At 38.6% G+C, this 144,179-nt stretch overlaps 5 protein-coding genes and 1 long non-coding RNA gene across 6 annotated transcripts; 5 read left to right on the top strand and 1 right to left on the bottom strand.

Annotated features, from left to right (window-relative positions):
• Nucleotides 1–10,231: 10,231 nt before the first annotated feature.
• LOC139130194 (histamine N-methyltransferase-like) lies at nucleotides 10,232–22,984 on the top strand. The gene is made up of 4 exons (XM_070695942.1): nucleotides 10,232–10,534; nucleotides 14,938–15,131; nucleotides 16,112–16,444; nucleotides 19,193–22,984. The coding sequence occupies exons 2-4, from the start codon at nucleotides 14,945–14,947 to the stop codon at nucleotides 19,549–19,551; spliced, it is 879 nt and encodes a 292-aa protein (XP_070552043.1). The 5' UTR covers nucleotides 10,232–10,534; nucleotides 14,938–14,944; the 3' UTR covers nucleotides 19,552–22,984.
• Nucleotides 22,985–32,499: 9,515 nt separating this feature from the next.
• Nucleotides 32,500–71,538, top strand: LOC139130193 (histamine N-methyltransferase-like). The gene is made up of 5 exons (XM_070695941.1): nucleotides 32,500–32,661; nucleotides 44,280–44,473; nucleotides 54,622–54,954; nucleotides 68,484–69,357; nucleotides 69,493–71,538. Exons 2-4 carry the CDS (start codon nucleotides 44,287–44,289, stop codon nucleotides 68,840–68,842), a joined length of 879 nt encoding a protein of 292 aa, XP_070552042.1. The 5' UTR covers nucleotides 32,500–32,661; nucleotides 44,280–44,286; the 3' UTR covers nucleotides 68,843–69,357; nucleotides 69,493–71,538.
• Nucleotides 71,539–72,638: 1,100 nt separating this feature from the next.
• LOC139130192 (uncharacterized) lies at nucleotides 72,639–80,210 on the bottom strand. The gene is made up of 6 exons (XM_070695940.1): nucleotides 80,054–80,210; nucleotides 77,038–77,104; nucleotides 76,559–76,665; nucleotides 75,717–75,857; nucleotides 74,747–75,315; nucleotides 72,639–74,402 (listed from the first exon to the last, which is right to left on the bottom strand). The coding sequence occupies exons 2-6, from the start codon at nucleotides 77,059–77,061 to the stop codon at nucleotides 74,281–74,283; spliced, it is 963 nt and encodes a 320-aa protein (XP_070552041.1). The 5' UTR covers nucleotides 77,062–77,104; nucleotides 80,054–80,210; the 3' UTR covers nucleotides 72,639–74,280.
• Nucleotides 80,211–85,466: 5,256 nt separating this feature from the next.
• LOC139127002 (uncharacterized) lies at nucleotides 85,467–127,276 on the top strand. The gene is made up of 3 exons (XR_011550884.1): nucleotides 85,467–85,738; nucleotides 86,016–86,097; nucleotides 127,151–127,276. It is a non-coding gene; the product is annotated as an uncharacterized lncRNA (long non-coding RNA).
• LOC139130263 (uncharacterized) lies at nucleotides 88,080–90,761 on the top strand. Its single transcript, XM_070696015.1, has 5 exons — nucleotides 88,080–88,119; nucleotides 88,411–88,581; nucleotides 89,569–89,652; nucleotides 90,238–90,348; nucleotides 90,629–90,761. The coding sequence occupies exons 1-5, from the start codon at nucleotides 88,080–88,082 to the stop codon at nucleotides 90,646–90,648; spliced, it is 426 nt and encodes a 141-aa protein (XP_070552116.1). The 3' UTR covers nucleotides 90,649–90,761.
• On the top strand, nucleotides 99,767–122,361 carry LOC139130191 (uncharacterized). Its single transcript, XM_070695938.1, has 7 exons — nucleotides 99,767–99,995; nucleotides 103,730–103,902; nucleotides 104,702–105,982; nucleotides 106,295–106,390; nucleotides 107,608–107,994; nucleotides 109,078–109,627; nucleotides 119,821–122,361. Exons 3-6 carry the CDS (start codon nucleotides 105,754–105,756, stop codon nucleotides 109,605–109,607), a joined length of 1,242 nt encoding a protein of 413 aa, XP_070552039.1. The 5' UTR covers nucleotides 99,767–99,995; nucleotides 103,730–103,902; nucleotides 104,702–105,753; the 3' UTR covers nucleotides 109,608–109,627; nucleotides 119,821–122,361.
• Nucleotides 127,277–144,179: the final 16,903 nt, after the last annotated feature.

Below are 144,179 nucleotides of genomic sequence, written 5' to 3'. Positions count from 1 at the left end.
GATAGTTGATGAGACGCTTATTCAAAATTGATGTGAACAACTTTGATAGACAACTAGAAAGAGCTATCGCTCTGTAATTACTTGGGTCAAACTTATCCCCAGATTTGTGAAGCGGAACCAATAATGTAGATTTCCAGATTTCTGGAAAATGACCAGTATCTAAAATGTGATTAAACAACTTCAGTAAGCTACTGATGCAAATACCATCACTAGCTTTAATCATTTCATTTAGTATAGAATCCTCACCTGGTGCTTTTTTATTTTTCAGACATTTAATAGCTACTATTAACTCTGATTGTTTAATTGGGATATTAAGATATATATTCAATCTCCTTATTTTTTCCATGTCTGTTAATTCTTTAGATACTAATTTTTCTACTTCAGCTGACAAGGCATTATCCTCTGCACTATATAATGACTTAAAATAAGTGACCCAATCTTTACACTGAATGGACTCATCAATAGAGGTACCTGGTTTCTTCCTGAGATTTTTTAGAATATCCCAATACTCATTTGAATTATTCTTGTGTGTAAGTTCTAGTTTGTCAATTAATGATTTTGCATACATTTTTTTGCTAAGTTTCAATTGCTTTCTATATTTTTTCCTTAAACTGAAATAATTGTATCTAGCAACAGGGTCTTTTTGATTTTTTCAAAAGCCTTAAGAGCAATTCTTAGCTCCTTACGTAAATTATAACAATTTTTATCAAACCATTGACTTTTTTTCTTCTTTTTTGCAGGTTTAGCATATTTAACTTTGAGACTTTGTCTGGCACCCTTTATGAAAATGTCATTCAACTGTGTAGCTGCTGCACTTGTATCAACAGTGTTTTCATTGTAACTCAAGAACTGATTAAAAATATCAGTAAAATTCTTATTATTCATTGTATTATTAAAATTATCAGCACTGTCATTTTCCCAGACATATTTTGACAAAGGCTTTTTTGACGGAGAATCTTTAACTATTCTGTAATTACAACACAATGAAGCACAGTGATCAGACATAGCATTAATATCATGTACTTTAAAATATTGCAAATTTCTATAGTTTGTCTTAGTGGTGATACAATAATCAATAGCACTAGACCCCATTGGATGATGATAGGTAAATTTTCCAGATAAATCACCAACAGTTCTTCCATTGGCAATTATCAGATTGTTATTTAGACATAGCTCAATCAACTGTTTACCAAATTTATTACCATTGGGAATGGATGAATCTTTGGAATATCTTACTCTAAAGTTATCAGATGTATAGAAATTGGGTACTGGAGTATATACTGTATCATCATTCTGAATGAAGTCTTTGAGAAGACCAACTCTACTGTTTAAATCCCCCAGATCAGTATGTCCCATAACAAAGCATATCTCGATATTTCTCTTTCCAATGTATCAAAATAATCTATCTTAATATGTACACCTGAATTTTCTGGTGGGATATAGGCACAGCAAAGGTACAAATCATCTTTCAAGGAAAAGAACTGTTTGTCAAGTTTACACCATAAAAAATCAGATACACTAGATTTCAACTTTGTGATTCCCTTTTTTAAAAATGACTTAAACATAATTGCTGACCCTCCAGCAGGTCGACCTCGTTTTTTAAGATTATAGCTTCTTTCTGAGCGAAATACACTGTAACCATCAATGTGAAAAAACTCTTTGTTACAATTCAACCATGTTTCTTGCATACATGTTATATCAAACTTTTTGAGAAAACTTGAAAATTCATCAGCATGAACATCTTTACTACTAATACCATGTACATTCCATGAACAGATGGAAATGCTACTTTGGTTACTAACTTTACACATTTATACCAAAGGGCAATGATTTGAGCAAGTATTGGCAACAAAAACAAACAAACAAACAAAAACTACATTATGACTATCTGGACGTTTTTACAACCTTTCCGTCTTTTTTACGTTTGAGCTTTCCACTTTTTTCCTCCTAGAAATTTGAGAAAATTCTTCTGTTGTCAAACACCCTGGGTTGATAACCTTGGGATTGCAAATTATTTGTAGCTCCATAAAAGATGTCAGTGTTACCATGAATATTTGGCACAAAAGTATTGCCAAAATTTGGCTCTGAAAAATGGCCAGAATATGAACCGCTGTTGCCAGGATTATGTGCCCTGTATCCAAAATCTACACCATAATGTAATATACATGCAGTCGAAGCAAGGCTGCAGATAGCACAGCAAACATAATAGCCGAGGTGTACTTTCTTTCGTCTACTGCGTATGAATTTCACTGGCAAAGTCCCCGCAAAAAAACAGTGCACGGCAGTCGTGGCTGATCGATGTCGATCATCGGAGGCGGTCGGATTTCTGTCGCTGTAATTTGAACATCACGGCGGTCTGGGCAGATTCAGTACTGCACTGCAACTCTCACATTTCATGTGCTGACCGGATAAAGGACACGCCTAGCCTTTGCTATTCCATCGAACACTGGCCATTCCACTGCTCGCTTTATAGAAAGGGCCATAGCATCGTCGCCGTGGAAGTCCCTACACACGTTCGCTTACAGCAACAAACACCAATGCATATAATGTCATGGCATGGCACCCTTGAACAAAATGGCGTCCAAACGCAGCGCATCGATTACAAATGTCGGACAGCACAAGGATCAGGCACGGGTTTATCGGGGCTTTCTACCAACCGCGCCTATTTCAGATTTGGAGTAGGGATTGGATCAATTATCGTTCCCGACATTTGGTTGATAACCGACGTGTCTTTGTGTCCCCTGTAGCCAAAGTGGTGTGAACTGGAACGCTTCAAAAGACGGCAGGACTGTTCCATCTTGGAAAATAACCTCAAACATGGCCTCCATTTTGGCCACTACTGCAGGGACGTTCTCAAACTCGATAACCTTCGACAAAAACTGAGAAAACCTCACCTGCCAGCGGTACGGAATCACTTATTGAACCAGAAAAGCGTATAACATCGGCGAAGCCTCCAAAATTCGGATAAATGCTTGGAACTCAAAACGACAACAGTCTACGTGATCAGTTTATGCAAATGTCTGAAGCTCCCCCTAGCGCACAATGGTGATCCAATATTTCTGTCTAATATTCTGCTCAAAAAGCTGTTAAATTTAATAATTTAAAATGAGAAAGCCTGTATAATGGTAAAAGAGAACGTTGTATTTCATTTCGAGACCCATCAGCTTGATCTGACGCCAGATTTCCCCAAAATTGTGGAACAGTTCAGAACAAAGCATAAATTTTCGGGTGGGTCCCACCCCTGATGTGTGTGGTGTAAATTTTCAAGCCCCGACAACATGCCGAGCCAAAACAGCGCATTAAAATGAGAGAATAAATGGTATGATTACAAAATTTAGTAACATATGGCCGATATATGACGAAACTTTCTGACTTTAGGGGTTAAATGGTACAGGAAAATTTCAGAAAATTGCTTACCTCTAGGATAGCGTTGTTTGCGCTATTGAACGAGCTGCGCAAGCGTATATAGAAGAAGGATTTTTATTGGCTTAACTTTCGTACCATAGCGTCGGTATGGAAAAGTCAATGAAAGATGTCCGGCATAATTTTCAAGTTTATTCGTGAAATACAAACATAATTGACGTCTATATTGAACAATTATGCTTATTTGAGTAATTCCCACATGAAATATCATCTTCTGTGCGAATTTGCAAAACTGCATGTGACACCGGTACAGCCAATCATAATGGCGTTTACAAACAGGCTAAGCCATTAACAATTATCTATTCAGCGCGCCATAGACAGAAGAAGCTGGTATTAGCATATTGATAGGAGGGACTGGCTCAGCGCTCGTGGGTCGACAAAAGTCGAACAGTCTTCACTCCCAGCCGCTGATATCTGAGAGAGCTGCGATACGCTGCAACGCTGATTTTGTGCAGACAAATAGTATGATCGACTTTCTTGGCCAAAGTTATGTAGTAAATGATCATATGGCATTCCGTATGAGTAAATATTTACCGTGTAATTCATATGGCACAGGTCATCATCTTAGGTATGCTTAGGCTAATCGAAGAAAAATTCAAAAAAATGATGGGGGGGGGCTGGAGGAATTCAGGGGTGATTCGAAAATTTTAGGGTAGTAGAGGGGGGCTTGAAAGTTTTGCTCTGAATATTTTTAAGTCGTCCAACTTATGGTTCTAATGTTAGTAATAATTAAACGAAATCTAGAACCATTTTGTCGCATTTTATGACTTTAATCTCGAAAACTCTAGCCTAAACATGTATGAATGCCAGTAAATTTTCGTAAAAACAACAACACGTAGGCTGTGTTTGCAAGCTGAATACTGGACAGCTCAACATGCTACATAGGGAGTAGAACAAGAGCACAATTGTATAAACTGAACAAAATATTGTCAAAATACAAAGTTAATACAGCTACTGCCCTGCTACTGCATACTGGCAGTGACAGTGATAGCTCTGACTCTGATGTATTTTAAGGAGAGTTTGGGTCATAGGACACTCAATTGACAGTGAAACATACATGTTCAAAAGATCCGGCCAGACAGCAACACATAGAAGACTGAGGGACTAAAAATTACCATGGATTTTATCAGAGAAAAAAGATGGGGTCACTATGCTTGATCTTATACAAATATACGATGAAAAGTCACAGTTTTTCTAAAATCAATTAAAATATATAAAACCATTCATTTTAAGTTCACGCAGTGAATGAAATTTTCACATCTCATCGAATAACACAAAAGTACAACTTTGGTTAAACAGTAAAGATTCTAATTTTAATGAAAAATGTGTTAATAAATGGAATCGTTTATTTTTTACCAAATTTACCATTAATACATCCAAAATTTCTGAGCTTATAAACATTAATTTGATGGAATATTTTAACCTTCCAGTATTGTCAACTTTGTAAAAAATTCATAAGTAGCATCTAAGTTGTATATGTCTTGTCCTTTTGACAAAAAAAATTCAGTAGGTCACTGTGCTCAGTTTTTCACGATTTAGTAAAATGTAGCCAGGAATACGCAATTTTCATACTCTCTCTCATGATTGTCATTTTGTGTGCTTTTCAGCTGGTGTCATTGACCTGGCCAGAGTTGGATAAACTCAAGTTATCTTAGACTGATACATCCAAAAAGTCCACTGATGCATTTAAATTGATCGATTTAAGAACTTGCCCTAGGTATATGGCTCAACAACCTGCTGATAAGAGGTAGCGTTGAACATCTGCGTGCAGAACTTGAGGAAAGCTTGAGCAAAAGTTGAAGTCTTTCACTTTCTAGGCACATACTACCTTAAAGGGTACGGGTGGCACAGTCTACAGCAACCGTGAGCGTATCCAATATATCATTTGTTATGTAAATTATATGCCAATTTTCAAGTTTTAAACTTATTGATATCTTTCTGGTAAAATCTGAGAGATTTCTCCCCACACCTCCCTTTTCGGATCATGTACAGGTTGCATAGGTTAATATTAGCAAGGCATTGGGTCAAAGGGCAGCCATTGGTATACCAGAGTAGTTCATAGTAGGCGCAGTACATAATATCCACAGACCAGTAGTACTCCTCAGAAAATTCATAACACTTCATTTCTCAGGACGTAAACGGCTGTGTCATCTGTGACCCGAACCCGTTCAATTTTATTATAGAAGCCCAAAATGTACCATCCAATCTCTGGAGAGATTACATCAGCGTTTGATTCCCGCTATGCAGTTCTAGTTATGCGGCAGTTGATGTCAACTCCAACCTCGGGGCATAGTTGGGGATTTGGAGATTAGTCTGGTGAAATTTGTCAATTGCCCAACCCCTAGGACAAGACAATCTGGAAAAATCCTCACCAAAAACAAGTAAATTCCCCACGTTTCCCTCACCCGCAATGAGCGGGGCATTCATAAATTCTGCGCTTGTGAAAGTGACAAGGGGGATCAATATGAGGCAATTGACCTACCCCTCGGGCATAGTTTCATGGCAAACACGGTCTAATCCCCTACATTTGTCCCCGTCCCTCGGGATTACATCGGACTGCTGCACTAATATCAAGCCATTTGAAAATGTCACTATTTCATCCTCAGCGAGTTCGGTCTATTCTTTACAATATTTGTGACCGCATTCGAAATGGCCAAACTTGACTTGTAAGTTCAATTTTTTTTTAAGATAAGCAATATTGAGATGTAGTGTACGTTCGACGCCCTTGTTCGAAAACACGTTCTGTGGCCACACTTTCAAGCATTTTTGCTCAAGTTGCTTTTGATTCCAGACCATCTGTGGAAAAAGTGCGAGAGTATACAGCTATGGGATTTTAATTGTTCTATTCAGACTTTTCCCATGCAAAAAAAAACTTTCATTGTAATTTTAATCCAGCGCCCGATTATACGTAAGCCTTGTTCTCACTGTGGCATTCTCTGATATTGTTGTCGATTAAATCTTTGAATTTTGCCTTCATGGTTTGATTTTTCGGTGACACTGCTCGGGGCTTCTGTTTTTAGTCCCTTGACTGCCCCGTCGGGTGTACGTTTTATATTATATGGATGTGTGCCAGTGGATCAGATGAAAAAGTTGCTACGTTATTAATCTTCCTGACTCCTCTCCCCGGGATATCAAATGGTCCATCCCCTAACAGCCCATGCTTCAGACCATGCCAGCGCCCTCAACAGTCGATTAGATAAGAGGACAGCCAGCTGTATGTGCTGTGCAATCTGACAGCCCGGCCGACAAGCCCAGCCAGCCTTACGTGCTAGGAAAATCTGCTTTATTAGAGATCCAGGGGCCCTAAAAGAGTCTAGTTGTACGTTGAGATACACAGTGTTGACTTTGTCTACCCACCCTGTACATGTGTAGACCATTGTTGTAGTTGATGTAAATTCTAGGCCGGACGAGAACTCAAATGTCAACGATAATGGTGCATTTTACACGTTCGACGCTGTGTCGACAAAATGTAGTGTTTCAACGTGCTTTGGGGATTAGAACAAGAAATCGCAGGTGACGCACAAATCAAAAGTTATCATAAGTCAGTTACAACACTGGCCCTTTAAATAAAAGGTTGACAGTTTAGAAATGTTGACTGCACCAGACAAGGACAAATTTTGATATCTACGTGACGGTGAAAGTGACTGTTTAAAGTAAACTCTGCTATCGTTGGAAGGGATTATAATGACATGTACATTAAGAAAGTTAGCACTGTTATAAAGACTGTGTTTTTGTGTTATTTTGTTTATCGTTCTTTCTCAAGAAAGGTTATGGATTTTCATGTACACAAATTTACACCAAAAAGAATTTTACTTTTTAATCACAGATGTATATCTCCTCATGTTCAATATACGAATTAACAGTCTTTCGAGTCATTTTTTTATTTTCTGTTTTGAAGACAAAACACTCCAGGTGGTCATCTGTAATCTGTAATTACTTCAGACATTCGGTCGAAAATTGTGAATTTTTAAGTTCAGAACGTTGATTTTTGATGTAATACACAGATCTCAAAACAGGTTTATGACCACAATCATTTAGACAGATTATGCAAAGTAGTATTAATTATGCAAGCCACACCCACCAAAAAACTAATCATGATTAGTCCTAGGCCTTGTAATTTTCAAACAAAATGTATGTACCCGCCTGAGATTTTATTCCGATCCCATCTTAGCGTCCTTCAAGTTGAGATATCGCTCCCATGGGACAGACAGATCGGCAGAGCAGAGAGACGCGCGGACACACAGGTAGACAAACATCGGCGCGACATTTTGCTCAGAGTTGAAAAGTACTCAAAATCTGCAGATTTTTTGCCCAAGGTACCTGAGCAAATTTATACTCTGTCTTTTTAAACATAAATATAACAAAATGTCGATATTAAAGCTAATTTTAAAGAATATTCTCTTGGGAGTTTTGATATTTATTTTGTATATAATCTATTAGCTTGACAACTATTACAATTCATGAATAGATTAGACGATTTTTCTACCATTGAGAATATTAACCCAGTCTATTAACTTTCAACGCTGATTTCCGTCAACGTTAATTTCTGTGACATTGCCATACGCGGACAATGTTTCAGCTATTTTGAGTTTCCTTATTCGGAGCCCTCCAAGAAGCAAAATAGAAACACGCTTTCGTTCCCTTAAAAATCGTAATCCAGCCCCTCCAATTTCAACTTCTCATGACGATAAAAAATGTATTTCTTCCAAGAACCAAAAATACACCATGAACCAAAAATACACTAAAACTTGTACATTGGCAAAAAACAGAGAAGATTTGGATGTGAATTGTTTCTTGGAAAAATTGCCAAAACTTAGCAATTTTTCAGATAACACCAATGCTCCTTTGTTCAAAATCCCTACTGAAGGGCATTGCGAGTGTTTGTAGGGAATGGTGTGTTATTTATCCGGTTACATCATACATTATTCGGAAAACGTAAAGGTTACTATTTAATTATCAAACGTATCATGATCAAAGAGAAGCTGTTACTAAAAACGACAAATTTCGATCCCGAACCACTGTACGGGAAAACATAATCTGACCTAATCGTTCCCAAATGCGCAAAATCACAGGTCGCCGAATATCATTATCATTTTCTTTGATTTAGCAGTCGGTGTCTGGTGACATTTTTCCGTCCCAATCTTTGTTGTACAAGAAACTCCCGTTTACTGTATTATTGTGTCTAGTGGTTTTAATTTAATCTCCGCTTGTCTTCCGTTGAAAGGAGCAGCCATAAATTGTATGAAACAAAATAATGAAGAAAGAATGATACGTAATGGATACTGACACGTTCCTCCGATCACCGAGGCGGTAAATAATTAGCGCTGACTATCGGCAAACATGTCAAACGTCAGCCACTGTCTTCGCCGTTTACAGTGTTTCGATTACGGATCATGTGGACAATTTTGAAGGGGCGTGGCACGGTTTCTATCTTTCGCCTGACTCATGAGGCTTTGGCAGGCCAAATACCAGTTCAAATACCGGTCCAAAAAACTGTGCCAAAATAACATTCGCTCTAGCGGAGGGCCACTAGCCGGTGAAGGGGGCGACTAACCAATGCTAATAAGGTTTAAATGTTATAATATCGCACCCATATCTCAAAAGATATGGGTATCATTATTATCCATATTTATCTGTATGCTAGTCGCATATGTACGCAGAATGCAACAGATTTGTCGTAGATATGAACATTTTTAATACTGCTTTCACGGAAAAAATCAAGAGTTACTTAAAGTGCGATTGATTCACCATTAACCCTCGTCATATATTCAAATGTAACGAGATGTAACGTTACGTATTCAGATTAAGGCCCTCTCATACCAAATCCAAAAAAGAAAATGCTGCCTTGATGTGCAGCGTTTTCAATACGAAGCAGTAAGAAACAAAGACGCTAATTTATTCAGGAAATTCTCATTGTTGCCAATTTCAATGCTATATTGTTTAAAAACAACATGTTCCGGAGGCTATGGAATGCATATTAATCCATGCCAATACCCATTATATATAATGCTTTCTTAATTGTTTTGTTCCGTACATGTACGTTGACTGCTTATCGCTTATCTGTTTTAATGGATGACGAGCGGAAAATGAATTTCGATCATGAGGTGAAATAATACAGTATTGGAACACATGCACCTACAAAAAATAACATGAAACGGTATTCAAAACTACTGAGAAGTTGAAAAGACATATATGACGTCAAATTGGGTAGGACAAAGGGCCTTAAGATACTATTCATTTCAAAGTGTCGGAAAAGTACACCAAAATGCATAGATGAATGTACAATGAACTTCGTGTCTTGTATTTTCAAACCAGAAAAGAAATTCTCAGATATTATTGCTCATAATCAGCCGAGAAAATCTGATTAAATTGGCAGATACTATTTTTAATTCATACGTGGTTTCTATACGAAAACTATGGAATGCCTTCGTGTTATTAGTGTCCATATTTAATTTTCTAAATTTTTGCTTCTGTTTGTTAATTTGTTTTAGCTTTTCGGTTTAAAGATTCTGCTTGACTCAAATTGTCATGAATCGTGTCTGCATCTATAGATTTGTTTAGCTATCAACCGGCTTATCATAAAAGTCCGTATCTACAACACCTTCACTTTAACACTCTTAAACATTTAAACATGTCGAAACTTGAGAAATGTTTTGAATGGGAAACAATAGGAAACAAAGAGTCAATACCTCAACTTCTCAACTGACTCAGTCCCCTGATAAGTCGGTTAACACTGTAGCTAACAAGGCGGTGTTTCTTGACAAGCAGCAGTGCGTCGTCAAGTAATCAAGTGTTACGATTAAAGTGTTCAGTAAAGCACGGTCCCTCTGAGTAAAGAGAGAGGAGACCGTTGATAGAATATACACATATTTTCTTAGAAATATCACAGATATCATAAAGAGGATCCCCTTGTGATAATGACTAAAAAATATTGGATTTGCATACCGTAACAATGTTTGAAAAAAATTCCATAAATTAATACTGGTACTTATCTGTCGCTCTGAGCAGAAAATCACAGTCCCTCCACCCACGGCAATAGCGGTGACACAGAAGACGAGCTCTCTTGAGATCTATATATAGAATTTTTGAGCTTTATATCAACTAAAGTAGGGTAAGTATTTTTTTCTCTCTTCTTAAAGGTCCGAGCCATATTTCAGCTTTATCGATAGGCAGATATGCCATTATTGCAAAAAAACAATCAACGGATCAGGGATTGAAAATTGCCCGTTCCTTAAAGTTACGGTCTTGGATTTCTGGTCTTCGGATTTATCATAGACGGTCGAGAACTGTCTATTTTTGCATGTAGAACAGTAACCTCAGACCATAGGCAGTCGAGAAAGTGGATGGAAAACTACTGCAAAGAACAAAAGAAATGTGAAGAGGCGACGAGCGATCTCTTTTGGAATAATTAGAACGTGTGAATCGATTTTTGCTTAATTATCAGCTGGGTGATAGCGGCTGCTCGACATCCGGTAGTTCGCAGTGAAAAAAACCGTCATTGAACTTATTTGCAGCATAAAGTTGTCTTTCCGATTGAAGTCGGATTTCCTTATCCTAAAGATTGATTTATTCCTAGATGTGACAAAGAAACATTGCTTTCCTTCTGAATGCCATTAATTCTCTGCAACGAAAAAGGTGTGTTTAGGACACACTGAATGTATAAGCATGCAAACATGTTTCGCGAGATTGTACTACAGTTGGATGGTAATTTGCATTGTTTTATCAATGGGAATGCAAATCCAATGTAATTTATTCCAGCACAGTTCGTTAAAAGAAATACCGCAGCTTCCCATCCTGTTTCTCGACAGTCTATGGATTAATCAAACACTGGTCAGCTTCACGTATTTGCTTGATGGCCAACAATTTATTGATTAAACCAATATATTCCAATTGACCGTTCATTACCTGTGATGAACTCAAAGAAATCGGATACCGCATACCAAACGTTAGGTATCGACTATCAGAAATCGAACGTGGTAGTGGAAATCATTGAAGGAGCTGTATTGAAAACATGATGGTTTTTACATGACCCACATTGCACTCTCCTCAGTTCTTCAGACCGAAAGTCTTCACTATCGAATTAAGCTGAAACATTTCAAAGTAAAATATTAATAATGATCCAGTGTCGACGACAGGAACAATAATGAAACACGGAAAGTAAAAGCGTAACAATTTTTTTCATTCTCGCCGCACTAAAGCTGTCATAAAATGCTGATTTGCTCAATTATAAGGTTATGATGTTCACAAAGTCGCGCGAACGTAATCATGACACCGAATTGACGTGAAAGAGTACAGCAACTGTGCGCAGTATAAAGTAATACCTGAAAATATTGTTTTTATGCAAATATTTATTGTGACCGTCACACTGCATACAGCTACTGCTACGGTTGAATGCTGACTTTCGGTCAGGAACCTAGCATTGTTTGTATCTGTTTACAGAACCAACACGAATTCTAGAGATTCACACTGTGAATTGTGCGATTTTGTGATTGTTGGTGATAAGCTCACTGTCTTAAATTTCGGAACGGAAAAGAAAATCACACATTTTTATTGCTCATGAAATGCTGTAAAAATCAGAGGAAACGCCCTGACTGTTTTTTTATTTCTGGACCAGCCAATAGAACTACACGTCTGATATATGGTGGACGTTGATAAGAATGACAGTAAAGCGTTTTACGAAAATGTGACCAGAATGACCTTCGACCTTCATTTTAACAACTTAGAATGTACCAGTAACAACTTATTATTTAGTCTGAGGTTACTGTGCTACATGTAAACGTAGGGAGAAAACCTCTGTAAACAATATATAATTGGAATATCTCATAGGTAAGCTGGTTTTCACACGTCTTTGGGAGCAATATTCTGTAGGGCCCCTATACGTCAAATTCTCTGACCAATGTACTCATGTCACGCTGAAAACATTGCCAAAGCTGGCCACTCAAACGGCTGCGGGTTCTGAATAAGTCTTCGACGATTTGCTACCAATTAAAAACAAAGTGAGAATCTCCATAAAGCGATCTTGGCTGGGAAATACAAAATGACGTCGCATCACCATGCATTGGGCAATACAGTCTCTCAGCTAAAACATGGTAGAGACCTTTAGCTTTTAAGAACTGAGGGAACATTTTTGGCATTTTGTGTGTATCTTACAAATTTTGATTACCATGCCTAATAACCAGTGCAACTGACCTGAAGTTCAGGATTACATTGTGAAGGAATTTGACATTTTTATCATCTATATTATGTCAACCTTACAGCCTTACAGGACGTTTCCTCAATGTGAAATATGCCCGCTATCATTTTTGTGATCCATATTGCCAATACAGTTCCCACTTGAAACGTAGGTGTTCTGTCAAATGCGGACAGATGTTGTTAAGGTAGAATGCGCGTCGGAGACAGATATTCAGTCTCTCAAACTTTTACAATTCTTTTCTGGTGTACTTCCTGAAGGTGTTCATTTTGAAGCTCTTCGTGTAACAAACCTCTTTATCGTCTGAGTTTTTCAAAAAATCATCGAATATTTCATTTTCCGCCATAGAAAATCAAGACAGGGATGGCGGCCATTTCGAATGTTAAATATCGGTAAATCTTGGGTTATTTGTTTCGCTGGTGCCAAACTTTGCAGGGTGACCCCCGATTCTTATTCCTGATTTTGAAAGAGAGCGGTTGACATATTTCTTGAGGAAAGTTTGAGCAAAAGTTTAGGTCTTTCACTTTCGAGGATCGTCCTACATTCAGAGCTAGTCAAATACAGAATGCTCACAAAGGAAGTTCGAAAACATTAAGTTTGAAATGATATCAAGCACACTTTCTTCCGTATTTCTTCGTCTGACAGGCTGACGTCACGAACGTGATCTTCAAGGAGTTGTCAAAGCCAACCGCTCTATGCGTTACATTGCCCTTGCATTTGTAAACCGCATTTGGAGTGTAGCACTATCTACCTAGATATTCAATGGTTGTCAATCAGCCAACTTTGGAAAATATGCTTTCCCTGTGTATTTAGAAAAAAAATGGCGGGAAAGTGAAAGCGACGGGTTGGAAACTGTCCCGCAATATGTTTCGAATCGATAATTTCTCTTTTCGTCATTCCATCGCGTTCACATTTCACCAAAACACGTAACTGCGCTGATCTTCCCCATTACAATGTTATAAAACACTTTCAATCATCAGCATGCTTTGTTTCTTAAGTTTCGCTACTGCAAATGACTTTGGTTTCTGCTAAATACACGCTAGTGAACTGCATTTGTGGCAAAAAGCCGATTTCTTACGACATCAAGACTAGGAGATAATGGTCAAATGTGTACTTTGAACGCAAATGCAATCCTTGTCATGGCAGAACATTCTGTTTGTCCATGAAACAAGTAAAATCAATGCACATCTTGTCATCTTTTGGGAAATTTCTGGTATGAAATTCATGTAAATATCCTAAAATTTCGCTTTGGCGTCTACGTGGTCTTATGTGCTTTCACAGTAGAAGTTAAGAAGCCGCCATATTGGTATACGGTCGGTCGCCTAAATCTTCTATGGCTAACGTAGATGGTAAAATTCCTTCAAGGTATACCGAATATTCTAATTTGCGTTGATGTATTCTGACTTTTCCTTACAAAGCACTTGGACCGTTATCAGTGTACGGAAATGTTTGAATTACCTGCATCATAAATTGCCGAACCTTCAACGCAGGCAAGATAAGCTAAAAAGGCCTGCTGGCTCAGCAGATGTGATTTACAGTACAATCCATAACCCCTTCACCAAGTGACTGCAAAAGCTTCCTAATCCCTTGCCTCAGATTGCCGCATGCATTTGCCCGATCCGGAGGCAAAGCTCTGAAAACAACTGAATCTGCTTTTACTATCGCTATCCTGGTCATACTCTTTGCCTTCCCGTATGGCCTGTTTTGAGTTGGCCGCTGAGCGTCACAAAATGGCCGCTATCCCGGAACGAAGAATAATTACACGCTAGCATCTTGCACAATGCAAGAAAAATAGTCGCCGAATAGGATTCGCGCCGTTTACTTATCTCTTTCCTTACAAGCAGTATTGAGTGTTGAGACCATAAAGTTTGAACTGAGCCAAATTGATTATCTTTCTCTTGTCCTATTGTTGGACAACTTACAGATTAGCATCAACCCTTGAGGGAACACATCTAATAGTCTAAGATGGTGGGGGTATCCGAAAGCATGAGTATGTAGGCATAGGCATAATTTACGGCATGTGACACAGCTATAGTTGACAATGTGTCGGGGGAACTATCGCAGATATTTTCGGAAAGGTTTTGTATCTTAAACAGTAGAAATTAAAAGACGAACAGCGCTATGTAAGTAGGTTTTAACGGTGAACTTAATAGCACCAAGACACCGTGAGGGACGGTGATCAGGATCATGAACAGATCAGGCCCCCGTTGGATTCAGTTTAAAGATAGCGTGCTATTTGTAGTAATATCTGAGTCTGCATCTTAATCAACTTGGTATGAGTGTGAATGAATCAACATAAACAAAATTTCCTTTGTACATTTCAGAGTCAAGATGGCGGCCGGCATAGGAATTCTTTATAAAGACACCGAAGCTTATTTACAGCGATTCGATGCGTACCACAGTCATCGTCATACCACTCCTGATGACCAAAGGATTATAGGGTATAGACATCAAATAGATAAGATGAAGATGAAGAATGTGTCTACTCTACGTGTTCTTTCCATTGGATCTGGAGACGGTATGTTTTACACACATGTAACCAGAAATTATTCTCAATCCGCATTAAAACAGATTTCGGCATCGATGGCATGGCATGGCATCGATGATATAACTCCTGTTATATGTCGAAAAGTACTTAGAAACATTTTTGTCGTTTCAAGGTGTCGCCGTTCTCTTTCATGGTGACTGCAAAATTTATGACACCATGATACTATGTTAATAAACACTCCCAAAAAGAACGAAAACATTTAGGATAATATTGTTCGTAAGCATATCATATGCGGCATGTCGATTGTATATTTTTGAAAATTTAGCGAATAGCTGTTGCCCTTAATGTGACAATAGCTCCAAAGTTTGATGTATTTGTACGAGGATTTAGTGACAATTTCTTTGCCTCTTCCGAACCCTTTCATTAGTGTTTCTCAAATAATGGTTTTTTTTTTCATTGCGAATCTATCTGTCTTTTGTATGTAGAAAAATAATTGTTGGCTATTTCGTTTTCTTTTTTTTTTACTTTTGATCATTTTCCTTTTATGTTTTTAAAGATGGATGATTGCTGCGTAAAATGGCTTACTGTTTATATGACACAATTAGTTGAAAGAAAGTAAAATTTTATCTTCTGTCTTTACGTCTTCCTAACAACGCTGAATACAATGAAAACCGGATGCTTTATTGTGTGAAATATTAAAGTTGTGAAATGAGATCTAATCCGGACCAATTACCAACATCAATGCTGGTCATTACCCGCCGAAAGACTCTGCTGATATGTTCAATTCTGGGCATTTCTGCAATTTTTAGGAACACATAAGAAATGAATTTTTTAACATTTAGAACCCGAAATGGAGGCTTCAAAACGTAAAGGCAATGGAGCTATAACCTGAAAACCCATGTTTCAGCATTGCACATTCGTTAAAAACGCAATCATGGTAATTTGGCAAAATCAGATACTATACTTGCGAAGCTTAATAACATATATCAATGGCATTGTCTTTCTTAAAGGGGAACGAGAAAGCCTATTCATCGACGCTATACTGAGTCGATGCTATCCCATCGACTACGTTGTGATTGAACCATCGGGCGACTACACTGAGAAATTTGAAGCCTTAGCCAAGTCTAAACAGGACAAGGGCCAATGGAACAGTGTAAAATTTGAGTTTCGAACAATGACTCTACAAGCCTATCTTCATGAAGTTGGTCAGATGACGAAGCAGCCAAACTTCGATATCGTTCATTGCCGTCACTCTGCCTACTTTTTTCACGATAAGGCCATCTCTACAACGTTATACGGCTTTCTGAATGATGGAGGGATGCTGCTGATCACAGTAGGCTGTGGTAAGTACTTGGAAACGATCTTGGTGTTGTGTCAAAACAAGGATAACGTTACTTGTTTTGTCAGAATCAAATTAGAACAGGTTTCTAAGTGGTGTACCGCAAATAGGCTAACAATGAATTTTACCAAAACAAATTATTTAATTATAATGGGTAGTAGGAATAGGATTGACACTTCTGGAACACTCACCATAAATGATTTACCAATTTCTGAGGTCAGCTTTTTCTTCCCTTGTCGGGGTTACTATTGATAAATGTCTGTCATGGAAACAGCAAATTTCTATTGTCAAGTCTAAAATTAGCAAGTTAACAGTAGTATTTTTGCGTTTGTGCTCTGTTGTACCAAAATCTATTCTTTCACGTTATACAATTCTATAGTTCTTCCACATGTTATTTATGGTCTGGGAATTTGGGGGACTGTATATATATATCCAACGTACTTAAATGAGATTCTAAAAAAACAAAAACGTATGGTACGAATCATAACTTTCAGCAATTGGAATTCATCGTCAAAACTACATTTCAAGAAACTTGGTATTTTGAATATATACCAACAACTATAGTTTACAATTGACGGTTTTTGTCCATGACGTTTTACATGAGATGTTGCCCAAATAATTCTCTGACTTTTTTACGCCCATTAATCATTCTCACTTCACCAGACAAAATGTTAGAAATGATCTTATAATTCCAACAATCAAACATAGATTGGCTCAATTCAGTTTAAAATTTGCAGGAGCGGTAGTCCCGCGTCCACAGACTACCAACTTTTCTCTGGGGCTACCAAAATCCATGAAATGGTAGTCCACACGGACTACCAAAGCCTGAGACCTGAAATTCAGTCAGTACTTGGCATGCCATGCCTGGTCTGTCACTTTGGGGTGAGCTATTAAAATGCAGTCAAACCCAGCTGGACACAGAAAGAAGGTCGTGTTTTTGTCATGACGACTATCAAAATTGGCATTCAACTCTGAGAGTAAAACGGGTATTAAAGATGTTCAATATTATATAATATTGCACAAACTTGGGACTATGTGCCCGAGGGTATGTGATTTGCCCGACATAAGGAGGGCAAATGGTCTCCTACCTCGAGCTTATAGTCCCTGTTTTAGGCTATGATATTTTTATTACATGCCTCTCTTGCATAATTTTCACTCAAAAATTTTTTGGGTCACATACATATGACAATTATATGCTTCCAATTGTTTCTATGTTATACAAAAATCTGTGGAAAATAATTATTATTTTAATCATCGAACGGCACATTGATATATTTAAATCACTGTTATGCGGTTTGTCGAATTTTTTCGCATAATTTTGTGAAAATAGTATTTCCTATGCAAAACGTGTAATTTTATTATTTTTTAAAATCCCGAAATTGTCATGTTGAAAATAGTTCCGGTTCACTTTAAGTCAAATGATAACTATGCGGCCCGCGACGTCATCGTCGAGTTAACATTGAATCCTATGGAGCGCGCGACTTTCGATATATGAAGCATGTAATAATCACATCATATGACTAGAAAATTCACTTCATGGGCAGAATTAAGAAAAATAGCCAAATATGCATGGGCTACCAGTCATTGTCACTGGGCTACCAACTTCAGAAAATGGTAGCCCAAGTGGACTACCAGGGGACAAAGTTAATTTCGAGCCCTGTATTGGCTTGCACAAAATTAGATATGCGCATAATTAATGAGGTACAGTATGTGGCGTCATAAGGTCTCCCATCATACCAAATATGAAGGATGTAGCACTTATGGTAACTGAGTTATGGACAAATATGTATGTTTGAGGTCAAAGGTCACCGAGGCCACGTGACATTTTGTCAAAATGTCTGAGATATCTGCGTGAATGGATTGACTCACGGATGGACGGACGGACGGACATGACCCAATCTATAAGCCCCTGGATTTCATCCATTGGGACTAAAAACTGAGTCACTGCATCCTTTTTTCAATATGAATACGATGAGAAACTAAATTTTTATTTTTCTTGGCCTTATACATGGAAGTCTATGGAGAACTGCCTTATACATAGGAGTCTATGGAGGTGTAAACTAAAAAGTCCTCTAACACGGCCAAATTTGATCGCATTGGTAAACAAATTGACTTGCATCTGTATGGGGTAGGGTACTATCCTTGTACCGAGAGTTTGAACGAAAACGCTCCAGGCGTCTCTGAGATATCTGCGTGAACGGACGGACGGACGGACCCACGGATATGACCCAACCTATAAGTCCCCCCCGGACGGTGTCCGTGTGGACTAATATAATAATGATCAAAATACTTAAAAAACAACTAATAATAATGATCAAAATACTTGAAAAATAACTTTTAAATCATTCATTTATAATGTCATTTATAATGTCAATCATTGATAATGTTACTGATATTATTTGTCAGTATTTCACAAAATGCAATATAAAATTGACACAAATTTCTTATACAGTTATATCATTATTTCAGTGTCCTTTTGTTGTCAATTTTACCGACTTCATTAGTTTTAAATAGCTTCTCAAAAAACAAGTGCACTACTTTCAACTACCACATCAAATCAAGCAAAGAGTTTCACATATACCCTGTGGTGCAAAGTACTACGTGAATAACATCTGTTTTAGTTAAACGTGGGATTTTTTTAATACATAGTACAGTGCAAATTGCTCACACGGATGGCCTCAGCACGTTAATGTTAAATCAATTATGTTCAATCTTCATTTATCAGCTGTTGTCAATCTTTCTCGCTTAACAGGCACTTGGGAGAGTTTTGGGAGGTATATGAAGAAGACGTATGAAGGCGTGCCTGACTCTGGCCGGATAGTGCTCGGAGCTTTATCACTGATGGAATGCCTAGAACAAGCACTGCCACGCGTACATATCGAGGTGGCAACAAACGAAAGTAGTATATGTTTTGAGAGCTTCGAAGAAGACTCGAAAGAAGGAAATATGGTTTTAGATTTCCTTTGTGCTACACGTGATTTCAGGAAAGTCTGTTCCAAGGACCTTTTCGACAAAACAATGTCATACATAACAGAAAACTGCCTGCGCATAGTGGATGGCAAGCGGTACTTCATTGTAGACGATGAAGACTTCTTGATTTTTAAGGACTGAGCTTGGACATCACCTTGCAAGTTCCATTTCACGGCAATTTAGTGATATAAGGGAGCTTTCAGTTATTACGTGCGGATTGGCTGGAGGAAATCGCTGGTCTGTAAGCAATAATGTGTCCCCTCCCGGCCAATAAGGCCAAAGTAATTAAATTCTTTGTTTTGCGTCCACTCTAAATGGAAAAAGGTACTCGTCTAAGCGGCTGAAAAGCACACAAAAGAAAATTAACTCAATGTAATTTGATTGCAGCAAATGAAAAATTGTAACAAAATTTAAGTTCAGAAAAGCTAAGCACTTATGTCCTAAAATTTCTTATTCAAATACACTGTGTGTGTTTTTCATGAAAACCTTAAAAACCTGAGCGGATGGGGACGCAAAACAAAGAATTTAATTACTTTGGCCTAATGGACGAAAGCAAACTTTGCACAACATTATGTACGGGGCGAAGCCGAGTACATCTGATGTGCAAAGTTTGCTTGAGTCCATCAGTAGCCGGGAGTGGGTACATTATTGCTATTACTTTTAATATAGTTTTGGCAATGCCAGTGAATTTGTAGATGTAGAAAACTGAGTTTGAAGTCAGTGAGCGTCGTCAGGCATGATCGGCCCTGACTCTGTATACTGTACAAATTTACACGCACTCAACTCTGCACTGCACTGAACACACGCGTTCAACACAAAAAAATGAGCAGCATTTTCACGGTTCGATTTGGAAATAAAAAACGATGTATTTTCGAAGGAAATGAAAAGGAAGTGCATCCCTACCCTCTATATCGAACTTGACACATCATCTTTCGATATCATACCATTCAAAACCGCCACAGTGAAGTGCCAGACATAAAGAAAACGGCTTGTTCATGCATCAACATCAGCATGATCAGCGAGCTGCATGGTATCAGCTGATCAATACGATCATTATTATATCGCTAGTAGTACAGCATTCATTGCAAACGGTATCAACAGAGGTCAACAATGTTATTCAAATGTTTAAATTTCATTAATAATTGTCTATAAATTTAATTTTTATGGTTTCTTGAGAAATGCCTTTTTATTTCGGCGAACGAGAAAACTCGACGTAAACGGGTGCTCGAAAGGTACAGTTGACAAAACATACTGGAGGGTCTCAGTCGCGATGTCGAGAACAAGGCAAGGTGAAACCACAGACAAGGATATTAACCGATGAATGAAAGTTGTCTCCGTTACAGTCAGTGCATCAGAATTAGGTGGCCAAAATGTTAGATCAACGGGGAGTCCACGGTCGTCCAGATTGTTGGCAGCAGCTGACCTCGGACCGAGACTTTGAATGGCTCCGTAGTAATTTCCGTAGACACTTCCGGTCAAGGTTGATGACTGCTTCCGTTGTTATGGCTGGTTCAAGAGCCTTTCACGCTTCAGACGCTTGCATAGTTTACATGGCCACTGAAATGCATAATATGTTATGTGTCAAACCCAGTATCGTCTAGGATTTTGCAAGTGTCCTGAGTTCTGTTTCACCTATACGGCAACGAAGCGAACCATGTTGTAAACAATGTAGTATTAGTAATGCTTATCATATACCCATGCCCATATTGCTACATCCTAGTGACGTTCAACGTAAAATATCAGCCGTCATATTTCACGGTAAACGTCGAGATATGCACGATGAACGTCATCAGTTTTAGAGTTTTCCCGAACTACATTAGCAAGTTTGTTGGTAAACAACGTAAACAACAAAATGGCTGCCGCTCCCCGCCTGCGAAGCGATGTGGCCGACGTAAAAACTTGAAGGGCTTCGAGGAACACGGGTATTTCTGGTTGCAAAATACGGAAATATCACATTGAGTCTTGAAATTTTTTCCCATGGTATTTTTTTGGTCAAGTTCTAGCAAACATTCTGCTGTTCGCACGGCGCCGGCACTGTGCACGGTCTCCACCGAACAGGTAGTGAGCGCGTGGCGTGACAGCGATGTCGCGTGCGCGACGACTGTTGACATGGCAACTCTAAAGGTAAAACTAACAAAATGGCGTCCCGTCTCCGTGCCGTACGACTATCGAAATCAGGATAGATTTAAAGCTGAGCAGTTTTTGATCGGTTACACCTGTTGCACCTTAAAATGTTCCTTCTGTATGACGATTTTTGTATCCCGGTGTCTTTCTTCTTGGGTTTCATTGAGATATGGACGACTTGCAGCGATGTCGCGCGTGATGTTGACATCTTCGTCGTATACTTTATGAATGAAGCCTGTTCACATAAACATTCTGATATTTATGCGCAAGGCGTAATAAAGTAAAGCCTCAAAATTAAAGGTTTTTCGTTCTATTAGTAAAAATTCCCTAAAATTATGGGCATGGGTATATGATAAATCGGTTATTACCCAATATCGCCTGTTCCTTGTGTCGTATCAGCATTCGTGTCATTTGTGCTGCGTCAGACACTCGACTTCGTCTCGTGTCTGACGCAGCACAAATGACACTCATGCTGATACGACACAGGAACAGGCGATATTGGGTAATAACCTCTAAATATACTGCAGCGTATCGGACGGGCCAGCATGCTGAGCGCGAGCCAGACAGAGCGGACTAAATAAATTGATAAATCGTACAGTAAGACATTATTATCAATATTGTGCACCTTTATGGAGATATATCGTTTTGTGTATTACATGGTTTCCGATACTTTTCCTCCTTTTAAATGCGCAGTCCTTGTTATGCTCGCTATCGCCATGGGGCCGCAATGCTTAATAGTAGAATACATTATCAGTAATAATGTAGGGATATGACGTCGCAAAATTCACTTGTATTAACATGAACTTACGTTGTTGTGAAATGACGTTTTTAGTGAAATTCTGTCGATAACCGAGCATATATAAAAGCACTATATATTATATATATATATATTGTTATGTATGTCATTTTCCTCCACACTCATCTTGACCTGAGTCTAATTAGTCTAGAACATTCTCAAGGTCACTGCTCTTAACGATCTCACAACCTTGAATTCAATTAGTCATGTTTAGAATGTTTTTGAAATTTAATTAGTTGTGCAAAAGAGATAATTATAGAACAGTAATTAGCATGTCAATAAAAGTTTTAGATTGTTCTTATATGCTCTTATGTAAGCACATGGGTATAAATAGGGACATGCACAGCTTCCAGTCAGACATTTGGGATCAAGTCTCTTGTGTGTTACTTCGAGTCTTCTGAAACTCCGGCTGTATTAATTTCAAGACTTTTCAAGACCTTCACTGCCACACTGGATTTATACTGTGGACTTTGTGCAACATCAAGCCTGCAAGCCAAAGGACTGTCCATTCATCCGACTGACTGTTACAACTCTGAGACTGGAGCTTTGTCGTCCCAGCTGAGATAAGTAGTCTGTACACTTTGACAGTTTGTATGCTATCCCTGACTTAGCAATTAGTTTTATTTTAGTAATAAATATCGTTTTACATGGAAACTGCTGAGTTCACCTTCTGTTCGTTTTTTCTGGACGTAACAATATATATATATATATATATATATATATATATATATATATATATATATATATATATATATATATACATATATATGCCATATAATATATACACATATGTATATACGTATATAAATATATGTATCCATATACATGTTCAATATTTGTTTTTTATATTATATAATTTTATATGTCTTTGTGTCTCTGTGTGTCTCTATGTGCCGCCTGTGTTTTTTCTGTAGCAAATAAGGAGGAAAGATTTACTGTTGTTCACATCGGTTGCTCACATCCAATGCTTTTACAGCATCAAATCATAGTCCCTCCACCAACGGCAGTAGCGGTGACACAAAGACGAGCTCTCTTGAGATCTACGTATAGAATTTTTGAACTTTATATGAAAGCCGAATAAGCCCTTTTTTCATTGCAAGTATAGTTGGGTAAATATTTTGTTCTCTTTCTCAAAGTTGCGGGGTCTTCATCCGCTATATCTAAAGCAGATTAGCCATCATAATAAAACAAATTCAAAGGAAAACAAAGGAGAAACACCATGTAAATACTCAATGTAAGCGACAAGAAATGCCAGAATTAGGTATTCAGCATTGTCCCTTCCCTAAAGTGGCGGTCTTGGATCTCTGGTTTTCATATTAACCACACACTGGTCAGTTTCATATTTTGTTGATTGCTGTCTACACCAATTTATTCCAATAGGTTATTACCTGTGATCATAGACCTTAAGGTCTATGCTGTGATGCAGTTGAAAGAAATTGGATACCGCATATAGGGCGCATACTCAGTACCAAACGTTGGGTATGGACTACCGGAAACGGAATGTGGTCCTAGAAATCATGGGGGGGAGCAATATTGAAAACATGGCTTTATATGACAGACATTGAACTCTGCATAGTTCTTAACCGAAAGTCTGCATCATCGAATCTAGCTAAAAAAAAGTTAATAATGACCCAGTGTTGACGATAGGAACAATCATTGGAACACGAAAAACAAAAGCGTAGCAATATTTCCATTTTTGACCGCACTCAAGCTATCCAAAAATGCCGATTTTCTCCATTGTAAGTTTATGACTCTCCCAAAGTCGCGTGAACATGATCGTGACATCGGATTGACGTTAGAGTACAGCAACTGTGCGCAGAATAAAATAATACTCTTAATATTATTTTTATGCAAATACTTTTTTGTGACACGGCATCGTTTGGTACATAACAGCTACTGCTACGGTTGAATGCTGACTTTCGGTCAGGAACCTAGCATTGTTTGTATCTGTTCACACAACCAACATGAATTTTCATTAGTCTACGCTGTGAAATGTGTGGCTTTTTATTGTTGGCGGTAAGCTAGTTCCCTTGCATTTCAGAATGGAAAAGAAGTCGACACATATTTATTGCTCAAGCGATGCTGTAAAAATCGAAGGAAAAGCGCTGAATGTTGCTTATACGTCTGTGGTAACACATCCTGTACGGTAATTAATTATGCGCAAATCTACTTTGGAGCCAGCCAATAAAACTAGACGTCTGATATATGGTGGACATTTAGGAATGGCAGTAAACCGTTTTACCAAAATGGTACATGACCAGGATCCCTTCGACCTTATTTCTGCTGTATTTGCATCATATTATAACTTCACTAAGCGCTTTCGCACACCCCCAAAAAGTTGAATAGCCTCTATCTTCCTCTCCACATTTGAGCACCACTCTGTAGCTCTTTTTTTTTTTTTTGAGTGACGAGTTCTTATTCTTCCGACTCCCCGAAGCTGTAAATAATGACGACTACCTGTTGACAACAATGTCAAAAGTCAGCCGCTGTCTTCGACCTTTACAGTGATTCAATTACGGATGGAAAATTTTGAAGAAGACGTGGTATCGGTTTCCATATATCGTCTGACTTGTGAGGCAGGCGAAATACAGGCTCTCGCATTAGCGAATGTGTCAATAGCCCATTAACAGTTTGTCATTCTTTTGTTTTCCATGGAATATTTCATCAATATTAGATAAATCTGATAATTGAGTGGGGGCTTTAACGGGGCTGTTCCAAAAACTATGCCGACATAAGATCAGCTTTAGCACTGAGTCAATAGCCAAAAGGAAGGCGATTACCCATACTAATAAGGTTCAAAGGTCATGATATCGCACTCGTATCTAAAAGGAGAATCTGCGTATTATCATGATCCGTATTTGACAGTGTATGCTATACGAGGGTTGGATGAACAGTTTTGAACCCATCTATGAAGTACTACCGGAATGAGTTTCTATGCTATTTACTTTTCAATATAGTCCCCCTTGCGGTGCTTCAGGGCTTGCGTCCCGGCGTTTTAGAAGGTTTCATCTTTGTCGTCAAAAAAGTTCTGAACTGCAGATATTACGTCATCATCGTCAAAATGCTTTCCAGCTAACTGTTTCTTCATGTTGGGAAAGATATGAAAGTCTTGGGGTGCTAGGTCAGGGGAATATGGTAGGTGTGGAACGAGTTTGAAGCCGCAGTCACGCACTGTTGCCATGGAAATGACTGACTTGTTGGGTGGAAAATTGTGCTGATGGAATAAGACACCTTTTCTCAACTTTCCGCGTCGTTTTTTTATAGCCTCCCGTAACTGCCTCAATAGAATAGAATAGTACTCTCCCTTGATAGTTTGTCCCTTTTCTAGGTCGTCATCTGAAGAGCTGAAATAAATGCGAACCAACCTGCATTGATCTGGCATCGCTCCCTCATAGTTAAGCTCAAAACTTTTCATCCAACCGTACGGAGAGTGCATCAGATATGTGGTAAATATGAAATTTTAAAGAAAAAGTAAAGAAAAAGTATAGAGTAAATTAAAGGACGATTGATTGACCTTTAACCCTCGTCAAAAGTTCGACCGCACTGTACATACTAAAACAAACGTAAATGTTACCTTGCTGTATGAAAATAATGGGAAACAAGGACGATAATTTATTCAGGAAATTCTCGTCTTTGCCATTTTAACGCTAATCTTTCAAACCAAATGATACATGTTTTGAAGGCATCGAAATGCAAATTAATATCCATTACATAACTCTTTCTTTATTTTTTTGTGTTTTATACAGTTTATGTTGGCTGTTTATTTTTTTCAATGGAGGAAAAGAGGTGTATGAATTTTGATCACTAGGTGATGACGCAGTGTTGCAACACATGCAGCTATAAAAAATAACATTGAATTTTATTACACTGAAAATTGACCTTCCTGCAACACTTTGTAGGTTGAGTCATTGTTTTAATTGATGCCAGCAGCCGATTATACCGGGCTAACACAGCAGGGATATTGATATTGTTTATACCAAAGCAGGCATCCAGTCTCAATGAGATAACTGACACCAAGCACATACAAGAAATCGTCAGAGTTTGCAACTCTATGGTTGAGTTTCTGTGTCCTTTACAATGAATAAAAACAACAAAGTTTGTGTGTAGAACCAAACTATTTATCGTGGAAACAATTCACATTTACTGAAGCAAAACTGCAATCACTTCACATGTGGCCACCACTTCTACACATAATTAACTTGCCCCTTGAAATCCTGCACCATCGCCAGCACACGTTCTAAAAATACATTTACTATAAGCATTACAAGACTAGTATTTTCACGGTCCCTCAAGAGAGAGCCACTGTATTGTAGTAATACACGTCAAGTTGGGTTGGACAAACGCAATCCTTATTCACTACGTGTGTGACGGCTGTGATGTTGACTCAATCAATTAATCCGCTGATACGGACAGCGGATTAGCAAGTGGCCAATGTTTTCGGAGCAATTACAGTGGTGTATACACAAGTTGGAGAGGAGATAAGGACTTGTCGGTAATATATAAAGCAGTCAGACGGTATGCAGTCAAAATCTTTATTTGATATACCACAGTCAAAATTAATAAAATTACTTGTATTAATAAAGAAAGCAGTCAGACGGTTTAGAGTTGACCTCTTTATATGAAATATCACTGTCAAAATTAATAAAATCAAATAAAGAAAACCGTTGCACAAAAACCTATCGCTCCCCACCCCTCCCCACCCCAGGGGACTGATTTCTGTGCCCTGTGGATGAACGTGTCTCTTATTTTTAAAATAAAAAAAAATGCTCAGATATTAAGGCGCATAATAGCCATAAAAAATCTAGGCAAATGCGCGGACGTTGTCTTTTAATTTACACTTGCTTATCTACTAAAACTGGAGAAAACCTTCATCTTGTCAGTGTCCGTATTTGGTTTTTGCTTTATTTTTTATATCCATTCTTTCTGTTTGTTAACTAGTTCGGGCTTTTTGGTGTGGAGCTTCAAGTGGGAACATTAAAATTATATTATTTGGTTCTGCATTCATAAATTTGTTCAAGAATAGGCAAGCTGATTATGAACGTCCGTATCTGAAAAAAAAAACCTGAATCAAACCTTTGCTAAACATGTCACAACTTGATAAATATTTTCAATAGGAACAAACGCTAGGAAACAAAGGGTCAATACCTCAACTTCCTCCCTATTCTATTCATGAAATTCCCGATATTTTACGCCATTACCACATTACGTGATGTTTAATTACTAAGTCCCCTGATAAAACTGTGTTTCTGACAAGCAGCATGGTGTGGTCAAGTAATCAGGGGTGAGTGTTCAGTACGAGGACAAATGACCGTTGACAGAAAATACACGTATTTCTTAGAAATGTCACAAACATCATTGAAAGGATCGATACACACACTTCGTACATTCCCTTGAGACATTGACAATAAATAAGGTATTTGCATACCAAGACAACGATTTACAATTTGTGTAAATGCTCTCCGAGCATTAAGGTTCAAAGACAAGATATTGGTTTTTTTACTCTAACAATTCTCTGGTGGTGAATAAGCTCAGAACTCTGTAAATTATACATTTTCCGAAAGCCTACATATAGGACAACATTTTGGTAACCACAGTGTCATCATTGTTTACATATCTATCACGTGAGAGGTAATTTGCATAGCCTTTCAAAAATTGGTTTTCCCTATATCTTGTCTCAATACTTCAAATTATCTGACTCAAAGTTGCTGGAATGCAAGCTGTCACAACGTTCTTCCACAGTGTGTCTCAGATTTTTTTATCTTGCTTAGATTTTTTAGCAGAATTTCAAAGAAATTAACTGGGGTTAAATTCACCGCTCCGGAAGTTTTTCCATCATAAAAATTGTTTGAGAAGGTTTAAAAAATTCTGAGACAAACTTTGAAATATCCTAAGAGCAGCTTGCATTCACACAAATTTCAGCCACATATCTCAAAGCATTGAAACAAAACATAGGAAAACCGATTTTGAAAGGTTATGCAAATTACCTGTCACGTGATAGTTATGTAAACAATGGTGACACTATTGTAACAAAAATGTTGCCCTATATCTAGGCTTTTCAAAAATAAATAATTAACAGGGGTTCTGAGCTCATTAACCACCACAGGGTCCGGCGAGCAATATTCGTCTAGAAATTATGAATATGATCAATAAATGTCTTGTATTGAACTTTTTTTTCATTATACAAGCCTTACCTGTGTCTAGTGTGTGCCTATTACTTTACCCTAGCTATCTGTTAATAGTATTTCAAAGAAAACAGTCTATATCTGTTAATTGCCCTCCCTAATCCCCTTCATTAATTTGTTCTGCCGATCGCCAACGCGGGGGCTTATTGCCCTGACCAAATACCTCGTTAGCAGCTCATAATTATTCTTACAAAGGTTGGCAACAAACTTGACCCCCTACAATTTGCATATCGACCGGGAAAAGGTGTTGAAGATGCTAAGCTTTTCATTCTCAATACACTGTACAAACACTTAGAAAAAACAGGTGCTCATGCAAGAATTCTTTTCGCAGATTTCTCCAGTGCTTTCAATACAATCCAACCCCACATCCTTGCAGAAAAAGTCTTAAAATTTAATTTTAGCAATCAACTTGTACTTTGGATTATTGACTTTCTTACAAATAGATCACAAAGGGTGTTTGTCAATGGTATTTTGTCAAGTATCATTCAAACAAATACAGGTTCTCCTCAGGGTTGCGTTCTGTCTCCTCTGTTGTACATCCTTTATACTGACGATTGTAGAAGTACACATGAAGGTAGCCATCTATAATTTATTCAGGAAATTCTCGTCTTCGCCATTTTAATGCTAATCTTTCAAACCAAATGATACATGTTTTGAAGGCATCGAAATGCAAATTAATATCCATTACATAACTCTTTCTTTATTTTTTTGTGTTTTATACAGTTTATGTTGGCTGTTTATTTTTTTCAATGGAGGAAAAGAGGTGTATGAATTTCGATCACTAGGTGATGACGCAGTGTTGCAACACATGCAGCTACAAAAAATAACATTGAAAGGTATTACACTGAAAATTGACCTTCCTGCAACACTTTGTAGGTTGAGTCATTGTTTTAATTGATGCCAGCAGCCGATTATACTGGGCTAACACAGCAGGATATTGATATTGTTTATACCAAAGCAGGCATCCAGTCTCAATGAGATAACTGACACCAAGCACATACAAGAAACTCGTCAGAGTTTGCAACTCTATGGTTGAGTTTCTGTGTCCTTTACAATGAATAAAAACAACAAATTTGTTTGTAGAACCAAACTATTTATCGTGGAAACAATTCACATTTACTGAAGCAAAACTGCAATCACTTCACATGTTGCCACCATTTCTACACATAATTAACTTGCCCCTTGAAATCCTGCACCATCGCCAGCACACGTTCTAAAAATACATTTACAATAAGCATTACAAGACTAGTATTTTACAGTCCCTCAAGAGAGAGCCACTGTATTGTAGTAATACACGTCATGTTGGGTTGGACAAACGCAATCCTTATTTCACTACGTGTGTGACGGCTGTGTGATGTTGACTCAATCAATTAATCCGCTGATACGGACAGCGGATTAGCAAGTTGCCAATGATTTTGGAGCAATTACAGTGGTGTATACACAAGTTGGAGAGGAGATAAGGACTTGTCGGTAATATATAAAGCAGTCAGATGGTATGCAGTCAAAATCTTTATTTGATATACCACAGTCAAAATTAATAAAATTACTTGTATTAATAAAGAAAGCAGTCAGACGGTTTAGAGTTGACCTCTTTATATGAAATATCACTGTCAAAATTAATAAAATCAAATAAAGAAACCGTTGCACAAAACCTATCGCTCCCCACCCCTCCCCCACCCCAGGGGACTGATTTCTGTGCCCTGTGGATGAACGTGTCTCTTATTTTTAAAATAAAAAAGAAATGCTCAGATATTAAGGCGCATAATCAGCCTAGGCAAATGCGCGGACGTTGTCTTGTAATTTACACTTGCTTATCTACTAAAACTGGAGAAAACCTTCATCTTGTCAGTGTCCGTATTTGGTTTTTGCTTTATTTTTATATCCATTCTTTCTGTTTGTTAACTAGTTCGGGCTTTTTGGTGTGAAGCTTCAAAGGGGAACATTAAAATTATATTATTTGGTTCTGCATTCATAAATTTGTTCAAGAATAGGCAAGCTGATTATGAACGTCCGTATCTGAAAAAAAAAAAAACCTGAATCAAACCTTTGCTGAACATGTCACAACTTGATAAATATTTTCAATAGGAACAAACGATAGGAAACAAAGGGTCAATACCTCAACTTCCTCCCTAATCTATTCATGAAATTCTCGATATTTTACGCCATTACCACATCGCGTGATGTTTAATTACTAAGTCCCCTGATAAAACTGTGTTTCTGACAAGCAGCAGGGTGTGGTCAAGTAATCAGGGGTGAGTGTTCAGTACGAGGACAAATGACCGTTGAAAATACACATATTTCTTAGAAATGTCACAAACATCATTGAAAGGATCGATACATGCACTTCGTACATTCCCTTGAGACATTGACAAATTAATAAGGTATTTGCATACCAAGACAACGATATACAATTTGTGTAAATGCTCTCCGAGCATTAAGGTTCAAAGACAAGATATTGGTTTTTTACTCTAACAATTCTCTGGTGGTGAATAAGCTCAGAACCCTGTAAATTATACATTTTCCGAAAGCCTACATATAGGACAACATTTTGGTAACCACAGTGTCACCATTGTTTACATATCTATCACGTGAGAGGTAATTTGCATAGCCTTTCAAAAATTGGTTTTCCCTATATCTTGTCTCAATACTTCAAATTATCTGACTCAAAGTTGCTGGAATGCAAGCTGTCACAACGCTCTTCCACAGTGTGTCTCAGATTTTTTTTATCTTGCTTAGATTTTTTAGCAGAATTTCAAAGAAATTAACTGGGGTTAAATTCACCGCTCCGGAAGTTTTTCCGGCATAAAAATGTTTGAGAATGTTTAAAAAATTCTGAGACAAACTTTGAAATATCCTAAGAGCAGCTTGCATTCACACAAATTTCAGCCACATATCTCAAAGCATTGAAACAAAACATAGGAAAACCGATTTTGAAAGGTTATGCAAATTACCTGTCACGTGATAGTTATGTAAACAATGGTGACACTATTGTAACAAAAATGTTCCCCTATATCTAGGCTTTTCAAAAATAAATAATTAACAGGGGTTCTGAGCTCATTAACCACCACAGGGTCCGGCGAGCAATATTCGTCTAGAAATTATGAATATGATCAATAAATGTCTTGTATTAAACTTTGTTTTTCATTATACAAGCCTTACCTCTGTCAATACCTGAATGTTTGAATGTTTGAATGTTGAATGTTGAGTTGTACAGTTGAAAATTGGAAGTTCGAATATTGGCCTTGATTACGCGCCATATTACATAAGGTGACAACATGAACGAGGCATATGAAGCGCACCATATTTCTTTCATATGAATCTTTCCCTTGTCTTTATCATGGGACCCAGTAAACGTCCTGGCGGGCCTCGACCACGTCGCTTTCTGAACATCTTGAACCTACTTCTCCCTTGTTGTCATGGCTTGAAGTTGAGATATGTTACATTCTGTCGCATGACACATACCAACTACCTTGAATTAGCCAATGTGGTGTTACAGACTAAATTTCTTTGGCTTATTGATATTGTTTTTGTAATTTCGGAATCTGTACAAAGGTCAGTGAACGAGACGGCTGAACTTTCCAAGTCTGTGTAAGCTAGGGTTAATGATCATTTCGAATTTTCCTTCATCTTGGTTAAAACTCCGTTGTCAGGGACATTCAATGTATTTGCGTCATTGATACCTAAGTATCAGGGATACAGGTAGAAACTTGTACTGGTGACATCTATTGTCTAGGCAGTAGAGTGAATTCGTATCATCAATACCTAAATTCCAGACAGGACCCTGGGACGATTACATAAGGGAAATGTTGTATAACGATAATGTCACTTATGCAGATTATGTAAAATTTTATATGATCAATGTCCTATCAGAGAAAGTTTAGTAATGTATTTCTTGAAGGGAAGAATATTTTAATTATTTGAACCAATCAAGAAATACTAGTCGATTGGAGGCTTAACTAATTTAATCTAATTAGGATGCTACAATTTCTTTTTAAAAAAGGGATAATCACCCACTATCTTCAGTCGGAGGTAGCTGGGCATTCTGATGTGTAAACTTTACACTTCAGTAATAAGCCACCATCATTGATACCAACAACTCTGTGAGTCTCTACTCTGTCAAAGATCTCGAAGTACCTCTCAGCAGTCACGGTGAGTACGCTCCCCAGACCGGGTAGATAACACTATAACACTTGGTGGAGATATCCGACGGGTAACAAGCAAGCTCACATCAGTATATGACAACTCATTATGGACATTATCCATTTATTTAATGATACCAAAATAGATCAGTGCGACTGGTTGTGCGACTCGCACAAAGTCAATAACATGGGTCGTGCGATCGATCGCATTGGGGGTCGTGCGACTGGTCGTGCGATCACTTGAAAAGAGGGTCTGCGCTTACTGTCAATTATTTTAGCTGTGCCCGTCGCTAAATAAGTATAACGCGTAGCGGTCATACTGCCGTTCAACTTTTGCGGTGCACTCGTCGCATTATTAATCTATCCAGTTACATCGAAACACGATTCCTAGTAAACAAACTTCAAAATCACAGACGAAAGTTCCGAAATCGTTGATTTATGACCGCCGATCGCGACTGTCATCGCCTTTCACAGCTGTGTGCGAGGACTTAGTTTGTACAGCCGTCCGTACTCCGATGGGGCCCAGCCAAAACATATTCAAAACCGATGTTTATGTTTGCAATCGAATCAATGTAAGTTTCGTTCCTACAGTTTGTTAGTTTTTGGGGTTTTTTTTTGCCCGGGAATATCAGCTGTCCCCGGGAAAGTTCCCGTAGTAAAAAGTAAGGTCACTTGAACCACGGTCCCTCCCGGGACTGCTTGAACAATGCACCAGTGATGGTTTAATGATCGGCGTTAATTATCATCGACGCCGTTAATGTTTCAGGGGTTTGGGCTATAAATTTGTTAGTTTATATAAAAAGAACTTGAAGTTATTTTTTACACATCGACTGTTTAACTGTTTCTGCGTGCGTAGTCTAATTTCGGAACTATGACATGCAGCGAAGGGCAGTTTGTGTGACCGAGAGCCGGGCGAAGCCGTACGGCGCCAGCATGATTGTACGTCCGGCGAGACAGCTTGCTTGCCCGCGCTGCTGCTATCATCCCCAGGGAAAGCGTCTAAGCTGTCTACATTGCCCAGCCGCAAGCGTATTTTAGTCGAACTGACATGTTGTTTTTTGTACATTTTGACAATTGCAATGAAAGATTGGGTTTTTTTTAGCTCTGCGTATCTCTTTTCTTCAAACATAGACGAAAGTACAAAGTTCCACCACTACCTGTGTCCGTCCATGATCCCAAAAATGAGCTGAAAACATGTGAATTAGCATATGATCAAAGCATCAAGCCGAATTCCGAAAGTGACGGTGTCGACGTCAGACAGTGACGTGTGTTGATTGACAGGCTCTGAACTTTTTGTATACAGCATGTGAAAACATGTGGTTTGCATATCAGTGTATTTACATAATTTATTTGATCTTGCATGTACACTCTCTGCTAGTATGAGTTGAGTATAATAAAGATTGAATGTTTGATTGATCGATGTAATATTTGCATATGAATAAACATTTTTGTTGATTATTTTTAATTCTGTCATATTTCTGCTTACGATTTCACTGCCCGGTCAATCTCGATTACATGCATTTGGTTTAAATGTAAACTTCAACCTTAAATATTACGTCACGATTATAAAACGAAATAAGAATACTATTGCAATGATTGACACACAGTTCACAGTAATGAATGACCATGCGGTTAGAAAATGATTGATAATTGATACAGATGTCAAACCCCGCAATTAATGGACTGCTTGGCGCGGCGCGGCGTTTACTTCTGATGTCGTGGCTTGGGAGGTCTGTCAACCCACTAACCCGCCTTTTGGATGAAAACATGCGTTGATCTTTTGCTGTCGGGAGCTCTTGAACTCCGTAAACAGGGTAAACGTCGACCTGATCATGTCATTTGTGTCAGCTCAGTTAAATATTTAACTAAACGGAGTGTCTATTGACACCCGGGTGTCAATGGCCAGAAGCTGCCCTATATGGCTATTGACACCCCTCGACCCGCGACCCTACTCGAATACCTGCAGAACCGAGCTAAGCTACGTTGTTCATTTCTTGTTTCAGACAAGTTGATGCCCATTTTTTGTTCTGTCGTGGGTACAGCTTTATGGGTAGTACTTAATGGGGTAAAGTAACTGTGTAATGTTGTAGAATCATATCGACAGCTCGGGGTCAATAATTTTTATCCGCGGGCGAAGCTTGTCGAACAACATTTGATCCGAGTTGCGGAACCTTTGAACCACATGCGGACATACTAAACACCGACAAGCACCGACAAGGACCAACAAGGACCGACAATGACCGACAAGTGACCGACAAGTTAATTAAAACCATTTTTTTCGATGTTTTGGTTTTAAAATGTCATTTTCTACTATTTTGGTGAATATAAACGCAATTGACAACGGCATTGAAGAAGGAGAACGAAATATCGGCCGACAAGTAAATCGCGTATTGAAGGAGGTCATTTGGCCATACTATTAAGGACCGACATGTGACCGACAAGTTGAATTAAAACCATTCTTTTTCGATGTTTTGGTTTTAAAATGTCATTTTCTACTATTTTATTGAATATTTACCCAAGTGACCGAACTGAATTGACGAAACTGAACGAAATATTGGCCGACAAGTAATTATCGCGTATTGAAGCAGGTCTATTGGCCAAACTAATAAGGACCGACAAGTGATCGATAAGGTGGATAATTGTCATTCTTTTTCAATGTTTGGGCTTCAAAATGTCATTTTCTACTATTTTGGTGAATATTAACACAATCGACTGAACAGGAAATAAAACTGTACGAAATATTGGCCGACAATGAAATCGTATATATCTTGTCACATATGCCGGAAACCAAAAAAAAATTAACTTGTCAATGACTTTTGGGTCACTTGTCGGTTTCTTTCTTTATACTTTTAGTTGTCGTAGCTTCAGATCTCTTTGTCGCTGTATTTTGTTTTGAAACTGTTCTTTTATTTGGAAACTGTATATATTTACAAAGATAGTAGAAAGTAGAAAGTAGTGTTTGAATGGCGAAAGTTCGAAAAATCGTTTTTCATTTTAATTTGTCGATGAGTTTTTGGTCACTTGTCGGTCCTTTCTTGACTTCATGTCTAAAGTTAAAAGTGAACTAAATGCGTCCATTAGGGACTGGACACAAATTACAGGGGGGGGGGGCGGTGTTTTTTGGGGGTGGGTCGCCATTTTTCGCGCAAGCATTTTGAAGGGTCATAAAATTTTGTGCAAGCCTATGGGGGAGGGTCACCTTTTTTCATGCATCAAAGCTGAAATTGCATGTGCACGTTATGGAATACTGAAAAAAGAAAAAAAATACCTCCTGGCACTTTCATTTTCTGCCATTACCATTTTCGGCGCGCCCTTCGGGCGCAAATTTCAGGTATAATAAACAATGTGTTGATGATCCAAGCAGCCACATTGATTTAAGTTGTCATGATTTCTACTTATTCAACACTATTGTGCATAACTGTCCCCTATAATGACTCTTTCAATAACAATTTGGGAGATTACTTATTTAGACATCATTCTCCCATTGACAATACATTGGGTATAGGTCGGTGTCAAACGTTCATGTCGCTGTATGTACATTTTTAATTTTTTGAGGACATTGACAGAATACAAACTGTTCAGAATAGTGCATAGTGTCATCAATAACAACTGGAAGCTTCAGGTCGAACAACGTTTGAATAACAATTTAGGATCAGATAACCTATGAGTTATTTGTAGTTTCCTCATAGCCTACAATGTATAGTGAATCAACATTTTGGTGAAATTCCAAAATCAAATTTCTTGCACAACCATTGACTTGAAACCACTCTAGTCTAATCATGAATATTAATACTAATGATTAGGTGTACATAAATCCACAAATTTACCTAGTTTTATATTGGAAAAAGTATCCATAGTGTCATCATAGACTGCCATGCATAGTGAATTGACATTTCAGTGAAATTCCAAAATCAAATTTCTTGCACAACCATTGACTTGAAACCACTCTAGTCTAATCATGAACATTAATACCAATAATCAAGTTTACATAAATGCACAGATTTACCTAGTTTTGTATTGGAAAAAATTATTCATAGTTTCATCATAGACTGCCATGTATAGTGAATCAACATTTAAGTGATATGCCAAAATCAAATTTCTTGCACAACCATTGACTTGAAACCACTCTAGTCTAATCATGAACATTAGTACCAATAATTGAGTGTACATAAATGCACAGATTTACCTATTTTTGTATTGGAAAAAAATTATTCATAGGGTTTCACCATAGACTGCCATGTATAGTGAATCAACATTTCGGTGAAATTCCAAAATCAAATTTCTTGCACACACATGGACTTGTAACCACTCTAGTCTAATCAAGAACATAAATATCAATAATCAAGCATACATAAATACACAGATTTGCCAAGTTTTGTATTTAAAAAAAATTATTCATAGTTTCTTCATAGACTACAATGTATAATGGATCCACATTTCATGCGAAATTCCAAAAACAAAGTTATTGTACACAGATGCACATTTTACCACCCTCTTCTAATCAAGCACAATTATGTCAATTATTCAGGGTCCATATATGCACAAATAGTGCAAATTTTTAATTCTGAAAATTTTCTGACAGTTTTGTCATAGACTCCCATGTATAGTTTTGTCATAGACTCCCATGTATAGTGGATCAACATTTTGAGAGAAATTCCAAAATCAAATATCTTGTTCACATGTGCACTTGTAAACAACCCATGCTAATCAAGTATATCTATATCAGTTATTAAACATCTGTATATGAACAGATATAGCTAGTTTTATACTGGAAAATACACGTTCGTAGTTTCTTTATAGTCGACTACATGTATAGTGAATCAACATTATCGATAAAATCTAAAAATACAAAAAATTACATTTTTTGTACAGGCATGCACTTTTTACCTGCCACTTCAAGCAAAGTACATTTACATGAATTATCACACATATATGATTTGATATTTTTTGGACAACGCGTTATATCGGCCACATTTTGCCTTCCTTTCGGGAGGGCGACTTAAAAAGTATAGCAAGTCAGAAGGGGGTCTTTAACACATTGCGGGGTTTTTTTTGGGGGGGGTATTGAGTAACAGGGGAGGGTCACTTATTTTCATGCACGGATAAGGGGGAGGGTCACTAATTTTTGTGCATGAACTTTTGAAGGGTCACTATTTTTTACGCAGCGGTTTTTCGAAAAACACCGGCCCGCCCCCCCTGTAATTTATGTCCATCCCTCATATAGACAATGACGACAAGTACACCTCGTTCACAAATTTTTAATTACAATATTTGTGAAATGAAAGGTGGCGTAAATTAATCGCTCGCCATGATCAATGCCTTGCCGCTGAAGAGGTTGGAAATTAGCGCGTCATCAGACAGCAAAGTTGTGAATTAATGGAATCGCTTTGATCAAACTAGCCTGGAGAAAAAAGGAACTTTAGGTAATATCGAAAAAAAAATAAAATCGTGTCACTTCGGTCCTTGACTTCATTTCTAAAGTAGAAAGTGCAGTTTAAATGGCGAACGATCGAAAAATAAAGTCGGTTTTTTTATTTTAACTTTTCCGTAACTTTTGGGTCACTTGTCGGTGACTGTCTTTTTTTGTATAGTTGTTGCAGCTTTGACAGATCTCTTTGTCGCTCTATTTCGATTTGAAACGGGAGGGGTGTCAATAGCCAAATAGAGGGCCGGTTGGCTATTGACACCCATTGGTATAGGCCGCCTGCAGTAGCACTATGGGACCGCAAAATGACGACGAAAGAAGCTTTTTCGAAGGAATTTTTTTGGATTTCTATTGAGAATATATGTTGTTTAGAATAACTAAGCTAAGTTTGGTTGAATTTGGAGGCCGACTGGCGAAAAAACGGGAGGGGTGTCAATAGCCAAATAGAGGGCCGGTTGGCTATTGACACCCATTGGTATAGGCCGCCTGCAGTTGCACTATGGGACCGCAAAATGACGACGAAAGAAGCTTTTTCGAAGGAATTTTTTTTTGATTTCTATTGAGAATATATGTTGTTTAGAATAACTAAGCTAAGTTTGGTTGAATTTGGAGGCCGACTGGCGAAAAAACGGGAGGGGTGTCAATAGCCAAATAGAGGGTCGGTTGGCTATTGACACCCATTGGTATAGGCCGCCTGCAGTTGCACTATGGGACCGCAAAAGTGACGCCGAAAGAAGCTTTTTCGAAGGAATTTTTTTTTGATTTCTATTGAGAATATATGTTGTTTAGAATAACTAAGCTAAGTTTGGTTGAATTTGGAGGCCGACTGGCGAAAAAACGGGAGGGGTGTCAATAGCCAAATAGAGGGCCGGTTGGCTATTGACACCCGGGTGTCAATAGCCAGGAGAAGCTCTATAATTGACACCCGGGTGTCAATACACTCGGCCTTAACTAAATGTCAAAATAACCTATCGTATGATTTTATATGTAAAATATGTTTCATTCCGACTGTTCTTTTTTTTGGCCCGGGAATCTCAGCTGTTCCCCAGGAAGTTCCATAGTAAAAAGTAAAAGTTGAGGTCACTTTATACATGAATGCACCAGTAATGATTTACAATGATCGGCGTTAAAGGCGGAGCCTCCCTTTAAAAGGACGCCAAGCTATGGCGGCGTTCACTGTGTAAGTGGACACCAAACAGGCAACACACGGGCACACGCTCCAGAAAATGCCAGTTTTTAGTTTTCCCCGTATGCAAAAACGCACACAGACTGCCAAGCGGTCAGCGCAAAGTTGCTGCCGATCGAACTCTGTGGTTATATTCAAAGTCTAACGCGACTGGAAGACATTTTTTTAGGAAATTCAAGCGTTTGTGGTGGGGAATCAATGACCGTTGGCGATTTGAACCGACTGTCAATCAAAAGCTTGCATAAACTCTGTTTGCAGGATTAGCAAAATGTGACAAAAGGTTGAGATCAGTTTGTGTAATTAATGTTATAGAAATCAAACATCGTACTGGCCAAGTGTTTGACTGGGAGGAGAACTCCACTAATGCGAGAACCTGGGATTGAAAAGTGCGGCTTTAAAGGCGGAGCCTCCCTTTAAAAGGGCGCCAACCTATGGCGGCGTTCATTGTGTAAGTGGACACCAAACAGGCAACATGAGGGCACACGCTCCAGAAAATGCCACTTTTTAGTTTTTTCCGACCGCAAAAACGCTGACAGACTGCCAAACGGTCAGCACGAAGCTGCTGCCGATCGAACTCTGTGGTTATATTCAAATTCTAACGTGACTGAAAGACGTTTTTTAAGGAAATTCGAGTGTGGTGCTGGGGAATAAATGACCATTGGCAATTTGAACCGACCGTCAATCAAACGGTTATATAAGCTCTATTTGCAGGATTAGCAAAAGGTGACAAAAGATTGAAATCAGTTTGTGTAATTAATGTAATAGAAATCAAACATCGTACTGGCCATGTGTTTGACTGGGAGGAGAACTCTACTAATGCGAGAACCTGGGATTGAAAAGTGCGGCTTTAAAGGAGCAGACGACGTTCGAAAAATATCAACTTCGAGGAACGACTAAGAACAAGTAAGAACACCGATGATGTGGCCACGAAATGGGAAAACCAATCAGCATGAACCGGACGGCGAAGACCGATCGGACGCGCACATCACCGGCCTCTTCAGTGAAGACATCCGTGAGTAACGTATCGAAGTTCGAAGCATTAATCAAGAACTCTATGCATGATATAACTGACCAACTTTCGATAAACTCTAAGCAAACGATTCCCACGAAGACTCATGATGTATATTGTATTTTACGGTTATGGTTCAATTATTGAAATGCCTCCGATCTCTTCTTTGATGGAACTGAAAGATAGTGTGTAACAACTTATTAGGTAAGAGATATCATTTCCGGCGTTTAGCGGATTGTAATACATGTATCACTATAGGGAAAAAGTGCGTGACTAGAGCGAGAAACTGACGCTTTCTCGCAATCGGTGAGAATTTGTTCTTATTCTCACCGCTGTCAGTGAGAAATTTTAATCTCCACTGGAGATTGGTGAGAAATGCATTCCTTGGCGAGAATCAAGTGTGAGAACAAATTCTCACCGGTGAGAATGGAAATTCTCACTAAGTACAGCGAGAATTGAAATTCACTGGCGAGAATCATCAAGACTCGCCTTTCAGAGTCTTTATGATTCTCGCCAATGAACGGCGAGTCTTGATGATTCTCGCCAGTGAATTTCAATTCTCGCTGTACTTAGTGAGAATTTCCATCTCACGGGTGAGAATTTGTTCTCACAGTTGATTCTCGCCAAGGAGTGCATTTCTCAACAATCTCCAGTGGAGATTGGAATTTTCTCACCGACAGCGGTGAGAATAAGAACAGATTCTCACTGATTGCGAGAAAGCGTCAGTTTCTCGCTCTAGTCACGCACTTTTTCCTATAGTGGTATGATTTGCATTCATGATAGATTATCTTTGCTTTTCGTTATCAAAGGACGCTTTCTATCGTATAGCAAATTGACGAACGTTTTTGACTTTTGAAGCATGAAAAATTTCCATATTAAGTCATGGGTTGAAGGATTCAACTGTATATACGTTATGAGGCCGGCTTAGCAGCATGAATGTTTGTATGTAGTGTAATCCTACCTGCTGAATTAACTTGGATTTCTTTGGTTGTAATTCGCCAGTTACTTTTATCATTCATATGTTTAATGTTTTATGGAATTCAGATGCGAAACATATTTCTGTAATTGATGCATTGCCTGTGTAAACAGTACTTGAAAAAGAATAATGTCTTGGTATTTTTGAGTTTATTTAGAAGCCGAGTTTAAGAGATTTAAAGGGAATTTTTATACAGTCACGACGAGTAAAAGTGACTCTTTGTGTACGAAGTTATGGAGAAACTTCATGTAAGAGAAGATTTTATATGTGTTATTTTTTATTTTGAGGATGCACTTGTTGAAGCATCGACGTACAGCAGCTAAGACATTATTGATTTGAGTCTTGTTTATACAGAAAACGATGTGTATTGTGAGTGGTAATTATTTGATGGTTTAATGAATACTTACCTCGAGAAATTATTTTGTATTGAATTTGCTATTCTGCTATAAATAGCTTTCCAAAAAGGGAGAGAGAGAAATTGAGAACTTTTACGCCCCAGCAAGAAGGGAGGAGCACGAGGTTAAAAGGACGGGAATAGTTTAAGCTGTCATTCTCTGAAACTATGAATTGAGAAATCAGCGATAAAACCCACCCTGCCTCCAATAACGATTTTATTTTTGTGACTGTAGTAGATAACATTTTGATAAGCCGGTATCGAAATATTAAATGGTAAATGACATGTATTTGGTAAAGTGAAAGGGTTGTTCCATAAAGAAAATACATGGGAATATGCTGAGAACATGAAAGATACTTTGTTGGAACTTCTTAAGAGACATTCTGTAAAAATAGCAGACAAACCCGTAATAGCCAGGTATGTTAGACAAGTTAACTTTACATTGGGTGGCCTCGGAACTGCGGTCAGGTGAATGAGTGAAAAGAAGTTGACTTTGCGTGAATCACTGTATGTTTGTTTGTATAAATGGAGATCTCCAGTATGTCTGAGTGTATAATGGAATGACCCGATTCCTTGACCCTGCGAGTTACATAACCACTTCTTGTTGTTTGGATTCAGATCTAAAATTACAAATACTTCGACTGTTTACAATCAGGGTGTTGACTTCAAGGTGTGTACCGCTGACTAAGGTCAGACACAGACTTACATAAAATAAGTTAAATTAAGTTCAACCTTGGAAATATTATATAAGAAGTTGTTTTTTTTCCTTTCAAAATGGATAAAAGAGTTGAACCAAATGTCTCAATTGAATCACTTCCTCGACGAACTCCATTGGGAAAGAGTAAGAAAAAATCTGTAAAAATAAAAGAAGAAGGTAAACCTTTAGCATCAATTATGAGAAGGGAAGAGTCCCCGGGCCCTTCTGACGATTTCACGCGTATGGCTATTGAACAGTCTGGCACTCCCTTTTAAAAATAATGAATTTCTATGGAAATTTGGGTTAAATCAGAACCCATATGATAATTATTAGTGAGAAATAATGTGTGAATATTAATTAATGAAATTATCTACTTCTTAAGGCACCATATATATACACATATATCCGTGTACTCGATTTTTGAATACCTAGTTTATTCCTTATCAAAAATATATCTTTCTTTTAATTGCATTTATATCTGTATGTATTTTTATATCTATTTCATATTTTTTTTATAATTGTATCTTATTCGTCGACGGTATTTATGTATTTTTAGTCGTTTTATAATATATATCTTGTTTTACTTTATATATATGTATGCCATTTATACTTTAGTCTTAGCATGTATTTTATGGATTTTATTATTTTTTTTTTTGAGTTATGTTGTATGTTATCCAAACATTTAATTGATTATGTATTTTTTTATTGCATTTATTCACTTTATCAAATAATATTTACTTGTATGTTAAATTGTTTTAGTATACTCGAATACGGGACGCATTCCTTGAAATGAGGGGAGTGTTACAGACTAAATTTTCTTTGGCTTATTGATATTGTTATTGTAATTTCGGAATCTGTACAAAGGTCAGTGAACGAGACGGCTGAACTTTCCAAGTCTGTATAAGCTAGGGTTAATGATCATTACGAATTTTCCTTCATCTTGGTTAAAACTCCGTTGTCAGGGACATTCAATGTATTTGCGTCATTGATACCTAAGTATCAAGGATACAGTAGAAACTTGTACTAGTGACATCTATTGTCAAGGCAGTAGAGGTGAATTCGTATCATCAATACCTAAATTCCAGACAGGACCCTGGGACGATTACATAAGGAAATGTTGTATAACGATGATGTCACTTATGCAGATTATGTAAAATTTTATATGATCAATGTCCTATCAGAGAAAGTTTAGTAATGTATTTCTTGAAGGGAAGAATATTTTAATTATTTGAACCAATCAAGAAATACTAGTCGATTGGAGGCTTAACTAATTTAATCTAATTAGGATGCTACAATTTCTTTTTAAAAAAAGGTTAATCACCCACTATCTTCAGTCGGAGGTAGCTGGGCATTCTGATGTGTAAACTTTACACTTCAGTAATAAGCCACCATCATTGATATCCAACAACTCTGTGAGTCTCTACTCTGTCAAAGATCTCGAAGTACCTCTCAGCAGTGAGTACGCTCCTCACACCGCCGAGGTACGACTATAACAGTGGCAAAATTTATGAGCTGAGGACCCGTGGATGTCTTTCCCTAGTTCTGCTGTTGGAAAACTTGCAGAAATAGCATCAATTCTTTCGGGAACACACCAAGAAATCTACGGTGGTGTATCTCTAAGGCATTGGCATGCAAGCATACGTGCCTTTAAATGGACAATAATATCTGAAGTAGCAATATTTGACATGGCGTCGGGAAACAATCGCACGTATTCTCAGGGGTATCATAACTTTAGGTAGCTTAAAAAGTAAATCGTACAGCTCTCTCTATATACAAACGCTAAACTTAATAGAATCCGAATTATGAGAACGTGAGTTCCCCCTCCATTACTCTAGTATGGAGATAGCATGCCATTTGTAGCAGTATCACAGTCTGTATTTATCAACTTGATATGAATTTGAAATGTTTCAACACGAACAAATTTACTATTGACAATTTCAGGGTAAAGATGGCGGCACGTGTAGGCGATCTTGATAACGACACCGAAGCCTATTTTCCGCGATTCAATGCGTACCACAGGAATCGTCGTACCATTCCTAACGACCAAAGGATTGCGATGTATAGGAACCAAATAGATAAGATGAAGATGAAGAATGTGTCTACTCTACGTGTTCTTTCCATTGGATCTGGAGACGGTATGTTTTACACTCATGTAATCAGAAATTCTTCTCAACCTACAGTAAACAGTTTTCTGCCGTTCCATCGATGATATAAATCCGTTATATGTCAACAAGTACATTGTGTAACATTTTCGTGGTTTCTAAGCTATCGCTGACATTTGGCAGAGTTCATCTGATACAGGGTAAACACAACTTTACGTTTGCTGCCACACTTCATTGGAGCTCCCTACCATATCCTGTCAAAATGTTTCAGATAGAAGATTTGCAGCTGCCATAAAGGCGTACTTGCTCATGTAATTTACTGTGTATTGTATTTAGGTCGTGGACTTGACTAGTTTAAACAAAGCTATTACCATGACCTCACCAGAAATACATTTTGAGTTTACTCCTTGTTATCGGGCGAGTTTGAATCGGGCGAGTTGGTTCTGGGCGGTGTGGAAAAACTGCGAGTTGACTGCAATTCTGTTTTACTTTACCAACCCTTTAGGAAGCTGAGGAAAAACCCTGTCGCCAAATAGAAAACTTTCCCCTGAAAGGAATTTATTTATTTTCCTACAACCAAATACCTAATCAGTGATATTTTAAAAGTTGTACGTTACGGTCTAAAAGCAGAGAGGAAATTCTTCCGTACTGATTTCCTGTATTATTATTATTATTATTATTATTATTATTATTATTATTTATTATTATTATATTACAAGTTTAGGGGCTATAAGTATTATATAGAAATCCAAAAACAATTCATTGAAGCTGTGAGACTTCTGAAAAAAAATGTTGTTACTCCTGAATGGTTGCCATGGAAACATCTCACATTAAAATGAGTGTGATTTTTTGGGTGTGCTAACCAGAAAACCCCTTATTATCAATTTTTACATCAATTGATAGTTCTTTAATAGGAATTAGGGAAAAATAACATTTTCAATCCCAAAATTTACTATGGCAACTCGAAACATTAAAATAAGTCTGACATTTGTGTTCTCTGACCCGAACTTCCCCACTAGATAATTTTCATATCAATCAAAGTAACTTTTCATGGGATATTAGAAAAACTGAAATTTTCAACACCTAAAATGGTTACCATGGAAACATGGGGCAGTGAAATCGATATCATATTTGGTCTTTTCGACCCAAAATACCCTTATGGTGAAATTTTCACGGAAATTGAACCTATTATTATTCGCGTTATTATTTCTATATAATACTTATATTAATTATTTTGTGGTTTCCAAAGCTTACATAAAACGAAAAAGACTAACATTTTGACAGGACAGGAAACGCCAGCTGAAAGCCATATTAGAGGTGTTGCTAAACACATATTTTCCGCTGCAAAAAGTTTTAATATTTTATTAAAGCTCGGCAGACAGACACTTTATGAAGTTGACAAGCTTAATTTTCAATTTTGATAAGAGGGTCAAAATTATCTCCATGGCAATTAAGCAAATATTTACAACGAAAACATCACGAGATTTCTAAAAGTAAAGAGTATTTGCGAATAGAGGTCACTTTCGCAATTTCCGAAGTTATTTTGTGAACTCTTGTCAAGGAAGTGTTCGAAGATTAAAGAAAACTCCTCCACGGCTTTCATTTCATTCTCTCCATTGTACAAGTCAACATACATTGTGACTCAAATAGATACCAACTTTCCGATGCTGCTCGTCTAATTATGAGATAAAAAGGTTAACACAAGAATACCTTGAAAAGATTAAAGTAGCGTGTAGTTGTGACACGAAAATAGTTTGCAGCAATCTGTACTATCTGACCGCACCAGCTATGAGTGTAACAAAATTATTTAATTATCTCAGAACTGAGTAACCTGCACTATAGCGTTAAACTCCTATTTTGTTAAGAAACGACGAAATCATCTCAATTCCAAGCATTCTTCAATATGCTCACGGCTATCTATTGTCTTCAGTTTCACTTTGCTGCAATCTGCAATATCCGACAATCTATGACTCGGCTCCGAGTAACCTTCACTAACGTTAAAACTCCGTCTAGGCTAAAAAAATTACCAATCCGTCTCAGTCTGCAGCATCCTCCAATACACTCAGGACTCTATGAAAGTCCACACATAAGAAAAGTCAATCACTTTGCAGCTATCTGCAATATCCAACATGTTAAGTGTGGGTACGAAATTATTAAAGTCTCAGCTCGGAGCAAACTGCACTGACGTTAAACTCCGTCAAGGCTGAGAAATTACTGATCTATCTCAGGCCGTAGCATTCTCCAATACACTTAGGACTCTATCAAAGTCCACATATATAAAAGTCAATCACTTTGCAGTCATCTGCAATATCTGACAAGCTATGTATAGTACAAAATGAAATAATGTCTCAGCTCAGAGCAAACTGCACCAAGGTTAAAACTCCGACAATGAAAACAAATTTCAAATCTATCGCAGTCTGTTGCATCTACAATAAACTCAAAACTGTATCTCCAGTCCATACATACGGAAAGTCAATAGTTTGAAGCCATCTGCAATATCTGACACGCTATATATAGTACAGAAATTATAAAATGTCTCAGCTCGGAGCAAACTCCGACCATGTAAAGAAATTTCAAATTTATCTATGTCAGTCCGTTGCATCCACAATAAACTCAGAACTCTATCTACAGTCCATGGATACGAAAAGTCAATAGTTTGCAGCAATCTGCAATATGCAATACGCAGTGTGTATGGAGAAACGGTCAAAATGTCTCAGCTCGGAGCAAATTGCAGTAACGTTTAAACTCCGTCCAGGCTACGATATTACAATTCTATCTCAGTCTGTAGCATTCTCCAGATACACTCCGGACTCTATCAAAGTCCACAGATACGAAAAGTCATTCACTTTGCACCAATCTGCAATATCTGACACACTATGTGTAGGTACAAAAATTATTAAAGTCTCAGCTCGGAGCAAACTTCACTAACGTTAAAACTGTCCAGATTAGGAAATTCCCAAAATATCTCGGTCCGTAGCATTCTCTAATAAACTCAGGAATCTATTTAATGTGCACCGTTAAGAAAAATCTTTCACTTTGCAGCAATCTGCAATATCCGACACACTATGTATTATAGGTACAAAATTAGTAAAGTCTCAGCTCGGAGCAAACTTCACTAACGTTTAAACTGTCCAGATTAGGAAGTTCCTAAAATATCTCGGTGCGTAGCATTCTCTAATAAACTCAGGAATCTATTTAATGTGCACCGTTAAGAAAAATCTTTCAATATTTGCAGCAATCTGCAATATCCGACACACTATGTATAGGTACAAAAATTAGTAAAGTCTCAGCTCTGAGCAAACTGCACTGACGTTAAACTTCGTCAAGGCTGAGAAATTACAGATCTATCTGAGTTCGTAGCATTCTCCAGATACACTCAGGACTGTCAAAGTCCACAGATATAAAAAGTCAATCACTTTGCAGCAATCTGAAATATATGTGTAGTACAAAAATTATCAAATGTCTCAGCTCGGAGCAAACTGCACTGACTCTAAAATTCCGTCAAGGCTGAGAATACTATGTTCTCAGTCTGCAGCATCTCCAATACACTCAGGACTCTGTCAAAGTCCACGGATACGAAAAGTCATTCACTTTGCAGCCATCTGCAATACCGACACTGCAATACCAAACACGCAAAGTGTAGGTACGAAAGTCTCAGCTCGGAGCAAACTGCGCTAACATTAAAACTCTGTCCGGGTTAGGAAATTACTAATCTATCCCAGTCCGTAGCATTCTCTAATAAACTCAGGACTCTATTATATGTCCACCGTTACGAAAAATCTTTCACTTTGCAGCAATCTGCAATATCCGACACACTATGTATAGGTACAAAAATTATTAAAGTCTCAGCTCGGAGCAAAATGCACTTACGTTAAAACTCTGTCCAGGCTAAGAAATGACCAGTCTATCTCAGTCCGTTGCATCTACAATAAATTCAGGACTCTATCGAAAGTCCACAGATACGAAAAGTCAATTGTTTGCAGCAATCTGCAACATGCAATACGCAGTGTGTATGAGGAACGGTCAAAATGTCTCAGCTCGGAGCAAAATTGCAGTAACGTTAAAACTCCGTACAGGCTACGAAATTACCATTCTATCTCGGTCTGCAACATCATTTAATAAACTCAGGACTCTATGAAATTCAACGGATACGAAAAGTCATTCACTTTGCAGCAATCTGCAATATCCGACACGCTATGAATAGTACAAAAACAATAAATTCAGGACTATCTAAAGTCCACGGATACGAAAAGTCAATTATTTGCAGTAATCTGCAACATGCAATACGCTATGCATATTACGAAACGGTCAAAATGTCTCATCTCGGAACAAACTGCACTAACGTTAAAACTCCATCCATGTTAAGAAATTACTAATCTATCTCCGAGTCAGTAAGTAGCACCATCCAATATGCTCGGCACCCTATCTATAGTCAACATCATTAAGAAAAATGCTAAGTTTCCAACAAACTGCAAAATCCACTACACTGTATAGGCCCAGGATGAGTTAAAATGTCTCAGCTCCGAGTCGGAGCAAACTGCAGATAAAACTACGTCCAGGCTTCGAAATTTAAAATCTTTCTCAGTCCGTTATATCCTCCAATAAGCTCACATCTCTCTCTAAAAGCCAGTGATACGAAAAGTCAATCATTATTGCAGCAATATGCAAGATCCAATACGCTGTATATATGACGAAACGATTATAATGTCTCAGCTCGAAGCACACTGCACTAACGTTAAAACTGTTAAAATCCGTCCAGGCCAAAAAATTGACAAATCACTCAATGCACCTTCGGTTGCATCCACAATAATCTCAGGACTATATCTAAAGTCCATGCTTACGAAAAATTTATCACTTTGCCACAATATCCGACATGCTATGTGTAATCTGTAAACATAAATTATCAAAATGTCTCAGCTCGGAGCAAACTGCACTAATGTAAAACTCCGTCCATGTCAAGAAATTACCAATCAATCTCAGTCCGTCGCATCCTCCAATATGCTCGAGTCGCCGTCTGTAATCAACATTTAAGAAAAAAACGCCGATTCCCAACAAACCCCAATATCCAATACGCTGTGAATATGACGAAACTTTTAAAATGTCTCAGCTCGGAGCAAACTGCACTAACGTTAAAAATATTTCCACATATGATAAGAAAATTCAAATCTATCTCAGTTCGTAGCATCCTCCATTTTGCTCGACACTCTATCTATAGTCAATATTTTAAAGAAAAAACGCTAAGTTTCTAACAAACTGCAATATCCAATACGCTGTGTAGGCCTATATGACGAGACTTTTAAAATGTCTCAACTCGGAGCAAAATGCAGATGAAAACTACATCCAGGCTTCGAAATTTAAAATCTATCTCAGTTCGTTGTATCCTCCTATAAGCTCATAACTCTATCTTAAGGCCATGGATACGAAAAGTCAATCATTGGCAGCAATGTGCATGATCCTATACGCTGTGTATATGACGTATGGGTTATAATGTCTCAGCTCAGAATATACTGCACTAACGTTAAAACTCCGTCCACGCCAAAAAATGACCAATCACTCACGTTTGGTTGCATCCACAATAATCTCAGGACTATATCTTGGCCCAGATTTACAGAGCAACTCACAATCTAACCCCTAATTGTGTAGCCAGTATGTTCAATAATTATATCCCTTCCAGATCACTTCGTTCTTCCAATCAGAACCTCCTTAAAGTTCCCAAAGCACGTACATTTCTTTATCAAAACACTTTGTCTGTTGCGGGTGTGGATGAATATAACAATCTCCCCAAATCAATCATAGCTTTAAGAAATCTTGTAACAACTTTCTGTATTCTATTTACTTGTCTGATGCTTCTTCGTAGTTTTTTTAATATTTGTACTTCTGTGTTTTTCGTGTTTTCAAGTTGGTGCTGTAATATGATTTTCTTTTGTCTATTCGACCTCAATGAAAAGAGGTGTTTCATCTATGAAGTTATCGAGTTTAAATAAAGATTAATAATATTAATAATATTTAAAGTCCATGCTTACGAAAAATGTCATTACTTTGCCGGAATATCCGACACGCTATGTGTCTTAATTATCAAAATGTCTCAGCTCAGAGCAAACTGCAGTAAGATTAAAATTCCGTCCACGTCTTAGCTCAGTCCGTAGTATCGTCCAATATGCTCGAGTCTCCATCTATAGTCAACATTTAAGAAAAAAAAAAACGCTAAGTTTCCAACAAAATGCAATATCCAACACGCTGTGCATATGACGAAACTTTTAAAGTGTCCCAGCTCGAAGCAAACAGCACTATCGTTAAAACTATGTCCACGATAAGAAATTTCAAATCTATCTCAGTCCGTAGCGTCCTCTATCGGGTGTTGCCAATGACTGGCGACGAGATGGCTTCTGACTTTTTGTAGCCTGTTTGGCCGGAAATCGTAGGCCGGGCAGATTGGACAGTGAATAACATTTATTTGTGTTAGTACAAGAGTCCCCACACAGTTTTAATTGGCTTGTCATATTGCCAAGACTGCGTCTTACACAGATCGTCATATTGCTAATGTCTACCTTGCATGCGCAATGAACTATGCAAATTTTTGACCTGCTGCGCCACAGGACGGAGATAATGTCTGAGCTCAGAGGGAGGTCAGCGGAGCCTTCTCGTTTGCTCCGTTACATTTTGACGGTCAGTTTTTCATGGAGATCTTGACGGCCAATCCTGCTCTCAGATACACCATTCTTTGCTGCTACAGAGCACATTTTTGTAATGGGCATTTCAAATGCCTACAAGCTGCAAGAAGCCGACGACTCGGACAAGGCCTATTTTTTCGTCTGGTTTGTACCTCCATATGTAGACTGGCAGTCAAAACAGACTTGTAGTCAAAACAGAGTACAATGAAGGGATAAACTTCAGTAGACAGTCACGTTATTGTCGAGGTGATCGCGAAATTGAAGCATATACAACAGAGGGGCCTCTACTGTCTATGATTGAAGCTGCTTTGGCGACTGACACGTACATCATGTACATTGTTGGGTGAAAGCTAGCTCTGCGTAGCAGGGCTGTACCAAATCGCTGGCAGCACCTCGGTTGCGGCGTGCAGTTTCTCCACAAAAAACAACCCATTTTTAATCCCAAACTCTCACTGAGTTTCGTTTTCGAGCACACCCGCCTCGCCTGGGTACACGATTAGCCCTGCGTACAGGTCTTTGTGTTCCCGGCGTTATACGGCGAGGAGGCCGTATGACGCCGGGAACACACAGACCTGTATGCAGGGCTAGATACACAATGTGCTCAGCTGCTTCTATCTTAACCACTTTGGGAGTGGGTCGGAGGCACGGAGGCCGTAAGCGACTTATAGAGTCTAGGCAACTGTCATTGCGATGTACTCACTTTAGGTTCAAAATGCGATGCAACTGATACAAATAATTACACGATGCCTAGAGAATAACAACATTCAAACAGATCTTGTGTATCGAGAGGTGACTCCAATCGCGAGCAGTATCAATCGACAGTACAGTACCCGCTCGGCACGGTGTCGCGATGTCACAGATGCTACTGTCCGAGTGCGATGTTTCCAAGTTCAACAAGTGATCATGTCGTGTTTGTAAAACGAACCAACGTAATGGCAAAGAAAATGCCCTAAAAATCTTAAAAGGTGGCGAAGATTTCACATGTCACATTCCGTGTCCGATTTCACTGTGAAAATTAGCAAGTTCATCTATCATGCAACCGTCGATCGTTCCCTATCATTCTAAAATTTCATACCTGATACTTTATCTGATTCAAAAACGCTCGTTTTGTGTGATTTTCGGCCGAATTCGACGGACACCTCGCCAAAACCTGGGGTTTGAGCAACATTCCAGTCACCTCTTGGGTACCTCCACTTTACTGACGTTGGCGCTGCCTACCCATGAGGGATGACTGGAATGTTGCTTACGCTTATGTTTTGACCAAGTGTCTCTCAAATTCGGCCGAAAATCACAGGAAATGAGCATTTTGTAAGCAGATGAAGTATCTGGTATGAATTTTCGTGTGATTTTCGGCCGAGTTCAGAAGACACGTCGCCAAAACATAAGGGATGAACAACCTTCCAGTCACCCCTCATGGGTACGCGGCGCTAACGTCAGTAAAGTGGAGGTGCCCAACGTTCCACTGTGGGTGACCGGAATGTTGCGCACCCCCAGATTTTGGCGAGGTGTCCATCGAATCGGGCCGAAAATCACACGAAACGGGCGTTTTTTGAATCAGATAAAGTATCAGGTATGAAATTTTAGAATGATAGGGAACGATCGACGGTTGCATGATAGATGAACTTGCTAATTTTCTCAGTGAAATCGGACACAGAATGTGACATGGCGTGGTTTTTATAGCCATTCTGTTTCCAGACTTGGGCAGATCGTCCATGAAGCCGACACGAACACGAAGTGTCTGTTACCGGCTACCAATAACTATGAAAAATAGTAAAGAATGAGCTACAAAATCACTATCAGTTTTAAGTTGCAGGTACAATAAGTCTGTGCCTTTGTAAAAAATACTATAAAAATAGTAGAAATCAGTTTTAAGTTGCAGGTAGAATAAGTCTGTGCCTTTGTAAAAAATACTATAAAATAGTAGAAAGTGAAGAACCAGCTGAAAGTTAGTTGAGGAGAACTTGACCGCATATCATTTGCATCTCATTGTCGGCTACATGGACTGTGTGCCCAGTTGGGGTATTTCTCGCTTCTGTACACTCGTCTATGGGGCGAATAGTCCCAGAGCTGAATAGCTCTCGAGCGACTGTGCTGTTTCACAATCACCACAGCAATCCGACATCGTTTTAGTTTTACCATTGACCCAATTGCGTTTATGGTTTTATGTGTTTCACAGTCCGTGTCATCGATACTAAAATCAAACTTACAAGCAAATGCCCTAGTTATTTCACTATTTGACAGTAGTTTGTGAGACGTGCATTTGTTTATGCACCGTGAGCTCATCGATATGCATTGTGCTGAAGTTACTGTGAAGGTGACGGCCGCTCAGCTTTCTACCTGTACTTTGATAGTTGACGAATGCGTAGTAATATTGGTCATGTGCTGGGGTTCAATCATAGCGGTTGGTTCAAATTGCGCGGACGCCCTTACCAACATTGAAACTTGCCGTAAAGAGCAAGAAGGTGGTTTTACATATCCTTGAAGCCGTCCATAGTCACAATTTAGGTCTCCTATTGATTTGACCGGGAATTTAGTCATCGAAAAAATGAAAAAAAAAGTCAAAAGATACAAATACTGTCCCTTTAATGTGACACTATCTCCAGAGTATGATAGAATCGCTATATGCACCGAAAATAGTGATTTCTTTTTCTCTTCGGATCCAATTCATATGAAAGCCCGTAAGGAACATCTTTTAAAGCACACAAAAAGAACTAAATATCTCGTGAACACGAAAAACTATCTTGTGCTAAATGAAAGAGTTTCTCGTGAGTATGAAATAATTGTTATTTTTGATTTGCTTTAATGAATGTTTCCTTCCTTATCGTGCCCAAGGGTAACCTTCTTGTGGGCACGAGAAACTTTCTTGTGAAACTATATCGTGCGTATAAAATAATTATTTCTATTTGCTTGAGAAGATTTCTCTCACGGGCTTTCGTACGTCCATGTGAGTTTTCTCAAATGATCGGTTTTTCATTGTTACTATATATGCATTTTTGTTGAGGGAAAAGGCTTTTGTGGTCATTTCTTGTTATTTTTTACTTTTGGCCATTTTCCTTTGTGTTTTTCAAGACGCATGCTTGCTGATGTAAAACGATTACTGTTTATATGACACAACCTATATAAAAAGTAATTTTTTTTCTTCCATCTTTTCTTTTTCCTAATTACGTTGTTCACAAATTGAACAAGATGCGTCATTGTACATGTTTAAGTCAATGAAATGTAGCCTTCACTAATTATCAATTACACATCAATATTGGCAATTACCCATCAAGAGACTGAGTTGACTAGTTTAATTGCAAACTGCACTATTTTTAAGAAAAAATTCATACGTTTTTTTTATAATCTAGACCCCATAAATGAAGGCCTTAAAACGTTGAGGCAAGAGAGCTCTAATTCGAAAACCCGTGGTTCAGGTTTACAGATTCGTACAAGCACGATATAGATTTAGCAGAGTAAGAGACTACTTGTGAAGAGAAATGACTTATATCCATTGCTATGTTTTTCTTAAAGGGGAACGAGAAAGCCTATTCATCGACGCTATACTGAGTCGAGGCTATCCCATCGACTACGTTGTGATTGAACCATCGGGCGACTACACCGAGAAATTTGAAGCCTTAGCCAAGTCAAAACAGGACCAGGGCCAATGGAACAGTGTACAGTTTGAGTTTCGAACAATGACTGTACAAACCTATCTTCATGAAATTGGTCAGTTGACGAAGCAGCCAAACTTCGATATCGTTCATTGCCCTCAATCAGCCTACTTTTTTCACGATAAGGCCATCTTTACAATGTTATACGGCTTTCTGAATGATGGAGGGATGCTGCTGATTACAGTGAACAGTGGTAAGTACTTTGAAACCATCTTGGTATATTGTGTCTATCACATGTGTGATTTCACTCATTTTTTATTTAATAGAGAAAAGTAACTTTCATATGTTGTCAGACAATTTCTGCACGTATGATTGAGTGAATGTGTTTTGTGCACTCAGTACACTTACACAATAATTATAGGATTGTTCGGAGATTATGCGATGTTATATTGCTGGAGATATAGACTCTATAAATCTTTGTACGTTTGGATGGAGATGGTGAATTCGAGAACATTTTGCTGGTCTTGTGCGGTAGCCAGCGAACAGAACACCAGCCAAGAAAGTTTGAGCGGCTAAACGCCAGTGATTGGCGGGCTATGACGTATACTATGTCACATGTCTGGTGACGTAGAAGAAGAAGCTGGAAGACGGCATGGGGCCGGACGCGACTTGTGTACAGTCGAATTTCAAACTTTCTGTTCCGACGTTGTGAACGTCAGAACTGACTCAACCATCACACCGTCTAGTACGGGTGAGACTCAGGAACATTTAGAGAACATTCATATGTGGTAAGAGAGACAATTTCTGACAGAACGATCCATCGAGCCCGACCACGTGTGGCGAGTGACGTAGCTACGAGTGAAAGGACAGACCGGAAGCTTCGGCGCGAGTGGGAACTCACCAGCCTGTAAATGGAACTTCTATGCACCTTCAACGCTACGCCGCGCTACCGGACCGGACGCCAGGAACAGTAACGATCAGGTTTAGTAGATATACACGCTTGTAGGACAACAAAGATTCTCGTCCTTCGAACTGTGTAAACTTTGCCTACAAATCCGAGCTTTCGGCGGAATCGAAATCGTGCTTTAATAATCACACACACACGAGTGTAAGTCGATTTTGTATGAGTGATTCTTTGCCGCTTGGAGGGACGTTTATAGTTTGGATCGTGGGTGAAATTGGTTCGAAAAGTGGGCGATTGTTATTTCCCTACAAGAAGGCTTAGAATAGTATGAGTGTTTGTACAAGTTGTCTGACACTGAAATACTGTTGTATTAGTTTGATAGAACTACAACTGAGTTCAGGTTGACGTTTAGTGTTTACTGAATTTTACTGAACTGTTGCATTGTTCGAGTATCAGTTTAGAGTTAAAGCCTCACTGCTATAGGCTACCTTTATTTTCTGTACACTTGTAAAATTACTACAGTGTGTTCAAACTTTGAGATAACTTTTATTTGTCATAGTGACCGGAAATACTGAAGAGTTGTCACTATTAGACTGCTGAGTTTGTTTTGAGTGCACACACATATGAACAGAGAACTGGTGTATTTCTATGTGTTGTGAGTACAGCCAGTTCAAAGACATTAAGGCTTACTAGCACATAGCTATCATGTTTTCAGTGTTATTCAAGTAAATTGTGACGTCACGGAAACAATTTCTTTGATGTGTTACTGTCAGTGTTTGCTATACTTGTTAGCGAGTTGTCAATCATTGTACAATACGGGGGTATCTGCGAATACCCGCTGTTGTTGTTGATTTATTCTTGGGTAATAAATATTGTTGTTGGCGGAACTGTTGTGCCAACTGATATGATTGTGAGATCGCTTTGTATTGTACATTTAGAAGTAAATACCACCTATCTGAGCGAACTATCGCGACCAGGTTAAGAGGTCTCAGTGGAACGAAAGTGAGGAACATTTTAATTGTCAGTTTAGGCACAGACTTTCATGCCGTTTGACAATATACTTTTCTTATAGTCACGCCTAGCACAACTCAAACAAATTTTTGTCAACTCTCAGGTGTGACATATAAATGGCGCCCAACGTGGGGCATTAACTAACAAAAAGGTTGTGCCCAGTATCCAGATCAGGTGGTAAACAGTTGATAAAAGAATTATTCAACCAGCTTTGTCTGATGTTAAGAATATTGACATTTCATAGCATTATCAAGTGTATAGTGTTACATAAGTTTCAAAGTGATTTACTGTAAGTTGCGTGCTCTGTGTGTCACTGTGTGTGTGGCTTGTATTTGCAACTGTGATTTGCACAACGACTAGAATGGCATCGGATGAAACAACCCCTCGTTCGTTGGGCATGGCTGGCCGGGGAGTGAGGCGCTTGCCAGGAGTGTCATCTGTCCCGTCAGCAGATACAGCAGTCGGTAGGAGAGCTGGTGAGCCACAAGACTTTACCCAAACAGATATAGAGAGAGAGATTTCACTCAGGCTAGAGCAAGAGAAACAAAGATGGAGAGTCGAAGAGAGTGAACGCTTAAACCAGGCGAAGGAGCAATGGTTTTCGGATGAAAAGACAAGCAAGAGAGGCTTGGAAGGTAGCCATGCGGGCAGAAGAGAATGAGAAAAATGTCCAATTTCAGAAAGAAGTAGAAGAGAGGTATAGAAAACAGGAAATTGAACGGCGTGATTGGGAGCATAGAGAACAGTACAGGTGTGCGAAGGAAAACGGGGATGCTGCTGATGGAGTTGGTGGTGCGGTAGGAGGAGGTAGTGTGGCACAGAGTACGCCTGCGCGACCAGACCGATCAAGATCGCCCAATTTCACACCTGCTACAGGAGAGACTTCGCGCCCCAGATCAACAAGGCTGAGTACAGGAGAGTACAACATACCTGCCTCTTCACGTCAAGACATGTTTGAAGACGAAATCGCTCGTCTAGACAATGCATTGGAGAAAGAAAAGATGACCATTGGCCCGTATGGTAAAAAGTGGCAAACTTCTGACGCTACCCCTACGACTTACAGAGACAGCGATGGTAATTATACAGCCGTGTACTTGGGAGACAAACACAAGTTAAGTACATTTTCTGGTGATGTAAACCGCAAGTCTGACGTGGACTTCCAGACATGGGAAGGGGAGGTCATGACGTACATACATGGAAATAAAGAGTCTGCCATGTCGATGTTACGAACTATCAGAGCGTCATTGAAAGGTGGTGCGGTCCGACTAGTTGATGGAATGGGACCGACAGTCATGTTTGACCAAATGTTGAGGAAATTACGCAAACGCTATGGTAACGTTCAATCAGCAGAAACCTTACTGGCAAACTTTTATAGTAAGGGTCTTCAAAGAGATAATGAGAGTATAGCTGACTTTGCTAACCACTTGGAGGAGGAATTGAATAAGGTACAGCGAAAGGGTGGTATACCCAAGTCAGCGATGGATGAACGGCTGAGAAGCACATTCTGGAGAGGTTTATGAGACGAAGGCGTTAGAGACAGTATTCGTCATCGGGTGAGCCAAGTTAACGATTTCGATGAATTGGTAGGGCTGCACGAGAGGCTGAGGAAGAAGTCCGCGAGCGAAGACAGCCCGTCCTTCGACATCGCGTTCGAGATCAGCTGCTGCCCACCAAATGATTGCCGATGAAGACGAGGAGATGGCAGACAACTCAAAGAGGACACTGCTTTCTGAAGAGGACATCATAGACAGTGCAGCTAGAGAATTTTCCCGACAACTTGAGCCATCTCTGAATTCGGTTGTGCAACGCTTGGACATGTTAGAGATGAAAGTTAGTTCTACTTCGGGGTATGGCACACAGGGTTCAAGCTCCGCTAGCAATGCCAACAACACAGACTTAAACAACAAACAGATAGACAGTATGCGGCTAGGCCCAGGGCACCTCGATGCTGTTTTGGATGTGGCGATGTTGGCCACCTGGTGCGAGACTGTCCAAACCCCAAGCAACAGAGCTCAACATGCTACCGCTGTGGAGAGGGAGAACACTTCTCTAGGGACTGTCCACAAAATACAAAAGACAACTCTAAACAAACATTGTCGGCATCTGGCAAGTCAAATAACAAGGCCCGTAAGTCTGACAGGAGTCAAACCAAAAATGTTCGGCCAGAACGTGACCCACCTGCTAGGTATCAGCGCAGGAGATTACAACGTAGAAAACGGTATCATGCATCAAACGGAGATGACAGAACGACACCGTCGGATGTACACACAACTGACCAAACCCTGCGGATGATGCAGACAGATATACGCCGCAGAGTGGTTGGACCAGCATATGAAGAGGCGATTGTAGTGGATGGCCATGATGCCTGCTGCCTCATGGACACAGGTTCGCAAGTTACTACTTTGAGTAAGTGGTTTTACGACAAACACTTTTCTGACCGCCGCTGGAAGCATCGGCTGATGATTTGCGTATACTTGGAGCCGGTGACCAAGCTGTTCCAGTGTTGGGGATCCTGGAAGTACAGGTGAGACTGCCGTCAGCGATATATGGCGTAGAACAGACGATGGATGCCCTGGTGATAGTTGTCCCCAACACCGAATATGGAGACCAGATACCTATAACACTGGGCACGAATGTGTTTGAACCACGTATGCGAGCTGCGGCAGTCATCAAGAAATCAAATCACAATAAAGTTGACAAGATGTCCGTCCCAGGAAGACAAGCGTATGACAAAATTCAGTCCAGGTACTGTTTCGCTGGCAAGGATGGCCATGTGGGGTCGGCACGTGCTCTTCTGAAGAGATCAGTTATGATTCGCCCGGAAAGTAGCGTCATCGTGACCGGCAAATTGTCAGGCGCAACTGCGAATGATGAGTACATAGTCAGCGTTGAACCAGCATTGTCACCCAGCTGTACAGCAACGGCCAGTCCAGTTGTTACAGCGATGCGTTGCCAAGTGGATCAGTCTACAGTTCCTGTCAGGTTATACAACGGTAACAACCACAACATAACAATCAGACCTGGCAGTGTTATCGCGGAAATCAACGCAGTGACAACTGTAGAGAGTGTCCCTATGAGTAGACTGGATGCAACCATAAACAGTATCCAGGCTGATACCAACAGTGACTCATGTGATGACATTAAAGGCACTACTATAGAGGGTGTCAAATTTGATCTAGACCCAACACTATTGTCCAAGGAACGTCTTGGAGTGGTGCGTGATTTGTTTCGTCGGAATCTGGGTACATTTTCTACAGGTGATATAGACCTAGGGAAGTGTGACCTAGTGAAACATCGCATTAGACTCACGGACGACATACCTACACGAGAAAGACATCGTCGACTGCCGCCAGCAAAGTACGCGGAGCTTCGCCGATTGATACAAGACATGATGGATTGTGGCGTCATAAGGGAGTCTAACTCGCCGTACGCAGTGCCGATTGTCTTAGTTGGGAAGAGAGACGGGACAACCCGGCTATGTATTGATTATAGACGCTTGAACAGCAAGACAATCCGGGACGCCTACGCGCTTCCGAGGATTGAGGAAAGTATGGAATGCTTGAAGGGAGCCGACTGGTTTTCCACAGTTGACCTCAAGTCGTCCTACTGGCAACTATTGATGCACGAAGATGATATCGAGAAGACAGCGTTCGTGACTCCGGTTGGGCATTACGAATGTCTCCGTTTACCCATGGGGCTGTGTAACAGCGCTAGCAGCTTTCAGCGTGCAATGGAGAAGTGCCTCGGAGACTTGGTTAATCGCACGTGTATAGTCTACCTTGATGATATTGTGATATTTGCTTCAACGTTTGAGGAGCACTGCCAGCGTCTTGATGAGGTACTCAGGCGATTGAAGAAGCATGGCTTGAAAGTGAAGGCTTCTAAGTGCCAGTTCTTTCGGCGAGAGGTCAGCTTCTTGGGACACATTGTGTCGCATGAGGGGGTGAAGACCGACCCAGCGAAGACTGAAGCGATTAAGACCTGGCCTGTACCCCGCAGTGCTAAGGAAGTCAAAGTTTTCCTTGGAGTGTGTGGCTATTACCGCAGATTCGAAGAGGGCTTCTCCAAAATCGCGAAGCCCCTGAATGACTTGACCACAGGACTCTACGTAAAGCACAGGACGAAGGGCGGAAGGATGGTACGACAGAAGCCACCAGAATTTGTGTGGACAGAGAAGTGTCAGGTGGCATTCGACACCTTAGTTGAGCGTCTCACAAACCCACCCGTCCTCGCATATCCTGATTACTCACTGCCTTTCGAGCTGCACACTGACGCGAGCCTACTTGGGCTTGGAGCAGCACTATACCAGGTACACGAGGGAAATGTAAAGAGAGTGGTGGCATATGCCAGTCGTGGGCTCTCGAAAAGTGAGAGGAAATACCCAGCCCACAAGCTGGAGTTTTTAGCGCTAAAATGGGCTGTGACGGATAAGTTCTCTGACATGCTGCTAGGCCGCCATTTCCTGGTATTGACTGACAACAATCCCCTAGTGTACGTCACCACCAGTGCCAAGCTAGATGCTACCGGACATCGTTGGATGGCAAGGTTGGCAGATTATGACTTTCGGATTGAATACCGCCGTGGAGTACTCAACAGAGACGCAGACGCGCTCTCTAGGAAACCACAGTCGGGATACTCAACAGATGCAGAAGGACATCCTCACTGGCTTGATTGGGTCTCTCCAACCCCTCAAGAAACAACAGTAATGAGTAGCCAGATGGTCGTGGCAATTCTTGAAAGTAAACTTGTCCCCATGGTACCAGCCATGGAAATTATCGGCAAAATTCCAAGGTGTAATGTCCAGACGTTGGCTGACCTGGTGCCAGAAGGTACTACGACATTACCCACCATTAGTCGTGCTGAGTGGAAGGATCTACAACTGGCAGATCCGACAATCGGTGCGATATACAACTATGTCCAAAGAGGTGAACCACCTGACCGTCAGCAACGTGCGTCAGAAACTCGCCAAGTATCTGCAGCATTGGAGAATGGAAGAAGTATAGGTTGCGTAATGGTGTGCTGTACAGGCAAAGAACAGAAAAGAGCGGTAGGACAGTATACCAGCTATACTTACCACCCAGCCATAGAGAGACTGCCATGGATTTATTACACGACGAGATGGGTCATCTAGGCCAGGAGCGTAGTATAGAACTGATGCAGTCGCGATTTTACTGGCCGGGTATGACAGATGACATCATCAACATAATCCGTCAATGTGAGAGGTGCACACGCCGGAAGATTGCAGCTGGAGGTCGTGTAGTTGCTCCCTTGGTGCCGATATTGACAACGATGCCTTTAGAGTTACTGTGCATAGACTTCCTCTCCCTCGAGCGATCAAAAGGAGGATACCAGGATATCTTGGTCATGACGGACCATTTTACTAAATATGCCATAGCAGTGCCAACTAGAAATCAAACTGCCAAGACAACTGCAAAGGTCTTGATGGATACATTCTTGCAGGAAGTCGGCATCCCAACCAGGATCCACTCTGATCAAGGGAGGAATTTTGAGAGTCGGTTGATTGCTCACCTTTGTACTTTGTTGGGCGTGAAGAAGTCGCATTCGTCCCCATACCACCCTCAAGGCGCGGGAATTGTGGAACGCTTCAATCAGACGTTACTAGGCATGTTAGGTACGTTGCAGCCAGAACAGAAACAGAATTGGGCTCAACAAGTCAAAATGCTGACTCATGCATACAACTGCACAACGCATGAGGTCACAGGTTATTCCCCCTGGTATTTGATGCATGGACAACACCCGAAATTGCCGATAGACTTATACCTTGGATTAGCGCCTACTGATGAAGAGGAGGGGACATACGACCAGTACGTGGAGAAGCTGCGAAAGGACTTGCAAATGCCCTACAGGATAGCGGGCAGCAAAATGGCTAACAAGGCGCAGAAGAACAAGTACCTGTATGACAAGAAGGCCAAAGAAGCTGAATTGGAACCAGGTGATCGTGTGTTGGTGCCCAACGTGTCTATCCGAGGCAAACAGAAGCTTGCTGACAAGTGGGAACACAGTCCTTATCTAGTCGTGAAAAAGGTGAACCCTAACTTCCCAGTCTACGTACTGAAGCCAGAGTTTGGAGAGAAGCGTAAGACAGTCCATCGTAATTTACTGATGCCATGCTACGCACTACCAGCAATTCCTCCAGATCGCCCTATGCGCATACCAAGGAGACAACCCCCTCGGCCAAATACCCGCATACAAACTCCGACTAGACATACAAATAGAGCAGCTGCAGAACCAAGCGACACAGAAAGTGAAAGTTCTTCCAGTGATGGAGATTGGGCTCAGAGAATAAGAGTACGACGAAGTAGTCCAACAAGACCCTCAGAAGTACAGATGCCAGAAGCCAATCCGCCTGAACAAGAGTCACATTCTGATGGTGATTCAGAAGGCATCAGTCCACCTCATGATCAGCAACGGAACGAGTCAGCACAGATGGGTGAAGCATCGTTAGACAACAACCCAAACAGCAATGTGTCGCTACCCACTCCATCTGGCAACAATGTGGGAATGGCAGGAGCAGACATTCAGCCAGACGACACAGCTGCCATGTCGTGTGGTACTGACGACGACAAGAGTGGTAAGTCTACAGATACATGTTTGTCAGACACCCATATCAGCAATGCAAATGTGAATACGACTGCTCAGAGTGATGCTGTGAGTTCCGTGCACTGCGAAGAAGATGTGGTGAATGTTACCAGTCAGGCGTCGGAACCAAGTCAACATGATGAGGATGTGACTGATTCCCCTAGCGTCAAGGTTGAAACGGAAGTAGCAGATGACACAGCTACAGAACGACGGTATCCAACGAGAAATCGACAGAAACCACAGTATTATGGCTACAGTAATACGAGATATGTCGATCACAGGTTAAATGCAGAAGCACCAGCGTTCATGCCGAACAATGAATTAGTGGGATGTGAACCACTTCAGATGCCTTGCTACCCTGTGATCCAGGGGACTAGAACAAGAATAGAGTTACCTGGTCTGAGAAACAGAGAAGTGTACAGTCATCAACTTTCTGCGAGAAAGCTGGCTGCTATGAGAAATTCTGAGAGAAAGCCAAGTTATGTTGGAGTCTGCAAGAGGGACGAGATTCGTCGCCTGCCGACTTCACAGCCGAAGCCACCTATTTTTGGAAACAATCCATATCTATCAGACTGGCGATATATACCATTACCGACAGTCAGCCATGGACGACTATAGAGTAATGTTACCAAACAAATTTTAAGTTATGCATTGACCGCTTCCACTTACCGATTCATGTACAGGTGTGTGTGCCATGTAGCTACTATGTAAAGAGGAGCCCGTTTGTGATGGAGTATTTCAAAGGGTCCTGCCACCAGGTGTGTTAGGTGGAATTCTCGCCCTGCTGCATTGTTCCCGTACACGCTATCGTTTAGCGTAATTGCAAGATTTCGAGTTGACATTTATCCCTCTCATATGGCTTAGCAAGTTGGGGGACGGTGTGACATGCGGCGGAGAGATAGTCGGCCATGGCACGAGTCGGAGACAGAGTACCAGAGATGTGTGGTACGGGTTGGATGTGGAGGCGTGTTGAACATTGGTCAAACAAATTATACGCAGAACAAATATATAGACGGCGGCAACCTGTCAAGTCGCTAGCCTGCGATGTTTGCCAAAGTCTATGTGTGGTTTTGTTCTTTTATGTTAACAGAATTTCTTACAGTATTTGTTATAGGTGTAGTCAGCACTGACTGTTTGCAGCAGAGTAGCCAGTCATTCATTACCTATATGGCTTCAGTCTCTTTTGCTTGCAGGGTTAGCAGTGTAATTTTGTAGAGTCACCCCAACAGTGCCCACCTGGATTGTCCTTGGATGACCCTTGGTCATATCTGTGAACATTCGTATTATGTAACTGTTCTGCTGCATGTATTTACACCTCACCCTGAGAGGGCTTACCTGGTATACCTTATATACTAGAGTGGTTACTTGTAGGTAGGACTTCTAGATTGTCAAGGAAGAGCAAACGCATCCTTATTAGACCGCAATGTAATAGGTCCGTATTAAGATGAAGTTTAGCTATTGTAGTCAAAGCCACTGTAAAGAGTTGTGTGGTACATATTTCCATGTAGGGGCAGTTCCAGGGAGGGTTGTTGGCATGTCTCCCCTTACACTCCCAGTCGGCCGATTATCGACCGATGGTGGAAATGGAGGATAAGGGATGACATGCTTTGGGGAGGGAGGGTATCACATGTGTGATTTCACTCATTTTTTATTTAATAGAGAAAAAGTAACTTTCATATGTTGTCAGACAATTTCTACACGTATGATTGAGTGAATGTGTTTTGTGCACTCAGTACACTTACACAATAATTATAGGATTGTTCGGAGATTATGCGATGTTATATTGCTGGAGATATAGACTCTATAAATCTTTGTACGTTTGGATGGAGATGGTGAATTCGAGAACATTTTGCTGGTCTTGTGCGGTAGCCAGCGAACAGAACACCAGCCAAGAAAGTTTGAGCGGCTAAACGCCAGTGATTGGCGGGCTATGACGTATACTATGTCACATGTCTGGTGACGTAGAAGAAGAAGCTGGAAGACGGCATGGGGCCGGACGCGACTTGTGTACAGTCGAATTTCAAACTTTCTGTTCCGACGTTGTGAACGTCAGAACTGACTCAACCATCACACCGTCTAGTACGGGTGAGACTCAGGAACATTTAGAGAACATTCATATGTGGTAAGAGAGACAATTTCTGACAGAACGATCCATCGAGCCCGACCACGTGTGGGCGAGTGACGTAGCTACGAGTGAAAGGACAGACCGGAAGCTTCGGCGCGAGTGGGAACTCACCAGCCTGTAAATGGAACTTCTATGCACCTTCAACGCTACGCCGCGCTACCGGACCGGACGCCAGGAACAGTAACGATCAGGTTTAGTAGATATACACGCTTGTAGGACAACAAAGATTCTCGTCCTTCGAACTGTGTAAACTTTGCCTACAAATCCGAGCTTTCGGCGGAATCGAAATCGTGCTTTAATAATCACACACACACGAGTGTAAGTCGATTTTGTATGAGTGATTCTTTGCCGCTTGGAGGGACGTTTATAGTTTGGATCGTGGGTGAAATTGGTTCGAAAAGTGGGCGATTGTTATTTCCCTACAAGAAGGCTTAGAATAGTATGAGTGTTTGTACAAGTTGTCTGACACTGAAATACTGTTGTATTAGTTTGATAGAACTACAACTGAGTTCAGGTTGACGTTTAGTGTTTACTGAATTTTACTGAACTGTTGCATTGTTCGAGTATCAGTTTAGAGTTAAAGCCTCACTGCTATAGGCTACCTTTATTTTCTGTACACTTGTAAATTACTACAGTGTGTTCAAACTTTGAGATAACTTTTATTTGTCATAGTGACCGGAAATACTGAAGAGTTGTCACTATTAGACTGCTGAGTTTGTTTTGAGTGCACACCATATGAACAGAGAACTGGTGTATTTCTATGTGTTGTGAGTACAGCCAGTTCAAAGACATTAAGGCTTACTAGCACATAGCTATCATGTTTTCAGTGTTATTCAAGTAAATTGTGACGTCACGGAAACAATTTCTTTGATGTGTTACTGTCAGGTTTGCTATACTTGTTAGCGAGTTGTCAATCATTGTACAATACGGGGGTATCTGCGAATACCCGCTGTTGTTGTTGATTTATTCTTGGGTAATAAATATTGTTGTTGGCGGAACTGTTGTGCCAACTGATATGATTGTGAGATCGCTTTGTATTGTACATTTAGAAGTAAATACCACCTATCTGAGCGAACTATCGCGACCAGGTTAAGAGGTCTCAGTGGAACGAAAGTGAGGAACATTTTAATTGTCAGTTTAGGCACAGACTTTCATGCCGTTTGACAATATACTTTTCTTATAGTCACGCCTAGCACAACTCAAACAAATTTTTGTCAACTCTCAGGTGTGACATGTCCAAACAATGACAACGTTACTTGTTTTGATTCTAATGTTTTACTTTTCATTAACTTTTAAAAATCTCAATTAAATAATTTACTTTACAAACAATGTTATTATTTTGCAGATTTCAACCAGCAACATACGATTGGCCCAAATTTCTCGTATTGTTATATCATTTTTTTCAGTTTCCATGTGTCGTCAATTTTACCGACGTCATTATATTTAAATGGCGTCACAAAAATCTTCACCAGGTGCCGCAACTTCCACATCCAATGTAGCAAAGAGCTTTACATGTGACTCTAGCATGTGCTGCAAAGTACATTACTGCATGAATAACATAATGTTTAGCTAAACATATGTTTTTAAATACATTGTACTGTGCAAATTGTTCATAAGGCTGCGTCACAAAATAGGTTAGAGGGAGATGCTGGAGAAAGTCAGGGGAGATTCGAAAATTTTGGGGTAGTGGAAGGGGGACTTAAAATTTTGCTCGGCCTGTAGGGGGGACTAAAAAAGTGTTTGGTTCCCTTTTTTTACGTTTTACATTTTACAATTCCAAGTTGTTGTTGGCAATTCAGTGAAAAATGGTACCATTTTTATGTCATGCCATTGTTGTAATGTTTGTAATACTTTAACAAAATCTAGAACTATTTTGTCACATTTCAGGACTTTTATCTTGAAAAAAATTAAACATGTATGATTTGTCATAAAAAAAACAAACAAACGAGTCTAGTACCAGGGCAGAAGCTGCAACTGTTGATGATTTTGGCAATATTTCTAAGCAATATATCAACTAAAGTTTCTTGATGATTCCCTACAGCATGCTCAAACACACAATATTCAGTTTGTCGACAAAGCCTGTATATATAAGTAAGCTTATATGTTAGGTGATAATTTGATTAGAGTCCAGACTGACAGTCAGTTGTCAGTGATACAAATGCATGGTACACATACACAGGCTGCGTTAGAAAGCTGAATAATGGACAGTTCAAAAAGCTGTAGGGAGTAGAACAAGAAAAAATTTGTATAAATTGAACAAAAATATTGTCAATATTATCAAAGTTAATACAATTACTCCCTAGGGGTAGTGTCACTAATAGGTACCGCCCTGATAATGCAATGTCATTGTCACTGCAGACCTGAGCAGTGACGGAGATAGCTCTGACTCTGATGTACATGGTAGTTGAAGAATTGAATTGAATTCAAATTGAATTACTTATTTTTTTAACCGAATTTGGCATTATTACACCCCAAATTTCAGAGATGAAGATATTTATTTGATAGAATAATTGAACCTTTCAGTATTGTCAACTTTGAGTGGCATCGAATTCATATATGTCTTGTACTTTTGAAACAAATTTTTTAGAGGTCACTGTGCTCAATCTTTTACACTATGACAATAAGCCAGAATCCACGATTTGCCTACTGTCTCATGATCATCATTTTGTGTGCTCTTCGGCAGGAGCAATTTACCTGGCCAAAGTTGGATTAACTCAAGTTGGCTTAGACTGATAAATCCAAAAAGTTCACTAATGCGTTTAAAAACGAATCAACTGAAGAACTTGATTTAGGAATATGACTTTACAAACTGCTAATAACAGGTAGTGTTGACCACCTGTGAGCGGAATGGCGCAATACGTGTTTATTCTTTCTGCGCACACATCCTTTACTGATATACGCGTTTGTGATAGTTGGGGGAGACTTGAAAAATGTTGATCATATAGAGGGGGATTTGAAATTTTTTAAAGTATTGAGGGGGGATCTGAAAAAAAAAAGATTTCAATCGTGATTCTTCCACCCCCCCCCCCCACCCCAAATCGCTATTTGTGAACGCAGCCTAAACATGGCCTCAGCACATTCATGCAAAAACTTATTTTCAACCTTTGTTCAACCGCTATTGTCAATTATTCTCGCTGAACAGGCATTTGGGAGAGTTTTTTGAAGTATCTATGGAAGATTGAAGGCATACATGACGCTCGTCGGATAGTGTACGGCTCTTTATCGCTGATGGAGAGCCTTGAACAAGCACTGCCAAACGTACATATAGAGGTGGCGACGCAGGAACATAGTATTTGTTTTGAGGAAAGCTTCAAAGAAGATTCGAAAGAAGGAAATATGATTTTAGATTTCTTGTGTGGCACGCGTGATTTCAGGAAAATCTGCTCCAAGGAACTTACCGACAAATCAATGTTATACATAACAGAAAATTGCCTGCGCGTAGTGGATGGCAAGCGGTACTTCATCGCAGACGAGGAAGACTTCGTGCTTTTTAAGGACTGAGCATGGACATCACCTTGCGGGCTCCATTTAACGGAAATTTAGCGGTACAAGGGAACTTTCAGTCGTCACATGCCGATGGGCCGGAGGACATCGCACTGCATGAAAACCCGATAATTCAGATAAATTCACATTAATGAGTTGCCTGTATTATAGTATAATACACGTGAATTCACATGAATCCACATGAATACAGGCTTGCTGAATACAAAAAATGGATTCTTGACTGTATTCATCTGTATATGCACTCTTCGGCTAAAATACAGGCAATAATCCATGTTAGTACAGTAAGTATTATAGGGTTTTTATGCAGTGTCGGGGATTGGTCAACTTTGTAAAACGATACCTCCCACAGAATTCCAATCTAAACAACGTCCCTGATTTCAAAAGTTGAAATCTTGAAATCTGGAATTTGATATGTTTTCATATCTGTAATATAAACGGTCTTAGGCTGATCAAAAAGTTGAAACTGTCCTTTGTCTATCCGTACGTGTATGTCCCTTGGACTCCGTTATCAAGTGAAACGATAATATGAGGTTATCCCTCGATATCACCTCTTGGTGGGGTCGTATTGCTGCTCGTGCGGTTGTGGGCACGCGACTCGTGTGATGCGGCCCACAACCGCACGAGCAGCAATACGACCCTACCAAGAGGTGATATCGAGGGATAACCTCTTTATCATATACTTATGTCCACGTTATTGAATGAATAAATCTCGTATATTAGAATATGATACGTTTCACTGTGGTTTTTCTTGATGGACTACATTTGTTTGTGTCATCTTGCTGAGGCGGATTGATATACTAGCGTCTGACGTAATCTATCAGCTGGCTCATTGACAATTATTTTACGGTTGAGCAGAGAAATGCTTGAACTCTGTCATCAAACATGTAGGATATCTACTGAATCGGTACGATACATGCAAGTGTTGTGTTTGGTATTATTTTCCAGAATGCATTTGCCATGAATACATGACATTTTTGAAAGTTGTACTTTTGAATTTGCCGGTCCTCCGACATGTCCGATAGCACTTTTGCTTGTCGTCTGCGCGTCTGTGCTTATACACGGGCGGAACTGCTGGTCTGTCATCGATCTGTCATTGCCCTTTAATACGGTGTGATGCTCTGCTCTTTAATTTGTTCAAATTGGTAGCACTACTAGCAGGTTAATCCGATATCGACACATGAGTTTTATTTAGTTACCCCGCATTTTCAAATGCTTCAAAACCCTGCCACTTTTGGCGATCGGACATGATATCGTAGTCAAAGTCAAAATCATAGACGTAGACGGGCACCATGGTTTGTTTTGATTAGGGCGCCACCATGTCAGCAGTCCGGTATGCAAATCAACAGGCCGTATCAGGCTTTGTTATGTAAATCAACAGGTCGTATCACTTTTTCATATGCAAATATTCAATTGAATGAAAGAAAGACGCGCTGATCATTCCTTTCATATGCAAATCAACAAGGCGTATCACTTTATTGACATGCAAATCAACATGATAAATCATGTCACTGAACTCAGTGCAGACACAATACAGGGCATAGGTATATGATAATATTGGAAATCACCTTATCGCATTTTGTAGAACACATGTAGGGACTACACTTCTAATCTCCCTTCTCGAATCACGTAGTACTACATTTTTACCTATTGCCAAACACACATAATTGTGCAGATATAGATTGATAAGGATTGGAGGAAATTGTTGATTGTTTGCACCATGATGTGTCAGAGTAAAATTCGGTCAATAATCAAGCATATTATATAAAAGGATACATAGTTAAATAATAACACACGCCAGCAAGGGCAAGATCACGATTTGTTGCCCGCCCAAGGGATGGTGCTCATGACGGTAATATTGATGATGCCCGAGCCGAAGGCGAGGGTATCATCAATATTACCGTCATGAGCACCAGCCCGAGGGCAGGCAACAAATCGTGATCTTGCCCGCGCTAGCGTGTGTCATTAATTTTATTACACCGAACAAACACTTGTTTTCGAAACTTTGCTCAGAATGCAGTCAAGTGTCGATCGAGACTCGCCACAGTGAAACGTTCTATTTGTTGCTCGATCGCAATGCTACATGAAGTTGAATTAACGTCTAAAAAAGAAGACAGTGTTGTTCAAGCTTTTCTCGTTTAATGTACTAAACGTCGTCGTGTACTTCAGGTCGAGCTAATTTCTTGTACCTTTTCAAAAGCCATTGCTTTACAGAAAATACCAAGCAAATGTACGCGATGATGAGGTACGCGCAGAAAGGACGCGCGGTATTCCAGAACGTGGTAGCGGGCTATATCACTGCACGCGACAGGGCTATATCACCTAAGCCATGTTCTATCACTTTTTGTTCTATATCACGTGAGTGAGGCTCAGCCAATCACAGTACCTGAATAATACGTGAGGTGTAATGAAATACAATAAGTTGTGGATTGAAAGAATTCGTTACTAGCAAATCTCAATATATTCGCATATGTATGGTAAACTGTCATTTTGGGCTGAAATTCGAATTCCACTATCACTTATTGAACAAAATTGGAGTGCTCAACACGCATATTTATATCAATGTATATTTATATCAATTTTCGAGAATGCACAAATGCACAGATTTGATATTTTTATGGGATTGACGTTTAAAGATGAAGGTCAATAAAATGCCTTACACAGGCATGTCAGTTTCTCTTTCTGGTCAAGCTTTACATGGCGGCTGTTGTCATGGTTATGGATGCAGCGTTTATTAATTCCAACGTGGGATGTGGATGAGTGTGTGTGTGTGTGTGTGTGTGTGTGTAGGTGTGTGGGTGTAGGTGTGTGTGTGTAGGTGTGTGTGTTGCTGTCCTACTTAAACGGGAAAATAATATGAGAATAAACATTTGCAGGCAGAAGTGCAAACTCTGATATGAATTGCCTGCTGATAGTCTAAGTTTTTCAATATAAGGTAATTCAGACGTTTTGTAAGGAGTGTTTTGGCTACAGTTGGGGTCCAGCCTAGGTCAAAAAAAAACCAGGTCTTTGACATTTCGTGGTCAATTATTGACAAAGCATCAAGTTACTCTAACATAAGCAAGCGATGTAATCTTTGTATATCAGAAAAACTACACATTATCAATGCTGACAAATCTACGCTGTTAAACAAACGCTCGGAGTTGGTTTCAAAATGTCGCCACCAAAACAAATAATATTTATCAAATTTTAACACCACCTACAAATAGAATGGTACGCCCGATCATACATATATAAGACTGTCGAGCTAAGAATCCTTTCACTTCTTCTGTCTGATGATTGCAGGATGCATGAAACTTAAGTAACAGATATCATTACTTTGTACTTGAAGTAATTTTGTGTAATTATTTATAATGCTCTGCTTTAGTATCGAGCACTGTAATTTCCCACGAGGACATCTCTATACTTTGATATATATATATATATATATATATATATATATATATATATATATATATATATATATATATATATGGGATATTCATAATTTAGAAGTCTCGCTTGCCAAAAGTCCCAATTTGTCCATGCGATGTAACTATCGAAGGCTCCGGGATCCCATATGATGAGAACGCGTTTGCTTCGGAAGACCATGTAATTTGATATCATTAATCTAGGAAATTATATGATGGTTCTTATGTTTGTTATTTTTTCATAATTTTATTTTTCAAACTTGCCTTTGTTTATTTGTGATTCTGTAAGTTTCCGTCCACAATGATCTGGTGTGCCCACAAAATATATATCAGCTGTTTGCGCTCACGAGTTTATGCCTCAAGAATGTTTACAGACATACGCATATCATTATCATTATATGTTTATTTAAAATGACAGGTCTTAAAGATGCCGCTAACGATTGTCTCTTGTGCTATCTGATGCCATTGCTAGGGTTACCCCTTTACGACAGGTCGCAATATCGAGACAGTTGATTTGCATATTGTGGATTACACTGGTCCATTTCAAAATCGATCGTACCAAGGAATCTCGGAACACATCGTGGACGAACAAACTATAAACTTTCCTTCGTACGCTTACGCGCGCTTGTCAGTTATGGTGTCACGTTATCTCTAACCAGGTACGTTGATTTATTTACTTTTGCTTTGATTTGCAAAGTTATTGCATTTCGTAAAGCAACTTAGCATGATCTGCATGGCTACAATATATATTGTGCAGTCGTAGCGGTAGTCCTCATAGATTTGCCTGGAACTGTCCCTTGAAAGTCAAAAGTGAAAATAATAGACCGTTATTTGGCCCCTAGATGCTATGTACTTTGCATGTGAAATATTGCAATAGAATCATGCTATCTGCTTGCCGTGAATTAATGTCATCTGGAAACATAAGAAATCAGTTTCTCTACTAAGTGTCTTTTAAAGAACATTAAATGTACTTTAGGCATTTTCAAGACATTTCAGTCGCATTTATAGCTCCAGCATTTGTTTAAATCACCTTTTAAATAAATTTACGGAAACAGAAACAGGTTAAGGCAAGAAATAAAACAACAAAAGGACCAAAATACATCCCAGATTTTTACCGAAACAAAACTTAAAGTTTTGATTATTAACTTTCAAAAACAAGAAAGAAGCAAGATCTGAGAAGATAGCTTTTTGAAATTTTTTTCACCATTTTCAAAGAATACAAAAGAAATTGTATCGTATCCCACATTGTCTTTTGACACAAAGACGTTGCTGATTTGGGAACCTGAATTGACGACATTGGCGAGGGCCTGCGGAACTTTTTGGCGTGTAAGTCCTTTGAATTCAATTCCGAGCATGAGTCAAGGAAAGTTCTATTCTAAGTTTTTTCCGACAATTTTAGATTAATAATAATTCAACAACTTCATTGTCGAATTGAACAAAATTTCGTTTTCGGTATCTTTATTGGCATATCAAGCTCTCGTTTGTTGTCGAAGGCCTTAGGTGTTGACAATTTAAGACTAATTTGCGTGGTCAGTGATTTTTGCTCAAATGCAGTATACACAGGATAGCGTCATGAAACTTTATGCGATTTCGGAACTACAACGAGAGTGTGCTTATCTTGTTGGTACAGTTTTGTGAGAATAGCATTGCTTATTATTAGCTTATTGAACATATATTAAGCTAACTCGTCACCGGTTCATAGTACCAAAACTAGATGCACTTAATTTTTACCAGGCTCCTGTCGACGTCGTACATTGGTCACACTTGGATTTACTTATGCATGCTGCAGTCGTTGGATAAGATGAGTTTTTCCTCAATGTAGCTGATAGAATTAAATTGTGGAAATATTACTTTCCCTCGATTCTCAAAACGTCATACCTATGTAAAGGATACTAGGGCACCCTTTGAACTTTCTAGTATAGAAGACGATCCCGACAAGAAAGCGAGGTCTTCATCGACACAGTACAGAAAGTTACTTGAAATGACTTTTTAAAGTGATTAAACCAGCGGCTTCCATCACCAATCACGTTACTCTGCAACCTTTGACCCCCTGGACGTAGACATTTCTGCACATTTCCTTGGCAACGAAGTAGAGGGATAAGCAGTCGCCATAGCAACCCCGCATTGCATCGATAACGTTCGCGGAGTACCTGCAAGAGAATTAAGCATACTTTTAACGAGTTCTTCTGGTCAGGGTTCGTTTCCTAGCGGGCATCCCCGGCCCCCATGCCTTGGATATAAATCGTCATTATTGCGAAATGTATTGGTCTACAAAGCTTATTTCAAACGCTGACAGTCACCGCGTCAAATTTGAGCAGTGTGGTCCGTGATAAGCGATAACAGTGTTTGTAAATCGGAGTCCCATGAAGCGGTTCAAGATGATCATATGGAAAATCAGACAGATATGGAATCGTTCGACTCGATGTTTGGTCCACGGTAAAGCGCCCTCACTCTACCATACCCATAGTACTTTCGTTTTTAAGGAAAGTGTTACCTTTGGCGATGACGTCCATACCGAAAGGGACAATAATTTCTTGCGGAATATTTTGCCGATGCGTGCTAAAACTGCGGACAACTTTGTCGATAAGACTGAAATCTCCTTTCCCTTGAATGAAGTCGAATATCGGTAGCCACAAGAAGTCGTCGTTCACCGTTGCCTCGATGAGAGCGTGGATTTTCCCGCCTCCAGTGTCAGAAAAGCGATATTTGCGAAGGTCAGACGAATTCAACAGTGAGAGAGTCACTTTTGATGGTAAGCCTGTGTCGGCGTAATTGTCTATGCTGCATTTTAATGTTAGATCGATCTGGCCGTCCTCTAGCGAACAGTTTCCGAATTTCGAGTTTTTCGGTTCACCGTCGGTGCCGATTACGAGGCAGTTGACCAGTGTGTCGGATTGGAAGGGTGTCATATCCGACAGGATGTTGTAGAGCTCCGGCGAGATTTTGTAAGTCCTGCCGCCACCATCCGAGAGTCGGTCAATGTGTACTCCCATACCCGCCCTGACGTTTGTCTTCGTCAGAATGATATCATTTAGGAACTTTTTGGTAAATCCAAAGTGAGACCTGACGCATAATATCAACAATAAGGCACATCATTATCATCATCATCGTCATCATCATCAGCACCATCACCATCATCATCATCATTATTGTCATCATCATTATCATCATCGTCGTCATCATCATCATCATCATCATCATCATCATCGTCATCATCATCAGCACCATCACCATCATCATCATCAAAAACAACAACAACAATAACAACAGCAGCAGCAGCAAAACAGACTTGTTTCAACAAGTTTGAGTTTTTTAATTATTTCAAAAAGATCAGCAACAAGTCTGAGATATTGTGGAGATGATGCATAAAACAATAACGCCTTCCAAGTTCCAATATAAGATACCTCAATTTGAACATAAGACACCTCAATTTGAAAATAAATACAATATTGTTGAATACTTGCCCGTTTTCATACCCCTTACTGATTTTCCTCGAGTCGATGTAACATGCGGCCGCTGTTGCCTCGGTCTGTGACACGGCGCCATTATTTGTCCCTGGTCTGTCGCTGTAGTATCCGTCGTGGTTGAGGAGCAAGGAGCTCCCCCTGAAACGATGTAAGCGACAGTGTCACTTTTAAAACCTTATCAATATGTTGGTCTTATGAAATGAGTTGTGATTGTAGTGTGTTGAAATACAATGTAACAGGTCTTGCGAATACAAACACATTACATGAGATTAACATGCTGATATAATAAAACAATTGTGTGGAGACAGAACATAAACATTGGAAAATGCAGCAAACTTTACAGTAATTAATTTGAGCAAATTCATTGAAATAAAATATTTTTTATAATCGTTATATTATTAAAGATGTTAGTGTTCTAGCAAGGAGAGTACATCGGCATTTTACACTCACATCAGCGGAGTTTACGTGTATTCTCCATGCAGGCCAATGCAACTTTCAACTTCTCTCTTTCAAAATGAAGAATCAAAATTAGGATTTGCTTTGCAAAGTTTGCAAAAGCGAAACAAATTACCTAAAATGTGCCGATATTTAAAATTCAAAATGGCTGCCTCCTCCATTATTAATCTGAATGGGCAGCATTTTTCGATCTTTAAAAAACTTGGACGATGCAAATTATTCTTACTTCGTGAAGTATAAAATGAGCTGTTGAGGAAATTTTATGGAATAAACAGTTGCTCCTTAAAAGTGCATTCTGCCATAACATGGCGCCATGACTACAACCTTCATTGGAGGAGACACATTGTACAGCTCACACTGGCAATTAATTCATCGGCACTCACGTTATATGCCGTGACGTCATCAGCGAACGACATATCGGCACGAAGAAATAAAAAGCCATGTACAGCAACGCAGATATGACAGCCAACAAACTCGACGCAGTTCTCACCTGCAAACAGACCAAACAAGCAAAATATGAACGGGCGAACACAAGATATAGAATGGGACTTATACACTGCATAAGGGTCTTCACATTACTATTGCGTTATTCGAGTTTAGCCAAAATGATTGGTAATCGGAAAAACTATATTAATGGTTTAAAGATGCAGTTTCCTCCTACCCTCTCCCACGATTTTCCTGTGAATTGTGGATATTTATAATTCACAAACTTAATGAGGCAACGTTATTTACCATCCCTCTCTCCTCCTCCTCCTCTCTCTCTCTCTCTCTCTCTCTCTCTCTCTCTCTCTCTCTCTCTCTCTCTCTCTCTCATCGCTAAACCAAACATAAGTCGACAGCCACCATCGTTTCTGACGCCTACCTTCATTCCCCGCAACGCAGTCATGGCCGACTTCAAACAGATGCCATGGAAACGCCCTTCAAGTATCCTATCGAGTAATGTTCAATAAAAATGTGATTAAACCTGTCAATGAATGGCCAACAAAATAAAACGGCAATGTTGGAGCGGAACGGTTATTCAATTGAACGTCTGAAGTCAGCTTTCAGCTTGACTTGAAGCTTTTTAATTACTGGTGTAAGATTATTTGATCATTGTAAATCCCGGATTTCATAATTAAAAAGTCGTGATTTTTATATCGGATAATCTGAGAACAATTGCCGCGTGGAAACGAAGCAGTGAAAATGTGAAAATAAAGGGACATGCAGGTACTTCAAAATACAGAGTCGCAAAAAGATGGTATGAACTTGCTCAACAAAATGAACTTGCTTCACAGATATTTTGTCAGGCAGCGTGAGAGCGTTTTAATCTGTACATATGGAAAGCTGTCAATTTTATAGTAAGAATGTCAGTGAGTAAGATCGACGTTATGTCCTTCTGACTTTTACTACATGTGTTTACACCACTAATTCTTCCCAAAATCAATCCATACATGAATTTGCAATTTTACGTATATGTATGTATGTATGTATGTATGTATGTATGTATGTATGTATGTATGTATGTATTCATGTATGTATGTATGTATGTATGTATGTATGTATGTATGCATGCATGCATGCATGCATGCATGCATGCATGCATGTATGTATGTATGTATGTATGTATGTATGTATGTATGTATGTATGTATGTATGTATGTATGTATGTATGTATGCATGTATGTATGTATGTATGTATGTATGTATGTATGTATGTATGTATGTATGTATGTATGTATGTATGTATGCATGCATTTATGTATGTATGTATGTATGTATGTATGTATGTATGTATGTATGTATGTATGTATGTATGTATGTATGTATGTATGTATGTATGTATGTATGTATGTATGCATGCATGCATTCATGTATGTATGCATGCATTCATGTATGTATGTATGTATGTATGTATGTATGTATGTATGTATGTATGTATGTATGTATGTATGTATGTATGTATGTATGTATGTATGTATGTATGATGCATTCATGTATGTATGTATGTATGTATGTATGTATGTATGTATGTATGTATGTATGTATGTATGCATGCATTCATGTATGTATGTATGTATGTATGTATGTATGTATGTATGTATGTATGTATGTATGTATGTATGTATGTATGTATGTATGTATGTATGTATGTATGTATGTATGTATGTATGCATGCATTCATGTATGTATGTATGTATGTATGTATGTATGTATGTATGTATGTATGTATGTATGTATGTATGTATGTATGTATGTATGCATGCATGTATGTATGTATGTATGTATGTATGTATGTATGTATGTATGTATGTATGTATGTATGTATGTATGCATGCATGCATGCATGCATGCATGCATGCATTCATGTATGTATGTATGTATGTATGTATGTATGTATGTATGTATGTATGTATGTATGTATGTATGTATGTATGTATGTATGTATGTATGTATGTATGCATGCATGTATGTATGTATGTATGTATGTATGTATGTATGTATGTATGTATGTATGTATGTATGTATGTATGTATGCATGCATTCATGTATGTATGTATGTATGTATGTATGTATGTATGTATGTATGTATGTATGTATGTATGTATGTATGTATGTATGTATGTATGTATGTATGTATGTATGCATTATGTATGTATGTATGTATGTATGTATGTATGTATGTATGTATGTATGTATGTATGTATGTATGTATGCATGCATTCATGTATGTATGTATGTATGTATGTATGTATGTATGTATGTATGTATGTATGTATGTATGTATGTATGTATGTATGTATGTATGTATGTATGTATGTATGTATGTATTTATGTATGAACATACGTACGTGCATATATGTATATATTATGTTCACTACTGTTATGTACATTGTATAACGTACAATGTATAATGGCATATTGTTCATATATTAATACACATGGACACACATATACACACACAAATGCATGTCCACATTCTATTGTTTGATATTCACACATTGTCCAACCACAGTTCCTCTAGATAGAGGGACTGTGGTCCAACAAACCGTTGACGATGCTGGTCCTGGGTTCCGTACTATCCAGAAGATGTCAAATGAAGCAAGGATATTTCTACTGTAACACATTCCCAAAGGTTATTCACGAAGAGTGCGTTGATGATAAATTAGTTTGACATGCAGGGGATCGGTTACCACAGTTTGAACGATTACTTTAATTGATATAAATAAATCTGACAGCAAAATTCCACTCTGCCGTCTGCATTCATTAGATCAATTCAGCATGGCGTCGACTTTTACGTACGTTAGATTCACGGCATTTTCAATGAAATGCAAATGAAATGAAAAACAAACAATCTGTCTTCCTTTCCCCAAGACGACTGGCAATGAAAATAGATTATTACATTCAATGAACGATACTCAAATGATAATATAACTGTGATGATTATAGCGATATGTCAGGGTCGTCCACAATGATTTACTAAAGCAGAGTTTTCTGAACTGTGGTTCGGTTTACGTTGTCGCCATGTTGCCTTTATCATATCGCCCCTTGCGAATAAGCATCAAACACCAATATTATAACAGTACCGATTTCCCCGTCAAAGAAATATGACAATTACCGAACGAACTGCCTCGATTTTCCAAGGCGTAACGCAACACTCCATGCTTTCTTGATCTTTGCCTTTTTCCTACCCCTTATTAACTCGTCCTGTGTTAACTTGCAGTTGGCCTTCACATGACATAAGCCGCTTGAGAAATCGGTGTTGTGGCGCTGGCATTTGTTCTAAACGTCGCCAGTGCAAATCAGAACGCCCAGACAAAAAGAGAATGTTTTTTTTTCTCGACAAATTTACCGCGCCACACTCCAGTGACATAGGCTGTAAGCAGGTATTGAGGTCTTACCTGGGTTTTTTCCCGATCAGCTCCTGTCAGAACGTAAGCAAATATATTGATGAAGAATGTTCCTTCATTGCAGACTGACAGGAAATTGTTGCTTTTTTTTTTAATTAGCATGCCACAGTCATTCTGGCAGCGTTTCTATGGGATATTTCCTGACGATGCCGTAAACGGCCTCTGGACTAAAGAGGCTGTTTCGTCTATCGAGCAGCACCCGTTGTAAATTGCCGCCAAGCAGAAACCCTGTCGAAAGTCGTCCATTTTTGTAAATATAATGGATTATCTGTATCGATGTTGGTTGATTTTTTAAGCTTCTTTGTTGAAAAAATAACGATTTAAAAACATTCCTTCGCTATGATCAGGATATCGACTCGAGTGATTTCCGCGTCAACGTTCATTAAAACGCACATCACGAGATCTGCTGTCGAAGTGAGATCCCCTTGTTGTATGTTTAAACATTTTATTTTAGCATGCTAAATTCTGACTTTGTGTACTTTCAAAATATGTTACAACTTAAAACTTCTTGCCAACATTCAGTGTTTAACCGAGTTTGCAAAATCTAAAACCCTCAACGTGTTCAAGGTTTCTATTAATACCTTATTGGGTATCTGCTATTTATTTATAATATTTGTTTGTTAGTCTGTTTGTTTGTTTACTACTTAGGCCTATACTGTACATACCCTTATTACATTTTTGATCTCTTACTTTACTGTGTGTATGCATGCTTCCATACGTGGATACGTGTTTGAAACAAATCTTGGAAGCTGTATCTTTATAGGCGAATTCGAAGAGAAAAAACAGAACAAAATTTGATCTGATCTCCTTTGTCAAGCACACCTCGGGAAACCATTTCCTTATATTGACTACAATTGTTAATGACAGGTGCAAAGATCGTGTTTTTACTTTCGGAAGATGATTAAGTAAATATCTTTTCCACCTCGAAGATTTTCAACATTAACACATAAACAGCCGTGAAATACCAATCATTTGAAAAAAATACTTCGTGACTCAATAAAGCGCCAGCCGAGAGAAACCGAGAGTCCATAGACTGCCGATCGAAGGAGCAAATGTGAAAACAAGTATTGACGGAGGGGGTGCTGGCAATGCATAGGGCACCGGTTGATTGAATTGAGTCTTCCGTAATGCGATATCCCGAGCGACAATCACTAGGAACTGAATCAATATTTTAAACACGTTGACAAACGCCGAGACAGGGAAATAAAAACGCGCGCTGTTTAATCAGCACTTGATATCCACTTTGCAAAAACCGCGAATTGTTCTCGAATTGAAAGCAGCAGAAAAGAGAGCACGGCGTACGACATTGCATTGATCGATATGACGTGAATAGACACATCAACTGCCATAGCAAACGGTTCGTAAACGAGAATGGATTCATAGTCTGTCTATAGAGTCTTAATTACTCAGTAGATAGTCATACGCCATGCAGAATATATATATATATATATATATATATATATATATATATATATATATATATATATATATATATATGTAGTTATTATAGCACAAGTAGTGTCTCCGCTCAATGCTCATTTATCATTTATAAGGAATTAATTAATTAAATGCTAGTTTATCATTTTCATTTCTATTCATGTTAGGAAATAATGTTGGTTTCTGCAATCTGTGTTGCTTGACTTCCTTTGCGTTGTACTGAATGTTGATGTAGTGTACAACTATCGCCGTCATCACAATTGTCGTCTAGGGGTATTTCTTGATCAAGGGATATCTTGGGTGGTTTTGCGCTGTTCTTTTCATTTATGTTTGTTGTTTTGTGTAAGGTCCACTTTCATTACACTGTGCTTATTCTAGGATATCACCAATGCGAAAGAGAAGCAATATCCAGAAGTCATAATTATAGTTATAACAGAATGACATATGTTTCGAAAGGGAACAGATTGGGGAACGAACGCGGCGGTACCTCCATCTAAACATAAGGGTTAGTAAATACCCAGAAACAATTATAATAGTCCTTTCATTTCGGCTTCTCGGGCACAGATATTCGCAATCTCAAATTTCTACAATTCTTTTCTGATCTAGCACTTGTTGGGGTTCATTTTAAAGCCTTTGGAGAAAGAATAACTTTAACTGTCTTCCTAATTTCCCCCTAATAGTCGCGCCAACGGCTTACTGACTACGCATGCGCATATTTAAATATACTATGCGAGTAACCGGAAGTGTGCCCTTCTTTCGTGGCCGCCGCCATGTTTTTGTGAGTGCTTGTAAATAAACAAATTCGAAACGTGCTCGCTATTATTTTATAACATGCCATTAATAAAATATATCTTTTTTATTAGCGAGTAATTACTATTATCCACCCTGTCGCTGATACAAAATATCGTTACTATCACGCCTAAAAAATAGAAGAAGTGAGAAAACTGTCGTGCATATGAACGAGAACATTCGCAAAGAATGCTGGGATTGAATCTTAGAAAGGCGCCCTCTGTGTCAATAACTATGTGCAAAATTTGCCCGTTTTTAGAAGTAACGCTGGTTTTCAGCTTACAATATCGGAAGTTGGGCGGTACAGTTACTATTGCAAAGTTAATGATGGCACAATACGTCCCTTGTTAAACACAATAGGTAGTAATCATGGTAAAAATTGCCAATTTATGTCAAACTTTTTTACACATAACAGAAAATCTATACCTACAGGGTCTGACATCGTGTACGTGAACTGTTATCAGAGGGTAAACCGGTCATACTTGTACAAACATATATAAAAGTAACAATTAATTCTATTTTATCCTTTATGATTACTAATCATGAATCGATACAAATAACATTTTTAATCTCAACGCCTGGTGCGACACTAAGGGCTGAGCCCTATATAATATTAGAGTTAACACAGGAATGGCGGCCATCATATATCGCAAAGAGTTTTATATCGCAAAGGTATTTTGTTTCGCTCGTTCCAAACTTTGCACCCAGATTGACCCCCCCCCCCCGATTTTTGTTGTTGATTCGGTAAGAGAATGGATGAAAGTTCATTTAGAAAAATTGGAGCAAAAGTTTAAGTCTTTGACTTTCGAGGCGCATGCTACCTTAAAACAGCAGTAGAGGTTGGCAGCTGCCAGTGTGACCTCGCAACAGTCTCGTTGTGACTTTGTTTACGCGACGGTATGATTTGTCGTGGTTTCCATTGGGTCTGGAAAAAACATGCAATCATGGTGGCCATAAAAGGGAAATAAACATGGTTGCTAACATCAATTGACTGACTCTAAAAGGTATAATATCAATTAATGTAAAAATGTTTGTCTTTTGTGCCTGAGTCTGGTCTATTCTCAATTGAAATGTATCACAGCTTACCGGAGCAATGCATTGTTAATGAATTGCAGAACAAAGCGCTTAAAAAGTCTCCCAAATAGTTACAGCTACTGTCATCGTAAGGAGAGACGTTGTGTACTGAATTGAAATTGTCAATGAAAGACCCAGTAATAACTGCAACTTGAACTAAAATCTATCGAATTGGTAGATTCGGTCGGGGTGACAGCCACAGCGTCTGTTTGCCTATTGCTAACGGCAAATTGAAATCAACCCAGTATTCCATTCTCAGCACTGCTTTCTTCTTCTGGCATGCATTATCTTTATCGGAAAGAAATTCATTTGGAGCAGAATGCGCCTCGGGGACAGACATTTGGACTCTAAAGCTTTTCCAATTTTTTCGGATCTACGGCTTGTGATGATTCATTTTGAAGCCCTTGGAGTAAGAAAAACTCTCACCATCTAAGTTTTTTTTAATTCCGATTTTTTCCCCATTGAGTTAAAGGGATATAGTCGTCGGAACTGCGTTCAAAGGTCGTATGGGACCCACACGACCGATGGCAAATACTGAATCCAAGGTGCGATGGTTTATTGATGAAAGTTAAAACATGTCTGTCATAATCTACATTGTATAAATTTAAATGTTGCAGCTATGATGATGAGGTGGCATCTAGATCTCGTGCACGAAATACATTGTTTGTGATAAGAAACTCGCACATGCGCAGATCCGACGACTATTTCCCTTTGATGCCGGGATTACCGCCATTTTGAATTTCAAATATTCATAAACATTTGTGTAAATGTTTCTCTAGTACCAAGATCTAGACCCCCTGTCAATATTTATTCTTGATTTTGAAAGAGAATTGTGGAAAGAGTTCTTGAGGAAAGTAGGAGCAAAAGTTTAAGGCTTTCACTTTCGCGGCGCATACTACCTCAAGGACAGAAATTTACCGTTAACAATAACATTGCATGTAACAGGTACTGGCTTCTTTAGGAAGTCAAAAACAGGGTATTTCAACATTGTGTATTTAGTAGGTTAATCAAAACAAAATATTTGTTGACAGGAACAAGCACATTCAAGCACCATGATTTGTACACAAAAGTAAATACCCGTGTAAGTACTTTTCTTCCCGCCACGTTGACGGCCCAGACACGTGAACAAAAGCATTAAGCTTATGAACGACGTATTTGAAATACCCCTGCTATTTGCTGGCATCATTTCTACTTCATTGATTTACTTAGTTCAAAACACAATTTTGTCATACCTGTATCATCTATAAGAGAGAGGCAATGCCACCACTTTCTTCATCGTACTTAGTTGCTGAGGGACAGTTCATTTCAGTCGTAAAATGTTTGACTTCCACTGATGAAAGAGATACACAAGTTTGCATCACCTACACGCAGTACACAGTCAGTGTACACTATGGACCTGCATCAAGGAAGATCACAGGGCCAATGGTGTCAATCCCGGCCAGAGCGGTTTTCAGTATTTTGAACGGCGACTCTTGTATACACTACCAAATTAAAGTTTTGTCTGGCAAAATTTGAAAGATCTGTCGGGAAATATTAAAATTTTGCCCATCTAAAATAGGCTTGTAGCCACAACACTTTCACTTACGTCTTCTAATATTAAGGTTTGGGCCATCAGCCTTTTTTAAATTAATATTCTGTCCAAGAAAATTTGGATGGATTCTTTTGTAGAAATTAGCGTTATGTCCCACACAACTTACACGTATGTCTTCCAAGGTATAGGAGTTGCGTCAAACAAAATATATTTAATATGTGTTTGTCGAAATTAGAGTTGTCCTCGCGACATTGGAGTTTTCGGTGGCACGTGAGGGACCGAACGTATCTCAGTGATCTAAAAAAAGACAAAAACACCAGCACAATCTACATCTGACCTTGTTTCGTTTGTAGTTCAGAACACTCTCATTCATTGGTCACTGTAGGTTCGGTGAAAAAACCTTCGACCTCCAAAAAGAGTTTCGTCCTTCAAAATTTCACGTGCAGTTTTTTTTTTTGACATGCAGGAAATGCAAAATTTTATTCCTTAACAAAGACCCATTGAAACATATTACAAGGAGAGACAGCTAACCGTTGACATGTGTTCATTTGTTCTTTGTGAGATATTTTTGGTATATGTCACCCCTTCCCTTTGCATGTTTGAGTGAGAGAGTTCCCTTTTCACCACTAATTTTAATAGCTATAGAGGCAGTGGCCATATAAGGGATGAAACCCATTCGATGATGTGTTAGATGTCTGAGGAAGCCGACTTATTCAACAGGGAGGTACGTCAGATAGAAACGATCAACAATGCGTCTTTCTCTGCTGAAAATCGCCGTTTGCCTTTGTGTGACGACCACGGTGGTGATTTCTGCCAATTTACCACTGCACCCTCATCAACAGAAGGTAGCTCCAATATATTAAGCCATTTCTCATCTTTCACTGATCAATAACGCAGTAAAATTCCATTTTCATTTCTCCATTTTTTCTTGTTTCACTATTTTGATTGTGAATTTCTACTGGAGCCTTTCTTTGATATGGTCGTGAAACGTTCAGTTGAACATGACATGCTGCTCTTGCAATAAATTGCTTAATTGTGATTCTCAACCACTGGGTCTGTCTGTCTGTCTGTCTGTCTGTCTGTCTGTCTCCTTTTTATTCCCTTTTTTTTTGCTGATTGCAGATACTACAGAAAAGAGAAAGCGCCCCCGAGGTTTACATTTTTGAAAGCGCGGAGGATTTTATGACCAGAATTGATCTAGAGAGTAAGTTTATTTAAGAGTGAACTTTTTCTGAAAAAAATGCATAATGTAAGAACGCAACTTTTGAATGAAACTCTCAGCTGCAGGTCGAATTGCTGCCAGGTCGGCATCGTGGTTGTTTACTAGGAAACACCTATTGCCTGGTCATGAGGGCTATAGCACCCGTCTACTACCCCGAGGGGCCGTTTGTTACCAGAAACACATCGCTATTACCCGAGGCCGTGGGCCGAGGGGTATAGCGATGTGTTTCTGGTAACACACGGTCACGAGGGTAATAGTGACGAGCCCCGGAGACGAGCGCTATAGCCCGAATAAAGACCAGGCGATAGGTGTTTTATAAACACACCGAATGCTCATGTTGTATTGTTATATAGTTTTTAATGTGTTTTGATATTTTGCACCACAAAAATCTATTGTAACAAGTTTACTGGGCGATGTTTCCACAGCGGTTTCAGTTGTACGTGGTAGTACCACTTTCTTTCAAAAATATTCTAAGCATACCTAGCGACATCCTTAGTTGCACTTAAATCTTTTTCGTCGATGAGCTGTTCAAGTTCCTACGCTGTTGGAATGTTGGAAAATGTTGGAAAATCTGTTTTAGAGAATGTGTCGTCAGGTATCCCGGACGCACATCACGTTCCAGTCACCCGCCGTTGTTGCAAAGCTGCAAACGACACTGCGGTCACGTGACCAGACACTTTTCCAAATTTGGTCAGGACTATTTCCCTAGGGAAATAGTTTTTCAAAAAATACCCTCTGATGTCACTTTTGTCGATCCGATGGGGACTAGACGTATCTATTTTCTCGTCACGTGACGTATTCTAGCGAATCGCGACAGGGAATGAGCATGTGGCGTGTTATAATAAAAAAATAAATGTTCGCAGACTGAAGTTCATCAAAATCAACATTTTGGAAAAGTTCGCAGAGCTCTGCACTAATGTGCTGGACAGGTCTTTTTTCAGCAACTGATGAAAAACATACGTTGATTGGACTCATTGGGAATGTTCAAACAATGTTGCCGCGTTGTGGACTGGCAACACATTACTCCAACTAGTATATCTACATTTTTAATGATATAATAAAGGAAATTTGAGGGCGGACACGCCCTTTTTAAAGGTTTGAACGAATACAAGTACACAAATCAGCACTCAACTTGGAAATGGAAGTTTGAAATTTTCGCTAATACTTCTCTTGAGACACTTCAATATGATCACAGATAATACAAATAAACCGTTACCATGCACTGGTTTTGGTCACGAGAAAAAAACTATCTTATATTTACAAGTATTAGGATACAAAATGGCTGCCATACACTATAGAGAATAAAATTCAATGCTCAATTTTCTCAAAGAGATTGCTTCAAAAATTTAGTTCTCCAAATAGTCTCATCAAAGTCCGCCAAAATTCTTCGATAGGAAAGAAACACGGGATATTTTAGAATTCTGAAATCTCTCGACGCGAATCCTGCATTGAAAAGTCTAAACTTTTTTATTTAACTTGCCGTAAGGAAACTTGAAACCATTCCCTTTCGAAAGAAAGAATAAAAATTTGAGAAGTCACTTTGCGAAATTTGGCACTAGGGAAACAATTAACCCATTGTATATTCACCAACACTAGGGAAACATATTATCCAGTACATTAACCCACACTTACAATACAAAATGACAGCTATAGTAACTTATGAGGGAAAAATCATATAAATTTTCGACGTTCACTAAAGTAAGCCGATGAAATCCGTGAAATTCACAATGAGCTCAACAAGTGGGAAACCAAAACGATATTGAAAACCTTTGAGACTCTGTCCCTGACCTGGTGCATTCTGCATGTCTTGAAAGCATTATGGGACTGCATTGACAAATACATGACATATGCTTTCATTATCCAAGAGAGTCCGACGTTCGGAATTGCCTGGTAAAGGCTATTGGCAGCGGTATCCAATTTGTAACGTCCTGTGTGTGACTTTTTCAGTGTTTCCTTTGTGAGACATGGGGACTTTCCTTCTTCAAAATTATGTTGTAATGCCAGGTACTGTACTTGTAAATACACTTTGGATGTGTGTTACGTCTAACATTATTATTGATAAGTTTAATTCGGGTTCCAGCATACCATTTATTTATAAAACATTAACAGTGCATTGTACTGGCAAGGCTAATTACATATATACTTTAGGTAAATGAAGAAGAAATCGAAGAAGCCCTCAGTGTATTTTTTAATTGATCACTGTAATTTTAATTTGTTTCCGGTGATAATCATTCCCTCTGCCAGCTTGTTTTCAACTTTGAATTTTGACAATTCCACGCCTGGCTTCCACCATAGGATGTCCCAACGGTCCAGGATTTGCCTGCAGTTACAAAGGTCACTGCTATCCGTCCCTGCGAGAGGTGTGCCGTGACGTCACCATGTGCGGAGTGCCTGAATTCAAGCAGAAATCCTATACAGAGCAGTACTGCAGGGCGGCGGATCTCCAAGACTGGGTCGCCGAACACCGTAAGTTCTTTTGCAAATCATCTGCAGTGTTGGCTTTGTGGGGGACACAAGACAGACAGATGGAGAGACGGAGGGACAGACTGAGGGCAAGACAGACGAGACAGACAGTCAGGCGAATACAGGAATACAGGGACTGAGACACGCAGCGACAGATCCCAAAAAGCAAAACTATAGGGCGAAAGAAAAGTACAGAAAGCAGGCGATGGTTTGTGAATAACCTCTTTTAGTATGCATATATTCTACAAATATATATTTGAAGGAAATATGTTACGGTGTATTTTTCCGATTGCAATTTACATTAATTCTCACGATGACACAACCTGCACTTTTCATCGTCATGAAATGAACAATGACCATGGAAAAATTGGACGAGAATACACTTTAAAAATAGGACTTCATTTAGCAAAAGTTCATTTTCCAGGCATAGGAGATCAATTTGTCAAAATTTTACCAGCAAATGTTCAAATGTAGTGAAAAGTAATTTTTGAAAATCTTTTTTGAAAAATGCACCAGTGAAACTTTTATTTTTAGAATGCTCTCAATATCATTTAATGGGGTTTTCTACATAAATTCTACCAGTATTATGAGTGGACCCGAATACAACGAAGTACTTTTCTAAGTTTGCATCAGAAACCTGAAGGGGAGCTATGACTGTACGATTTTACCTAAAAACGTATTTACTGTTGTTTTGTTTGTCTTCTTTGAATGGAGTGTTGTTTTAGCACATCAACACCACGGAAACCACCATTAAATTTACGACAAGTTTCTTGTTTCTTACACTGCGGACACGTCGAGTCGTTAAATATAAAAAATAAATAAACCAAATATTCTACATAATTTCCCCTGAATTGCTATTCAACATCATTTCTCGCAAGAGTTTGAAGAAAAAAAAAACATCGAACATAAAAAAGTCATGTCTTTGCGGGATTTTCTAATCAGCACTCTATTTCATAAGTTGTAAATGTTAATGTCGTTATTCTTTCACAGTTGTCGCTCCCAAGTTTGGAATGACTAGCTTCAGGAAAGACATGTACGTCTTCATCTCGCTGGCCATATATACAAACGTAAAATGTAAGTACCAGCACCATTGGCCGTTTATACCCAGGCTGGCTTCTTTACTTTGACCATCGTCCATTTTGTTTTTATTTCCCGATGGTATAACCCGGATATTACTTCAGTCACCAACATTGCATGACTGTGCTTTATATATTTTCCTTATCACTAGTTTCATTGCTGATGACGTCACCTTCACCTCTCTGTCTGACTCTTCCTCCTTCACCCTGGTCTAGCTTAAAGGTATACAGTCACCTGTAATCTAAATATACCCATATATGGTCAAAGGGGTGTCCCTTTGTATTCAAAATGCCCATGTGAGGGCGCTGTTTTTAAAATTGGCCATCCGCTTAAAATCTGTGATTGGTTAGATTTTCTCTTTCCATGGTGACTGTGGCAAAATTGGAACAGGTGACAGTATGCCTTTAAAGCTCTCTCTCATTCTCTGTCTCTGTCTCTGTCTCTCTCTCTCTGTCTCTCTCTCTGTCTCTCTCTCTTTCTCTCCTTGTATAAAGCAAAGGTAAACAGTGGGTTTGCCGGCTTTACTTTTTATGCAAATAAAAACTGCCAGTCCAAACGTCATTGTCGTCCCTTCCGTTACAGTCTGTGATGATGGTCGCGTCCAGTGCGAGGAAGGGTGTATGAATTATTCAGAAATGTGTGACGAATCTGGGGACTGTAAATGTGTCGGTGATCTGATACGATATGCGACGCGTAAGTACTAACCTAACAGCCAGCCCATGTGGTAATAAATAACATTGAAAATATCGCGGTACCTATAAAATCAAAATATCAGCGCTGCAATAAAATGTGTAAAATCAAACGATAAAGAGAGTCATAAAAATCGCATTCCTTTGATTATTTTTAAAATCACATCATTTCATATTTACAGATAGCAAATCTCTCAAATTATCTCTTAATTTCAAGCATTGGGTATTAATAGAAAACTAAAATTAAAAAGTTATTTCAATGATGTTCTTTGTTTATGTTTCAGAATACCACGAGACATACTAAAATAAAGTCACTGGGCATGTTTAGTGGCGACACTGTGATCAGGAATGAAAGCCAACTTTACAAAGCACAGAGGTTATGGATTTTACCAATAAATGCATTGTTATTGAATGAAATATGCAATCTATTCGAATGGTTTTCATTGACAATGTTGTGCACCGTGTGCTTGTGTGTATGTGTGTGAGTGTTTGTTTGTTATATATATATCGTGCGTGTAATGTGTAATGCACGAATTGGTCACATCTTGCTGTATACCCGTCCCTAGCTACATAAGTGGGTCAAGTCATGTCTTTTCGAAGGTCCCTTGCCACATTTCGCGGTCTAGGCAAAGTTTAGTGGAATTTGCTCGTTTCAAAACTAATTCCTTGAATTTTACACAGGCAGTGCCGAACGAGGAAGGGTATCGGCACCTGTGGAACACAAATCAAATCTCGAAACGCGCCGTACAACAGGCTCAGCCTCGAAAACTGTTTGATAAAAGTGTTAGCTGTTTATAAGAGCTCTTGTCATCATTAGCTGACTGGGTAAGTTTATGTTGTTTCTCAGTGGGTATAAGTTGGAAAGAGATCAGCGGGGAGGGAACTTAACAAAGTTCGGTTGTACGTCTTCGGGGACGCTAAGATTGGGGAGGGGAGGGATATGGGTGAAAAAAATAATGTGTCTGGAAATAAAATGTTTGTAGTTATCCTTTCTGAGAGTAAATGAGGGGAACCTCTATGCAGATGGGGGATTTTTTCACTTCGTAGGGGAATAGCAGTTGCGAAAAAACTATCAGGTCCGCTCAAAATATTATTCTTTCAAAATACCCTATGATACATTCAAATGTGTTGAATTGCACACAGCAATGTAAGGCGTGGCATTGTGTAACAGATACTCAAAATGTCATGTCTGGCCATGCTGTACCACGTGACTAAACTCCCACACCAGTTACAATAACAGTAACCGTTTTGATACTGACAAGGCTAGGGTACAGTACCAGATATGCCAGCGGCGTTTTATTAGAATGTCAATGAGGGCCATGAAACTATTATTCATTGACCATCTGCTCACGGTGATCTCAAATAGAAAACGACCAGTATTTGTCCATTTCAATTTAAATAAATGAACAGTGTTACCATTTGTGAGAACGTGACACGTTTTGTATCTTCTCCAAACTGCTACCAGTATCGCCGGACATAATGCCAATAACTGGGTCATATCACTTAAATACTGTATGTGGCTACACTACAGCCATTTGTTTTATTACAACAGTAGACAAAGGAGTACACAGCTCTATTACATGTATATGCACAATCTGACAACCTGTTTATCACTTTATCGCTGCAAAAGCAAAAGTGCAAGAGTGTGTTTGACCACTATCTGTTTTATACAACCGTGGAAAAAGAAGTACATTGCTTAAATTTAGAACCTGTATTTCCGATTACGGCTAAATATGAGTCAGTTAAGACTTTGCTCTCTAAAAACAAGAACCCCTCACTCTTGGAGGGAAAATTTTCTCTGAAAATCGTAAATTTTTCTCTGAAAAAAAACAGCGTTAACTCTACTAATTTATCAGCACTGTGTGGAATAAAGTGATTGCAATAACCTTTAACAAAGTGAAATGGACAACTGCTAGTCTGGCAGAAGAGCATAGACTGACCTTACAAGTTCCTGTTCTTCACGATCACATTTCTGAACAGCGCCCTCCAGAAAGAACGAAACATTTATTTCTTTTTTACCATTTATTCTCCTTTAGGTCCCTTCCAGTGACATTGATAGAAACAATGTACGAGTATTCCGTTCATAGAAAACTACCAGTATTTATTTGGAAAACTTGAATCATAAATGGGGCTTTTTCCGTAAACTCGGCATTATTTTTTGACAGGTAGCTGCTATCTGTTATAATATCTTTGTGATATTGTTTATGTATACATGGACCTGTATAGGCCTATTGACATGTCCTCTTTTTTTACAGCAGCTCTAACACTGCTGCTTTTTGTACAACATTTTCATTGCCACTAAATACTCGAACTTTGAACTTGGCAATGATAAAGACTTGACAGAAGAAACAACAGACGCTGACACGGCTTGCCGGTGACTAACATAATGACAATATTCAATTCCTGCTGGAAATAAAGATTTACATCGCATTTTGCAGCGATTAAAAGTTTTACAAGGTGAAATTTATTCATATAATATAATGAAAAAATGATGAAAAATGACTTTGTTAATAATGAATATAACTAGGTATTGCTTGGTTGATGAAATGTGAAAATATCATAGCCTGCGAGTTGTACTGTTAATGACAAGTTTTAGTTTTAGTAGGAGAAATACTTAGTTCGATGTGGTTTTGGCGCGTTTCGTTGTTAATAGTGAATTTGTCACGATAAGGTCATTCCTATTGACTTCATATTTTGAATAGAGCATCAAAAATTACAATTTAGCATTTTCTATACTGTCAGTGTTCCAGTGACAACACTGCCTTTCGGCGATTGCGGTTTTGGGACAGTGTAAATATGCATGATAGCTCCTTGTGTAACACTAAATTATGCATGGGAGTCGTTAAGAAGCAAAAGAGAAAAGCTGTCGTCGCCAGTTCCGACAAAACTATTCGCTGTGCTTCATCGGCAAACACATTGACGACTGCTTCGTCCCTGACTCAATAGAGCGCTAACCACCAAGAGTCTATAGTTTGCCGATCCAATGACCGGTTGATTGAATTGAGTCTTCCGTATTGCGATATCCCGAATCAATATTTTAAACACGTTGACAAACGCCGAGACTGAAAAATAAAAACGCGCGCTGTTTAATCAGCACTTGATATCCACTTTGCAAAAACCGCGATTTGTTCTCGCATTGAAAGCAGCAGAAAAGAGAGCACGGCGTACGACATCGCATTGATCGATATTCCAATGACGTGAATAGACACATCAACTGCTATAGCAAACGGTTTGTGAACGAGAATGGATTCATGGTCTGTCTATAGAGTCTTAATTACTCAGTAGATCAGTCTTACGCCATGTATATATATATATATATATATATATATATATATATATATATATATATATATATATATATATATATATATATATATAACGATTTCAAACAGCACTGGGGATTTTAGCCTACAGATTTGACCTCGCAACAGTCTGGCCTTGACTGTGTACATGACGGTATCGACACTGTCGTGAGTTTATACTGGGTCCGAAAACACATGAATTCGTTGTTGCCAGCATTAAAGAAAATAATCACCTTTACGAACATCATTATCAAAGTGAAATATAATTAACAAAATTGTTCATTTTTCCTCATCAGTGCTTCTGCTACAACGTGTAAAATATAATTCATAGAAAGATGGTTTTAACTTGAAAAGGATGCCAATACACGCGCCATTAAGGTTCGTTCACGTATTCTGCCGCCACAGTTTCCGTGCAATCATGTGACGCGGCTATAATCATTATTTAGCGTCAAACGTTACTCCTTAATTTGGGTCAGTATATATATACAGAGCTCGCAACAGGTCTGATTTTGCTGATAAGGCAGTTTTTCACAACCTGGTCACACTAACACTAACACTATTGTTTTGACAGTTTCAGTTATTGTTTATCAGAAATGCTCCTTGCATTGTCGAGTTAACTATCACACGCCTAGTAGTATTCGGTTTGTGAAGACTGCATGAATGTGATGACAGTGGCTGGTGTAGTCTTCCTTTTCGCGGAAGGATCAATATCCCCTACGGAGTTGGCCATTTGATATCAGGGCGGGATGAGGGGGCTTGGAAGATTTTGGGGGACAGAAGATCCGGAGAGGTTGGCTTTGAAAAAACAAAAACATTCTAGCCAAGGATGGTCGTTAAAGTAAACAAGGGGTTTCTCACAGATATGAAGTAAAAATGACGAACGGACATTTGATTTAAATTTTGATGTAAGATAGTCGGCACGCCCTCCGGGCGTCCCATCTAATAACATCGTTAATATTCGGCGAGTCCTTCAGGCAAACCATGTTCACAATATCTAATAATGTCGGCGCGCCCTTCCAGGGCACATTTTCATAACATCTGAATTCATTACATTTTCATTCCGTTAATGATTTGATGTGATTAATATTTTAGCTCACACTTTGCGGGTTTACATTATACCCAGCGGTAAATTTGTTTTTGAAACAATAAGTAGCATTATTCATTTGTTGTGCTTTTGCTACAGTATCTAATCCTTAAAGTTGACAATATCTTGAATGATCAATTCAGCTCGTCAACATAGCCTGCAATGGATATATTGTGTGCATTATTGTTCTTTACAATGATTTGCCAGGATTAACATGACTTGTCATCAAAGGTATTTGTTTGTTATTCATAAAGTGGTTCCCGCACTCACTCCAAAATTGAATGTATCAAGAACCACAGTAGACTTTCTATCAACTTTAAGCACCACATTTTCAAATATAACATAAAATATTTCTTTGGTCATAAATTCCATTTAAAAGGGTAATCAACGTGTTTTATCACTTATTTGTCATACTTACATTTTATGTATAGTTTTTCCATAATGTTTTGTATGCATAACTCTGTTAGCCATAGTTCTGAATCCCAATTCACTTAATTTCGTCGTTATTCGCTGCGCTATACTATTTGGCGCCATTCTGTTCGTACGTGATTAACATTGTACTCTTAATGATCTCCCTCTCCAGAAATGTCATGATGTATTTCGTCAATGAAAGGAAATCTACATGGAAGTGAAAGTGGACGCTGAAGTTATCATGATCAGGAAGGGGGATGATCAGATTTTAACACAAAGGAAAAATCTTATCATCTCGCGTCGTACACATCAAAATATATTGGGTGTAGAGTAATGGGTGCTCTGTTTTGACGACAACAAGTCGGAATTAGTTAATGATTAACATTATCACGTGACAGCTTTGTAGAACAAATACCGAGTTTGTTATCCCTCGCTTTGATCGGCCGGGACTGTTACTTGGTTCCTGATTTTTGTTTCACGGTTTGTAGGACTCGCAGATGTTTACATTTTATCCGTTATTTGCCTTAATCCCTGTTGAATAATTATAAATACCGGACGTGGTCCCTAAGACGACAAAAACACGACATTACCATTGGTGTCAGTGGTGAGTCCGCGTCACTGTCTCCAGTCAACGTTTCCAGGTAAGATGCACTGTTATCGAACAAATCAGAGTAGTACATACGATATCGTTTCCGCATTCAAGTACTTGTATTACTTAATGTATTTACATTGATAAGATCGCGTTAGAATATCAATACTAAAAATGCCTTGGGTGTTGTAACACTGACATGTTTTTTAAACATTTTGCCCAGAGAGAATTGTCAGGAAAGCATTGCCGTAGCTTAATAGTAGACATTGTATAAGGACATTTCGTGTAAAGAGTTGTATCCTCATCTAATGATAGATTTCCTAGACATACTATGTATATATTTTTACAAACAGTGTTAATAATCATCGTTTGAGTACGAAAATACTCCAATAAAGAATCATCATCAATAGGTAGAATTCATTGGCCAAAATTTGCATTAGCTCAGCAAAAATTCGTGTCTATAGCGAAAATGAAGACAGACTCTACGTTCGTTTTTCGCCCATAGATTATTCCTCAGCTGTGGAAAATGATCTAGCATGCTTTTATGACAGCTGTATACCATTACTACTATGCTTGGAGTGGCATAAGAATTGACCGTCCCTTATTTTATGTAAAGCGTCATTGATTACTAGATATTCAATAACGGTTGAATGCTTAAAATCCAGAGATCCGTAGACCACAAAACACCAGCCAATAAGCCAACACAAGGAGATGCAAAAAATAAACGTTACGATTTGTAACCTGAAAAGATTTCCCGGGCAAGATGACCACGCTGATTTTACCCCATGATACACAAACAACGCATGCGATATTCAGCATTTTTTCCCGTCAATTTTTTATTTCGAAATGCCATGATCTGTTTCAGTCGATGGTCGAGGGAGTAATCAGTATATATATATATATATATATATATATATATATATATATATATATATATAATATATATATATATATATATATATATATATATGTATATATATATATATATATATATAATATATATATATATATATATATATATATATATATATATATATATATATATTACACGCCTCATATATCGAAGGTTACGCAACTATAAGATTCAATGTTAACTTGTTGACGAAGGAACGGTCCGCATAGTCATCATTTGACTAAAAGTGACCTGGAACTATTTTTAAACTTGATATCTACGGGTCTAAAATGATCAAATTACATGTTTTACATAGAAAATCTGGCTTCTAGATTATTTATGCATAAAATATCGATAAACTGCATAGGCCCTAACAGTGATTGAAATATGCGGCTGCAATTCATTGTATGATATTCACCTGCACTTCACAAGGTGATTGGGTCGGACTGAAAACTACATTTGTTGTCCAGGGTGTGTGTTGTGATGAATTGAAAGATTCAGTCACCACCAATTCTGACCCTCACCATGGACATGGCGGAGCTGTAAACACTTCCCAATAAATTTCACGCCCTCGGTGCTCAAAAAACACCTTTTCGTCAAATCTTCGAGACAATGTTTTCAAAAAATTTAGTTAAACAATGAAAATTCCGCCGTCGTTTATACCAACATTTTACATTCCACCTAAGCTATAAGGGTCATGAAACACTAGGCATCTAATGCTACCTGTGGTGTATTTGATAGTCTGGTTCCCTGCCCCTTCAGCACAGCGCAGCCAGCGGTAGAAAGGGGACAGGGAACCAGACGAGTTTATCCGAGGGCGCTGAAAGGTCAAAGCTGCCGGTAATAGATGCCGGGGTAATAGATGACTGAGTGCATGCTATTCATAAGGCACGCACTGAACTATGTCGTCCCAGGTAACGACAAATTCGATATACCGAGGTCGTTTATTTTTAGAGTGAATGGTGACAAGCCTGACTCTAAGTTGTGTTGTAAGACTGAGAGAAATAGCATGGGTTAAAACCTGCTGTTTCCATGGAGATGTAATGCCGTTTCGACACAATATGCAGTTCACCTCATAGGAAACTATGTGACGCTAGTGTATGCTGTCATAATTCATGAGCTCCATATTGAATAATTATGAATACTGGACGTGTTCCCTAAGAAGACAGTACAAAAACACGACATAACCATTGGTGCAGTGGTGGGTTCGCGTCACTGTCTCCAGTCAATTTTTTCAGGTAAGATGCACTTTTATCGGAAAAGTTAGAGTACGATATCATTTCCGCATTCAGGTGCTAGTATTGACAAAATCGCTTTAGAATATAAATATCAAATAAGTGCCTTGGGTATTGTAACACTAAAACGTTGTTTCAACAATTTGCCAGAGACACTCGTCGGGAAGCGTTGCTGTAGATTAGTGGTTGCATTTCGTCTAAAAGGGTGGTAGGTCCATCAAATGCTGTATTTCCTAGACATACTATGTATTTGTTTATGCAAATAGTATTAATGAACACTGTCTTAATACAAAAATACTCCAATAAAGAATCACCATCAATAGATAGTATTCATTAGCCTACAATCTTGCACTATCTGCATTAACTCAGCCAAAATTCGTGTCTGTAGCGGAAATGAAGACAGACTCAATGTTCGTTTCCCGCCCAAAGATTATTCCTCGGCTGTGGGAAATGATCTAGCATTCTTTTAACATATAATAAGAAAAGTTTTTCTATTACTATGCTTGGAGTGACATAGAATTGACTGTCCCTTATTTTATGTAAAGCGTCACTAATTACTAGATATTCAATGACAATTGAATGCTTAAAATCCAGAGATCCGTAGACCACAAAAACACCAGCCAATAAGCCAACACAAGGAGATGCAAAAATTAAACATTAAAAAGAAAACCCCAGTCATATTATGACTTCATTCAAGAATTGATTTGAGTACATGCTACGACACCTTGACCCGTTTCAAAGGTGACCTCAACATTATAATGTAAAAAGACACATGTGTTTAGAAAAAGCCAACGCCCATAAAACTCAATCTGATGGACAAAGGCGTCATAGGTCTCACTTATTAAATGCCATACACTTCCATGTTTAGAAGATGAAAACTAAAATCAATCGATCAGAGGTCATGTTTTACAGTAAGGAAAGAGCGTCTGTCATTATAATCAGATCATAGGTATTTTGCCAGGCGACAGAGTTGACTGGGTTTTATACATGTTGTAACACGCCCACTTGCGAAGGTATTTGTGAACGACATTGTAATGCCCTAGGACGAAGTTTATCACTGTAATCTAGCAGACCAATCGGTGACCGTATGTCTATACCTCTGAGTCACCTCACTCTACGATTTGTAACCAGAAAAAATATTCTCGGGCAAGATGACCACGGTGATTTTACCCAACGATACACACACAACGCATGCGACATTCGGCATTTTTCCGTCAAGTTGTTATTTCGACATGTTTGATCTGTTTTAGTCGATGATCGAAGGAGTAATCAGTATATTTTATTTACCATATATGCATTACACGCATCATATATCGAACGTTACACACCTATAGGATTCAATGTTAACTCGTTGACGACGTAACGGTCCTCTTAGTCATCATTTGACTAAAAGTGGTCCCGAACTATTTTAAACTTCACAACTTCTGGTCTAAAATGATCAGATTACATGTTTTACATAGGACATCCGGCTTCTAAAATATTTATACCCCTCGGTGTTAAATAAAACCTTTCGTTAAATCGTCGAGAGAATTTTTCAAAAAATGTTGTTTAAACAACGAAAATTCCACCGTCGTTTATAAAGCTATAAGGGTCATGATACACGAGGCATGTAATGCTACCTGTGTTTAATCCGAACCTGGTGTATTTGATAGTCTGGTTCCCTGCCACTTCAGCACAGCGCAGGCAGCGATAGAAGGGGGACAGGGAACCAGACGAGTTTATCCGAGGGCGCTGAAAGGTCAACAAGCTTGCCAGGGTAATAGATGACTGTGTGCATGCTATTCATAAGGCACGCACTGAAGTTTGTCGTCCCAGGTACCGGCAAATTCGATATACCGAGGTCGTTTATATTTAGAGTGAATGGTGACAAGCCTGACTCTAAGTTGTGTTTTAAGAGTGAGAGATATAGCATGGGTTAAAACCTGCTGTTTCCATGGAGATGAAATTCCGCAACAACACAATGCAGTTCACCTCATAGGAAACTATGTGACGCTAGTGTATGCTGTCATAATTCATGAGCTCCATGTTGAATAATTTTGAATACTGGGCGTGTTCCCTAAGAAGACAGTACAAAAACACGACATAACCATTGGTGTCAGTGGTGGGTTCGCGTCACTGTCTCCAGTCAACTTTTTCAGGTAAGATACACTGTTATCGAACAAGTTAGAGTACGATATCGTTTAAGCATTCAGGTGCTAGTATTGACAAAATCGCGTTAGAATAGAAATGTCAAACAAATGCCTCGGGTATTGTAACACTGAAACGTTGTTTCAACAATTTGCCAGAGACATTCGTCAGGGAAGCGTTGCTGTAGATTAGTGGTTGTATTTCGTCTGAAAGGGTGGTAGGTCCATCAAATGCTATATTTCCTTGACATACTATGTATTTGTTTATGCAAACAGTATTAATGAACACTGTCTTAATACAAAAATACTTTCTTAATGAATCATCATCAATACATAGTTTTCATTAGCCTAAAATCTTGCATTATTAGCATTAGCTCAGCCAAAATTCGTGTCTAAAGCGGAAATGAAGACAGACTTTATTTTCATTTCCCGCCCATAGATTATTGCTCGGCCGAGGGAAATGATCTGGCATTCTTTTAACATTACTAGCACTATGCTTGGAGGGACATAGAATTGACGGTCCCCTATTTTATGTAAACCGTCACTGATTACTAGATATTCAATGACAGTTGAAGGCGTAAAGTCCAGAGATCCGTAGACCACAAAAACACCAGCCAAGAAGCCAACACAAGGAGATGCAAAAATTAAACATTAAAATGAAAACCCAATCATATTGTGACTTCATTCAAGAATAGGTTTCAGTACATGCTACGACACCTTGACCCGTTTCAGAAATGGAAGTGACCTAAACATAAAAAGACACATGTGTTTAGAAAAAGCCAACGCCCATAAAAGTCAAACTGAAAGGCGTCATAGCTCTCACTTATTAAATGCCATACACTTCCATGTTTAGAAGATGAAAACTAAAATCAATCGATCAGAGGTCATGTTTTACAGTAAGGAAAGAGCGTCTGACATTATAATCAGATCATAGGTATTTTGCCAGGCGACAGAGTTGACTGGGTTTTAGACATGTTGTAACACGCCCACTTGCGAAGGTATTTGTGAACGACATTGTAATGCCCGGACATTACAATGTCGTTCACAAATACCTTCGCAATGCCCTAGGACGAAGTATATCACTGTAATCTAGCAGACCAATCGGGGATCGTATGTCCATACCGCTGAGTCACCTCACTATACCTTTATATTTGTCGGGCAAGATGACCACGGTGATTTTCCCCCCGTGACACACAGACAACGCATGCGACATTCGAGATTTTTTTCTGTCTAGTTGTTATTTCGACAAGCTTTAATCTGTTTCAGTCGATGGTCAAAGAAGAAGTAATTAGTATGTATTGTATATACATTGCACGCATCATATATCGAACGTTGAAGGATGTTAACTCGTTGACGACGTAACGAACTGCATAGTCATCATTTGACTAAAAGTGAACCGGAACTATTTTAAACTTGACAACTTCTGGTCTAAAATGGTGAAATTACATGTTTTACACAGACAATCCGGCTTCTAGAATATTTATGCATTAAATGTCGATAAACCACATAACAGTATAAATATAATGGGGCTGCAATTCATTGTATGATATTCACCTGCACGTCACAAGGTGATTACGTCAGACTGAAAACTATATTTGTTGTCCAGGGTGTGTATTTTGATGAAAATAAAAGATTCAGTCATCGCCAATTCCAACCCTCACCATGGACTTGCCGGAGATGTAAGTAAATTAAACACCCTCGGTGCTAAAAACACACCTTTTCGTCAAATCGTAGAGATAATTTTTTTAAAAAAATGTAGTTTAAACAATAAAAAATCCAACGTCGTTAACACAAACATGTTACGCTCCAACAAAGCTAAAATGATCATGACACACTAGGCATGTAATGTTACCTGTGCTTAATCCGAACCTGGTTTATTTGATAGTCTGGTTCCCTGCCCCTTCAGCACAGCGCAGCCAGCAGTAGAAAGGGGACAGGGAACCAGACGAGTTTATCCGAAGGCGCTGAAAGGTCAACAAGCTTGCCAGGTAATAAATGACAGTGCTTGCAATTTGAAAAGACACACACTGCATGCACTGAAGTATGTCGTCCCAGGTACCGACACAATTGATATACGGAGGTCGTATATTTTTAAAATGAATGGTGACAAGTCTGACTCTATATGCTACGTTGTGTTATAAGACGGAGAGAAATAGCATGGGTTAAAACCTGCTGTTTCCATGGAGATGAAATGCCGCTTCGACACAATACATTTCACCTCATAGGAAACCATGTGATGCTATTGTATTCCGTCAAACAGTTTCAAGCGAATGCTATACAAATTACTGCAAATTAGGTGGACAAAACTAAGACAGCTGGAATGAAATTTTATCGCAGCTTTACAATACAGTCACACCTTTGACACAGAGCAATTCATCTTTGGCTACGTATTATAGCCACCTGTCTCAAATAACACCGTGTGCCTGTCTCTGAAGTCATGTCGTGACATGTACTAGTTTTGGTTACCCGTACACAGTTCCTTTCAGGATAATCAACTAATATAGTTTATACAGGCATATTTGTTATTCATTTCTAATAAAGCAGGCCTTTTCTAGGCAGTATATAGTTATTCGACCAGTTCAAAATTAGCACATTTTCGCTTCATCTGAATGATAATTTAGAAGCTCACACACGCTCATTGTTCTTTTTAAACGCATCTAGAACTTTTTGATATTTGTCATGATGACATTATTTGTCAGATTGTAGACTTTCACGAGGCAATATGGTTCCTACGCATGGATAAAAGACAGTCACATATCACGTCTTATCATGGTGTATTGTAAAGTAGTTTTCTTTCCTGAGGGAACCATAGAGCGAAGAAAAGACCAGAGGCTATATTGTCATATAAACACATCAGAGTCTCAGCATTCAGTAAGCACAATTATCAGCATTGTATATCGCAACTTGACAGGGTCATGACCTCAAAGTGGCAGGACACAGGACAGGAGGTGAGAAGTTGGCGTGGGTTCTACTTGTGATGACGTTGAAGGGCCGACAAACTCGGCCAACAATATATTGACCAGGAAAAACTGATTAGACTAATCATCAGTGCTCACTGATGAGAGCATATCAGCAACGTTATAGATTTAATGACATTAGATACAGTATGTATGCATTCTCTAGGGGCAGAGAAATCCTACAGAGTAGTGAATTATCGATATACCTCTCAGGTTCAGTGTTTGTATTTTTTGGTAGAATGTGCCAGGCATTTTTTAACTATTCTTTTCTGATCCACCTCTTTGAGGAAAGGGGGCATTTAAAAGCTCATGGAGTGAGAGAAAAATCATTATTCTTAGTTTATAGGAAAAAAAATTCGCCATAGAGCTAACATAAGGATGGTAAATAATAGGTAATTTTTTTCTCTCGCGCCAAGCTTTGCGCGCTGGTCCCTGATCTTTATTTTTGAATTAATGATTTGGTAAAAGGCTGGTTGAAAGTTCAATCGAGGAAGCACCGTTGGCAGTGGTTAAGGTACCTGACTCATTATCGGAGGATCATGGTCATTTCAAGACCCGGTAGATCCAGAGTAACGGACTCACTGTCAAAGAATGGTGGGTTTATGACTGCAGCACGGTGTTGAACCCCTGATCAAGGCACTTTACTTCTCATTGCTCCATTGGACAGTGGGCTATGGGTTCCTCATCCTGGAATTGGGTTCGCCTGTTGGATGGTTTGAAATAAATAAATTAATAAAATAAAACGAAAGTTTGCACAAAAGTTTAAGTGTTTCCCTTTTTACACTGCAGCGTTCCACGATATGTGACTTTACACCATGGCGGGAGTCATCGCCAGCGGGAGTAGAGCTGGAGAGGGCCAAAAAAGGAAACATGATACTGGAGATGGTGATAATGACGTCGATGAGGATGATGATGATAGTAATAGGAAAAACGGTGGGGAAGTGATACAGAAGAAAATGCCGGTAAGTGCGATTGATATTGATGACGTAGAAACAATGACCAAAAAAAACGTCTTCAATTTCATATTGAACCACACAGGCAAGTTAATGTTGACATGATTCCGTGCTCTAAATCATATGCGTGCATGTCTTGATCTGATAAACCTCAGTTTGAGTTGAAGAAGGTGACATGTAATGATGTTGTGAAATTATATTCGATGAAGGTCTTTGCATAGATATAAAATTGTGAAAACGCTAGCAGTCTTATTTCGCTACAATCCCCAAAATATTTCTAGAAATATGCTGAAAAACTACCACCTCAATAGTAACAGAGTCAAAGCAAAAAGCATGTCAAATATATCTCTCTCCATTGAAGTTACATTTGGAGTACAGTGAGTGTTTGCGTGAACAAAGGTGGCATGTAATACGAAGGTGATGTTTGGAATACTCAGCATTAAGACAAAAAAGTAGGATTAGGGAAGACAGAATTTACAATCGGGTCAATCACACTACAGACATGTAGTTAGGATCTGTTCTCCGAATAAAATGGAGCCAAGTTAATCTGCCGGGGAATGAAACATGTTTAGGTGACCAAATGACTCTCTTTCTGTCAAAAGTTTTCTATCAGAGAACATTTTCTAATATACCGATTTACAGGTGTGTATAATCACTTTATGCTCCCATTAAGCCAATCACCCCATGACACAACGTTTCGTCCATATATAGATTTCCTTACATGTTTTCCTGTGTGAGGTATATGCTCGAAAATTCACAAATTGAAGCTATAGGTTTAGTTTCACATGACCGATATTTTCATTTCCAGAAATTGGATGTTGACGTGAACTCACCGACGGCGCTTATTTTGTTAGAGAGATGGGGTTCACCGATCCATGGCGGCATTGCAGCTGCACTTTACCAACTACTTGACCAGTTGAAATCGTCTGGACTCACCATTCATTGTACAGTTTTAGATGCAAATGGCACAACAGAGAAGGAGGCAGAACGACTGGGAGTTACGTTAGTTTTACCAAAGAGAAATGCTCTCTTTAAGAAGGAGAAACCAAGCTACTTTTGGCTTTCGGCGCATACAACCTTCTATCCGAATCTAAAAGATATTCCAAACTTGAAGTTCATTTTCGGATTCGGCATCGTATCTTCATCCGTCGCTGTTCACATTAAAGACAACGTACTTCCAAATGCAGAATACATTCATGTCAATGTATGGAATCCAGACGAACTAACCAAAGAGATGTTTCCTTATGACAAAGAAGAGTTTGAATACAGACGTGAATGCCTCGATGAACAAAACCAGAGTGCATTTGTTGTATTGTCAATTGGTCCAAAAATATTTGATCACTTTGACGCTACGTATCGCGACCCATCGACCAAGCACCTACAACTTGTACCACTACCAGATGAACGTTACTTCGATATGCCTGTCCCTAGAAACCCTCCTGACAGTCACAATTTTCGAATTATGACTCCCTTTGAAAAGAATGCCATATCAGTATTGAATCATCGCGCCGTCGTTCCGAAAGCCCTAAATATCGTGGCTGAAAGTTACGAAAAACTGGAGAGTGAACCACCGAAATGGGAAATTCTGTGTATGAATAAACATGACGACAAAGAAATAAAGGCATGTTTGAAACCACACTCGAATCTCACAGTGATAATTAAAGGACTCCAAAATAATTCATTTGAAAAGGTACTACTGCACGCACATCTCGTCGTTATTCCACTGCCTTCGATCAATTCACTGAGTGTTATCGTTGCAACGATAGCCAGTGGAAAACCGATAATACTCCCTACTGCGTCGGAAGGAGACTACTTCATCAAGAAATACTTTAAATATCACCGGGAAACATAGTCGTTGAAATGCGTAAAGGCCCAAAGGCGCTAAAGGCCAAGATAATACACATCATTGAACATTACGCGGTGTATCTGAAGAATGCAAAACAGATGAGAGAGATTATGAAGACTACAGTAATGGAAGAGTTGAGGAACGCGAACTCTGAGTTCGTAACGGTGATGGGAGAACATCTAGAACAGTCGACATTGCAACACATGGCATTAGGAGGCCAGATCCCCAAACATTTGACTGGAGGTAAGAGGCTTTATAATGCAACTAGCTTAAGGATTGCAGAGCTTCTTATCATGCATTCAACTCATCCACTTCATGAATGTGACATCAGGATATCACGATCAGAAAATAGATTATTATTTACCAAGTGTGGCTCGGCGGCTTTGTGAAGAAAGACGGCTTAGTCCGAGTTGAAGGTCGCATTGGTATCATCACGTCTGCGCTGAAAATACTAGACGACAAAGCTACATATTCGTCATCTAAATCATGCCTTTCTAGATATTTGCAATTTTGCAATGTCTCACCGCCTTTCAACTTAACTTCTTTTCTTCACAGAATCAAACAAACAAGAAAGTCTCGACGGTCAACCATCTACTTCAGCAGGCAATGTTTTAACCTCTCAACATTCACAAAGTCCAGCTCGAGAACTTTGTAAGTGTCATTTTTCTGTGCTAATTCAGTTGTAAACGTATGCAGACATTCACTCACTTGTGGCAAATGTTTACTAGTTGCTGAAATAGTTCTTCGCAGTAAGCGGTAATTTGTTGGAAAAAAACAGCCTATCCAATTTGCATGACTTCGTGATGTATGAAAGTTTTCAAAAATTGCAGATGTGGCTGATTTAACTTGTCAATTTTAAAAACAGATGTCATTGTATTGGCAGAGTGGAGTCACAAACCCTAGGCTAATTGTTTTTTGCAGCTTCTATAAATTTTAATATGCCAATACATCGGACTGAATTTCGCAATTTATAAGTATTTTCGTTCTCTGACAACAGCAATAGCAGAGAGGCCGACGTTAAAAGCTTTGACTTCGATCAAGCTTTTAGCGTCTTTTGTTCAGGAGAAAGAGACTAATGTCTCATTTTCCTTTTCCAAAAGTTATGCCGGAATGGAAAGCATATGCCTCCACAACGTTGTGCACAATTGTATTTTCTATGCTTACCGTACGGTGGTAAATCCAGTCGTGAAAAACAATAACGTGGACCACTCCACACATATTCGGGTTATGTAGACAAACGCTAGGAACGCTAGGAATTTTCACCTGTCATGAAATTGGTGGTAGAACAAGAAACTGTATATTTCAAACAGAACAACCATACCAAAAATACACTAAAAGTTACAGGTATTGGAGCTTTAAAGAGTTAGTAGTTTCTATTGAGTAAGCTAAATATTTCTCTTGCCTTTATACCTGAGCAGATTGTGGGCAACCAGTGTGCCTGTTTCGTTCCGGTTATTATAGTATATTTGGCTGAGTTGGTATTGATAAGCACCATCAATGTTGATCTCCATGCCGAGCACACTTCCCTTAGCGGGTTTTTACTTTAACCCTGGCTTGTGTTTCGAAGTAAGCAAGCATTAATAAATTCAAAGCCTATAGGGAGCTTAACTCGTAGTAACTGAAACTAACTTGTCTTGAATCCCCTGATATTAGCTACGGCTTGAATTCGCATTTAAGATTTTACATATAAAAAATCCGACCGATAACACTTATAACGTTATTTCCTGTTATGAATAGATCATTGCATTGGGCAGGATATTAGCAACAAATTTTCATCAATCATACAATAAAGTCATGATGGAAAAGTTGTTCAAATAAATAAATATTAAAACTGGACGGGCCAGTCATGTTGATTAATATTTTTTCAGGTACTATCGGAGTACAAGTTGGAACTTCGCAAGGACATGCAGTGAATGGTGCATCCATGTCAAACGTAGAGAATAGATTCTACCATACAGAAGAAAATAGACCGACAACCGAGGGGACTGGCAGAGTTCTGAGTGATGTACACAACGACTTGGAAGTGACGAAAGTTGACAAGGGAAGTATCCGATATGTGATGAAATGTGGATCCTTAGAAGCACTGGAAGCCCTGTGGAGTGAGTATATCAGTGGACGACTGGACAAAACCATCCATTCTACAGTCATCACACCAACACTACTCAGCAAGATTCAAGCTCACTACCTAACCCTTGATATCTACATTCCAGTACAGGAGTATCTACTCTGTAAGAGAGAAATGCCACTGATCACAGGTAACAGTTTGAAACATTCTGCTTAAATGTATAGTGAAGGCAGTTTATTTCTCCAATAGTTTAGACAGTGATATTTACGAGTAAGTAGCCGGACTTCCTTTATTGAAGTGAATAGACAAGGTAAAATGGTGAAATACATCCGTGTTCTCAACCTACGTTTTAAGAGAAATGTCGCGTGAAGACATATTCTTATTTTCATAAAATATTTCACCTTCGAGGAAGCTAGTGCTGGGGAATAGAATAATCATCTATTGAAAAAATGCAGATTCCATCGAATTGTCAAACATGTAACGACACAAAATTTTGACTGGCCAAGTAACAAACGCAAGACAAAACTTGTTTAACAACTGCTGGGATGCATTTTGCTAGCCAGCATTAATGACAGAAATATAAAATAGACATTCTGCTCGCTCACGAACCAAAACATGGGAAAATAATATTTTTGTACACTTAAACATTTTCTGCCTCTTTTGCAAATGCTTTTGAAATAAATAATTCTGCTGATATTTTCCTTTGCATCACATGTTCACGCGAGTCTGCTTTGTTGGAGGTGTTCAGCCGCAACGATAGAACATATGAGCTTTTTTTACCTTGTCTGTATTATAATGAATAAACATTACGGGAAAGCTCCATTAACTTAGGAATACCCTATTTCCCTGGTCAGTTATCAGAGGATCAATTTCACAGACCTGCCTTTCCTACAATTACATTACAATGGCACCAGCTGGATAAGATAAACATAACAATGGAACATAAACACCTTGGGGGGATTAAAAGTCTTCTGTTTGTCACCCAAGTTGGTGAGGCAAGGACCCGGGTTTCAGGTACCACGCAAGTTAATGCAGTCTTTCCCTAATGAGTCATGATTTATCATTCCTGCTAAACTAAGTCCGCTGTGCCTAATTCACAAGACACAACCGATCACGGATATACAAACTCCTTGTTCTCCCCATCTCTCATTGAGAATTATCAGAAACAATACTTTTGCTGATTGAGCCGGAGATTCATATATTACAATACTAATAGCATCCTACAATATACAGTCAATATTTTTACAAATTTTGATTGCATTCATCTCAATAGGTTCAGTGCCAACTCCATCTCGTCGACGTAGTGTTGCTGCAATAAATGAACTGAAGTCTGCACCGCGTGAGGATATTACCCGGCACCATACAGTGGACAGTCTAAATCTACTCCTGTCACGGATGCAGATACGGGACAACCAAACCATCTCTGAATTACTGAGTAGAGATGACTTCAGTGTAGAGGAGTTACAGGGCCACAGATCAACGTTTGTCACAAAGCAATGGAAAGTCACAGCTGATGTCCAAGTCAATGGAGGAAAGTTCAGACAGTTTCAAAGAACACGGGACGAACTCAGAATGACTCTGAACTCTGAAACCAGTTCTTTCTTCAAAGCGGCAGATGACACATCTGAGTTTGTCCAGCTGAAAGTTCATACCGGTAAACATTCTGCTGACAGCAAAGTAGTACTAGTCCTGCATGAAGCTGTTCAAAAACTGATGATGCAGAGGGAATACGTAACTAACCAGGCTACACCTGTGATTGAAAACGTGAAGCCAGGGAGACACTCATCAATGAGTGCGGAGTGATGTAGAACGAATTACACAAGGTGGGTGATATGCTAATTATCCGCGATTGAGCACCAGCTGAAAAGTTAGCGTGTGCACGTGGTTTCTGTAATCTAATCCAAAAACACCGTAATTCGTGTACAGTTGAAGAGTGTGCGTACGGTGGTGTTTAACAGAGGTCGTGACGCCTGGGGGGCGACAGTAGCTATATTTTATTGCTGTTTCAATCACATTGATATCCTTGCAAAATATATGTTAAGGAGCACCATAATAATTTGGTTATCTAGTTATGTCGTGAATGTCATGTGATGCGTGATAACATCTGAGCACTCAATACATACACCTAGGACTACTTATAGCTTAATGTTCCGGCAGGTACAAGGTACAGAGGTGAACGGTACTCGCCATGCTGAATATATACAAGGTGTGTGAATAGCAGCTCATAAATCAAACAGCTAAGGGACATAAAATCACGACCTGTAGCCTGTGGTTACAATCGAGCGATTTAAAAGTGGTATGACGTGAACCAAAAGTTATCAATCTATTTTTAGCTTTTTTCTACCTATATTCCGGCAAACTGGTGAAAAGCGCTACTCCGATTACCTATCAGGGCTAAACTTTACTGTCCAGTCGTATTTTTTCAGGCCATACATCGTCTATGGGAGGTAAATTCTGAACAGTCCTTACGATTACATATCCTTACAAATAGGTGGTAAAGAACGAGATATTGGCACTCAAATGCTAATAGAAGCAGTACTTGCAGGTACAGACTAAACCTCCCTCTACACTGCAAAGACACGAATCCTGAAGGTTTTCCCCATTCCGAGCAATATCTCCCACAAATCCTTGACGTTATCCCCTTTAAATATAAAAATAGCGTCAACGACGCTGTATTCTCATCTGCTTCGATTTCAGTCACAAATAAAAACAGGGGCATCATTAGTCTCAAACTGATCTTAATTCTCTGCCTCTCAGCATTGTCGATATTTCCATAATCATAATTGAGAATGCCATACGCATTTTGTTCATATTTGCACAATATAGTAGTAACTTTCGCCGTAGACTGATCATGGGTAATGGTGTCACTTGTATATTTTTTGCACAGATTGTGAACTAAATAAGGGTTTATAGAGGGTTGTTTACATAAGCGGATTACAATGTGTAAAATATGATTTTGTAATCATAATCATAATTCATTAATAATCATATTGAACAACACTGATGTTTCCGGAAGATATTTACACAAAATAGACGACATTTTTTGAAAAAAAAGTAAGATTTTATTATTCTGTAACATTCATATTGATAACTTTTCAATATTCATGATTAATTTTTGATCATAATTGGAAAAATCAGAACAAATAATGTCCAATTAGCCTGTGCTAGAGAGATGTATAATGTGAATTCAGCGAGATCCGGTATTCCATTGCCCTGAGATGGCAGTGAATGACTTGAGTGTAATTTTCAATTTGCTTTCTAAATTGCTGGCCATGGGACAACTTTTCTACTTTTTTTACTTTTTCCTTGGCTCATACAATAAGCAAAATATTTTAAGTGAAATCGTTGACTCCAGCTTCTCTAAACTATATTCTTCAAACATATGTAGAGGGTCAGTCCAAATATTTGCTTTGCCACAGTGATGGATGTTGTTCAGAAGTACAGACATCTCTAACTACCACAGGTCAAAGGTCAGAGGTTGTTCTGGTCCTTTATCGCTTTATGCATTTGCTATCATAAATCACAGACGCTGTATGTGTGCAATCAAAGTGCGCACAGACACAGGTCATTCATCAATGTCGTAGGTGTTCAAATTCAGTGCATTCAGTTTTGACATTTGACCTAATTTTAAAATATTGAATAATGCAATATGCAAATGAGCTACTTATCGCGTCTGATGCTCATCAATCATTAAGCTTTACTAAATCTCAGTGACAGTACCAGTGTACCTCAGACAACTGTTACAATTCAGTTTTGACACATGAACTTATTACAAAACTTCATTAATTATGTAAATGAGCTATTTATCAACATGTCATTAATAAAATTACAGTATGAACAAAGCTAAGCTTGATAAATGTATCCTAGAAGTCTGCTCAAATTCAATGCACTCAGTATTGATGACCCCATGAAATTAATTAAATATGGAAATAAGCCAATGATCAATATTTCATGCTCATCAAATTTTCAGAAAAAAGCAAAACTAAGCAGGACTAGTATTTCTCCAACTCTCATCAAATTCAGTGAATTGAGCTTTTACATGAGACCTAGTTACAGAGAGTTGCTGAATATATTAATGAGTTAACAATCAGATTATCATGCTCATAAACTTTCAGTATAACTAAATGTAAGTATGATCAATGAATTTCAGAAATATGGTTACAATAAATCTATTTGGTAGTTATATGTCTTAATTACAGGAAATCAGTAAATATATAAATTCGAAAATAATCAGTATGCTGCACTCATCTACCTCTTAGTTACCCAGACTGCACAGGGCTCTCAATAGAACTGATTAGCAAATCTGAAAAGAAACAGTAGAGAACTGTCAGTGATGGGGATTTGAGATGGAAGTGGGTAGCTTGAACTGCTGTGGGGAGTGGGCAGACCATAGAGGAGGGCAGTTGGCATTATAATTCAATGAGAGGGTAGGTGTGGGAGGGGGCAGTTACAAACAGCTTCCCTTTCTCTTCTAAAAGGTCAATATTAAAATATCTAAAATCAGCATATATCAGCTTAAGAGAATATATTTTGTGATGATTTTGTAAAATTGATGAATTTACCAGTTGACTTCACCTGGGTATTATGACTTAGACTTGTATGTATGAATGCAAGAAAATATTTGTAATATGGCATCACTATCTTCATGGCTTAAAGACAAATTGGTCAGTTTCATCTCTTTCAAGAAATACTGAGGGAAAATACTGACTTAGTAGATTTGAATGTAATTTCTGATAAAATTCCTACATTGTGTCGTCATTACATGTTCATAATTTTAATCAATTTTTATCTCCAAACATTTGAAAAGCTTGTATGGAGGACTTAAGACCTATGCTGCTTGGAAATTGTAATTTACTTTAAAAGAATTGTGCTGTCTGCTTCTATGAAGGCTAACTATTGTTGCAGAGTGGTAAACAAGCCATATGTGATCAAAAGGCAACACCAGCCAGCTGTGAATCCACAGCATTTAGTTGTGGGCCATTGTTTTGAAGTAGAGGCATCCTGGTCACACCTACCATTAAAAGTGCCAGACATTCTTACACATAATCAATACAATGGGTGTATACGCACAGTCTTTAACTGTTCTGAAATCAAACTTCCATTTCACCTGATATAATGTCAAAGGCTTAAAGGCGGAGCCTCCCTTAAAAGGGTGCCAACCTATGGCGGCGTTCATTGTGTGAGTGGACACCAAACAGGCAACATGAGGGCACATGCTCCAGAAAATGCCACTTTTTAGTTTTTTCCGACCTCAAAAACGCTGACAGACTGCCAAGCGGTCAGCACGAAGCTGCTGCCGACCGAACTCTGTGGTTATATTCAAATTCTAACGTGACTGGAAGACGTTTTTTAAGGAAATTAGAGTGTGGTGCTGAGGAATAAATGACCGTTGGCAATTTGAACCGACCGTCAATCAAACGGTTATATAAGCTCTATTTGCAGGATTAGCAAAAGGTGACAAAAGATTGAAATCAGTTTGTGTAATTAATGTAATAGAAATCAAACATCGTACTGGCCATGTGTTTGACTGGGAGGAGAACTCCACTAATGCGAAAACCTGGGATTGAAAAGTGCCGCTTTAAGTTGATGTACCATATAGTAAGATGCTTGTTTCAGTAGCTGGACGTAAAATGCGTTGAAACTGAAGGTGGCACAGTGCATTCTCTGATGAAAAATTGTTTGTTCATTCAGAGCAACTGCCGTGATTTCTATGAGGCATACCAATATGAGGCATTTGTCCAGACAGGACCGAAATGTATGACGTCATACATTTACCAACTTAGAGTGTGCTAATAATAATGGACTGTGGCAGATTTAATCCACACAGCATGAAAAATCATGTTTTGAAAGGTTTGGTACATAATTGATAAAACTCTGTGTGATTCCAAAGCAAATTCATATCTGCGCATTTTTGATGTCATGTACTGTAGGATTCTCATGTATAAAGATATCACTCTGAGTAAAGGTAGAAAACTAAAATTACTTGATGTAATTCACTGCTCAAAAATAAGCTTCGATTGAAACCTTCGCTCAAATTTTCCTCAAATTTTCGACACAATTATTTCAAAATAAATATACAAATTGGGGGTAACCGTCCAAATTTTGGTACTAGAAAACAGATTACCCAATATTATCAATATTTGATATTCAAAAATACAACTCCCAATTTTCAGGAAACTAGGCCAGTGAAAACTTCACTCTAAGAGCTTCAAATGAGCCTGCATAAGTGCAATTGACCAAAACTGAACTAAAAGGCTTAGAGTCCTAATATATCTGTCCCCTAGGTGCGATCTACACCTTAATTTCTTCTCCAGTGCCCTGATCCACTGGTAACTTATACTTTCAAAACTTTTGCCAATTTCTTACTAGAGAATTACATCTTCAATCAAACAAGCATCTCAGAAGTTTGACGATGGAGCTGTTGCTAATTACCATGTGCTTGAAGTAGTATACATCAACAGAAACTTTGAAATAATTAGAACAAGTACCTATAGCTGTGCTTATACTTTACCTAGTATATGGCAATTAGCAATGCGTGCACCCCTGTATCAGGCCCTAGCTGTGCAACCCTGACACAACCCTGTGGTAAAGGTCTGTGTCAGCAAAGACGTCACATTGGCTGTGACAGCCTGGATAGATACATACATCTGTAAAGATCTGTGCCAGCGAAGACGTCACATTGGCTGTGACAGGAGAAGATATAGATCTGTATCCAGCAATGCTCAGCCATGATGCCAATTGAGCTGTTCATGCAAAAAGGTGTGTGACTGCGCTGTTTTTTGGCGGGCAGGCAAATTTCAAAACTAATCAGCAGGCGGGCAGAAAAAAAATTGATATTTACTGTGGGCGGGGAAGAAATTTGATTATTTTCAGTGGCCAGGGAGAAATTTTTGACAGTGGGTACCAGAAAATACATAGAGGGAGGGGAAAGCGGCAGGTGGTTGACAAAACTTCAGTGGAGAAGCGCCTAACTTAGAGGGGAGCAATGTTCCAAGGTGTACTGCTAGCTGTTCGCATTGTTTTGCATTGGTCTAGGGTGCCTAGTTGGCATAGTGGGCAATGGGGAATGTCAGTAGAGGGGAGATTGTAGTGGGGAGATTGAATTGTTGTAGGGAGTGCTAAGGCAGACCATAGATACTAGAGCGCAGTGGGCATCAAAATTCAGTGGAGGGCACATTTTTCCATGTATTCCAGTGGGATGGCAGTTACAAACAGCTCCACTTTCCCCTCCAAATTTTAAGTCAAGGTCAAAATAAGTAAAATCAGTATATAGGCCTTCAAACATGTTTTGTGATGACTTTGTGAAATTGATGAAATATAGTTGGCGGCACCTAAATGCAAAGGCATTGCAGTGATATGATCACAGTGATGTGGGTCTAAAATTTCCAGCTGTCTTAGGACCTGTATAAGGACGACTCTGTGTGGGATGTAAATCCATGTTAAGTTCACAGCCCTGGATACAGTCAGAAATTTCACCTCTGTGTACATGTCCTGTACTAACAGACCTGATTCCGTTCTGCTAACGTTGATACAACTCTGAAATCTGTCCGAGATTTCTGTACCATAGGTTATTTTTCACAGTCTGTTACAGACCATGTTGTATATAGGCATGTCCTGGAAACTGCATGGCTTTTTATCTAGCTGTGTAGTATTTAAGTTCAGTGTAAGTTGTTGACAAAGTTTGTTCAGAATTTATCTAAAACATGGCGTAAAATGCAGTTGAGAAATATTCCTTGTCTTAGCTAACACGAATTAACAAAGAAGACTCATGGCCAATAAAAGTGACATCATCCACAGAGCGACTATGATTGTTTACATTGCTTAGAATATCACCCAGACTTGACCACGTACACATGTATGTATGGCAGAAAAGTAAAGTAATTATTAATTCAAAATTGACAAAGCATTATGTACGGAAGAGAATATTGAAATTATCGTTGGCATGAAAGCATTATGTAGTTTTAATAAACATTTCTAACGGAAGATAATATTGAAATTATCGTTGGCATGAAAGCTTGCATGGCTTCCCTTGGACATATATCACGGTTGTTGCTAGTAGGCTGGGTGACTGGGGCAGTTTGCAAATGCCCAGGTTTCTATAGTGTTAGGAGTGATCTGGCTGTTTGTTGACAAAAGCATACTTTGTAAGCAAATGATTAACAAACATACCGCCGCGTTACTGATCTGCAATTGTCATACTGTTATCAAAACTTGATAAGGATGGTTTCTTGGTATGAAACAAGACCTGCCAGCGACAAATCATACTAGTCTACTACACTGTATGGTTACTAAATACATTGCATGGAATTGCCATAAAAAGACATACACTGTAGGGTAATGGAATTTTGAGTAGGCCTCCCATACGGCCAATATGGATATGCCTCCATGCTCCACACAATAGATACAGGGTTTTCTGTTCGACCTGATCAGGTTGATAATTTATCTAACTTGAAAGACTAAATAAAAGTCACATAGTTGCCACAATTAACATTCATGAAATAAATCTTCCATATTCAGTTAAACAAGTCACAACACATTCATGAAAAATTCCGAGGAGACTGCCTGCCCTTCATGCATGCATATGAAGGCCTGCATGACATCATGAAGTATTTATAGTAACATAAAACCCTGCAAGGTACACTAGTCATATAAATATTAATTTAAAACAATATTAAAATGAAGGGTTAAATTTCAGTACACTGTTGGTTTTATGATGAGGTGATCGTGAAATTGAAACTAACAATATACTTTTGAAGGCTATTGTATAGATGATTGAGGAGTGAGCATTAAATCTACAGACTGGAGTCAATGATTTCAGCTGAACTGCAAGTGAAATTTCAGTAAATTCTTGATGGGATTTGAATTCACAACATAGAACCCAGTGAAGTCATCACAGCTAAATCCCCTCATTCAAAAAGGAGTAGTTCAATAACCAAACTATATTAGTTATTATAATATTTCTGACTGTGACACCTCCACATGCTAAGGTCATGGCATGGACTCACTACCACACATTGCTTACACTTTTATCAAACCAATGAAAATGTTGCTAAACTCCAGGCAAAAGAAAGCCTAAGGGAAAATTTTGTACACTAGCAGAGCTGTTAACCCAGTCAGAACATTCAGTAAATTTTCGATGGGATTCAAACTCACAATGTACGGTGCCAATTAATTAAGTCACCTAGTGAATTAAGTCATCACAGTCAAATCAGAGTCCTGTGGAGGGACCTTGGCCAAATCCCCATCCTTAAAGAGAGTGATTCAATAAATGGGAATTAGATTCAGTAATTCATAGTGCATTGACCAGCACTTCGTACATCCATTGAGTTTCTTGCTTTTACCTCCATATGGTACCACCAAAACTCTGAAAGATATCAAGTATGCAAATAAACATTATTGTCTGTCAGTAAATTTGAAATGACAAAAGGAAATATTCAGTTTTACATCACATATATAACACTTGTAGACTACTTTTCTGGTGAATCAGTGAACAATATTAATTTCAGCTTAGGATGTAAGACAGCTTTTTTTTCCAATATCTTCAGTACCACTAATGTTTGTGAGGGTCAAAGTTCAAAAACAAACCGTAATTTATCAGGATTGGGCTAACAGCTAGACTTCATTGACACCAAAATTCAAGATCATTGTCCTTCTAAGTTTGTCAAGCCAGAGGTGAATAACACATCAAAAGATAAAACAATTACTTATTAATTCCTAACAGGAGGTATCTATTTGGTCAGTTTGAACTGATGATACAGCCTGTATCTGTTAATCAAATAAAACAACTGTCATTTTGGTAGATATGGAAATGGTGTTGTTCTGAATTTATAGCTGGTAAATGTTGTTTTTAGATTCACTCATGTTGAATTTATTTCAGTGTTAGGGCAATATTCAATTATTTTAATGGCGAAACAAACTGGTCTTTAATTTGCATTTCATGTTTAAAGAATGTCTGTCCTTTCTGAAAAGTTAGAGAATGGAAGGTATGATGGTTTGTACACGGTAGTTCTCTTTTTGGAGGATGTGATGGCCCTGAAAAGGACCGTTTGGTTTGTGTATACAAATGTACACGCTATTGAATTTCAGGCTCACTTGAACCCAAAGGCATCTTCACTGTTGTTGTTTGTACTGGTAGAGATGTAATCTGTAGAGTGGGTGACACTCTTATTAGCTTCATCATCTGTCTCCAAGTCTTTACAACTAATTGTGTTAGATGAACTTCATAATAAACTTGACCATGGAAGACTGATTGACCTTTACCTAGGACATCATCTCCATTTCTGTCACTAGTACAGTCCTCTTTGTATCATTCATCATGGAAGTTAAAAACTCTGTCTCCTGAATGATCTGTGTGAAAATAATGACACATCAATCATGAAATTTTTGACAGATGCCAGTTTGGATTAATATTACTTCAAACAAGTGTACAGCTAAAATACTTTCACTTTAAGAAGTACATAGGTTTATCTGTTTCCCCATTTCCCTGTACACTGGTGTAAAGCAGTTGAACCTTTCTTATTGAATACACTGGAGAACTATTGTCTGGTGATGAAAGGGTTAAACAAAATTTTGTTTTGGTGTGGCCATGTAAAAACATGAAGGAAAATTCTCATGAAAAGACTTTAAGTTTCATTTTCAAATAAGCTACAAACAGTATCAGAATACATGTATGTGTATAATATCAGAATATGACGTGATTTTTTGGGCAACTTGAGCAACATGGCTTGTGACTGGAGTAGCCTGCTGTGTTGCTTGTTGAGTATCACAACAACTGGCCTCCAGTAGTGTATGGTAAAGAGACAAAAAGAAATGGAAATAACAGCACAGATAGCATGTTGGTAAAATATTTGAAGGATTGCAAATTATGTAAAATCATGGGCACAGAAAGATGGTAAAGAACTTTTCCCTGGTATTAAATATGATATAGAAACAAAAAAAGATTTATCAATCACAATGGTGATCGAAACACCAAGTAGGTTCATGTTCCACATCCTCAGCATTCAGGAAGAACAAATAAAATTCATATCTGGTGGTTATAAATTATGTAGACATACGCTGAAAATGCATGTTAAACAAAGAGAAATTTTGAGATGGCCAAATTACCAACATATTAATCACTATAACTCGTGTATTGAAAATTAAGTACATCATAAATATTTACAGATAGCATTCATGTTCTGGGAAACTTACACAAAGTTAAGAATAAAACACGAGATATAACCAAAATAATAATATGGCATGGCTATGGAACAATCTGACAAATACTATGGCAGTCCTGAGTAGAAACTAGTTAACAAAAATCATTTAGCATGGCCTGCACAACAAACAAACAAACATCCCTTTCGCATCAAAAAATATTGACGTCATGAAAGGGAACCACAGCTCTACAGTCTGCCATTATTTGGATGGAGGAGTAGAAACTAGTAAACAAAACAATTTTTTGACAAGGCCAACACAACAAACAAATAAACATCCCTTTAGCATCAAAATATTGACATCATAAAAAGAAACCACAGATCTGCAGTCTGACATTATTTGGATGGAGGAATAGAAACTAGTAAACAAAAAATTATTTTAACATGGCTGACATCACAAATGAAACAAAAAAAATCATTTTGGTAAATAAAATTTTGATAAAAAAATCAGGTTTTATTACAAAAGACCCTAAACATACACGGTAATAAACTATGAAAGTGTTGATGAAATCAAGTCATGATAAGATTATTTGCAATCTGACTGCTCCACCAGTAACACATCAACAAAACAATACAATGACTTACCTTGTGGACTGAAAATCACATTTCAATCGATAAAATACAATTGTGTTGCCATGGAAACACGTGAGTTACATAATAATGTAAGGAACTTGTTCCTTTAAATGTTCCATGTGTTTGTGTAAAGAAAAAAAGTTTGCATTCAGTCAAAATTTGTGAAATCTGAAAATGTTTGACTTCATAGAAATTGTAGTTTGCAAATTGACCTTTGACCTTTGTTTATGTTTTCGTTTTCCTACTAGGCTATCCGGTCAAGGAAAGTATCCTGGAAGTGTTTGGGGAAGGATCAATGCCGGGACAGTTTGATTGGGCCATGGGAATCTACATCAAGAACAACCGTCAATGGGTTATATGTGATAAAGGCAATCATAGAGTTCAGGTTATTGATCCAATCAAACTCTGCTGTGATCTCATCTTACAATTCCATGCATTCCCAAAGTCATTTAATCCATGGAATGTCACAGTGGATGAAGACAATGACCAATACTTTATGAGTGACCAAGGGAATGGTCAAGTTGTGGTGAGTTCTGGACAAAGCAAGATTTTAAACTGTTTTGGACGCAAAGAAGGAATTAATCCAACCGGTATCTGCTTGAGTCCTGATGGTTTTATATTCATTGGTGACTGGAATGGATATGTGAGAAAATATAATAAATCTGGTGAACACATTGCAAGAACTGAAAAAGGACAAGTCAGATATCCCTGTGGTCTGATTGTGAATAAGAAATGTATTTTTGTATCAGATGAAGGCAGGAATTGTGTTCATGTTTTGAATCACCAGATGCAAAGTATAAGAGACATTGGCAAGGGACACTTTAAGTTTCCAGTGGGCTTGTGTTTTGATCACCAACAAGATGGCATATATGTTTGTGATTTCGATGCGAATAGAGTGGTTCACTTCAATTGTGATGGTGAATTTCTCAGCTATAAAGGTCAAGGTCAGTTAGAGGAACCCCATTTCATTGCACTGTGTAAGGACAATCCATACAGATTAGTTGTAACACAGGGATACTGTATTAAACTACTGTACATATAAGCAGACATGACACCACATCATGTCAACTCTGCAGGGATATCTCTAGTGAAAATCTACAAATTTTCTGGCAGGCTGTAAATGTGTATTTTTGATTGTCATGACAACAATTGTTGATATTTACCAGTGTTATTTGGGATCAAACATAATCTTCTCACTTCGACAGACCGTTTTATCGAACTGTTTTTAAATAAACACTGATTCTGATGGATCATTTTTAAAATTTTGTTCATTTTCTGATAGCATGTTGCAATTTTTTGTGAAATATTTGTCAGAATAATTTTTTTGACTTCACAGATGTGTGCATGAGTGTACGGAAACATACATAGAAGCAGACATGACAATATAACATGTCAAGTCTGCGGGTATATTTCTGGTGAAAATCTACAACTTTCCAGACTAATTTTACACAACACAATGCAACCGACAGACTATAGATGTTGAATTTTAGTTGTAATTTTGCCAAGAGACTATATTTTCTCATAATTTTGGAAAAAATAATTATTTGTATACTTATAACACAAAATAATCACATTTTGAGGAAGATTTCCACCGTACCTGCAATTTTTAGTTTTAGAAAAATTTGCTGATCCATCGATTTCAAACTGTCGGCTACGTTACTCCCTTTTGCAATTGTGTTGATAAAACTTGTCATAAAAACTGACTATTTTTACAGATATGTGTGTGCGGAAACGTACCTGCGTATTCCGATGTCTTTTTTATATCCTAAGGTGCACTGATTTGTCAACATCGGTAATGATTTCCGCAGTTTTTCTGGAATTTTATACGGAGGCGGCAAACTGTCCTGCAGTGGACAAGCTGCCATGTTTCAACTGTCTGTGTCAGAGGGAGTTGTTGGTCGCAAGGGGGCGCTATGACCAATATCGCATAGTGGTACGGCGGCTGCAGACTTTGGTCTGCACTGCAATTTTATTTTACAGCTTGTTTATCTAATTTAAAACAGCAACAAGACAAAGAACGTGATAAATAAATAAAGACTTTCTTAATATTACAAGTTGTAACGAATAATACACCGTTGTAAACTTGACAGAAAAATATCGGTATCGCGGAAAGAGTATGCTTTATTCGAAGTCTGTTGACAAAATAAACTTTTTTGAAAGCAAACTAAAGTGTTTTTAGTATTTACTTTAAGTTCAAAAGTTTCATTTAGACAGAAATAGACCAGAAATAGACCAGTATTACTGAAATCATCAATTTTTCAGTTAAACGGTCAGGTGATGTGGTAAATTCATTGGCAAATTATGGTAAAATTTTCCCCATCTACCGTTTGCCATGCCCTTCATAAATTCCAGAATTAAAAGTGCCCTGAGCTGTAGCCCAGCATGGCAGGGCATGGAGGGTAAGTTAAATCCAATCAAGAGTATCTGAATTTCTAATATTCCAAACAGTGTATTTTACAAAGGAAGTGAAATACAGTATATAATATCAGATGTTGCATTATTATCATTTTCAATTCCTGCAATTGCTAATCTTTTGAGATTGGTATTGTTATCAAAGTTGTGATTTCTCGCAAAGAAAAATATGCCAGATTTCTTTTAGATATTAACACTCAAATAAGATGCGGTCCGGTACCTGTTCTAGGCCACAAATATGGCATTTCCAATTATAATGTTTTGGCCATTTCCTGTGACTAGGCCTCTGTGGAATACCTTCCAATTTAAATCATTTGCTGAATTGTGAACAAAATCTATTGAATTAAGACGACTGAATAAAGTAGCTTTGTAATCGTTGATGAGAGTAAGATTCTCAGCCCGTTTTTGCCCTATCTTTGAATGAAAATAACCCTTTTTATATTATTATTATTATTCTTTATTTCAGGCCATAAACCCATACAGTAAAATGTACAAAAATACAACATCAAATCTAGAGAAATAAAACTAGAAAAAACTTAATGAAGAATACTCTTACAATGTTTCCAGAAACTGGACTGAAAATAAGAGTCGGAATTAACACAGCTGCGAATAACAGGGTTTTCGCTTTTCCACAACCGTTCACAAAATGCAAACAACAATTTACGGTGAAGCGAGGTAAAATTCAGAATATTTCTACTAACAAAATTTAAACTTATACTTGTATCACGCTTCAGATTAAATATCAATCTCAATGCATTATTGTACGCTACTTTCAGTGAAGACATTTGTTTGACACTGTAGTTACACCAGACATTAAGACAATAAACGCTATATAAAAAACTCTTGTAAAGAGTACACTTCACTTTATGTGAGCAATTGCCAAAATTACGTAAAATAAAGTTAGCTCTAGCATAAAAACAACGCAGCTGCCGTTGCACATCAGCATCATCTGTACCTGAAGAAGACATAATATAGCCAAGATACTTTTTTGTACACACAAACTTAAGAGGTTTACCATACAGTAGTACACAGGGCATTCTCACACTGTGTGCTTTCCAGGACTTTGGGAAAATTGCCATACATTCTGTCTTTGCAGTATGAAAGATAATGTCGTGCTCATTCCCATAATGTTCACAAATGTTACTTAGTTTCTGTAATGCTTTAACCGACGGACAAATCAAGACTAAATCATCGGCATAGAACAAATGGTTAACAATGGTATTTGCCAAGTGACAACCCACACCGGCTGACTTAAGCTTACTACTTAAACCATCTACATACATGGCAAACAGTTTAGGCGAAAGGATACTACCTTGACGAACACCGTTAGTTACCCCAAAAGAGTTAGAAACTGCAGATGCCCAGCGAACAAAAAAAACATTGGTTACTGTACCAGTATTGTAAAATACGAATAATAAAAAGAGGTATCTTACTGTTGATCAATTTTCTAAACAATGTCCAGTGGTTTACCCTGTCAAAAGCTTTCGTTGCGTCCATGAAACACAGATACACTGGCGAGTTATGCCTTTTATAAAAATCTACAATTTCTTTGAGCACGAAAATACACATATCAATAGAGTGGTTACTTTTAAAACCAAACTGTAAATTACTGGTATCTAAAAGTGAATCAATACGAGATAGAACACAGAGTTCAAATACCTTCGAAATAGCCGTCACAATTGCAATGGGTCTATAATTATCCACAGAAGTAACATCCTTAGATTTGTCCTTCACGACGGGACAAATGATCGCATGCATTAAAGTCTCGGGTAAATATCCATGTGTAAAAATCCAGTAAAGCATAGACTCAATAAAACGCTAAGGATTGAACTAGCATAAATAAGATGTTCAGCTGCAATACCATCATTACCCAATGCCTTTCCCTTTTCTAGCTTATTGATACACCCTTTTACTTCATTTGCAGTAACCACCATCGCATTGTGGAAACCAGTATCATTTAATGTTGATAAAACAAAATTTTTATCATTTATAACTTTCCGTTTGCCTCTCCAAATAAAATTCCATAATCTTATTTGCTTCATTAATTACTTCTTTAGGTACGTGATTAAATGATGCCAGGTACCATAATTTCGATGCAACCAGCATATTAGCTACTATTGCCCTGCCTTTAAAGGACAGATTTCTAGTATTCCAGATCTTAAGGCAATTTGTAAATTTCTCCATGACTATTTTCCAGTTTTCTGTAGTTGTGTTACTGTTTCCAAACCCAACCCCAAAGATTGCAAAGCCTTGTCTGAAAATCGATCCCTTCCACTGAATCAATGCGGGTTTTAAAACTCCCGGCCCATAAACCATTATACTTCTTCTTCATCTTCGCACCTGTTGCTTTTTCATATTTGTTGAACATTTTCAAAGACACTGTTTAATGCTTTCTACATTTATCAAGTAAAGTTGTATCATCTGCATAACTCTTAGCTTGATTTGTTTTCTTATTGCTTGTCTGGCAGAATGAAACCTGCTATGTCGTCATCTTTACGAATATTTTCGGCTAGCACTTCTGCTGCCATAATATACTGTAATGGTGATAAGGGGCACCCTTGTCTCACACCCTTATGAAGTTGAATACTGCGAGAGAAAGAAAGCCATTGCACTTCATTTTGCATGTAATATTGTTATAAAGAGTTTTTATCCATTTGGGTGAAGTCACTGCCAAAGTTAAATCTCTGTTTAGCCTGTCAAAAGCTTTGGTCCAGACTGATGACAATAAGGGGTTCATCGGTTGATTTTGCATATTCAATAATATCTCCCGTGGAGACAATATTGTCACCTATCTCCCGTCCGGGGATGTAACCATACTGGTATGGGTTTCAAATTTTGCCAGTTACCTTCCGTTCTGTTCTCACTATAGTTTTTGGATCCAATTCTCTCAACGTTTCTTGAACCACAGCTTCGTGTTGGCACATGTTGGCCATGCAACTGAAGGGAATGCCTCACCGTTCAGTACACTCCCACACATCCAGGAGGTTGTGTAGGAGTCTACTATCCAACAGTTGAATGATAGAGTCTCTAACAACATTGATATCGTCATCGAGAGAACGTCACTTCAATTCAACCGTAGCAATCACCACATCAAAGTTCTGCCCACACGAACGTTGTTGTATTCTGCTGAGAAAAAAACACACATACACAATTTCACCATACCTGTATCCTCATATTGATGCTTTCTTCATCGTACATAGTAAGAAATTGAACTTCCACTGATGAAAGAAATACACAAGTTGGCAGCACCTACAAACTGTACTAGCATTACAGAAGGTCACAGGGTAAATGATGTCAATCCTGGCCTTTAAAAGAGTTGTATTCAGCATATAAAAGGGATAGAGTCGTCGGAACTGCGCTCAAAAGTCGTAAGGCACTGATACGACCAATGTAAATACTGTATCCAGGGTACGATGGTAATTGATGAAAGTTTAAACATGTCTGTCATAATCTCATCGTATAATTTAAATGTTGCAGCTATGATGATGAGGTGCATCTAGATACCGTGCACGAAATACGTTGTTTGTAAACAAGAAATTCACACAGGCGCAGTTCCGACGACTGTTTCCCTTTAAACGGCGACTCTTGTACACTGCCAACATTTGAGTTTTATATGGCAACATTGGAAACATTTGTCCATCAAAATTAGGCTTGTGCTCTAAGAACTTGAACTTGTGTCTTCTAAAATTAAGGGTAGGTTCACCCAAATTACAGTTGTGTCTAAGAAAATTTAGATGTCTCGTCCGTACAAATTAGCGTTATGCCCCCACAAAACTTTAACTTATGTCTGCCAAAGTTGAAGTTGTGCCCAATAAAATTTATTTGTTCTCTGCCAAAATTACAGTTGCGATCGCGACATTGGAGTTTCCGGGTCACGTGAGGGACCGAACGTATCTCAGTGATCTAAGAAAAAGACAAAACGCCAGCAAAATCTACATCTAACCTTGTTTCGTTTGTAGTTCAGAACACTCCCATTGGTCACTGTACGTTCGGTCAATGGACGAACCAAAAAAAAGTTTCGACCATCAAAATTTCACGTGTGGTATTTTTTGACAGGCATGCAGGAAATGCAAAATTTCATTCCCTTAACAAATGACCCATTGAACACAAAAGGAAGACAGCTAACCGTTGACATGTGTCATTTATTCTTTATGACACTTTTGGATAATATCAATTTTTTGTATTTGCCTGTGAGATAGAGTACTCTTTTTTTACACTCACTGTAATAGCTAGAAAATCATTGGCTATATAAGGAGTACTGATTCGATGATTTGTTAATTGTTATAAACTAGGAGAAACGTCAAATAGAAACGATCAACAATGCATCTCTCTCTGCTGAAAATCGCCGTTTGCTTTTGTGTGACGACCACGGCGGTGATTTCTGCCAATTTACCACTGCATCAGCAACAACCAAAAGTAATATTCCAAATGCATCATGTAATTCCATATATCTTTCACTGTTCGGCAATGCGGTCACATTTCTAGTCTAATTTCTCCGTGTTTTTTTTTTCTTTCTGTTCCACTGTTTTGATTATGAATTTCCACGTTGTGTTTTCTGCCTTCTATTTGATTTGATCGTGAAAGTTCAGTGTGTTGAACATGGCTTACTACTCTTACAATAAATGTCTATAATTTTGACTCATTCTCTCTCTGTCTGTCTCTCTCTCTCTCTCTCTCTCTCTCTCTCTCTCTCTCTCTCTCTCTGTTTATTTTTTGCTAAATTCCAGATACTACAGAAAAGAGACAGCGCCCCTGAGGTTTACATCTTTGAAAGCGCGGAGGATTTTATGCCCAGAATTGATTTAGAGAGTAAGTTTGTTCACGTGTGAACTTTTTTCTCAAAATGTACAGAACGCAACGTTTGAACGAAATTCTCAGCTGAAGGTCGAATTGCCGCCAGGTCTATATCCTGACGGTTTACGCGGAAAAAAATAAATGTTTGCAAACTGAAGTTATCACAATCCAACATTTTAGATTTATGTAGGAAACATCTTGGGCCGCAACACTGTATAATCGAATACATTATCAGTAATAATCTGAGGGTATGACGTCACAAAATTCACTGGTATAATTGACAAAGCTATAATATAATAATGATTCTCTCTGCTAGCTTGTTTTCAACTTTGAACTTTGACCGACTAATTCCACGCCTGGCTTCCACCATAGGATGTCCAAACGGTCCAGGGTTTGCCTGCAGTTACAAAGGTCACTGCTATCCGTCCCTGCGAGAGGTGTGTCGTGACGTCACCATGTGCGGAGTGCCTGAATTAAAGCAGAAATCCTATACAGAGCAGTACTGCAGGGCGGCGGACACTACGGGATTTTTGCACTACGGGGCAAATGGCCTTCTAATCGTTCAGTGCAGCGCCGCCATCGTTTAAGCTCTGCTATTGCTATTGTCAATAGCAACAGATTTTTCAAGATGGCGGCGCCCGGAAAGAGAAGCTGCGATATTAAAAACAGTTGTAAATATAGGAGGCAAAATGTAGAAAATGATACCGTTGCATTTGGTTTTGCTAGATATACTTCCCAAGATATGTCGGATTATTGAAACACACCTGCAGACTGATTATACAGCCAATGTTTACAATATAGCGCTGGGCTTGTTGATGTCGCCGAACACCAGCAATACAAATGCCAAAAATTGAACAAATTATGTAAGCCTTCAAAAATCGAAAATCATATAATGGAAGCATATTATCTCCAGATAATATCTGTAATTTTTTATATACATAGTGGCAGCAATAAGCATAAAGAGGCGAGCGATGTGAATGGGGTCGGTATAGCATTGCAGCCGGTGGAAAGGCCGTTGTTATGTATAGGGTATTCGGCATGTAAGCCGCGGAATTACTTGCGTCTGTTACAATGTAAAATTTAAAATATTAAAGCTAAACTTCAAAAATCTAAAACCACATAATTGAAGTGCACTACATCAAGATTATTGGTGTAATTTTTTAAATTAATAGCTGAAGGAATAATAATCTCCAAGCGAGCGATTTACTCGGGACCGGTGAATAATCACAGCCGGTAATATGCCAATGTATTTGTATGGGCTTGGGCGTAATAAATTACGTCGCCGAATCACAAAAGTAAAATGTAAATTTAGATAAAACCAACGCAACATCTAACCATCGAAAATAACATCCTTGTAGTACAGTATCTCAAGATTATAGATTTAGATTTTTACATTCATAGCTGCAGAAATATCTATCTTGAGGCATTGCGATCGGCACGATAGCGGCGAAGAATTTACATCCGGTAAATACGCCATTGTTTTGTATGGGGTGCGGGAGAGTAACGTACGCGTACATCGCCGAATCACGACAGTAAAATGTAAATTTCAATAAAACTAACGCAAGATCCAAATATCAAAAATGACACCCTTGTAGTACAGTATCTCAAGATTATAGATTTAGAGTTTTACATTTAAAGCTGATGAAATAAATATCTTAAACAAGCGATCGGCATAATAGCGGCGAAGAATTTATAGCCTACAGCTGGTAGATGCCATTGTTTTCTATGGGGCGCTAGTATGTGTGTTGCCGAACAACACACGGCGGTAAAAATGTAAAAATACAATAATTTAAGCAAATATTCAAAAATCAAAAACGATACGATTGTAGAATGGCATCTAAAGATTACGGATTCAGATTTTTACATTCGTAGCTGATGAAATAAATACGTTGAAGCAATTTATCGGCACGATAGCGGCGATGAATTTGCAGCCGGTAGATGCCATTGTTTTCCTATGGGGCGCGAGCAACGTGTTTTTTGTCGAACTACAGACGGCGGTACAAGTGTAAAATCACAAAAATTTAAGCATATATTTAAAAATCAAAAACGATAGGATTGTAGTACGGCATCTCAAGATCTCAGGTGTGAATTTGTGTATCTATGAATGAAACACTTAAAAAGATGAAGCGTGCGATCCGCAAGGTACTGAAAACCCACGAAAAACCATTGTTTACTATGGGGATTTTTCGTATCATCCATCTACATTTGTAATACCTAAAACTCGCCGGTTCAATTTTTTCATTTTTCGCACGAAATGGAAGAAAAGATACAGTCATTCGGATGTTCATCGTAACCAAAAACGTATCGTTTTCGATTTTAAAATTACGCCCTACTTTTCTTGTACGAATTGGTTTCAGGGCTTAATTAGCAGTGGTGCTGTACGTGATTAGGACATAACCGCTTGTCTGTGTCAGCATAATTTGGGTAGAATTTTCATAATTTCTTTCATGTATAAGTAAAATACTTACATATACGTTTTCATGTATATGTGTACTATATATTTGGAGAATCTTTAGGACTATGGTAGCGTGGAACGGTGGCAATAGTGATATATATTTCTGTCGGGTGTCAATACCTGTGAGACAGCGTGTCGCTGCCGTAGTGGGCTCATGAATAATTAATTAGTACGGCTACGCGTGAAACAAAAAGAGGCCCAAATCCGGATCTCCAAGACTGGGTTGCCGAACACCGTGAGTTCTTTTGCAAATCATCTGCAGTGATGGCTTTGTGGGGACACTAGACAGACAGATAGACAGACGGAGGAACAGACTGATGGCCAGACAGACAGACAGACAGTCAGGCGAATACAGAAATACAGGAACTGAGACACGCAGCGACAGATCCAAAACAGCAAAACTAGGGCGAAAGAAAAGTACAGAAAGCGGGTGGCTATTTGTGAATTACCTCTTTCAATATGCATATATCGTAAAAATATACATTTGAATGTAAAATGTTACTTTGTTTCATTTCCAATTGAAAAAATTACATCACACAGTGACACAACCTGTACTTTTCATCTTCATGAAATGAATAATGACCAGGTAAAAATCGCTTCTCCATGCAAGCGGACGAGAAAATACTTTATAAATAGGACTTCATTTAGCAAAAGCTCATTTTCCAGGCATAGGAGATCAATTTGTCAAAATTTTACCAGCAAATGTTCAAACTCGAATGCAGTGAAAAGTGATTTTTCAAAAACCTTTTTTCAAAAATGCACCAGTGAAACTTTTATTTTTAGAATGCCCTCAATATCATTTAACGGCGTGTTCTACATACATTCTACCAGTATTATGAGTTGACCCAAATACAACCAAGTATTTGTCTAAGTCTGCATCACATACCTGTTGGGGAGCAATTGTACGACTTTACATAAAAAAGTATTTACAATTTTTTCTTCAAACTTTTGCGAGAAATGATGTTGAACGTAGCCAGGGCAAAATATGTATAATGTTTGATCTATTTATTTGTAGATATAACGACTTGATGTGTAACAAACAAGAGACTTGTCCGAAATTGGATGGTGGTTTCGTGGTGTTGATGTACTAAAACAACGCCCCCCCCAAAAAAAAAACAAAACAAAACACCACACAAAAAAACTTGCATCGGACATATAAAGTTATGTCTTTGCGGAATTTCTAATCAGCTCACTATTTGATAAGTTGTAAATGTTTATGTTGTTATTCTGTCACAGTTGTCGCCCCCAAGTTTGGAATGACTAGCTTCAGGAAAGACATGTACGTCTTCATCTCGCTGGCCATATATACAAACGTAAAATGTAAGTACCAGCACCATTGGCCGTTTATACTCAGACTGGTTTCTTTACCTTTGACGATCGTCCATTTTGGTTTTATTTTCTGGTGATATAACCCGTATGTTTTCCTTGCTCGTCAATATCAATATTACGTGTGCTTTAAATGTTTTGAATTCCTTGTACTAGTTTCATTGTTGACCTCGTCACCTTCACTTCTTTGCCGGAATATTCCTCCTTTCACCATGGCCCGATTTAAAGCTATTTTTTGTATCTGTTAACAAGACTCTCACTCTGTCTGTCTGTATGTCTGTCTGTCTGTCTCTCCTTCTGTCTGTCTGTCTGTCTGTCTGTCTGTCTCTCGCTCTCTCTCTCTCTCTCTCTCTCTCTCTCTCTCTCTCTCTCTCTCTCTCTCTCTCTCTCTCTCTCTCTTATCATGAAGCAAATGTACACAGAGAATTTGCCAGCTTTACTCATTATGCAAATAAAAAACTAACTTACCAAACGTCATTGTCGTCCATTATCCGTTACAGTCTGTGATGATGGTCGCGTACAGTGCGAGAAGGGTGTATGAATTATTCAGAAATGTGTGACGAATCTGGGGACTGTAAATGTGTTGGTGATCTGATACGATATGCAACGCGTAAGTACTGACCCAACAGCCAACCCATGTGGTAATAATATTGAAAATATCGCGGTACCTATAAAAAATCAAAATATCAGCGCTGGAATAAAATATGTAAAATCAAACGATAAAGAGAGTCATAAAAACCGCATTCCGTTGATTATTTTTTCAAAATCACATCATTTCACATTTACAGATCGCAAATCGCTCAACCTATCTCTTCATTTCAAGCATTAGGTAGTAATGGAAAACTGAAATTAAAAAGTTATTGCAATGATATGTTCTGCTTATGTTTCAGAATACCATGAGGCATATTAAAATGAGCGGACAGCTGCGCAGTAGGCCTTAATAGAGCCAATATGGCAATGACGTCACTTGGAATGTTTAGTGGCGACACTGTGATCAGGAATGAATGCAAACTTTCAAAGCACAGATGTTATGGATATTACCAATAAATATATGGTTATGGATTGACATATGCAGTCTGCTCGAATGGTTTTCTGTAATCAATGGTGTGCACTGTGTGCATGTATGTATGTGTGTGAGTGTGTATGTGTGTGAGTGTTGGTTTGTTATATCGTGCGTGTAATTTGTAATACACGAATTGGTCACATCTTGCTGTATACCCGTCCCTAGATACATAAAGAGGCAAGTCATGTCTTTTCGAAGGCCCCTTGCCACATTTTGCGGTCTAGGCAAAGTTTAGTGGAATTTGCTCGTTTCCAAACTAATTCCTTGAACTTTACACAGGCAGTGCCTGACGAGGAAGAATATCGGCACCTGTGGCAAACAAATCAAATCTCGAAACGCGCCGTACACCAGGCTAAGCCTCGAAAACCGTTTCACAAGTGTTAGCTGTTTATATAAGAGTTCTTGTCATCATCAGCGGACCGGGTAAGTTTATGTTGTTTCTTAGTGGGCATCAGGTTGAAAGAGATCAGTGGGGAGGGAACAGAGTTCGGTTATCTTAGGGGACGCTAAGATTGGGGAGGGGAGGACTGTTGGTGAAAAAATCATGTGTCATAACATAAAATATCTGCAGTTATCCTTTCTGAGAGGGAATGGGGCCGAGGGGAATCTTTATATAGATAGAGGATTTTTTCACTTCACAGGGGAAGAGCAGTTGGGAAAAAACTCTCAGGTCCGCTCAAAATATTATTCTTTCAAAATACCCTATGATACATTCAAGTGTGTTGAATTGCACACAGCAATGTAATGTAAGGCATGGCATTGTGTAACAGACACTCAAAATATCATGTCTGACAATGCCGTACCACGTAGTTAAACTCCAAACCAATTACAGTTACATTTTGAGACTGATAAGGCTAGGGTACAGTACCAGATATGCCAGCGGCGTTTTATTAGAATTTCAATGAAGGCCATCGCATTATCATTCATTGGCCATCTGCTCATTGTTATCTCAAATAGAAAACTACCAGTACTTGTTCAATTCAATTTGAATTCTACAATAAACAATTCACCATTGGTAAGAACGTTACACGTTTTGTATCTTCTCCAAAATGCTACCAGTATCGGACAAATTACCAATTACTTGGTCATACCACTCATATACTGTACGTGGATACACTAGAGCCATTTGTTTTACTAAAACAGTAGACAAAGGAGTACACAGCTCTATTACATGTAAATGCACAATCTGTCAACCTGTATATCACTTTGTAGCTGCAAAATGAGTCTGTTTGATCACTATCTGTTTTGTTACAACCTTAGGAAAATAAATACATTGCTTAAATTGAAAGCCTTTATTTCCCGTTACGGCTAAACACGAGTCAGTTAAGACTTTGCTCTCTAAAAACCGAGACTAAAAAACCCTCACTCTTGGAGGGAAAATTTTCTCTGAAAAAGCGTTAAAAGTTTTTCTGAAAAAACAGCGTTAACTTAACCAATTTTATTAACACTATGGAATAAAGTGATTGCAATAACCTTTAGCAAAGTGAAATGGATACTGCTAGTCGGTAGAAGAGCGTAGACTGACCTTATAAGTTCCTGTACTTCACGATCACATTTCTAAACAGCGCCCTCCAGAAAGAATGAAACATTTATTTCTTTTTTACCATTTATTTCTCCTTCAGGTCCCTTCCAGTGACATTGATAGAAACAATGTACGAGGATTCCGTTCATAGAAAACTACCAGTATTTATTTGGAAAACCTTGAATTCATGAATGGGCCTTGATCCGTAAACTTGGCATTATTTTTTGACAGGTAGCTGCTACCTGTCATAATATCTTTGTGATATTGTTTATGTGTACATGGACGTGTATAGGTCTATTGACATGTCCACTTTTTTGACGGCAACTCTGATACTGCTGCTTTTTGTACAACTTTTTGCCACTAAATACTCGAACCTCGAACTTGGCCATGATAAAGACCCCCGCCACGCCGCCCGTTCAGAAGTAACAACAGACGCTGACACGGCTTAACTTGCCGGTGACTAACATGAATTCCTGCTGGAAATAAAGATTTACATCACATTTTGCAGCGATTAAAATTTTTACAAGGTGAAATTTATTCATATAATATTATGAAAAAATGACGAAAACTTACTTTGTAAATAATGAATATAACTACGTATTGCTTGGTTGATGAAATGTGAAAATATCATAGCCTGCGAGTTGTCCAATTAATGACAAGTTTTAGTAGGAGAAATACTTAGTTCGACATGGTTTTGGCGCGTTTCGTTTTTAATAGTGATTTGTCACGATAAGGTCATTCCTACTGACTTAATATTTTGAATAGAGTATCAAAAATTACAATTTAGCATCTTCTATACTGTCAGTGTTCCAGTGACAGCACTGCCTTTCGAAGATTGCGGTTTTGGGAACAGTGTAAATATGCATGATAGCTCCTTGTGTACACTAAATTATGTATGCGAGGCTTTGGGAGTAATTTTTCTTTTATTCTATTAAATTGTTATGTACGATTCTAATTGCAATTTTCATGTTTCCATACATTGTCAATTAACTATTGCCATCACTTACTGTGTTTCTCAAAAAGAACTTGAGCAGTATTTTTTCGTCTTAAGAAAAATTGGCACATGCGCAACTGACGCAAAATGAATCTTGTCTAGCTACAGTCTGACAACGTCATCATTAATGAAGCAACAGTACCTTCACCAACAGCCTTCGTTTTCCGAGCGAAAACTAGATTCTTAAAAACGAGGTTTTGAAGTGTCAGTGATTACTACCCTGACATCAAGATTTTGTAAAAGGAACTTAAGTATAAGTACTTGGGGCCCATGGCTCGAACTAGCTTGTTGACTGACACTTGCGAATGAGCTTACGACATTAAAACACAGTTTGTATTTAATGTATTCTCCTTTAAATATTGACAGCATTGTGTTTTTAATTCTCGAAGTATCGACAACGTGTTGGCGCTCATTCAAAGCTCTTGATGAAAAAAATTTCACAGTCTTACTTTTTCGAAAAGTCGAAAATGTATTTTCCCCCTGTAAGGTAAACAAAGGGATGGCGGCCATTTTGAATATCAAATATCGGGAAATCTTGGGTAATTTGTCTCTCTACTACCAAATTTTGCACGGTGACCCCTGGTTTTTATTCTTGCTTTGGTAAGAGAAGGGTCGAGAGTTTCATCGAGGGAAGTTTGAGCAAAACTTTAAGTCTTTCACTTTCGAGGCGCATACAACCTTAATACGTACACAGCATTGCCTTACCAGTCGTTAAGAAGCGAAAAAGAAAAGCTGTCGTCGCCAGTTCCGACAAAACAATTCGCTGTGCTTCATTGGCAAATACATTGACGACTGCTTCGTCCCTGACTTAATAGAGCCCTAACCAAGAGTCTATAGTTTGCCGATCCAACGACCGGTTGATTGAATTGAGTCTTCCATAATGCGATATTCCGAATAAATATTTTAAACACGTTGACAAAGTCGAGACAGGAAAATAAAAACGCGCGCTGTTTAATCAGCACTTGATATCCACGTTGCAAAAACCGCGAATTGTTCTCGAATTGAAAGCAGCAGAAAAGAGAGCACGGCGTACGACATCGCATTGATCGATATTCCAATGACGTGAGACACATCACCTGCTATAGCAAACGGTTTGTGAACGTGAATGGATTCATGGTATGTGTATAGAGTCTTAATTACCCAGTAGATCAGTCTTACGCCATGCAGATATATATATATATATATATATATATATATATATATATATATATATATATATATATATATATATATATATATTATCGCACAATCGGTGTCTCCACTCATAAGTCGTTCGTTGTTGCCTTTTTATTAAGCAATAATTTAAATAAATACTTGTTTATCATTTTTCATTTCTTTTCTCGTCAGGAGATAATATTGGTCTCTGCAATCTGTGTTGCTTGTTCTCCTTTGCGTTGTTCTTACACGTCGATGTAGTGAACACCTATCGTCATCATCATTTCTTGCTCGGGTAATATCTTGGGTGGTTGCAATGTACACGGCAGTACCTACATCTAAACATACGGGGTTAGTAAATGGCCAGAAAAAGATTAAATCCAATGAATAATCACGCTTTCAAACAGCACTGGGGATTTAAGCCTACAGCTTTGACCTCGCAACAGTCTGGTCTTGACTGTGTACATGACGGTATCGTCACTGTCGTGAGGTTACTGGGTCTGAATACACATGCAATCATGCATTGAAGAAAAACTAATCATAGCTGCCATCATCCATTGACTGATTTCTAAATGGTATAATATTAATTAGATTTTTGCGCAGACTAGATAGGGATATCAAGTTTCACCTGCCCCGAGACTGGCAAGATTCTAGTTTAGACTGAATATGTCACAGAGTAACGTAGACAAATTATATATACTGAGTAATTCTGGGCGATTTTTCTGTGTATAGATCCGGCCATGTGACTAGCTCTGGTCAGATTGTGCCAAGCCCATAACAGTTTCGTGGATGATTTATGTGTTTACATTCTACGCTAAAAGACGTTCAAAATTATGTATTCGAGTATGGGTTTCGCGTTGTGCAATCCATAGGCATTTTAGTACAAGTTTGTGCGCCAAATGTTTTACTGTGTGTGCTTTACCCAAGCTTTGCTTGAACGTTTCATGTGCTGAAAAATAGTATATTTGCCGTAGGTATTAAAATGCCTTGCCACAACTTGTGTGATTTATAGACAGTGCTTTGTTATTTTACTTTCCCAGTGTGTATAAGACAGAGTCAAGATACTTTGGCAGAGTATAGATGTTAGTCCCTTTGATTGGCGGTGTTGGGAAATTGTTTCGGTGAGAATTAGTTATTCTTATGTCATTTTGTCTAATACATATACCACCCACTGTTTCATAGTATAGTCTGAAGACGCTATGTTTTACAAGTTAAACAGGGTCATACCTAATCAGTTTGAGGGATGAGTAGGCCCAGTAAGAATGTGTTATGAAAGCGCCATGTTTAATGTATTTTATTATTTTCAATGCAAAGAAAGCCATTGACAGTAAAATTAGGGATGACGTCATATTAGTGTAGGAAGTAAACTGAAATTTTGATTTGTTTCGATATCATGTACTTTCACGGGACCACCCTATATGTTGGTTGTAAGGGTTACTCATTTTGATGGGTATTTCTATGATATTAGCATAACAGTCAAGTACACATACTTAGTGATTTTTCTTTTGTGTATTTTTCAGTTAATCGTATCGTACTGTATCGTGACGTATTGTGTTAGATGGTCGATGCGCATTAAAGACAATATATCCCTGAAGTTTGAGCCTCAATGTTTTCAGTATGGGGAAAGGGACGTACAGGACAAATCTTATAATCTCGCGTCCTACGCATCAAAATATATATTGGGTGTAGTTTAATGGGTGCTCTGTTTTGACGACAACAAGTCGGAAATAGTTAATGATTAACATTATCACGTGACAGCAACTGATACCAAGTTTGTAATCCTTCGTTTTGATCGACCGGGACTGTTACTTTGTTCCTGATTGTTATTTCACGGTTGGATCGGACTCGCAAATTTTACATGTTTTATTCGTTAATTACCATAATCCCTGTTGAATAATTATCACTACTGACGTGTTCTCTGAAGAAGACAAAAACACGACATTACCATCTGTGTCAGTGGTGAATCCGCGTCACTGTCTCCAGTCAACTCTTTTCAGGTAAGATGCACTGTTATTGAACAAGTTAGAGTAGTACATACGATATCGTTACCGCATTCAAGTACTTGTATTACTTAATTCGTTTACACTGATAAAACCGCGTTAGAATATTGTAACACTGAAACATTGTTTCAACACGTTGCCCAGAGACACTTGTCGGGAAAGCATTGCTGTAGCTTAGTAGTAGACATTACATAAAGTCATTTCGTGTAGAAGAGTCGTATCTCTATCTAAGGCTAGATTTCCTACACATAGTATTAATGAGCATTGTCTGAGTACGAAAATACTCAACTAAAGAATCATCATCCATAGATATTATCCATTGGTCTAAAATATTGCATTATATGCATTAGCTCAGCCAAACTCTATATTCGCTTTCGTCCTTAGATTATTCCTCGTCTGTGGGAAATGATCTAGCATTCCTTTAACATACAGTGAACAGTTTAACCATTATTACTATGCATAGTTCCTCATTTTATGTAAAAAGCGTCACTGATTCACAAGATATGTAATCACAATAGAATGCTTAAAATTTAAAAATTCGTAGACCACAAAAACCAGAAGCAGAAGAAGAAGAAGCAGGTGTAAAAATTATATTTGAAAAAGTCCAATCATATTATGACTTCATTCCAGAATAGATTTGTGTACATATTACGATTAGCTAAGCCCATTTAAAGGTGACTTCAACATTATAATGTAAAAACACGCCAGAGTTTTCAGAAAACGCCAACGTCCATAAATGTCAGTCTGATGGACAAAGGCGTCATAGCTCTTACTTATTAAATGCCATACACTTCCATGTTTAGAAGATGAAAACTAAAATCAATCGATCAGAGGTCATGTTTCACAGTAAGGAAAGAGCTTTGTCATTATCATCATATCATACGTATTTTGCCATGAGACAGAGTTGACTGGGTTTTGTACGTTTGTAACACGTACGCCCACTGGCAATGGTATTGTGTGGACGAAATTGTAATGCCCATGGGTGGAGTTTATCACTGTAATCCATCGGCCCAATCGATGACCGTATGTCTATACCTCACTCTACGGTTTTTCACCTGAAAATATTTCTCGGGCTTGATGACAACGGTAACGTTATTTTACTTTATGATACCATAGACCCACCTTTTGGAGGGTCTATGATGATACGCAGACAACGCATATGACATTGGGCATTTTTGTCTCGTCGTGTTGTTATTTCGACATGCCTAGACCCGTTTCAGTCGATGATTGAAGAAGTAATCAGTATATTATATGCATTACGCGCCTAGTATATCGACTGTCACGCACTCACACGATTCAATGCGGTAACTTGTTGACGACGTAGCGGTTCGCATAGTCATTATTTGACTAAAGTAACCCGGAACTGTTTTCAACTTGACAACTTCGGGTTTAAAAAACGATCAAATTATATGTTTAAAACGATTTAAATATTTAAACATACAGTATAACATTCACCTGCACGCCATAAAGTAATTGAGACTGCAAGCTCTATTTATTGTCCCGGGTGTGCACTCTGATAAGAATGAAAGATTCAGTCTCCGCCAACTCCAATCCTCATCATGAAGATTGACGAACTGTAAGCACTGCCCAATAAATTAACGCCCTCGGTGCTCGGCAGAAACACTTCCTGAAATCGTCAAGATAGAGATTTTTATATTAAGAAATGTAGTTTTTAAACATGAAAATTCCAGCGTTGTAAACATTACATTTTAGGTTCCACCAAAACTGAAAGGGTCATGACAAACTAGGCATTTGATGATACCTGCGCTTAATCCAAAACTGGTTTATTTGACGGCGCTGAAACAAACTTGTCAGGTAACAAATGACTGTTTGTACGTACGCGTTGGTGAAATACGCAACCGAAGAATGTTGTCCCAGGCACCGACAAAATTGTTATATCGAGGGTTTTTTTATTTTCAAACTGATTGTCGACAATTCTCACTCTATATACTACGTTGTTTTAATATAATATATAATATGGTTTATTGCTCTAGAAGGCCACCGGCCCAAATCGCATACATCACAAAATATACAGAAAATAAGTTACAGTAAACAGACACAGAGATAAATAAATCATTGATAAACAAAAGAAGAAAAGGAAATACAATACTTCAAAAATACTCTTTTCTCAAATTAAAAGCTTTGTACACAAATATAGCAAGGTTTGAAATTATAACTTTGTTATCAGATGACATAAGAGAATAAAATTTTTCAATTGAAGGTTGTCTATATGACCAGACTGGTAAATAGGATTCTCTTAAATTCTGATAAAGGGGACAGACAGATATAAAGTGAAATTCATTTTCAATTTCTGTCGAATCGCAATCTTACAGGTGCGTTCCTCAGGAGAAATACCACGAACCCTACCCTCTTCAATTTCTAAACCAAGACCCGAACTCCGCAAACAAGCAATTGATCTTCTAAATTTCATATGCATATCAATAAATAAGTAATCTTCTGGTAGAAAGTTTAACTTAAAATTTCTATAAAGACGAAGTTTATCTTTGGTACAGACTTCTGACCACCAGTTTTGCTTGAAAATATCACTTGCTCTGATTACGAAAAGTTTTAGGAAGTTATTGAAGTCCCCCGGCCCCTGAAATAACCAAACTTCCCCAAACCCATGGTTAAACAAAATATTTTTGACATGCGTTGCCCAGGATTCTTTCCCATTGTCATCTAGCCGCACCGCAAGGTTATAACTGTGCTTTGCTATTTTGTTTTGTGGCATTTTTAAAGTTTTAACCAGTATGAGATCACTTTTTTCTGAGTGACTAAGAAAATGGGACACCTGCCACAATCACCTAGCACACAGGCGTCCGGGGTTGATGATTTAACTCCAAGAAATCTCTTACAATACTTCAATTGAACACATTCGAGAACATGGTATTGTGTGTAACCCCAAATTTCTGACCCATATGTGATAATGGGCATAACCATAGCGTCGAAAAGTTTAAAGTACTCTTTAAATGGCAAGCTGCCAGTGTGCTTGATCATTCTAAAAATGTTGCCCATCGCCTTCCTAGCTTGATCTGCTAATATTGATGTAGCTTTACTCCAGGTATTCCTACTGGAAAGCATTAAACCGAGATATTTGTAATAACTGACCGTTTTCATACATTCCCCATTAAAAAACCACCTTTCAGATTTTTTCAAAACCCCGCCACGTCTAAATACAATAATTTGTGATTTGCTCATATTTACTGACAGTTTCCATTTGCTAGTAAAAGACTCCAGTACTGTAAGTAGTCTTTGTAAACCAACTGGAGTATCACTGAAAATAGATACATCATCTGCATACAAAAGGGAAAACAAATCGTGCATTTCTTGAGTAATCTGTATACCACAATGTCCCGAATTTTCCAACATATTGTTCAGTTCATTTATAAAAAAGAGAAAAAAGGAAAGGGCTTAGCATACAACCCTGCCGGACTCCGACAGAGTACTGAAAATAATCAGCGATGCCTTGTCCAGCCCTTACACATGATTTCAGCTCACTATACATTGAATTTAAAATAAATAACATCTTACCCCTTACTCCCTCAAAGCAAAGTCTGTACAGTAATAAATTGTGGTTTACGGAATCAACAGCTTTGCTAATATCTATGAAAGCGCAGTAAAAACGACCTTTTGAATTACAGAGGTACTTTTAAATCATAATATGCAGACTGACAATATTATCAACTGTACTGAAACCACTTCTGAATCCCGCTTGACAATCGGAAATACAACCAATTGTGTCTTCCCATTTCACCAAGCGTTTATTTAAAATAGAAGTGAGGATCTTTCCAAGAGAATTTAGCAGAGTTATACCTCTATAATTGTTAGGGTCTATCTGACTACCTTTCTTATGCAGCGGAACAATGACCCCTTTACACCAATCGTTGGGATAAACCCCTGAATCAAAAATTACATTGAAAATGAAATGCAAAAGAGGTATCAGAGTGTCCTTAGCTGACCTATAAAACTCATTTGGGATGCCATCTGGCCCTGGTGATTTACCTGATTTGAGTTTGTACAGTGCTTCTTGGATCTCAGTGACGGTAATGTCACCGTTAAGAATTACATCTAGATCAGTATTTAGTACACTGTCACCAAAGTCAAAACTGTCTAGAAAATGTTCTACCGTAGCGTCAAAATTACTTTTCTGTCTTACAGGATTGTGAACAGAATTAAAATGCTGAAACCATTCAGTTGGCGATATCTCACAAGTACGTGACCTAACACCTGAAAAGCGCTTTACTTGCTGCCAGATACTACTGGTGCTGCTTTCAGCACTAAGAGTGTCACGCACATGTTATTAAAATTTGCTTTGCTGACCCGACATACCGACCTGAAAATTCTCTTTAGATCTTTGTATACATTCAAACTCTCTATTGTGTTTAAGTTTCTAAACTGGCGAAGTGCTTTGTACATGTTATATTTTGCAGTTTGACATTCTTTATTGAACCATGCTTCTTGTCGCGATTTCCTATTTATATTGTTCCCAATTATCCGTTTGCTTTCTTGTTTATAATCTTCAGCAGCCCAAAACAACAAATCATAAAGTCTACTCATACATTCCTCTACATCTCGTCTGTTAGATTCTAAAACTTGTCTAGTCCTGTTTTGTCCCTCTTGTGAATGAATATTTGTTTCGAAAGAGCCTACCTTGTCTTTGTCCCATTTAAAACGTGTATAATTACTGCATGAAGCCAAATCTGTCGTCTCATTTCTAGACAATAGATTGATGGGCAGAGTTAAACATAAAGGGAAATGGTCTGAAATACTGTTATCATCAACCCAAAAATCACTGATTTCCTTAAATAAATCAGTAGAAGCTATAATGTAATCTACAACACTATTACCATTATTTGCAATGCAAGTAAATTCGCCTGTAACATCAGAACAAGATCTTCCATTTAGAAAATGGATAGAATGATCACGACAAAGCTCTAATAACCTTCTACCAAATCTGTTCACTACAGGATCTTTTGAAGAACGGGTCTTATCAAAAGTATCTTCTTCATAGCTATCTGTTGCTAACGGGATGTAATCAGTAGAATCATTGATGATATAATCGTAATCCTGTGCAGTTCTAGCATTGAAATCTCCCATAAGTAACCAATGACAATCTGGGTGTTTGACTTTAAGCTCAACAATTTGATTATCCAACAACTCAATACCATTCGTTTCAGAAGTATAGCGGGATGACCCTTCAGGGGGGACATAAATGCACCCTAGGATAACATTTTTGGACAAACCAAGTGTAGCAGCGTCTAATATGAAGAAGATGGCATCTGGTAAAGTTGTTGACAAACGAATGACCCCTTTAGAAAATACATTATTTATGAAACACTAACTCCTCCCCCAACCCGACCTTTATTGGCTTTCCTTTCCCTAAAGATATGATATTCGGTAAATCCAGTAATATTTCTATCAAATACTAAATCTTTGTGAAACCAAGTTTCTTGTACACAAATGACATCAAAATTTGTAACAAAATCAAGAAAAGACTTGTCTAGTAATTTATTATACAATCCATGAACGTTCCAAGACAGGAAACGCAATTTCTTTGTCTTCCCAAGTTCGTCCGTACTATTTCGGCCTTGGCCACCCCCCTAGCTTACATGTTCTTGTCTTTCTACACAACCTGATTTTTCATTGAATATGTACACCTGTCTGTTACCTTCGTCGTAGCTGATTAATTTATTATAATTTACAAAAGCTCGAATACCTCTACTTATCAGCTCCTTTCTCTTGCCAAACAGCTTCCTCCGTATGTAATTGGTGTGCTCTGAGAAATGTCCGTCGACGTAAATATTTGTTCCGCGCAAGGCTTGGCTCTTTGACAGTATCTTCTCTTTATCTTTATACCTGGAACACATGGCCACGATCGATCTATTACCTCTTGACCCCGCCACTCTATGAACTCTTTCAAACTCTATGTTGTCTTGAATGTTCATTTTATCTGCTATCAAAGTCTTGATTTCATTTCTGTCATCTCCCAGGTTTCCCTTTCCTCTTCCGTCACACCTCTAAACACAACATTGTTTCGTTTTGATCTGTCTTCAAGCTCTGAATTCAGCACACGTAGTCGCCTTGTCTCTGACGTTAACCTGTGATTTCTTCTTCCACCTCGTCCAGTCCTTTCAACTTTTCTCTATTTTCTTCTGCCATGCTTCTAACTTCACCAATCGCTTCTTCCATTTTATTTAATTGACTTTCCATCCTATCTATTTTCTTGTTCAGTGTCTTTGTGTCTTTCTGTAAGTCCTTTATACTGTTCTGTATTTCCCGCAACGCTGACATCACTGGTTCATCTACATTTGAGGCGGGAGGACGAAGTTCTCCCGTACGAGTCAGTGTTGACTGTCGGGTATCAGGCCCGGGATTTAGTTCTACATCCCCAGAGAGCTGGATCAGTCGGCTTACATACGGAGTTTTCGTTGCTGGAAGACACATGGCTGAAGTACTTGGATGAAATTGAATGTTCAGTAGACTGGGACTTGTGTCGCATGTTGACCCAGTGAAGTACCAATGCGAACTGAAATTTCCACAATTGTATAGGCCTAATATGTGCATGCACTTGACACCTCCAATTTCAGACAATAGTAGCACATCTGATGTAATTTTGCCTGTAGCGATCAGCCAATCATAGAGCGAGTCAATGCCAAACACAATGCCAAAACTGCATAGTGATATGCAACTACATACCAAGGTACAGCAGGCTAATCGGAATGCAAGATCGTTCACCGCGCTCCACTTCGAAAATGGCGTGTAGTTGTGAATGGCAATCCCTTTCCAACTTTTTGGATGAATAAAACAGCTGATAGCAACCCTCCATGCACAAATGTTGACACCCATCACTTTCCAAGTATATTCACACGTACGAAGCAACGATGTT

Source organism: Ptychodera flava, chromosome 3 (assembly GCF_041260155.1).
Source record: "Ptychodera flava strain L36383 chromosome 3, AS_Pfla_20210202, whole genome shotgun sequence".
NCBI lineage: Eukaryota > Metazoa > Hemichordata > Enteropneusta > Ptychoderidae > Ptychodera > Ptychodera flava.
This window is presented reverse-complemented; position numbering and strand designations above follow the sequence as displayed.

What these genes read in the sequence shown, in the direction of transcription:
- LOC139130263 (XM_070696015.1), top strand. Translation starts at nt 88,080, where the DNA reads ATGGGGACTTTCCTTCTTCAAAATTATGTTGTAATGCCAG. An exon ending in AGACTGGGTCGCCGAACACC is followed by an intron (nt 88,582 to 89,568) that starts GTAAGTTCTTTT and finishes ATTCTTTCACAG; the next exon opens with TTGTCGCTCCCAAGTTTGGA. An exon ending in CATATATACAAACGTAAAAT is followed by an intron (nt 89,653 to 90,237) that starts GTAAGTACCAGC and finishes CTTCCGTTACAG; the next exon opens with TCTGTGATGATGGTCGCGTC.
- LOC139130193 (XM_070695941.1), top strand. Translation starts at nt 44,287, where the DNA reads ATGGCGGCACGTGTAGGCGATCTTGATAACGACACCGAAGCCTATTTT. An exon ending in TTCCATTGGATCTGGAGACG is followed by an intron (nt 44,474 to 54,621) that starts GTATGTTTTACA and finishes TTTTTCTTAAAG; the next exon opens with GGGAACGAGAAAGCCTATTC. An exon ending in GCTGATTACAGTGAACAGTG is followed by an intron (nt 54,955 to 68,483) that starts GTAAGTACTTTG and finishes CTCGCTGAACAG; the next exon opens with GCATTTGGGAGAGTTTTTTG.
- LOC139130194 (XM_070695942.1), top strand. Translation starts at nt 14,945, where the DNA reads ATGGCGGCCGGCATAGGAATTCTTTATAAAGACACCGAAGCTTATTTA. An exon ending in TTCCATTGGATCTGGAGACG is followed by an intron (nt 15,132 to 16,111) that starts GTATGTTTTACA and finishes TCTTTCTTAAAG; the next exon opens with GGGAACGAGAAAGCCTATTC. An exon ending in GCTGATCACAGTAGGCTGTG is followed by an intron (nt 16,445 to 19,192) that starts GTAAGTACTTGG and finishes CTCGCTTAACAG; the next exon opens with GCACTTGGGAGAGTTTTGGG.
- LOC139130191 (XM_070695938.1), top strand. Translation starts at nt 105,754, where the DNA reads ATGCGTAAAGGCCCAAAGGCGCTAAAGGCCAAGATAATACACATCATT. An exon ending in CCCCAAACATTTGACTGGAG is followed by an intron (nt 105,983 to 106,294) that starts GTAAGAGGCTTT and finishes TTTTCTTCACAG; the next exon opens with AATCAAACAAACAAGAAAGT. An exon ending in AAGTCCAGCTCGAGAACTTT is followed by an intron (nt 106,391 to 107,607) that starts GTAAGTGTCATT and finishes ATATTTTTTCAG; the next exon opens with GTACTATCGGAGTACAAGTT.
- LOC139130192 (XM_070695940.1), bottom strand. Translation starts at nt 77,061, where the DNA reads ATGACTGCGTTGCGGGGAATGAAG. An exon ending in ATGACGTCACGGCATATAAC is followed by an intron (nt 75,858 to 76,558) that starts GTGAGTGCCGAT and finishes ACATCGTTTCAG; the next exon opens with GGGGAGCTCCTTGCTCCTCA. An exon ending in AGTAAGGGGTATGAAAACGG is followed by an intron (nt 75,316 to 75,716) that starts GCAAGTATTCAA and finishes ATTATGCGTCAG; the next exon opens with GTCTCACTTTGGATTTACCA.